Here is a 144,179-nt window from a genome sequence, read left to right on the forward strand (position 1 = left end):
TTAAAGGCATTACTAAAATCAAGCTAAGTAAGAATTGTGATGTTTTTTATTATCTATGCCACGCCTAATATCATCTGTAATCTTAGTGAGTGCAGTAGCCGTACTGTGCCGGAAATAATATGTCAACAATAGGAAGGATAATATCCCAACCAATCATAGCCAATGGCTTTGGACGAGACAGACATGATACTCCTCCCTACTTCGTCTTCTGCAATTGACTGGAACAAAAAAGAAGGAATATTCGTAGTAGGACGAAAGTTAATAGATCCAATGGTTTGAGATTTAATGCTTTGATCAATAGTGGAATGACAGGAATTTCCATACTTTGGAAGGGTCGCCACCTTCAACTATCTTATGAATATGACTCCGCTGAGTATCACGGCACAAAGTTTTACATCGATTCCGAACTTTTTTGTATTTCTCACGTGCCAAAAGAGAATCATTCAATCTCAGTTTAGCTTTAGCACGATTTTTAGAAGATTAAACTACTCAAAAATAATTAATGGCGAAATTCTTTTTCTTTTCAAATACCATGAGCAGGAAATAACTTCTGAGCAATAGAATCATTTAACAATTTCAATTAATCTGTAAGCACTCACCAAACATAGCTTTCGACTCAACCGGTCCTCTAATAAAAGATATATATAAAAAATATTATTTTAATATTTATGATAAACCATTAACATACATTAATTATAAATTTTCCCATGAAATAAAATTCCTAGGTCAAACGTCTACTAAAGACAGTCTAGGTGAAACTGTACAACTGTACTTACGACGTCGCACGACTCGTCGACACGGCTCTTTCTATTTTACAGGTTACATCTTCTAATTCAAGCTTATTCTAAGGAGTCAAGCGTGTGGCACGTCAAAAGCTTAGTGATGATAATTTAAACATTTAAATCCATAGCTAAATTTCTAATTTCTAATTCTAATGAAGAACTCTAAGCTTCATCATAAAACATCGCCCTAGCAGCGGTAAACTACACATTACTTTCTAAACATTTAAATTTATAATCAATTTAGAGATGGCGTCAAATACTATACTCTCTCTACTCTAGTATGATTATGACAAATACTCAATTTAAAGAAGAAACGTGTTAAGGGGGTTTAGTCGAGATGCCTCAACGTATGTAGGAAGTCGTAGACTAAATTTGTATGAAAATTACAGTTCGTGTCGCCCAATTTTCGTACAAATTTAGTCTTCGTCTCGACTCGACCCCTAGGTCTTTGATCTTCCCGTTCACGGGCCTCGAAGCTTAAAGTTATTCAAAATAATTACAAAGGAATACTTAATTGAGTATCGTAGACATCTCTAGCGCCGACGCATAACAAAATTCAACGATCAACAATTTCAAGCCGCGTGTCGCGCGAATTTTTGATGAGACGATTAATTTGACACGTCACGAGGCAAACGAGACTTTGCGGATCAGTTATTTAGAAGCCTCACTCACTGAACAATTTTCTTGGAATCTATCTGACAAGTCGTCAGATTCGATCGAGTCGCTTTTGGCGAGATCGTTTCTCACGCTTCCTCTTTGCGTTCTGGGACGCTCGTTCTCTGTAGCGGGCGGCAGAAAAGGTTTCACCAACTCGAAAAACCAACCCTTAATCATGAGCCGGAACATCTTGCCGAACTGTTGGAAGTCGGCCTTGTCGCCGTCGACGAACTCGATGTACACCGACGTGACTCGGGAACTCAGAGGGAAGCTGATGACCAGGCGCATCTTCAGGTGCGGCGTCTTCTCGCAGGTGTCTATTATCTCTTGGGAAATGTTTATCTGTTTCTCTAGGAAAGTGCCCTCCGCGTGTTTGTAAAGTTTCGTCAATCTCTTCCTGTTCCAGACGGCTTTCGTCAGAGTGACGGCGTAGCGCTCTGTCTGTCTCTTGGACCCGGGTCTCTCTTCGGTCTCCAGGACGGCGAGCGTCGAGCGGCAGATGTCTTCGAAGAGGATACGAATCACATTTTTGACTATGGCCTTCCATTCGTCGCCGACCACCCTGTCCAAGTCCCTGGAGTGCACGACGGCTCTGATCTTGTTCTTGTCGGTCACCGCGATCTCCGGTTTCTTCAAGAGAATCGTCTCGAGGAAGTCGGCCCTTGACGCCCGATACGCCGTCGCCGCGAACTTGATATACTGCGGCAGCTCGTCGAACAGTTTCCCGCCGATGGAACTGCCAACGTTGTGACACAGCTGGAAGGGGTCCTGTATGCAAACGGGGGTCGAAAACTTCATCGGGTGGGCCGCTCCGCTCTCGACGTTTCGCTTGTATCGCTCGAAGGCGTCAGGCAGGGAGGCGAGATTTGCGAAGGCGGACTTCTCGATCTCTCTGCCGAGGAACGGGCAGACGACGAACTTGTTGAAGTCGAAGATGGCGTAGAACTTGAAGAACCCTCCGAGGAGTTCCTCGACGGAGGCCGAGTCGGGCGAGGGCGTTGGCGGGTCGGTCGCGAAAGCCGTGTTCCAGCCGTCCACGAGGTCCTCGCGACCCCGCTGCAGGCTCTCGACGGAGGGCAGGATGCCCAGCCGCTGCAGGAAGAAGACGAGGAGCATCGTCAGCGCGTAATTGGTCAACTTGCCGGTGCCCGACAGCTCGTGCACCTTGGCCCAGTACTTGATGACGACGGCGAGCGCCAGCAGACGCGCGTCCGAATGCAGCAGGAAAGCCACCAGGCGGCTGTTCTGCGAGCCCAGTGGGGTCTTAAAGGACACGTCGCAGGTGGTCTCCGTGGGCACGTGGAAAAACTTCACGATGGGCGTGTGCGCGTTGGGGATGGCGAACACCTCGGTGAACACGTCGGGGTAGAGCTGGAGCAGTCGCTTGGTGCGCATGACGTGAGCGGCGTCGTTGCCTCGCAGCCGCGCCGGCAGCCGCACGAAGCAGTCCGCGTCGCTGCTCTTGATGCCCAGCCCCGTCGTGATGGACCCGAACGGGACGGCGCAGCAGTCTGCACGATAGGACGACTTCGTTACTTTCTACGCTTTGTGCTCATCGCGTAGTTTACGAACGAGAGAGATTTGTCTCACCTGGCCAAACGGTACGCAGGGCGTTCTCGAGGTCCACGTAGAGCGATGAGATGTTGATGACCTCGTCTCGCGTGAGTCTGACGGCGTCTAACACCTGTTCTAACTGATGATCGAAGTCACCCTTCAGCCCGATCTTCCCCGGCTCTATTATTACACCTGGAAAAGTACAACACGTTCGATATACTCTCCCATTTTATAACACCTAAGGATTTGTTTATTTGATGTTATCGAATGGTTCAGAATGTAGTGTCATAACTTTGATAGTTTTTTTTATCGTAAATTAATTAAAATCAACCTAATTATTGAAGTTTTTCAATAAGTAGTTATTACTAGTGGATTAAAATGCACAACAGCACAGGCCACAACACGTAAACCTATAATCAATAAGTTAGCGACAATTAATTACAACTGTTAAATAATAGAGGACCTTTAAACAATGCATACTCACTCTTTTTCTTACTTCGCACAAATCTGTCTAATTTTTTGGCTGGGGTGGGTTCCCCCTTGTCAAGCTTTATTGTCAGGAATGAGCCATACACGGAAATTTTCTTTGAGTGTGCAATCGCATCAAGAACACTATCTTCATCGGGCAATGTAACAATGGCATACTTCTTTAATAATTTAACCTTGACATGACCATATGGAGCAAATACATATTTTAAGTCTTCCACTCTTGTGTAAGGAGGAAACCCTGAAATTTAAAAAACTTGGAATGACCATAATACCCATTTACTCTTCATGTTCTGCAATGAACATCCAAATTACATAGTATTCATTTATAATACGGGCTCTGATTCGCTCAAGAATGTTATGTATTGAATATTTGTAGCTGAAAGCAAATACAATATGTCAAACTTAGTCTTAAATACATACCAGAAACGTGTATTTTTAGGTGACCTTTAGAATGTCTGCTCTCTGTTGGCTGTTCTGGTTTTTTAGGAGCATGACGTCTTGGTGAAGATCCTTGGGGCTGTTCCTCTGACATTTTTTATGGGAACACTTGAGCACCTGTTTAAACAGCAAATTAGTTTTTGAATATTGTTACAACATAACTGAAAAACGGGAAATTGACCAAATAATAGTTTTGACGCATTTTAAATAAGCTGAGCATAAATAGATATTTGGTGGCCACATCAGCACACTTCAAGAAGATACCTCTTCGTTATGTACCATGTACTTTAACGAGTCATAATTATCTATTTTTTGTGAAGAGCTTGATTGCTGTTAATGGTGAATCACAAACAAGAAGCATGTTCCAGTCAAGCAACACAGTGAGCTAAAACCTTTACTTCGCAATAAGGTAATGCTGTGTGTAGGATAAGTAAGGTATTCTTTATAAGCCCTTATAACCAGGCAGGACATATGCTAATTTAATAATTTGATACTAAATGATCTATAATTGAAGAAAAAAAAATGGGATGTTACAGCCATTAAGATTTGAGTGATATCTTTATTTCTATATCTACCACAAAAAAGATTATCTAATTCTCAATGTTTACCAATAATTAGATGAAAGTTTAATAAGTATCTGTTTTCATAATGACTTCATTAAAACACTAACAAAGAGTTTTTTTAATGGAGCTAAATCATATGAGTTTGGTTTGGGTTTTTTTTATTATATTTCGGATTAAGAAATCCTCGAACATCACCCTCTGTCAAAATGACACCACTCTCTACCTCATAAAACTTCAAACCTTTTAGTGTCTTTTTTAAATCAATGTAAATCAACACCTGAAAATCTTTTCGCATTCCACTCTTGACACTAGTATCTCCTAATGTACCCTTTGCAAAACGAATATGCTTTCTTTTCACACAGCTTAAGCCATGGGCTTTTATGGACTCTCAATTAAGTAAATATGCACCGTGAACTACTATTAAGTATTAAGACTGAAAATTATTTATCTTTAACAGGGCCCAAGAGGTTTAAGATTACTTTACATATATCAATTGCAACACATGTAAATTTAAGATATATGTCTACCACATTAATAATGGACCTATCCTACCTCTGATATTGGAGTCGAACCAGCATTAGAAACAAAAAATATCAATAGAATGGCCTTGATTAGCTTTTATCTCTACAAATTTAGAAGATGAATTCAGCTTTAGTTTAAACCTCTGTTTTTCGTTATTGTTTACAACTCTCTCTATATCAACCAATTTATATTTTACCAAGAAAAATTGATATTACTGATATAAAGCCTTCAGCACTATAAAATAATTACCACTATTTAAATATATTAACATTAATTTTAAAGTCAATAAATGTATTGCACATTGCGAACTTAAAACAACCATGCAAGAACAATAAAAATGTATTCCTTTGATCATATCAGTATTAGTAATAAATCCGTAAATGACCAGAAACTTAAATGTTATATATATCCTTCACAAAAGCAAAACATAATATCTAAGATTTAATATTTTATATAGAAACTACTCTCAAGCATTTTATTCTATTGTATCCAGTCTCGACTGAAGGTATTATCGATAAGTAAAAATGCCACATGCATAGTGGGTGCAGTTATCATTGTTTACCCACCTTATAACAAGCCCCTTTTTTGCGGCTCCGTGGCGAAGAACCCAGATAGCGACCTACTCAGGTGTCGGTCTGCGCCAAAGATATTCCTGCATTTTAATAATAATATTATTATGTTACGGTCATATTTTATAAGATACCTAACTATATAATTGGGTAATAATTATTGAAAACCTACATGAAATATATTTTATACCTATATAATTTGATAGTAATTTCATAGTAGAACTTTTAAGAAGACTAATTATATTTAAAAATCACTTTATTATGAATATAAACAGAAAAAAAACAAGATGCTTTACGATAATGATGGCAAGTAGATGGTAATAGAGCAATAATAATAAACTTACAGGACTAACAATAGAACTAATACCACAGATCACACCACAGTATACACTTTTAGACATAACAAACTCCAACTATAATCATTGTTAAGCGATAACTGCCGAATGGTTACTGAATGACTGTGGAATGGCGATTGATGGATTACTACTATGATCTTCAACTTTCTACATACTCTACTGTTAACGCATCTTGACTAAGCCCCCTGTAAAATATTATTATGGTACTTCGTAAATCACAGACTCAAAGAGCTTATGACTACACAGGGTAGGGGTAAACCCTGGCAATACGGATCTTGCAGTCGAAACCAAACAAACAATCGTATATTAAATGTTTACTTACAAGTTATAAAAATGTTTGTTAAAAATTATATCTCAATTTCAAATCACAGTTTTAATCCAATAGCGATAGAAACAATCGATGCACCCAACTACTCCAAAGGTATTACTTATTTCTACCAATTAAATCAATCTTAAATCTAGTTTCAAGAGCTGTCAAACCATTTTTTTCCTGTAGATTATTGACAGCGGCAGAAGTTAAACTTCTTTGGCGTAACATTTTTTTAAAAATTATCATTTGGCTTATTCTAAGTTTGTAAAAAAACCGACACTAACGATAGAAAAAGGTATTTAATACATTGAAAGTTTGATTATAACGCATTATCTACTTAAATAAAATTTATTCAAATATTACAGACAAAATATTCCTACATAATTAAAGTTTTTTTTTTATTTTCAAATGGTAATGGTGTGTGCCGGCACATGGTAAAAAATTACTCTCATCATTTTTCCGTAACGCGCCAAAAGAAGAATAACCTTAAAAAATTAAAAACTCTAAAAGTCGAAGTGGGCAGCTTATTCCATGGTGCGCAGCAAAAATTACCTTAAGAAACATTCAGTTGTGGAACAACACCGAGGCTATACGGATTGTATTTTGCCTTGACGTCCGATGATGAAACTTAGTTGCAGGTCCGAAGAAATCCTCTGAACACTCTCCATGGTTCAGGTAGAACGTAGAAACCCGACATCCCAATGTACTGCCAAGGGATCAATCAGCCCGTAGTGTTACTGGTCGTCGACGATTCAAATCACTCTTCATTGAATCTAGGCAAGCGGTAGAAGCTGAGCGACAGTACTCCATGTGGGATCGAATTTGCGATTTTAAGTAGGAGTAGTTTGCGCAAACGGATACTTTTAAACGGATTGCAGAAACTTCATAAACGATTTTTTTTTATAATTTTCCGCATTATTAAAGAAAATTACCATAACCATATCAATCAGCTAAGTCAACCAAATATTTAATATATTTTTAAAGCTGGTTTAACCTACGTTATAATATGATGGAGTATCTAAACAATAACTTAAAAATATCTATATAGATTATTGTCTTCTATCTTATCCTATTGTATACGACAAAATTGAATCTGTAATTGAAGAAATTGTTCTGAAAAGTGCGTTGCTAGTAAAAAAAACTGAAAATAAAACAATTTATTCGTTCAATTTAAGTTTGATTGTTATTTTTCTAATAATGATGTTCCATATCGAAATATTTTTTTTTCTTGGCCTTTAGTCGTATTAAAGGTAACATATAAAATGTAAAATCAATAAATTCCACTTCACCATAGCCAATGTGTCATAGACTCTGGGTCAGCTGACACAACTTTTATCATTGGTCTTGTGATAAGTTGTGATCCTCCGCCATTCTCGGGTCGTCTTTTCCATCTCTCTTGTCCTGTGAGTCGAATTTTATATTATTTCAATTTGTAATTGAATTTATTTCATTAATTTAATTGGGCTTGTATTAAAGGCTGTGATACTTTGGTTTAATTTGGTATTTGGTAAGCTTTAGCATAGTTTTTCTTCCATGAATTAGACAACACCTTATTGCCTACCTTGTTAATGTTTTAAAATTATTTCTAAATCTCTCATAAACCATGTATGGCTTAGCTACACCACACTTTATATTATTTTCAATTTCATGCCTAATACCATTGATTTCATCTTGGTAATTAATCATGTGATTTATCACATTAATCATTTTTCTTATAGTGTGTACCTATTTCTTATACTTTATTCTGATCTAGCAGTGTTATTTATTGAGATAAAGACTACTGTAAATTTTTTTTTTACTAATGTAGCATTCAAATAGAACATATTACTAATTCCACTAAGGACTTCTTAATAAAATGGTTTTTATGGAAGGAGCCAAAACTAGTATGTAATATATAAGAAAGTATACATCTGATTAAAATATAAACTTGTACCATGCTTGTAATAAAATTGTATAATTAAAATAGAAATAAAAACTAAATTTGGAAGATTTTTATATATATCATTGCACATTTGACATTGATGGATTGATTAGTATCCTCTGATAAAAATATGATCAGCTGATAGTCAGCCGTCTAAGTCCTAGATTTATACGGCATTGCCTAAGAAATTAGTTCATATTGTAATAAATTTGTATTTTACAAGATCAGTTAAACAGTGTCTTTGAATAAGAATATCATTTAATATTATCATGAAAATATGTCTCTGGTTTTGTTCTTATGGTAAACAGGAATCAAATTCATTAAATTACATTCAAAATACATTGAACCTTGTTTAAATTGATACTCTTTTTCTAGATTAATAAAGACTCAAATATCCAAAATGTCTAAGGACAATTTAAAGACAATTGCTGATGAAGAGAATGAAGAGAGGTTTGGATATGTGTTTGCTGTTTCTGGACCCGGTAAGTTATAATTCTTTGAACTTAATCAAAATATAAATGAAATACATCTCTGTAGCCTCAGTATTTCAGAACTATATATTATTACAGATATATTATTTTATTATAATGAGCAGTATATTCAATGGCCGCTAGGGATAGACTTGTAAATAAAATGCTGGTTTTTTATAGTCGTAACGGCGGAGAAAATGTCTGGATCAGCTATGTACGAGTTGGTGCGTGTGGGTTACAATGAACTGGTCGGTGAAATTATTAGGCTAGAGGGTGACATGGCTACCATTCAGGTATTATGTAGTTTCACACAGTTTTTCTTCTAGCCTTAAAAAAGTAAATCTTAATATATATAATAATGAAAACACTTATGTAACAAATTCCATTAACTCTTAATGGGACGTGGATATTTTGTATGGTAAAGCATCTGTTTGACTGCTTATTTTTATCAACAGGCAATTATTTTTGGCAAAATATAGTGAAGTGACTTGATGTGATAATTTTTCTCTTGCAGTTTCTCATGTATCTTGCTTGGTTATATGTGGCGAAAACATATTTTATTATCTTTTGAAAAGAATATCATTAATACGAAAGGAATTCTTGTAATCTTCATCGACCGAAATCTTGATTTCATTCAATAAATTCAAATGTATATTTATCGCATATTCACATCCATGTTTTTATCCAACGACATTTCTTTCTTCGATTTACTCACTTAATGCCAATATTGGCATGGCAATACAGACCTCACTTTATTGTCCATTACTAAGAAAGAATTCTATGGAAGAATTATCTTTTGACTACTACTATTGAAGTCAATATCTATTAAAAGTGTAGGACGACAAGTTGATTCAATATATATCGAGACAGGTATCTTGATATTGGATCGCGATATTTATACGGTTGACCCCTGCCATATGATAAACAAAATTTCCAAGATTGTTTTAGTGAGCTAATGAGAAATTTACACAGGTATACGAAGAGACATCGGGCGTGACCGTGGGTGATCCAGTACTCCGAACTGGCAAGCCTCTGTCTGTAGAGTTGGGTCCCGGTATCCTCGGTTCTATCTTTGATGGTATCCAGCGTCCGCTCAAAGAAATCAATGAGCTAACACAGTCCATCTACATCCCCAAAGGTGTCAACGTGCCGGCTCTGTCTCGTGTGGCAGATTGGGAATTCAACCCTCTCAACGTCAAGGTTAGAGCTGGAGCTTTTCGAGGGTATCGCCGGATACACTCGTATATAATTTATTTTTTAACTGCCATAAACAAAATAGAATCGGATTTGACAAATTTCAGTTAATTAATTTATAATTATAAATAAATATTTAACAATATGTGACAATAAGGGAGAGGGAGAGATAGAACAATGTGAAAATAGTATCGAACTCAACACGACGTTCACAGGCGGGATCTCACATCACCGGTGGAGACTTGTACGGTATCGTCCACGAGAACACGCTGGTGAAGCACAAGATGCTGGTGCCACCCCGTGCCAAGGGAACCGTCACTTACATCGCTCCCGCCGGGAACTACAAAGTCACCGTGAGTACATTCACTACGCGATCTCTTCTCTCGCAGTCAAGATAACAAAATAAATCACTAAAATCTTTCGATTTTTCGAACAGGACGTCGTGCTGGAGACGGAATTCGACGGTGAAAAGGCCCAATACACCATGCTGCAAGTGTGGCCCGTGCGTCAGCCGAGACCCGTGACGGAGAAGCTGCCGGCCAACCACCCCCTGCTCACCGGACAGAGAGTGCTCGACTCTCTCTTCCCGTGAGGCCGACGAATTGTTTTTTCTTTTCTTTCGAAGATCAAACGCGCGACGACTAGCTGAAAAATGAATAATTTTCAGGTGCGTGCAAGGAGGAACCACGGCCATCCCCGGAGCCTTCGGTTGCGGCAAAACCGTCATCTCTCAAGCTCTGTCCAAGTACTCCAACTCCGACGTCATCATCTACGTCGGGTGCGGTGAGCGAGGTGGGTGACGAGGCTCTACGGTCTCATGAGAAACTAGCCACGGTTCGATTCCCCCGCGATGATGGCGTCCGGCCGTTTCACCCACGTCCAATTGTGCAATTTCAGGTAACGAGATGTCGGAAGTGTTGCGGGACTTCCCCGAACTGACCGTGGAGATCGAAGGAGTGACGGAGTCCATCATGAAGAGAACGGCCCTCGTCGCCAACACCTCCAACATGCCCGTGGCCGCCCGCGAGGCCTCCATCTACACCGGTACGGTTTACGAACGATCGAGCTCGAACATTTGGCAAATTTATTCTTCCTCTTTTTGACATCGGTTAAAACGTTCAGGTATCACTCTGTCCGAGTACTTCCGCGACATGGGCTACAACGTCTCCATGATGGCGGACTCCACGTCCCGTTGGGCCGAAGCCCTCCGTGAGATCTCCGGGCGTCTGGCCGAGATGCCCGCTGACTCCGGGTACCCCGCGTACTTGGGGGCCCGACTGGCCTCCTTCTACGAGAGGGCCGGACGCGTCAAGTGCCTCGGAAACCCCGACAGGGAGGGTGAGTTCGACGGACCTCCGGGTGACTTTCGCGCCCGGGACCCTCTTTAATAAAGTCGACGATGACAGGTTCCGTGTCCATCGTGGGAGCCGTGTCACCCCCCGGAGGAGACTTCTCCGACCCCGTGACTGCCGCCACGCTCAGCATCGTGCAGGTCTTCTGGGGATTGGACAAGAAGTTGGCCCAGAGGAAGCACTTCCCCTCCATCAACTGGCTCATCTCATACAGGTCGGCCGATAAATAGTAGAGGCCGAGGTGGCCGTCCGAGTTTAGGAGGAGGAGCGAACTAATGATGACTAATAATGATTATGTGATTCCAGCAAGTACATGCGCGCTCTCGACGAGTTCTACGAAAAGAACTACCCCGAGTTCGTCCCCCTCAGGACTAAGGTGAGAGGAATGTGATGTATAGTTCTCGAAGGACCCTCTTCGACGAGATTGAAGGGCCCCATTAACTTTATAAACGACTGTCCAGGTGAAGGAGATCATGCAGGAAGAAGAAGACTTGTCCGAAATCGTCCAACTGGTAGGAAAGGCCTCGCTGGCCGAGACCGACAAGATCACTTTGGAAGTCGCCAAACTGCTGAAGGACGACTTCTTGCAACAGAACAGGTAAGAGGAGGCCGAGCCGCGAAGGCTTCGCGACCGACGAGTTCGTCTCTCACCTCTCCGAACCGTCTCTCCCGCAGCTACTCGGCCTACGACCGCTTCTGCCCCTTCTACAAGACCGTGGGCATGCTGAAGAACATCATCTCGTTTTACGACATGTCGCGCCACGCCGTCGAGTCCACCGCGCAGTCCGACAACAAGGTCACTTGGAACGTCATCAGGGACGCCATGGGCAACGTTCTCTACCAGCTGTCCTCCATGAAGTTCAAGGTATCTCTATCGCATCGCGAGCGGGATCTCCGCTGAAGTGCTGAATCCTTTTGATGACGCTTTTCGCGTTTCCAGGACCCCGTGAAAGATGGCGAGGCGAAGATCAAGGCCGACTTCGAGCAGCTGCTGGAGGACATGTCGGCCGCTTTCCGCAACCTGGAAGATTAGGATTAGGATTGATAGATCCCTAGCCGTAGACCCGATTCAACGTCCCGATTCCATAAATCGTTGAATTTTCAAATTCTAGAAATATCATGTTCTCTCGCGCTCTGTAAATATTTCCGAGTTCAACTCGCGCGTTAGTTGTTATTTACATTATATTATAATATATTATATTTATACGAAACAGATTTATTTAGCCCGATTTTTGTGTGATTTTATTATCCGTGCATTCCACGTTTTATCGCTTCGACCGCGTATTCAGTATTATCGAGCGGACATTACTGTATAAATTATTTTTCTTGCTGATTGATGTTACGTGTTGATAGGAGATGAGTTATTATAATAAAATATTAACTATTTACACTGATGTTTCGTCTTATCTCACGGTAGATAACCCCCCTGTTAGTTGCGCTAAATCGGTCAAAGAAGGATGATAATTGTCGGTTTGACTTGGACACACGAACCGGAGATTATAGGTGGTGTCCCGGCGTAATGGCGCAAGGCAGTTAAATTTTAACAGCTGTCGCGTTCGCACTAAATATGTACCGGATACCGTATAGCATTTACTTTTTTTGATTCATCATTGAAGGATCTAGTGTTTGGAGTGAGATACGCCACCGTTGATGGTAAGTGCTAGTTTTAGTCTTATCCATTATTGGATTCCTTTTTTTATTATACTGATGCGCGACAGCCGAACCAGCGCATATTATTTCCCCGAGAGAAGGGAGCATCCTGGATACCCAGGCCCACACAGCTTTTTTGGAGTAGCTTTCCCTCGAGCCGTATATGTATCATATCTCTTAGTTAGGCATATTTATTTTTCGTATCTTCTTTAACGTATTTTAGGTTCGTTAATTTAAATTGCCGGTGGGTATTTTCTTAGGTGTCGGGTATATCGACAAATATCAAGACATCCGGTCACTTGGCTTTTATTATTTGGATAGTATTTTAAAACACAACGTCGTCTACAGACGTTTAAATAGTTTTCTTGGTAATTTTGTTACATCAACCGCAGCTTTTGAAAAACTAGAAATACGTAATAAATTGAATTTTTTGTTTTTATTTTTGGCACTGAAAAAATTCGACAACGAAACAATTATTTCATTTGAGAATTCCTTCAGAAAAGAAAAAATACCCTGTTATACGCAATTAATTATTTTTTAAGGGAACAGTGTAAAGTTTTGGAACGAACAAATTCTACTATGATAAAACCGGCTAATAATAAATATTCCAAAAGCGCAAAATCTTTTGTAAATTCTTATTCTGTTCAAACTAATTCAAAATGTCCTAGAATAGTTAAACAGTTGTCCTGATTTTTAAAAATTAAATACAAAAGAACGATTTAATCTCCTTAAAAAACGGAATCATTGCGTAAAATATTTAAGCGTAAAACATAAAACCACAAATTGTAATCCTGTTAAAAGTTGTAAAACGTGCAATTCCAATACTGCATTTTTCGTCAAATCCCAGTTTATTTGAAAAACAGGCGAAACCGTACGAACCTGTTATCGATGGACTGCGATCAAACGCTCGAGCCATTGAGTCGCAGCGTGAGTCATTGCTAGTCGATAGTACTCCGCGTGTCGCATCTGGCTCCTTAGACGAATCTAATAACTTTCACGCGCCGATTTCTCTATGTTCAGTGCAGAATGAAGCGAATACTTTGATAACCGTCAACGGTTTTACTTGGTACTGCCCGCGTATATGTACTTTTGATACGCGTAGTAACCCGCATATTTTGCGTTGTCTTATAGACAACGGCTCTCAAAATCATTTTATAACAACTGAGTGTTGTACAAAGTTACTATTAAATTACAATACGTTTTCCGATCCTATGTATGTGAATGGGTTTGGTGGCTGTTCGAATGATATAATAGGGACGACTTATATAGTTATATCCTCTCGTTTTGAAAAAAATATTAAATATTCCATTAATTCTTTAATCGTGAAACGTATTACTGATTATTTACCCACTTCTAAGGTTTATAGATCGAAATTGGAATATTTGTTTAACGTACCGCTCACCGATGATATCTTTCATAAACCCGGTCAGGTTGATATTGTTACGAGCTAGGGGATCGTATAGAAAATGCCGTGGATTTATTTAAGGGTTTATTTCTTGGTAAATCATGGAATTTATGGGCACAAATTTATTGCAGAAATGCACTTATAGCACACAAAAACAATCACTTATTACTTTACTTATGCACACTTCACACAGTACTTTATCACTTGTATTCACTTTATTCGCACTTTATCGCTTCGGTGTTTCTCTCTTGTTATCGCATTCAAAACTAAAGTGACTAGTCGCGTTTCGGCTCGCTGATATATCCCTGGGAATAATTCTAAACAATATTCGAGAACTCTATAGGCGGGATAGCTACTGGGTAGCGATTGTACAATTCTAGAACGTCCGCACTCTTTGTCTCCTTCACACACTGCTCCGTCCTTGTCGTACGGCGTTCTAGAGTGCTGAGTCAAGTTTCGAGAAAGTTCTGATCTTCTCTCTCTCTCTCTCGTATCATTTCGTCCTTGTCTCACACCTAGAAAGTTTGGTCTAGAATATTCCTTCATCAAAGGGGTATAGTCTCCTGAAAACTGCACCACTCTACTACACATGTTCTGAAACCGACTGAAAAAAGGTTTCAGCTTCCTGAAAACTAGGGTAACATTATAGAAATTACAATTTTCTAATATGTGATTGACCCTCTCCTGAAACGGGGAGAAATCAAATTACAGCCTGCTGAAAAGTTTGCATAATTCTAATAATTTAAGAATTGACTGATTGATATGACTCATAATGTAAAATTCCCATTAAGTCAAATTTGCGAATGCGAACTTTCGACTGTACCACCATATTATTGTTGTACCATATTCTTGCAATAAATAAACAAACCACTTAAACATAAGTTGTTGTTAAACCTTCACACTGAAATTCTAAACTCTTTTTAATCGAATGACATTTGAAAAGCTGACAGAATTTGATTATAATATTTGTAGTTGTTTTACAAGGCACAGAAGCCATAATATATTGCTCTGAATAAATAAAAAAATGTCGAAAAGACGAGGTTTCGACGAGCCTAATATGAGCGACACCGGGTTGCTGGTGACGGTTGAAGATCTCATAAATCAGGCTATGGGGCCACCCAGTGTGAGCGATAGCTTCTTAATTCTTCTTCTTTGTAGGCATTAATTAATTTAATTTAATTAAAATACGTTTTAGGTGAATATGATAAATTTTAAAGTCATGCAAGCCGTATTACATATTTTGGCCCGCCAACAACGTTTATTAGAGCAAAGAGTAGAGATCAAAATAGAAGAAGTATCTCCACCACGACACAAACTGAAAAAACATAGTGAAGTTATTGAGGATTCTTCTGAAAGTTCATCATCCCCAAGTCCAAGAGGTCGTATGACTGGTATTAAAGAAGAACGTGAGCCTCGAAAGCGAGAACGTGGTCAAAGAGAAATGGAAAGGGCGGAAAAGTTGGCCCAAAGAGCGCGAGAAAAGGAAGAAAGAGCTGCATCTAGGGAAAAGGATAGGGCTGAAAGAGCCACTTCTAAAGAAAAAGAGAAGGCAGAAAAAGCTGCTTCGAAAGAAAGAGAGAGGGCGGAAAAGGCATCATCTAAAGAGAGAGAAAAAGCAGAAAAAACCGCGATCAAAGAAAAAGAAAGGGCAGAAAAGGTTTTATCAAAAGAAAGAGAGAGGGCAGAAAAGGCTTCATCGAAAGAAAGAGAGAAGACAGCAAAATCCCAGTTGAAGGCAGAAAAGGAGGCTTTTAAAGAAAAAGAGAAGGAAGAACGAGCCGCTTCAAAAGAGCGAGAAAAGGCAGAAAAAGCCATGTCAAAAGCAGAAAGAGCTGCCTCTAAAGAACGAGAAAAGGAAGAAAGAACTGCTTCAAAAGAAAGGGAAAAGGCAGAAAAGGAACAGTCAAAAGCCGAAAGAGCTGCCTCCAAAGAACGAGAAAAGGAAGAAAGAACCGCGTCTAAAGAAAGAGAAAAAGCTGAAAAAGAACAATCAAAGGCAGAGAGAGCCGCTTCTAAAGAAAGAGAAAAACAAGAAAGAGCAGCTTCGAAGGAGAGAGAAAAGGAAGAAAGAGCCACTTCGAAAGAGAGGGAAAAGGCAGTTAAAGAACAATCAAAGGCAGAAAGAGCTGCTTCTAAAGAAAGAGAGAAGGAAGAAAAAATAGCTTTAAAAGAAAAAGAAAAAGCTGATAAAGAACAGTCTAAATTAGAAAGACATGCGCAGAGAGATCTAGAAAAGAATGAGAAACAAGCTCAAAAAGAGCAAGATAAAGCAGAAAGGGAACAAAAAAAAGCTGAAAAGTTATCACACAAGGAACAAGAAAAGGCTGAAAGAGCAGCACAAAAAGAAAAAGAAAGAATGGAAAAAGAAAAAAATAAGTCTGCCAAAAAGGTATAATAACAAATGTTCAGTTTATTTACCTAATATTTGTATGTCACTAATTAATTCAATTCACAGGATAGAAAGCCTTCCGACTCTGGCATCTCTATTAAAGGTAGTTTTAAATTATTAATTTGTTTTTAAATGTGTCATATTGCATTTGAATTTATTTTATTGTGTTTTAGAAGTCAAACGCGGAAAGGACAGTGTTTTAGTCGGTAAGATTAAATATATAGATAATGGGTTTTTTAAGTTAAGGATTTTTATTGTAATAATTACATTTTATTACAGTTGAAAAAGGTCCAACAACTTGGTCTGGTGAGAGTTTTATTACTTTTTAAATTAGATATATTTTTCGTTTAGTGTTAAATATTGAGAACGAAGGATTTGGTTTTAACAATATTTATAAAGGTAGAAAAAATATGGGTGTATATGAGTGTACACTGTATGTAACGACACTATTTGTCGTTAATTCAATTTAATGTCAAATCGTGTCATCACATACAGAAGCAAAATCTGGTTTAAAAAAACAAAAAGTTTATTTCAGACTAGTATTACAATACAATTATTATTTGAATATTTCATTCATATCTAGCGATATTGAGGCATCTTCATGTATTATAGATTAAGCACGTGCAAGAAATCCCAATTTGTAAACAAAAACAAAATGATTTCTTAGAAAGTTTGGTACGTTTGATGTTGAAATTCGAGTTTATGAAGGGAGACGAAATAACGTACACAGTTCCGCAGCTTAAGTAATTTCGGTAACTTAAAAAATACTTTTTATTATTTAATTGTCGTTATTGAAGGTGGGTGTAATGATATGTAGAGTGTATCATTGTATGAAAGACAAACTAAATCAAGGGACGTTACTTGGAGTTTACACTGTATATGTAAACAATAATTATCCTCCAGATTAGCATAGATCACATATAGAAACAAATATCGTGTCGCCATTCCGCACTGTTTATTCATTCAATTTCGATCCTGTGGACAGTTTACTCAGATGTTGTGGCTATACTACTATTTACTAGATATTTCGACGAGTGTCCACCTGCTACAATTAATGTTTACAAAATATTCAGGATACGAGAACACTTCTTGAAACTTTAGGATTTATTGTGAATACTGAAAAGAGTAATCTTTTTCTATCAAATTCTTGTCATTTTTAGGGTTTATAATGAACTCTACATCTTTTAAAGTCGGTTAACCTCAAGAAAAAACTGAGAAACTTAAATCTGCATTAAACAAATTTTTCAAAATCTCAAGTTGTAAGATAAGACATTTCGCACGATTACGAACTAATATTACGTTGTTTTTATGACCGTGGGGAATTGTGCCCTGTGTGTACATTGCGTTTTTACATAGATATAATGTTTCCGTATCAAGGGGAAAAGGGTTAAGAAGACCACCTTGGATAGCTGTGGAATCAATATAAGCATTGTTATAGCCCACAGTACGCCCACAGGCACACTGCCACCTCTAAGGCATATAAATTAGGTGTTAATGTAGGTTTCATTTGGAAGACAGCTGGGTGGAGCGGAAGCTCAAATATGTTTGGTAAATTTTACAACAGAGTAATAAATCAGCGAAATAACTCTGATTTGTCATTTGCAACAAGTATGTGATGTGTTAGTGATTCGATTCAATAAATATGTAACTGGGTTTAGTTACCATCTCATAATTAATAACTGTTAAGATAGAAAACAAATCTGATAGCTGAAAGCATCTAGCTAATAATGTACTTATATTTAAGTTTATGTAAATTTTACCATTTCATTTTGTTGTAATCTTTACAAGAAGACCAAGACCAAGAATATATCGATATCCTTCTTTCAATCAAAGTGTATTTAATTTATCGTGTACTTATACATATAACCATTATGTAAGTTCATATTCCTGCGAAATAGATACCTACATACAACCTATGTAACTCTCAATATCTACATGTGATCTATGATAATTTTGAGGACAAAGCTCGGCAAAGATAATACAACTACACTCTGGTCTGACTATAAAGGCTAATCGGGGTATGTCAAGATTTATACATGACCTGTATGTATATAGATGCTCAGGGTCGTGGTAGTATTGAAGTGGTGACACAGTCACAATTTGCCTTACTGGAGGCCGCAGTGAAAGATTTGAGGGACATGGCAGTACCCCAGCCATTGGCCATGCCAGACAATGCGAAGCTAAGAAGTGATCTGGCGAAGGGACAGGCAACTTTACCAGATACTATGCAGGCGATGCAGGTTGGTCTCATTGACGTATACAAGTATTTTCTTCAACCACGAAAAAATATGTTGAAATGACTTTTAGTTTCTAAGTTTGTGGACAAACAAACATAATATACATGCGCTAACGAAATATAGTACAGGTACTTGGACCTGAAATCTCAATAGATTGTATACTATAATTCGATTACGACAACATCGCATACAGGATAAACTGATAACCTCCTTTTTCTTGAAAGTCGTGGTAAATATTAAAAGGTGATAAAGGTATGGTAAATGAGATAAATTTTACCAAAATTTTTATCTAAACTGTTTTAGATTGACGCCCGTGTCAAGGCAGCGGAGAGTGCTATTGCTCGTATGACCGGTCTCCTTACACAATTGGCTGCTGCCGGAGAACTGCCGGAAGACCTGGGGCAGCAAATGGAAGAGATACAGATGGAGCGAGCAGCTGCTGATATGAGAGCTGAGGTTTTATAAAATAATATATTATTAATATTTAGAGAATTATGACAATCGATAAACTTTATTACATTATAAAACAGATAATAAAAGCAGACAATATATGTTAACGCATGAGTTATGTATGTTGAAATAAATGAAAATCTTTCTTTGAAGCTGTGTGTAAACTGGCTTTAATCGTGTAATACATGAGCTTATGACTAATATAAAATTAGGGGTAGTGGGGTTGTGACGCTGTATTAACAACAAACTAACTTGGCTTATTTAGGGGCTCTTAACTCTATGTCAGACGTTAATATAAGTGTAGACGACCTATTGGACACTATCGGAAGCGAGAATGTTATATAACACTATGAGTAAACTGATGTATTACAATTTATTTGTTACAAGTGTAATTACATTGCTAACATTTGGTTTACGCATCTAATTATTAACTAAAATTAATTTTAGTTACATAATTTTCTGACAAACAATACATTAGCAGCAGAGATTGGTTAAAATACATTTTGTAAAGGCTTTATCAATATTTTTTAAGTCCTGAGTTCATACACATGACACAAAACGTATCATTAATGTTTTTTTTTATAAAATAGGGGGCAAACGGGCAGGAGGCTCACCTGATGTTAAGTGATACCGCCGCCCATGGACACTCTCAATGCCAGAGGGCTCGCGAGTGCGTTGCCGGCCTTTTAAGAATTTGTACGCTCTTTTCTTGAAGGACCCTAAGTCGAATTGGTTCGGAAATACTTCAGTGGGCAGCTGGTTCCACATAGCGGTGGTGCGCGGCAAAAATTGCCTTGAAAAACGCTCAAATGTTACACTATCTTTGCAATTATGAAATCAATTTCTGCCAGTCAGTCCAAACAAGCGAATAAGAAATTATACATATTATGAAATGTAGCGATCAATCTATGAAATTATTTCATAAAAGTACCTTTTTAGAAAACTGACACAAAGAATATTCTATTTTAGAAATACAAAAGTTGTATGTAATTGAAATCGTTAAACTTGCGTTTGTTGTGTACTTAAATGATTGCATTATTGACAGTTGGTTGTAATTGTGTAATGCAATAGCTAAATATAATGCTGGATTCATTTTAAGTAGGTCTTGTACACACGTATTAATTACAAAAAATATCACACATGACATAGGAAGAATTTTATTACAAACACAAGAACTAAATATCATAAAAAAATAATCAAAAAATAATATAAATTATTATATATATATATATATATATATATTATATATATAAATTATTCTATGTTATTTTTGGTCCTTTATATATTTCTTTCAGGATCTGAAAACACGTCCATCACTTTCTCGTAAGTCGGTCATAATAGCTCCCTCGGTGAAGATATCAGAGGGTGCCACGGTCCCCCGCCCCAGTACTGCCCCAGCGCCACGTCCTTCGGTTTCCATCATGAAGCAGCCCTCGTCAAGAGTATCCACTACCACTTTAGACCAAGGAGTAACTCGGGATGAAATGGAGTGAGTGTATAATTGTCATATTAAGAATTTTTCCCAGCATTAAAGAAATCACAGTTTGTAATCAACTTCTCAAGGGGATGGTGACTAGGACAACTTATTATTATGACATTATGATAATGTTCTTACTCTTTGAAATTTGCTTGCCTATTATATTTTATATGGCTGATTATGGTCTTTTTATAATGAGTCAATCTGAATGTACCACTTTCTTTGTAATTAAACGGTTTATTATTATTATTCTTTGAGGCACAGTTGGTGACTATTACAAAAATTGTATTTATAAAATTCAGGTTTGCTAAAATAGCTTTGTAATGTATTTAATTGGAAATTATTTTCAGTGACGCTGTGAATCGTTTGCGTGAAGAACTCATAAAATCAATGAACTTGATGACATCCCGCGCTGGTGCAACTGCTGACAACGCTTTACACACTGCTAAATCTGCTTGTAGGCTAATAGTATATATAGTATATCTTATTACAATCTGTAATTTATCAGGCGTCCAACACATTGAGAACTCTTTTAGGGGTAATATTAACTAATAATAGATTGTTATTTATATATATGTCGGAGAAATACCGTCACAAAAGACATGAATAATTTCATTATATAATTTAGATTGATTCGAGCAAATTATAATTTGACGTTATAACGAACAGCGGATTCAACGGTTAATTGAACCGATCAGAACAACTTCTGAAAATACGAGCATTTCCTGACATTATATTTATTTTTTTAAATATAGATTGTCTCTGCTTAAAGACACAATTTAATATTACGGATCTAGCATAAATGTATACTTATAAGTAATTTAAATCAAACCTTATTCTCTAAAAAGTATATTTAACATAATAAAGTATTATTAATAATAATTAGTATTTAGTTGATACTAAATACAGAATAAATGTTTTACAGCCGACAAGGTGGACGTGGCGACGACTCTGGACGTCCGTATATCGACTTTGCACTCGCTGGCCGTCGACTACGCAGACCAGCTACATGGCTTTGACGCAGGCCTCTCCACTCAGGTAAATGTGTATTTTATTGAATACTTTTGCAATGTACGTGATACCAACTGTATTTTTGTGAGATGTATTATTTAAACTTTTATATACAGATATTAGAAGATATAGTCTTATTCGAATTTACGCATTGTTATAACTATGTATTATAATGCTACTTAATTGAAACATTAGTGCTCCTGGCTAATTTGCTTTAAAGGTTTGATTAAGCGCAAATATTTTGCAGTACTCTTAGAAAGAAGAAATAGGAGTAAATATCATGTTCATGTTAAAACAATTCGGGCGGTCAGCGGTAGTCGTTTTTATGTCCGTTTTTCATATTTAGAAATAAAAATTTGAACTATTTTTTGTTTTAGATGCAAAGTTTCCGTGAGCAAATGGTACAGATGCGAGGCGACTTGCAAGGAGGACTGACACTGTTGGAGACTGTCAATAATAATGCAGAAACTGCAGGTTAATTTACTTCTTCAGTTTATTTGATGGTGTGTAAAAAGAAAAGAAAAAAAACATATTACTCGTCCGGACGTCTACCGTCGCTTTCTCACGTTGTTAGTATTCTTGTTTATTCTTCGTATATGTTTTCTCTATGAATGCCTGGCACATTCGATCTAGTATTAGTATTATATATTATAATAAATATGTATTATAATAGTATTATATTATGTTATCTAGACACTCGGTGCATTAGCCAGGCTTAACCACGTACATATTACAGCGCCCCGGTGGCAACACGTAAAACTAAATTTTTTACGCAATATTTTTATGTTACTTTAAGTGGCCGAATTTTCACGTGAAGGAAAAGTATGAAAGAGTCGTAAATGTACCGAGAGTGAAGAACGCTATACCATTAGATCGTATCTAATTTGTTTGTTTTGTAAAGCGGTCGTGGAGCTTACGAGCCGGTATCAAGAGCTGGTGACTGAGTTGGAGTCGACATTACACTCTCATCGCGCACTCACCAAGTTGCAGACGCAGCTGGCTGATGAACTTAGGGTTTGTGTCTTACCTAATTAAAGAAGCAATTACGTTGAGATTTAGTTCGTCAGTTGTCTTAATTTTTTTACACGCTGTTTTGTCATCGAGAAACAATCCGAAGACAACCGGCAACGCACCCACTAAAAATGGTTGTCTATGGGCTGCGATTATTGGGCGTGACGCAGGCTCATTATTATTTTTAAAAAATTGTATATATTTTGTTGTTTTGTAGTATCGATATAAAAATATACTTGTTCAGACTTAACGCCTGCGCAAATATTACGCCAAAACACCATCGCGGGAACATTGCCGTCACCCGCACCCGACAGGCGCTTGAAGATTCTTCTTACAAATCTGTCCTCTCATGTAACTTGACCATATAGAAATAATATATACTGGGAATAGAGAGCCATCTTACAGCTTTTTTGTTATATCTTAATCTATACGTCATTGTGAACATACAATGTCATCTCTTATCAATATCGAAAACTAACTAAATGTATGTGTGTGTGTACCAAAACATAGCTAGGCACTATAAAAGGTAGAGAATTAGATACAAGTACTACAATGGTATAGATTATATAGGAATATATTATATAATCTAGACCAAAGTAGTAGTTGTACCTAGTTCTTATTAGTTAAATCAATATTGAAGTTCGTGAGTAGAATAACTCATATTGGTTGTATTACAATATTTGTAACTGCTTTACTTTTCAATACCTATAAACTGACAAAAATATTTATTTACCTACATGATACAATTAATTAAATAAAAGACCATTAACAAAAACGAAATATTTATTTCTTAAAATGTTTGTTGAAATATTCTTGGGTGAAAGATTTCATTTCATCATCAACAGCGTATGTCAATTTCCCACATAATATTCAGTTGATTCCAACCTGCACCAACTGTATATTAAGATATTCAGTGTCATTTCTTCAAATTTTTTTTGAGAGCCTCTTTATTTGTTACACATTTGAAGGAAAATGACACAAATATGTCAGTGTACAGTGGAACATTTTTTTTAAATGTGTCACACATACACTTTGTATTTCCTTAAAACATTGGTCTAACTCAAGTGATGGATAATTTAACGACTTCATATTTTAAAAATATTTTTTTGATCATATGTAGCTTTTGTTAGTTTCATTTTGATGCCCTAACACATCTTTTTCGCATGTTTTGCAACTTTTAATGATACATTTCAAAGACTTTGGGAGGACCTAGCCGCAAACGTATGCGGGGTGTCCTAAATCACATTGACCTTCACTGGCGTTGTGTATAAATTCCTCCCTAAATGAAATTTTACTTTCTTCAGGAACGTAAGCTTCTATCAGTTGATTTTCCTTGAGAAAAAAGTCTAAGGTTTTATCTTTCTATCGTTTTTATCTTCTTCACTTGGACTTCATTCTTCTTCAATTAGATTGCACTGAATGGGCGTTTATAATTATTAAGCAACAAGGCTTTGAATGCTCCTTAAAAAATACTGAAAAATAAGATAAAATATGCATGTCAATATGTTGATAAAGTTTTAAGATTCAACATTAAATCATGAAATAATGTTTCATAGTTGCTTTGTGTACTGAAATAAATAAAATTAAAATTCTGCTGTTGCTGAGATGGATAAGACCACACAATTTCGTAATTTAAATAATCTGTTCTGTTAATATCTATTTAAACAATACATTCCCCTTTTATGCCTGTAATCCCTTACGGGATAGGCAGTGTAATTAATTAACTATAATAATCTGAATAGTAGACATGCCTTAAAGGCTGTCTTACCTAAGTCTGCATGCAATCATATTTCGTAAAGTATGCTAGTAAGACTGTCTCTTGCAAGCAGATTATATATGGATTTCCACTTTCCGTGATATTTCTATCGCTTAGTTTACACTTAGTACTAGTACTACTATACATTATATTATAGAAAATGCATCAATTACCACTAGGTGAACAACCAAACACACATCGTTTAGGCATTGTGACCGAAATCACAAAAACACCACGAAATAGCGTCCTTTCGAAAAGTCTTAAAACACCAATTTACACTGAACAATCGAGTGCAGAATCCCGACAGTATGCCAGAGAAACTAAAAGTTCGACTCGACGTGCTTACTAGAGTATCTCACAATACAGAAAACAGGATAAAATACAAAATGAACTACAGCAAAATGGAAACGCAACAAGCACGAGTCAGTTTGTAATTTAAAATTATTGTTTTGACGCTTTTGCCGTTGGGAGTTGGAATTCAAATACCTAATATAATATTAATTTTATGTGAAAATTTTAGAAAATATCTTTTAGATATTTTGATAAATTGCATAATTTAGTTAAATCAAATTATTTATTTAATTAATCTGCCTCTAAATATGCGTAAAAGTAAATTTCGCGTAAAAGCAAAGTAGTTTTTGAACGTTTGAAATGGTAATCACATTTTTTTATTAAAGCGGCATCTCTTGAGCACAGTAGAATCTAGGAGATCGTCTATAGAGAGCGCTACCATCGAAAGAAAAATCACGTTGTATGAGACTGTCCCCTCCCTGTACTTGACGTACGATCATTGTACAATTCACATACTTTTTTTGAATCATATTAATTTATTAAGTATCTGGGCATTTAATTTACACCATCTATCCGCTAAACATAGAACATGGTGGCCCATGAGGGGAACAAAGAAGAATCCGCGAAATAATAACAATTAATACGTAAATACGACGAAACACCGGTTAGCGCCGCGACCTAACGATCTTCAACATCACATCAAATCATTCCTGTGGATGGAGCCTTGCAGTGGATATTTCTAAATCACGGGCTGTATTGAATAGCAGAAAAACAAAGAAGATTCGAGCAGTGAATCAGAAGTTTCATATCGAGCAGTTAAGAGTTCGTCCGCTAAGATAAGTGGCCTTACTTAACTAATTCCTAAAAAAACTACTAACTAACAAAATAATATTCAAAATCGTTCGTCATTTGTGTAAATTAAGTGTTTTTAGACAAGTTTTACAGCGTTTTATACACGTAAATTTGTTATTTAATGCAAAATTGCATCATCTTTTTTTACCTACCCGTATGTATAAAAAAGTGAACAAAGGAATTAACTTTTAGCTATTTATTATAATTTATGTATTAATATTATCTAAATTAATACATTAATCATTCAATCCGTAAAATAGGTTAATGGAAGTATATTAAGCAATAAAAAAAGGTCACTCAATTGATATAAAGTCAAAATTATTTTACGAAGTAACGTTAGTTTCGTATTTTAGGTTTTCTCGGTTTTGTATTGTTTATAATACAATATTTAGCGTATTTGCCGAATATTTCAGGCTAATATTTATCATTGCCGTGCGCCGTTTGCATTTACATACTTATCCCGTTGGATTACATTGGCCGGTCGCGGCTCCTGCACCGGCTGGGAGTGAACTGATGAGCGTACGCAGCCGGGTTCCCTGAGCGGCAAGTACCACCAGAACCAGGAACGTGAGCCATTTCAATTGAATTACGTAGGAATTGCATTGCTATTTAAATAAAGAGAATCAATATTTAGTTAACTGACTACCAAAGAAGAAAAGTTTAAATTATATTTTTTTGTTGTTGTTTGTTCGTAAGTTTTATATTTAATGACAGAAGAAATGAATAAACAAAGTTTACATGATTTTATCACTAGAAGAACGTCCGCCAAGGGACAAGTTACAAAATTTAAAAATTATTTAAATAGCATTGCCTGTTTAATGGAACTAAACAATGTTCAATTAACGGAGTTAGATTTAAAACTCGCTAAATTTGAAGCGTTGTCAATGAAGGTTGATGATTTGCAGAGTGAAATAGAGGTTTTAGGATATGAAAATATTTCGGCTGAAATTGAGGAACGCGATAAAATTGAGCAAGATATAATTATGAATATAGCAAACGCCAAAACTTTAAGTCGAAAAATTCTCTAAAAATTAGAATGCGAAAAAGGCGCAATTCGGGTCACAACGCGTCATGTTGCATAGATTATCCTAATCACCCCCACGAGTTAGGGTTGAAATTCCCTCAAATTCAAATAGCCAAATTTGATGGCGCATATTTCCGTTGGTTGGAGTTTCGGGATACTTTTGAAAATCTGATACATAAGAATGATCACCTATTAGACATCCATAAATTCCATTACCTCGTATGTTATTTGCAAGGCGACGCGGCCAGGATTATTTTGAGGTGTCAACCAACAATTATGCTGAAGCGTAGAAGATGATTTGTAATAGATACGACTACAAAAGAATATTGATTAATCATCATTTAACATCATTATTTAATATTAAACAGCTTCTACGGGAATCAGAGCGATCTCTACGATTTTAGGTTGACCACGTGACCAAAATTTGCGCGCCTTAACAAGCCTTTTATTACGTTAGGAAATGCTTTTACGCATATCCCTACGGTATTTTACACCAGCAGGGATTATGTGGGACTCAGACTTAATAAACCCTACCCACTAAAACCTGACGGATGACTTCAGCTCGCCAAAGGGCGGAGGCAGGTAACAGCTGAGCCCTATCCTAACCCCGCCAAACGCGAATGCCACAATACAACCATGACCCCTCTCACGCACAAATCTTCAAAATCTTAACTTAGGGCAGTCGTGCGAAAACACGGCGTTGCTGCCCCGGTCGTCGTTTCGTTACTGGCGGAGCATATAAATCATTTTCCCGCTGACGGTCCGCATTCTCTTTCTGACTCACGACGGATTCACAAAAAGCCTTGAAGGCATTCCAAGGACCGTCATTGTCAGCTTCCACCATTCTTTGAATAATTAGTGGAAGCAACAGATTGCCATAAATGCTATCAGCAAGCACCGAGCGAAAGAAGTCCCAAGCCGGACACTCCTCAACTGTATGCCTCACCGTATCATCTATACAGTCACAATGATGACAAGCGGGTGTCGCTTCTCATCCAACGATTTGATGCAAGCCTTTTTTTTAAATACAACAAAAAAACCGCTCCTGGTCCTGATGGATTGCATGAAACGGTTTGGGCGCAATCTCTTAATAATGGTTTATTTAACAGATTTCGAGATCTCCTTTCTGATCTTTTGAGAAACGGCATATTCCCTATTAGCTTGTAAGTCGGTCAATTGCTTCTTCTTAGGAAGTTAGGGTAACCGAGCTATCGACCCTTTGTTTTACTTGCTGAGGTGGGCAAACTGTTTGAGCGAATAATTGTCTCGCGCCTCGAGAAGCATCTTTTAATCGTTGGTCCAAATCTGTCTGATACTCAATTCGGTTTTCGGTGTGCTTGCTCTACAATTGACGCGTTAGCTAAGTTAAGGGACTTGTGCGAAGAAACTGTCTCTGGTGGTGGGGTTGTGTTGGCGGTTTCGCTAGATATTGCGAATGCTTGAAATACTATACCCTGGACAGCGATTATGGATGGTCTCTTTTATCATGGTGTGCCTGTGTACTTAGGTCATGTAGTAGGAGCTTATCTCTCTGATCGATCGATCATTTATCCAAGTTGGGAAGGTTGGAGATGTTATCAGGGTCGATGTGGAGTTCCACAGGGGTCGGTTCTTGGGCCCCTTTTGTGGAACATTGGATTTGATGCAGTTCTTCGAGGTAGACTGATGCCAGGAGTAGGCTTAATATGTTATGCTGACGATACACTTGTGACGGCCAAGGGATGTAATTATCAAGAGGCGAGTTTGTTAGCTACTGCTGGAGTAGAACAAGTAGTGACTCGTATAAGACAACTTGGTCTTCGAGTGACTTTACAAAAATCTGAAGTCATTTGTTTTGCTAGGAGGCCTCCACCTAGAGGCGCTGAAATAATTGTGGATGGCGTTCATATGGCAGTAAAGTCGACTTTAAAATACCTCGGGTTGGTTCTTGATGCCCGTTGGAATTTCAAAGCTTATTTTGCAGCTCTGGCACCCAAGCTTGATTCAACTGCAACTGCGGCTTTGGGTCGTATAATGTCAATTATAGGTGGGCCAGGCGGGGGCTGTAGCCTTATGCTGGTGTAGTACGTGCGAAGGCTCTTTATGGGTGTCCGATATGGGCGGATTAGTTGACATTTTACAACAAACAGCGTTGCCATTAGAATTGCGAGGGCATACCGTACAGTATCCTGTGATGTATCATGTGTCATAGCCGCCACTCCACCTTGGCACTTGGAAGCTTTGGCTTTGGGAGACATTTTTTGGAGAAGAGCTGAAGCCAGGAGTGGTGTTTTTGACCCACCTCTGGAGATAGTCAAGGTCTGGAAGGAGGAGTATCGCCGCTTAATTTTGCAAGAATGGAGGGATGAGTTAAGTGAATGTCGGTTTGGTTTACAAACTGTTGATCTTATATTCGTCCCTTTTTGAAACACTAGGTGGACCGATGGTGGGGATCGGCTCATGCAGGTTCTCTCTGGACATGGATGCGCCTTAACAAGCCTACGACAACCCACTGACAAATGGGATGTACTAATAATATTTATGTTATAATCTAAGTTAGATAACAATACGTTGTTAAAATGGGAGGAATATCGCAACAATTTGGAAGGCGACGTTCCTACCCTCGAACAATTTTATAAATTTATGTTAGACCGTGCTGATGTGCTCGAGTCATTGAATCGTAATAATCGGTCTGACGTTACTAGCGTGTCAAAGGTGACCAGTGCTCCGGTGCATTCTTTAGCTAATAATAATTATATTCAAAGGCAAGGTCAAAATCAAATTAATGTCGCAAAATCGTTTGCGAGCACCAGCAATAATTATAGCAAGAAACCAAATACTACATTTATCTGTATTGTTTGCAATGAGCGTCATAGGATATATGATGGTCCAACGTTTAAAGCGAAGGGGGTTGACGAGCGAATGATTGAAGGGACGAAGTATAAATTGTGTTAATTTTTTGAGACAAGGTCACCCCGAAAGCGAATGTTGCATGGGTCCATGCCGTGAACGCGGCTGCACTGAGCGTCACAATAGTCTGCTCCATCGCCCATCATCCTCCTCAAGCCACCTCGCTCTCATTGATGAACAAGATGAAAATGAAATTATCCTTAACTATTCTAATCACAATACAAATCAGGTGCTATTATCTACTGCTATCATTGAAGTATCGAATCCAGTTGATCACCAAAAGGTCAAAGTTCGTGCTCTTTTAGATTGCGAAAGCCAATCGTCATTTATATAGTCCCTAAGGACCAGACTGTCATTAAAGTCTCGCCACATTGGCACAAGGTCATTGCTATAGGCAACACTTCTTCAATGAATGTAATTAAAAGCAACAAATAGTAATTTCGGTGTAATGTTATCGTGTTTTGTGGTAAATGAGCTCCGGTCGTTTGCCAAAGTTTAGTTACCAGATAATATTCAGTTGCCTGACCCCATGTTTTATCAGCCAGCTCCCATAGATGTACTAATAGGTGCTGATCTCTTCAGGGACATTCTAGGCAACGAACAACGTTCTCTAGGACCAAACAATCCTAAGTTAAGGAGTTCACAGTTAGGTTGGATAATCTCTGGTCCTATAAATTCAGCAGTATCTAGCAATAGGATACACTGTAATCACGCCATTGTCTCTTCATCGCAAAATGAAAATATAGAACAGTTAGTTTTTAAATTTTGGAGTTAGGATCATTTATCAAGCAAAACCAAAACCTTCTATTTGATTTTGCAAGTCAAAATTCTATCCAGTTTAAGTTTATTCCGGCTTACTCCCCTCATTTTGGTGGTATATGGGAAGCCGGCGTTAAATCGACAAAATTCCACTTAAAACGCGTTGTTGGCAATAGCCACCTCACTTTTGAGGAACTTAATACTTTCTTTACACAAGTGGAGGCGATTTTGAACAGCCGTCCCTTGCGCCCTCTATCATCTTTTCCTAAAGACCTCCTTTCCCTTTCCCCAGGACACTTCCTGATCGGGAGACCGTTAACTGCTCCACCGTCGCAACATCTGGGTGACTCAAAGGAAAGTAAACTTCAACGCTATGAACGCTTAGAAAAAATGCAGCAACACTTCTGGCAAAGGTGGCAGCAGAGAACAAATTTTGCTTCGATACATCCGATCCCTAAAAAAAGCGATCGCTTTGACCCGCCCAAGTATCGCCCAATACCTATAACCTCCTTGTTCTCCAAAATAATGGATAGATTCCATAATGGAATCTATTATTAATGGCCAGCTCTTGAGGTATCTAGATGGCCACTTGCTGATTAGTGATTATCAGTACGGCTTTCAACCCGACCTTGTTCGGCTGGTGACCTTCTAGTATACCTTACACATAGATGGGCAGATGCAATTGAGTCCAGGGCGGAGGCGCTAGAGGTTAGTTTGGATATAGCGATAGAGTTCGATCGGGTGTGGCACAAAGCACTGCTCTCGAAGCTTCTGGCCGATCGGAGCATCAAGGTCGTCATCAACGGAGCATGTTTGGACCATAAACCCGTTAATGCTGGGGTCCCACAAGGCTATGCGGATGATAGCACTGGGGATACTCTTTATACTGGCCGGGCAGGTATTTCTCGGGCGGTTGTCGATGAGTACCGGAACAAACTTGTGTCTGAAGTCGAAATCCCCCAGTCCAAGACTCCACGTAGTAGATACTACGTGGAGTCTTGGACTGGGGTAGACTAAACCTAGTCCAAGAAGACAGAAGTTTTCGCGAAAAAAACATCCTTTGTCGCTACTCCTCTTTTCGACTCCGGGCCACCGCTTGCAACTTTATAAAGCGCAAATACGGCCCCACATGGAATACTGTTCTCACCTCTGGGCGGGGGCTCCCCAGTACCAGCTCCTTCCACTTGACCGTATCCAACGAAGAGCGGTTCGAATCGTCGATGACCAATCCCTCTCAGAGCGGCTCGATCCTTTGGCGTTGCGTAGAGATGTGGGGTCACTCTGCATCTTCTACCGTATTTACCATGGCAGAGTGTTCAGAGGAGTTGTTCACATTAATACCTGCAGCTGAGTTTCATCATCGGACGTCGAGGCAGAATACAAAATTCCACCCGTATCACCTCGACGTCCGTCCTTCAATAACTGAGCGTTTCTAAAGGCAATTTTTGCCGCGCACCACCGCTATGTGGAACCAGCTGCCCACTGAAGTATTTCCAAACCAATTCGACTTAGGGTCGTTCAAGAAAAGAGCATACAGATTCTTAAAAGGCCGACAACACACTCGCGAGCCCTCTGGCATTGAGAGTGTCCATGGTCGGCGGTATCACTTAACATCAGGCGCGAGCCTCCTGCCCGTTTGCCCTCTCAATCATCATCAAAGCTGGACATAGGAGATATGGTACTACGCCTCATCCCGGGATCCTATGGAACAGCGAGAATGGCAGACATCACCACTAATAAAGGGCTGCCGACAGACTTCAAGGTTGAAAGTGATCTTTCAACGGCCAGGAGGATGTTCAGACTTAACGCCTGCACTAATATTACGCCAAAACACCATCGCGGGAACATTGCCGTCACCCGCACCCGTCAGGCGCTTGAAGATTCTTCATAGAAATCTATCTACTTCTGTCACTTGACCTACGATAATTGTACAGTTCACATCCTTTTTTGAATTACATAATTTTTTTAAGTATCTGGGCATTTAATTTACACCATCTATCCGCTAAAGATAGAACAAATAATTGTAGGCTCATAATAAATATTATTATTATAAAAATAATTACTACTACTATTCGTGACACAATATTTTAATTTGAAATACATTTGAAACTAAGTTTTAAAGTTTGCTACTCGTGGGAAAAAGAAATGGCGAAAAGTTCTTGCATGAATTTCTGGCGACGGAATTTGTACGACTATAGTGTTTTACGTTTTAGACAAACTGATATTCCCTCATTATTGCAGAGCCTAGTCGAGTGTGTGGAGTTACTTCGTGAGCAGAAAGCTGACAAAGATGAAGTTGCCGATGGTCTAAGAGATAAGGTGGGTCTATTTAGTTTAGTCCTTTTTGTTGTTCACATCGAAATAGGTACACAATTTTTTATTATTTTAGGCTGACACATCTCGTCTCGCCGGTCTTCTAACCGAGGCAGAATTCGCCTTGGCCCGCGCCGATTTAGAGCGACGGCTGGCCGTATGCCATGACAAATTCCAGAGGCAGGATAATGTCTGGATGGTGCGTTATTTTTATATTAAAATTAAGGGAACATTAAACAGAGGACGTTTCCTATGGTAAAAGTCTAATGTAGATCGACCGTCATTAGGTTCTATCTATACAATGTAAACGGTCGAGTTCTTCTAACGATCACTCTTAATCGTATCATTTCAGACGGCAGTGAAGGACTTGAATAAGATCTTAGATGGCAAATCAGAGATCCTGGACTTGCTGTCGTGTCGTGATGAAGTACAAAAGCAACTGCAGCTGCTGCATGACCGTCTGCAGGTTTTGGCCGCTGTACTCGGAGAACCAAAGGTATTTGTACTACTGACTAAACTCTTACTTAGATTTAAGGTAGAAAGATGTGATAGGATTATCTTTAAATAATAATAAATAATTGGTGATCGTTTACTTCCAGTTAGCTTAGGACGATAAAATCTGTATCATCCAGGAGTAATATAATTTGGAATAAATGTTCAGATTCTAATTCCAGGCGGCTGCAGTGAAGCGTCAGTTGGCAGCGGGGGCTTCCTGCGCGGCGTGCGGAACAGCGGCGCTCATGTCTCCTAGGGACGCCACCCGTGGTGCTCCGCCTCGATTGCCCGCTCTTCGCCCGCCGCCTGCCGGTGCTCCCTCTAAGGAGCCCTGCTTAAAGGACTGGATGCCCCCAGACCTGCCCGATGACAGGTGAGCGCCTTTGTAAAAAGAAGAGACTTATGAGGGAAGAATTTGATCACGACTCCGGTCACTAAAAATAAAACCTTCCTTGGAACAAACAAATGTTAATATATAACAAGAAGTTTCAAATCTTTGTTAAAAACAAATGAATGAAATAATAGGCATGTTTGTCGGCGATGGTGTGGTGGATCCCACACCTTGGTGACGGAGAGTACGCGCCGCGAACAAGCCACCGCCGTGGTGACAGAGGGCGCGCCTACTAAACGATACACTGGCTTTGGAGCCGACGGACGGGTCAGTCATTTTTGTATTACAAAAACAAGCAATACGCGCTATATGTAAACTAAAACCGTGCCTCGCTAAGAGAATTCTTTAAAGAAATCAGTATTTTAACAGTTGCCTCCCAATATGTGTATAAAAATATTATGTAGGTACGTTCATAAATACATTTCTAAAGCGCAAGACTGTCACAATTCAAACAAAAGAAGTAGGAATAGACTTGCTTTTCCAGGGTTTCAGACTTCATAAAACTGCTCACTTATCTATGGGGAAAGGTATAGAGATTTACGATGTATAACAAAATTCCTGATCGCGTAACCAAACTTCAAAATTAATAAATGACTTTTGAATTTGAATTAGATTTTGTGTAATTGTCTCATCCGACAAACCTGCTCTAATCTTGCTTGTTGAAATTGCGAATCTAAACCAGAAATTGTGAGTGTATCTCACAACTAAAAAAAAATGCAAAATTAGGGTTTTAATTAATTAACCTGACGTAGGAGTTTGTCTGTAAATAATAAATATTTTGTAATTATGTTTTCATTAACAGATTCCTTAAACCATTATCGAAAGTATGCGTGCTTGCTAATTTTATCTCTCGTTTTTATGTATAGCTTTATATGATGGAGGAAGAACTGCAGCCCTGTGTTGAGTGCAACCAGATAGCGCAAGAGAAATGCGAGGTCCCGCCGCTTGACATTGGCGCCGGGGATCAAAGTTCGTATTCCTTTCATAAGGATTTAGGTGATAAGAAATTATACTTTTCCCGCTAAAATATTTATTACTCTTAATTAAATTTATAGATCCCCAACGAGAAACGGTGGTAAATATTCATCTAACCGGATTAAATGAATGAAATATAATTTGTCGATTAATAATGACTAGTGGTTGTGAAATTAAACATTTTAAAGGATATTTTGTCTTTATTTAGGAAATAAATAGATAACTTACATTTGAAAGCGTATTTACATCTTAGTTGCGTCTAGAATAATTTAAATAAATATCTATGTTTTCTACATAAGATTACATAAAATTATAATTAAAATAAAGCATTTGTTATATTATACAACTTTGGATAAATAGTAGAAAATTGTCGATTTATTCGTAAAATAAACACATGAGTTGTTCTATATATTTTTCTTGAATTATTCCTCTATAGGAAAAGTTTTATGATTAGCGTAAAAATAATAGTCTATTTATATAAATAGATTTAGATTAGTCATTCTTTGTGCACTTTACTTGGTGCAGAGTTTTTTCTAGTAGAATATATCGCCTATAATGAATCGCTTTATATAAGATATTGATTGACTTTACCACAATTTTTATTTATTCCCTATAGAGGCATGGCAATACTGTTTTGTTTAATATTTTATGTCTAGCGCTTAATATTATTAAATAAATTAAAATCACTCACAAAAACTAACAATACAATCACATTACAATTAAATTACTAGTAATAAATAATTTACTAAATTAATTTATCAAATTTCACACCGTGATATTCTATATTACTATCTAGATATAAATCCATAATTTGGATGTCGTATCCAATTATATCGAAGAACGGAGTTTTGGTTCCAATGGACCAATTCTAACCACGTGTCAAACATGGTATTATCATCAGATATGGTATTAAATTGATAGTCAACTACTGGCCCTCGCACTGGAACCTTGAGCAATTGTGGTCTCTACTTGCTGCCATCACGTCTCCAAGCTGATGTGCGACCGCAGCTGCACTGGCACTGTTCCCCCTTGATATCCTGAAATTTATGTATTTACCATTTAATCAATCAATCAAATCTAAGCAAACATATTTTTATAATACACACACAAACACAGTAACAAGATCTTGATCTATAGAAACCACAACTTATTAGAAATTTTACTAAAATATTCTAAATTGATTTGTATTTATATTTGTGGGTTCATTTTTAACCAATAGGAGATCAAACTACATGCAACATAAACAAAAAAGCTTTAAATAGTTATGACTATTTCCATACGCAGTTAATCTTTTACTTTCCGGTAATCTTAAGTCGCGTAAGTTTTCCTCATACTTTTTCTTTACGTCAGCTGTCGGGTACTCGACCGAGTTTTTTTGCTGTTATTTCTCCGGACACCTAATACGGAGCCCAGATCATGCGGCAATAACTTTGAATGGGAAGGGCCCAACATCGTTCCGCTTTCACGAAAAACGAGTTTGTTATTCGGGAAATAAACATTATTTTTGCTACTATTCTGTTGATTGCCTACACTACACTGAAGCTGACGAGTTTGTTTGGTTGGTTTAACACGCTAATCTCTGCCTACCTAATTTATCGAGGCAAGCTTTAGGCGATATATACCTTATGACCGAATTTACGCGAGGCACAGCTATTAATTGATAACGTTTTAAATTAAATTACAGGGGTTTGTGGATAAAAAACATATAATTACATGACATTTAACAATTTAATTACACGCAAAAAATATACTAATAATAAAAAAGCAATTATTTCACTTGACGGTTAGTATATTATTATATTTACCATTACGTTCAATATTCAGCTATATAGTGGATTTGATTAGTAACCGGATTTTTGTAGTGAGTCATATTTCCGCAACAATTATTAAATTGAAAAATTCCTAGCAACTTGGAATGCCAAACACTTTCCCTTTCTGATTTTATGTAACCGAATACTGGGTGTTGGCGGCGTGCGGTCTGGTGCAGTCTTTTTAATTATGTAATACCAATTGACCTCTATATATAATAAATATAGTTGTTAAACTGTTTTCTATTGTCGTGTTTATATACGTAAAGTTTTATTTGAATTACTTTAAAACTTTTAAATCATACAATACGAGTAAAAAAATATGTTTAAACTACATTGTAAATCATTGATTCTATGCATCGCCTTTGCGTGGCGATTCGAATAATTCGTGAAGAAATTACAAATAAAGCATTTCACTTTTCTCCATATATTTTCTTCATTATGCTTTCGACAGTTTTATTGAATTCCAAGCAATTTTGCATATAATTTGACATACTTGTTCACTGAATTGTACTAGATATTGATTATCGTTATACGTCTATATATTGATATATTCAACAATGCAGAAACTCATTCATATTGTAAAGTAATTATGGCTTGATGATATTACGTACAAATAAAAAGTTCAACGCGCTCAATTCGTTTTATATCGATTGCCATGACGTTTCATAACTAGTATAAAATAATAATTAATTGATTTTAATAGTTTATGCTTTCCTTTTTCCCATTTTTGCTTTAGGTTTTATTTCCTATTATAACTTTTTGTTCTCTCAGCTGATGTTAAGTGATACCGCTGCCAATACTCACATTGCCAGAAAGCTCGCAATTGCGTTGCCGGCCTTTAAAGAGCTGGTACACTCTTTTTTTTAATGACCCTAAATCAATTTAGTTTGGAAATACTTCAGTGGGCAGCTGGTTACACATAGCGGTGGTACGCGCATAAACTGCCTTAGAAAACGCTTATGATAAAAGGAAAAAGTGTTATGATTTACGATTAATTGCAATGATTTTCTAAATTTAATGTTTCGGTTTAACAATTTGTTACTGGCGCGATTGAATTATGAGGATAACTTTAAAAGTAATAAAATCAAGTAATTTAATTAAGATGAAAGGTTAAACCCATCATCCTAAGTGTTTCGCTGTGTTGTACTCTTAGTTCATTTAAAATGTTTATTTAATAATAAAAATGTTTTCATTTCATTTTGCTATATTTTAGCAAAATTGAAGTTAAAAACTACGGTACGTTATTGAAGAAAGGTAGAATAAAATATAATATATAAGATAATATAAAGATCTCTGTTTGACATTACATAACGAAAATAGTAAACCAAATTGTATGTAATAAATTATTGTTTTTATGATCGCTCTCTGAATAAAAATATGTAGGTTAATTGAAAGCGCGATATGTTCTTATTAAAATTTAAATGATATAATGATTATTTTATTGAAATGGTTTGCGTTTGTTTTGTAAACACTTTCACAGAAATTGGGTTCGATTTTTATATTACAAAATATGTTTCTTTATTTCTCCAACAGTAAAGTCTCTCGTTTTTTCGTAGTTTAGTAATTTGTTACCACGCTGGACGTTGTGGTCTTTTACTTGTAAAAAATATACAACTAAGTGTAAATGAGCCGTACTTGTAGTGTTTATTGACCTTTAGAAAGTGTAAATTACGTCAGACATAATTTTACTTGTTTTAAACTTGTCTTTTATTTATCGCACGTCACTTAAGTACTCGTATGTGACAAGATTTCTCAAACATAAAGTTATGTGCTTTTGTGACCGTGATTTGAATATTAAATAATAAATGAATCAGTAGCGCTACAAACTTTTTAGGGCTGGGCCTCAGTTTCCGGATCTGTTTTATGATAATTTTGCAATCTAATCAGCCTCCTATGCCTGCCACACCTCGTCGACTATTTGGGTCTAAGGTCTCAGTCTAAGACATGCCGGTGTCCTCACGAGGTTTCCTTCACCGTTCGAGGGAATGTTGAAATGGGAATTAATGAGCACATAGAAAGAAAGTCCATTGGTTTACGACCTCGGGGAGGAGAGGTGCACGCTTAAGCCACATTGCTCTGCGACTTGATTGTAACTGGTAAAAAAATAAATGTACTTACATTTTTAACAGTGACTCCATTTTCTTTTCCATAGCGAACATGGAGTCTGAAGGCTGCGACGTGAGGACTTTACAGAATGTGAATTTAGCGCACTGTGAATCTCTCCAGTCTGTCTGTTTCACCAGCTCCATGGCTGCTGCCGTGAGAGAAGATTGTGAAGGCGTTATTTCTATGTGTTGTAGGTCGTCGGCCATGTCGTCTCCTAAAGCCCTCTTTACACTCCGCCTCTGCCTCACATTATTAACCACCTCAAAAGGTTCGTAGAAGCTAAGAGAGTTACGTTTTGTTCTATCAGTACCGTCAGGAGACATAACGACATATACATTTTCACTCGGCATCTTGTAGTTGTCGTCGTAAAACTTTTGCCTGCTGATAATTTTTCTGTCATAGTCATAGACGGCGTCTCCGAATGACCTTTTGTGTTCTTTATCTACTTCATCAGCACTGTTGTCGGCGCTGCGCATAAGGTTGACGTCGAGAAGTCTTCCCATGGCGACCGCTCCAAGCCCTAATGCAGCGCCACTCGCCATTAAACCGAGAGCTGGTAACATTCCCGGGGCTCCGGCGGCAGCTGCGACACCAATTTTATCTTGAGCATATCTTTGACTTTGAATGGAATTGTTAGGGTATAATCCTAGGTTGTGGGATATTTTTTGCGTGGCTTCCACTAGTGGATCAAATACAGGCTGTGTCACTTTGGCGATGGGATCTATCAAAGGTTTTGTAAATTGCTGAACGGTTTGACTTGCAGTGTTGATGGTGTCTTTCATGGAGTCGGTGAATCTTTTCCATAGTGATGGTTCTGGAATACGCTTAACATAGCCATATCCATATGGTTGTTTAGCTGGGCTGTGGTCATAGTAAGAAAATTTATTATATTCGTCTTCGTAGTACCGGTTGGCGGAGGGGACGTTTTGACTGCGCTGCTGATTGTATCCGTTTATCGGTTCCATTGGATACGGATGAGCGCTCTTTGGCACTACACTAGTGTAGTAGTTGATTTTTCGTTTGTTTTCGTAATGTTCCATATTATCCCGAGTGGCCTTTGCCGGTTGAACACCAAGGTCAGGGTGGGCATACTGAAGAACTGGGTTTCGTACACTTTCATCAAAACTGGGCTTAGCATTTTTGGGAGTGTACAGAATTGAATTAGGGAAGTTGGAATCTCCCGGATGCTGTAACATACGTCGTTGGATGTGGCTTTCAGCATAATCTAGATCTCCGGTGTGAGCTCTAGAGCTTCGTCCGCTGAAATAGTCGCGTTTAGATTCTTGTTCATTAATTTGCTTAATATATTCAATTAATTTTGAATTGGCAACTTTAGAATTATCTGCTTTCGTAAATGGGCCATATCCTGGTTTAATATATTGCGTTTCTTTCTTTGATTTGTATGGAAATGATGGGACAAACTCGTCAGTATCAAATTTGATATTGTCAAATTTAGTAAAAGGCCCATCTTTTGGTTCAAAGTTGTCCTCTTTAGTAAACGGTCCTAAGTTTTGAGCGGGATCGGCGGCTGCTAAATCGGGATAAACGTCAGCCTCCGGGATAGCCTTGGGTGGAGTGTAACCTTCAGGATAAGGAATAAGTTCTCCATTTACTACGCGAGCATTTCTCCATATTTTTTTATCTGATTCATCGTCTGGCATTCTAACCCCTTGTATTTCCGGTATACCATCATCACCTAGGGTTAGTATTGACCTTCCACGTTTGTTAAACTTCTCAATAGCCTTCTTAATGTACATAGGTTCTGAGCTAACCATAACTGGGTCGGGAACCTTATATGACTTGTTTTCACCGTCAGACACTTTAGTGCTAACGACTTCAATGTACACTGGATTCCTATCGTTTTTAATAACAGGATTGTGTGGGTCAAATCTGTAACTTTTGATGGGTCCACCGTAGTCCATAAAACTGGTTGATGTTATATAGACTTTTTTATTTTCCACTTTCTCGTGATTATCGTATGTGGGATAATAGCTTGAAGTTTCTGGGTCTGTATCAGGTTTGCCGCCATTTTCTTGGATATGTGACTCTGGGTAGACTGAAACCGGGGACCAGTTCCCATATTCCGCTTTAATATCACTCAGTTCCTCATGTTTATTACGGTTGATGTAATAGTCGAAACCGGCTAGATCACTACTTACAGCGCCGAAATTTATTTTTCTCTGGTCTCTTGCCTCAGTTTTGTTCTTTGTATCATCAGTTGCATTGAACTTGACATTTGGCAATGTAGTCTTAATGGGAAGCGTTGTTGGAGCGATAGTTGTGCTGCTGGCTTGTGTGGAAGATTTCCCATCCTTTTTCTTAACTATTAATTGCGTAAGATGTCCTTGTTTCGTTCTTACGTTGACGGTCTGTGTATCGTGTGGGTTTAAACTTCTGGATACTTTGAGCTCGGTTCGAGTGGTCCTTGATGGTAAAATAGTGGTTCTAATGGTTTTTGTTGTAGTTGTGTTATCGCTGACATCAGCGTTTACGGCGCAGAACAGCCAAAGTATGGCGCATATCCGTATTTTATTTACGGGAGCCATCTGTAATAAGAAAAAATGTTTAAAGACTATGCAATGAACTAATCGGCTTGTTTTTATTTACAACAAAAATTTGATTATTAATTCAAGAGGTTATGTATCAGGTATCATACCCTTTCATTGAGTTGTGTGATTGACAAACATTTTCCGTCAATAAAGTATTGATGATACTCTATAACTCTACGGATGATTGTGACAAATGTATTGAGGTGCGCGTGAGTGGACAGAAACATAAAGTTACACAACACATGGTAATAGAGTCGTTACTTTCAACTTTCGCATGTGTGCAGTTATTTGTTTGAATTTCGTGTGTTTCCGATGTTTGAACTATGGGTTAGTTTTTGTAATGATCTTAATTCCTATATCTGCTTACTTTTTTTGTATCTTTTCAAAACTTTGAACTCAAAGAAAAATACTCGACAAAACACGCCATCAATATGGAGCTAAGAGAAACGTAGAAGCTAGAATTTGTGAAAATTTATGTATATATTAACAAAACGTAGAAATGTATTATTGCGTCAGCACTTTAAATTTTTTATTTAAATAAATATTGCGAATGTCATTTAAAGCAAACTCTTTGGTATCAGGTAATTTACAAAATAAAGTTAAACAATTGAATATAAAATATATGAACAGTGAAGTGGAAACGAATCCATGCATTTCCACTTTCACTGTCGGTAGAAAAGTTGAGATGCGTTGACATTAAAATGTTGAGCTGGGACTCTACACATCGAGTAACTAATTAATATCAATATTTCGTTAAGTTTATATCGAAGTTAACAAATTCACCTTTGCATATACGTGTATTGTTTTAAAATACAAAGATTGATTAGTTTCTACAAATATTTATGCATATAAAAATCGAAGTGAGTAAACAAAATACGCCAAATAGATTATTTCATAGCTTATATCCTAGAATGAAAATCAAACTTATTTTAGTTTTAAAAGTTTGAAAATCATTGTTGCTTATTGAAGTTACATTTGACAATACTTAATACGAGATTGTGATATAATGAACTGGAATATGGCCTATATTTTATATTTATTCTACATAAATTATAATGTAAATAAAAAGATGAATTGAGTGTTACACAGTCCCCTATTGGGTTTTACCGCGACAGCGATAATTCGCGTGTGTCGATGACGTTTTACGATAAATAAAACCAGAACGTGCAATGCCACAAAGTGTAGTATACATATGGCCGGCATATATACTTGTTTTTTAAATAACAACGATATTTTGATATTTGAACAATTCAATGTAATCTAGTATGTATTTTTACATACATATACGAGTACATTCTCATACAACAATACTATTCGTTCACATGATAGTTATATCTTTTAGAAACGCGTATCACGTTACATAAGAGAAAAGCTTGGACACTTTTTAAATATATTAAAAAACATTTTATGGCGAAAGTTTTTTAATAATATTCATTTTCTACTTTTAAAACCCAAAAGCTTGACATTTCGACATATCTCTTTTTTGTCGGCATCTAAACGACATAGTAAATAAAGCGCACAACTTCTCAAACGCATGGTGTGTAATTTAAATTAAATTTAGTTTATTTCGCTTTTTATTAATTGATTCGATCAAAAATATTTTTATTGTAGAGTAATTTCGAGGCAAATATAAACAATACTATCCGAAGTTTTCTTTCCCTTTAAATGTCATCATCGATGTTTACTAAACAGCGATAATTGAACTATCCACAAACAAAACAAATGCACAACAACACATTATACATTTGAACACATTTATTACACTGTAGAAAAGATTAAAGCACAGTTGAATTTCATCATTTAGTAAAAGCCATGAATTAGTGCCGCTCTAGTAATTGCAGTTGGAAATGCTACACTTGGACATTTTAACCTCATTCCGATGTTTGTATTGTTAATTAGCGATAAGTTTCAATTTATTATGGAGGGCCACCGTGAAAAGTGAAAACATTGCTCTATTTATATTGTCATGCGATTTAGTATTAAATTAAACAAAACGCTAGACTTTTTAAATATAATCTAACTTTCCAACTTTAATTTGAATAATAAGATTTGCACGTTCAATCAAACAAACGCGCCTTTGTCTTTTTGAGTATTTTTACTAAAGTCAAATAAGTTTGGTTTGTATATTCGCTCGTAATAACCTTTTTCTTTGTAGTGAACTTTGAAAGTTCAATATCAAATACCACACATTCTAAAGTTGCAACTGTTTAATGAGTAAGCATTACCGGCAAGTGGTCTCGGATTACCGCCGAGATTTCACTCTCCATGCTACTCGGATATCGAGGCCATTCACCTAGCCAAGTGCCAGCTCGATCACACATAAACATGTCACCCAGCACAATAGTATTTCAACTCAAAAGGTATCTGAAGAAGAACTTAAGAAGTTACGTTTTATGTAATAAAAATATTATTCCTTTTAAATTTAATAAAGGTGTTTAATTTTTGAAACACGTAATTAGAAAACCCAATTTTTAAACTTATCAATACACTATAACTCTTACTCCATAATGATATGAATTGTGTTACAAAGACAAATTTCAATATGATAAAATAAGAATGTATTTATACCTGTACTTAATAATAAAATATTCGTAATAATCAAAATCGAAAGGAAGCGCATATTTTAGCGTAAGAAAATCAGGTACTGAACAAAAACCTTTACAAAAACCTTATTCAAGCAACACAAGTTACAGTAGAACACTTTGTTCGGCATTTAGTCGCTGTTTCAGCAGTTCGCAGGTCATTAGTGTCAGGTGGTTTTATTGTGTTCCAATCGCTGACGCAAAGCTTCCGTCTATACAGTATATGTAGCAATCGAGTTGCAACATTTGATTGTTTTAGGTCTATAACCCGTACACTGCATTGCTTTTTTTGTTTCATATTCTATTTTACACTACTAAAATCCATCCTCAATAAGGAAAGTTATAAATGTACTTTGCGCAAAGGTCCATTTTTTTATTTATTTTTTATTTTCTCCATCCGTCAATGTTACATCATACAGCCGTATTTGTAGGAAGCCAAGTGCTCAAATACGGCTGACGGCTCACCTTGACCTAATGTCATCACAAGGATTTACATGTTATTATTTTGCTTCTAACTTACTATTAACATTTTTTAAAGATATTTACTTATCAATTTTATACAGCACATGGTTGTATTAATGTTGCATTACATTTCCATATTATAAAGAGCTAGTCTCTAAGAACTAGGAAGCGTGTATTTCTATATAGACGTATTATTATAGAATCGGAATTGATCGCGTTCGTCGACGAGTGAAAGCGTTGCGTCACGTGCGTCCGTACGACGTACCCACACATTACATTGTTAGCTATATTGCAAAGCCAATAATTAAGAGAGGGTTTTTAATATATAATTTAATAAGTTTGTAGAAATGCTAAAATTTACGGTAGAAAAACTCAACTGTAGTACGAGAATTTTACTGTGGAAGTTGATGTGTTAAGTTGTACAAATTAGATTTGTGAAATAGATAAGAATTTTTAAAAAGACTATTATTAATGTGTATATTAAATGTGTGGTGTGATTTGTGGTTTGACATATTACAAAGATCTTGGGAGTCAAGTGCAATGCACTTCTTATCAATGACGATAACATGAGTTTTAGGAAAAGCTTTTCTCACAGTCTCTAATTTATAATTATGAGTGCTATGCATAATCTTCGTCTCATTAGCAGCTGGCTTATTAGCTATTAGATATTTTTATTGTGAGAAAAGTTTTAAACCTTTTCACTTATGCATAAAGATTTTAATTTCCTCCACGTAATATTTTTTTGATATTATATACTTCGTAAGTAAAGAGAGATATTGGATATCAATTAGAAGACTCTATAAAAAAACATTTAAAACACAAAGAATTTTACATTACTTTTAACTTTAAAAATTTAATCGTATATGTGTTATAAACCTGCGTATTGTATTTACATTTACAAACTGTATGTTTACGAAGACTCATGACCATATCAATCGAGCTTTATCTCCGTGACAATGCAGCTATGCTGTTTATCGTCGCAGATAAATGTCAAACCAATCATTATAAGAATTATTTTTAATCCAGGGGCAACCTTGAATTAAAAGCACCTGCAGATAAACTAGGCTCGCTTTTATATCTATAATCTGAATAAAATAGTGTCAGTTGAGATTAATTGTAATTATTTATTTTAAATTTTATATAATATCTTTAGGGACATCAATTTCAAACATAAAAAAACATAATCCGAAATTATTTTTACATTGTATTTATATGCTTTAATATATACAACAAAAGATTTATTTGAATTATTTGATTAAACCAATAGCATTAGCAAAGGTTTTTTTTCATAGATTGAAGAAGTATTTACACATTTTGTATCTAACTAAGATATTTTTGTTAATACATACAACGATTTTCTTTTGTATTAATAAAACTAGTGTTGCGTAAAATAAAAACCTGCAGTAAATTATACCGGCACTTGTAAAAATGTTGTTAAAATGTCAAAATGATTTATGTACTGATAAAAGTCAACAAGTAACGCGTGTTCCACATAACATTAACAATGTTGATAGGTAAGATAATATCATTAAAAGTGTGCAATTCCAAAAGATACGTTTATTTAAAATACAATAGGTTTTTGGTACAAAAAGAAAGAAAACACTTTATTATAGATAATAAAAAGGATATTTAATTCACAGGATTCCCTGTCTCGTGGTCAGGTCAGGAAGAGACTGTTCCTTTTGGTATGTTAACCGTACTTGACATAATAATTTCTTCATAACACTTAATTTTTTCATTAAACTATTATACTAGTCAAGTCCTATTTAATGCTAAGTCTCGACTCTGAGTCTTAGCAGTAAATAGGACATTTCACAGTTTAGTATTCTATCATAGCGGGCCTTGTAATATTATATAATATATACTTAAGCACAACTCATTTCTATAAGACACGACAGAACAAAAAGCATTGAATGGGAAAACGTTTGGTAATATTTGTTCCAGTTCGCACGAACACTTACTCGCGACTCTTGCACAATCGATGTAACAGAGATTTATAATATTTATTGAGTAGCTTATGAACAACTGTATGTTTACCTATCTTTATCAAAGTGGTTAAATATTGTGTGTTTTAGTTTTGTTTTGTGTTTTTAACTCATACGTATGTTTGTGATATTGTGTAATGCATTGATGCCCTTATTTATAAAAACTAAACTATCTAATTTAATTATTTAAGATACATAACGTGTTGCTAGGGAAAGTATAATTTTAAGTTTATATAGTCTGACAAAATTTATGAAAACGTACAAAGTTCAAAGATCGATTATCATTCAGAGGTATGGTTTAGTAGGTGAGCTTATGCCAAGGTAAAGCTTAATAATTTCAGTTAAATTTGTACTATGAAACTTTTTAAATAATATGTACGTTATAGTTTTCCATGTCTCTCATTCAATATTGAGGATATATGTTGTCGGCCTATTTGTGTTTTAACGGTCAGTAGAATGTTGAATATTTAAGAGAATTAGAATTGACAATATTTGTTAGGAAAAACTGTCCAAATGGCATCTACATTCATCTGAAAATAAATATATAGAGTGAAATGTGTTATCGCAACTTTAATTTATGTGGAATGCGACCCGCATGCGCAGTGCGTGAGATTTGTATTCAATAAGACTGCGCTTGCGACGTCCTTGCTCCTTCCTAAATATTAATGGCCATTGGGTAACACCACTCACTGGAATGTACTTATAAGGTTTCTCCTTCTTTCTTTTCAAAAAATGTTTTCGTTTTTTATAGATTTTTGTGAAGATAGAAATTATAACATGTTAGGCGTGTTAGGAATATTTTAAGAAAGATAATCAGAAATATGAATAATAAATTTCAATGTAACGACAAACATATAATAACACTTATTAAATTTCTCCTACAAGTAGAACGTTTCTTTCGGAAGTGTACGTAATTTACGAAAGAAATGTTTAATTATAAATACTGAGTCATCGGCTTTAATTCAATACATTTATATAATGTAAGCCAATTTCAACGTAATGTATGAAAATACTGAACTATAAAATACTATGTGTTCGTCGTAGAATTAGGATGGTGTTTGTTAGGATTTTGCTACATTTTATACTTGATACTAAAATTAGTTAAAATTGGAGCAAGCTAGTGCTCAAATCAAATCAAATCTTTTAACAATTCAAGTTTTAACATAAGTGATATTTTGAAATATGTTAATTATATATATAAAAATAAACATTAATAATAAACTACATGCACACATCCAAAGTCGGGACATGTCACTCATAATTATTATTGAAAAGTCCAGTCAGAAAGGAAGAAAGCGTGGACTGTCAGCTCAGTTACACAACCTTACCGCTTGCAGTGTCCCGTCGTAGAAAGTGAAACTATCAGCGCGAGCGCATGCTCCAACTATGAAACACTCACAATCCCGGAGCGAAATAGCACTTGGCAAAACTGGATTCAAACACGTTAACACTGTACAATAGTTAGTGCGGCGTTCTGCTTAACGCGTCAAGTGCGACTGTGGCGAGGAGAGAGCAGAGCGCGCCTCCACTGTTGTGTAAGCGATGGCGATCGCAAAGAAGGGAGCTGTTGCATAACGCGATAATTGAGCTTTAGAATTAACGAATTAATGAACGATGTAAAGATCTAAAATTTTGAGAAATTAAGAGAATGTGTTGATTATGAACGGATTCGGTCGGGTCATTTTTAGGAGAGCATTCGCGTTAGCCGACCTTTTACTTATTTAGAAAAACCTTACTGCAGACGAAATAAGTTTTTAATCGAAACGCCAAATAAAAAGGTGTGTGTTTGTGTGCTAAAATCGACTATTCGAATCGAAAATTGATTTAGTGACATCAAATGTCTGGTAGTGCTTTAACGATATCTTTTGTTGAAAAAAAGGCGTTGTATAGTGCAAGTAGCCGATTAAATAATGAATGTTGTGTAAAATTATGAAATGTAGGCATTTTTAGTCCTTGTCGGAGACGAATTAAATGTTATATATATATATACATAGCAATTAAGTACAATCTTATTAATTATTAAATATGTCATACACGAACATAATGTCGATAAGTTGACGCCTTTCACCTAACGAATATTGAAGAAGGAAGACGATTCCCAATAAAATAATGGAATATAGTTTTGCTCTGAAATGAATAAAGATTTCGAATTTTTCTATGGTCTTTATAGAAGGGCCACCATATGAAACTTGCATATTCAAGGATGCTCCTGACGTAACAGTATAGTACTCCTCGCCTTGTTCTATTAATTAGTTTAGTTCGCCATTTATATTAAAAATGAATATTATTTTTATTTCGTCAAAATCTTATTAATTCAGATTTTTTAAAATATTTATAAAAAAATTGTTGTGTAATATTGACCTAAACGATTGAGATCCAACTGTAGTAAATAACAGAATTGACTGTATATTATGGAATACTTTCTGGTGATGTGAAATCCTTGTGGGATATCGGAAGTCAGGTTAGCAAAGTTCGAACTAAAACTATCAAGGACTACAGTCTTTTTTTTATATAAGAATCCATCCACCTGAGCAGATTTTTTTTTAATTCTTACAGCTTTTAACTCTGCGGCAAGGATGGTATGGTCCACCCTGTCATATGCCTTTCCGAAATTAGTATATATGACGTCAATCTGTACATCATCACTTATAATAAACAATATGTAGTCAGTCAGTTCTGAAAGGTTAGTGATTAACCATGAGATAAGAAACCGTATTATGCATGAGTTATCCAAAATATTCCCAGAAATGATTCGATTGATATTTCTCTGTAGTTACGAATAAGTAATATGTGTTCAAACTCAAACTCAAAATATCTGTATTCATGTATGTAAACAAGTACACTTATGAACGCGAAGAAATCAGAACTAATGGAGTCTGTACTTACATACACTAGCTAAATAACCATTTTGAAAAGACGCAATTGACAGTTTATAAATTACTATCTGTGAATGTTTATTGATTTGGTGATACTTAAGTATTTCAATTACCTCAGTTCTAATAAGTTGAACTTTTTTTATCGCGCTCCTAAACAAAACTGCTATGGTTACAGATAACAGTAGTTTTCTAATGTAACAAAACTTAATTTAGATTACATTGTTGTGTTTAATAAATAAATAGAAAAACAGTATAGTTATACTATACTACACAAATAGCCGTTATTACTCGTACAATTCACTAAACTACTCTAAGTCCATGTCATTTACATTTTACACTAGTATTCGAAGTCGAAGAAGGAGTGAAGGGGACAATTTTCCAATTGCGCCCCGCTATCCCTTTTATTCCATCTTCCTAAGTTTCTGGCTCGTTCTTCTGGACCATTCCAAACAAGGGTCTTCTTGCCATCACAAATTCGGGCAATTCCACTTTAACTCTTTTGTATGTTTTACCACGTCTTTTATGTGTGTACGGCTTCGTATCACACCGTATTTAACTATGTCTTTAAGTTTCAATTGAACAATCGAACGCAAGTAGTTGGGATTCCCGGCGACTGCCTCACGTCAAAGTTCCCCAAAAACGTAAAAATCATGGTTGGCCAAACCAAAAAAAAAAAAAAGTTTGTGCTCTACCCCCACTAAACAGGCCGTGTGGAGTCGAATGCACTCACTCCACTCACTCCTGAAGTGATAGCTCTAACCGTTCCAGAGATAGCTTTCCCAAAACCCTTGCTAATTACTTACTAATCACCACCTTATCAGCTACGAATGCATCGTTATCTACTTTCCTACATTCACTAACCCGATCTATGGCTCTAAAAGAAAAATAGAATAAACTATGTCTAACCTAACCTAACCTACGGGTCTAAGCAAACAACAATAAATATACCTAACCTACATTAACACCATTATCTATAATAAAATTAGATGTAAGGGTTACATATTTAAATAAAACATTTTTATTCCAGGTATTATTCTTTTATTTATATGTCCATTATATTTCTATACAAATTTACTAGCACCGTATCATTGTTCTCTGAGTCACACGTAAAATTTCTAAGGAAGTCTTCTAATCTCATCCCCCTGAACTTGTAATATATGTATACCAAATAGTACTCTCCGCACACCGCCGATAGGTAATCCTGAACCGTAAGGCTATTGTATCTCCACATGCAACAATTCCTCCTTAAAAATCCTTCTATTGCTTCAATAGGTTTACGTCCAAACGAATCAAAGTATTCCCCAACTCTTTCAACGTTTATATGAATAGCCACCCAATGTGACCCCGGCTGTGAATCAGGGTCAAGATTGCATATAAGTGCTGGCACCTGAGCATACATCGGCAATCGATTTGAAGGATATACGTTGCTCTGGAGGCTGGGATGTATTCTACGAAGACTCATTTGCACTTCTAGTGTGTTCATACTTTAATACGCGTTTACTCCCCTACTCTTTCCCTCTTTTACTGACTACATTTATTACTATCAATTCATATTTGTACCAATGTATTTAAACACACATAATATGATCTCAACATAAGTAATGAGTCTCTTTGTAAAAAAGTAATGAAGGTAAATAAAAACCATGTCATATTCGATTACATTATATTTTATTATTCTTAATATTATAATAATTACATGCTTGACGTGATTGCTTAACTACTATAATCCACACATACATTTCTGTTCTTATCTATTTCTATAATATTTGAAAACTCTGCGTAAACTACACAGTTAATTGTTTCAGTCAATGCGCTCTCGAATCTTACTTCCATTCTTACACTACCATGGCGTACAAGATTCCAATGCACATTAGAGTTAGCCGACAAGTCAGGTGTTAAATCAAAAGCTAGTAAACAGTACCCATTTGAATATTGCTCCCTCGATATTCCATTACCTTCGTTAAGAAAATGTATACCGGTGCCTGAGTACAGGGTGTGGTATGCACTAGTAAATACATCGTTTGGAAATGATGGTTGTAACGCTTTTGAAGGTATCTGTTGACCATCTATATATAGGCTAAATGAGCAAATACCAAAATTTTCAAAGTTGAAAGGATTTTTACCATAACTACCGTTGAATGCTGTATTATTCACAAAACCTATAACACATCTCTTAGGAACCTGTCCTAAAAATATATTGTCCAGTGTTTTACCCTGCACACCAGATGGTATGGTCAGGACTTTCACTTCACCTCTTGTTATAGGATATTTAGCCGTAGTAGTGGCAAGAACCTTTTGATGAGCTATTAGTATTGATCTCTGCGTATTATTAAAGTTGCATCTGTTATACAGACTTTGTACTTATTATCTGCATTCTGTGACATGAGGTTAAATGTTTCTCTCGATCTAACTAATTTTATAGATAATTCGACCCCGTTAATGAGGAATTTATCTTGATTGAATATATCCCCATGTAAATGCCCAATCATTTCAACATCCTTACCATCCTTTGAAAGTTGTTGTCTTTTGTAAAAGCCCTTGTTTGCCTCATTAGTTTCATTCATTTTACCAGCTGTATCCTCGTACCACAAACCACATGTCAAATGTGATTGTTTGGCGGATGATGAATAATTTAATAGAGATTCTATGAAAGCACGATATGCATAAGTATTATTTGGGGGTGACACAAGTTTTTGGTTTAGGTAAACATCCAATTGGTTAAATAAAGAATGTAACCAATTATTGACTGGTGCCACTACATTAGCTACATTAACCGGCAGAACCGTCTTGATTTTTAATTTGATTTTGAATTTGTAGTGTATGCGAAAGGTCTATGTAATCATCTCCTGTACCAGGTACTTCGATGGGTCCATCATTTTCTGTATATTTCATATAAATAAATTGTTTTTAAAATATCAACTTAGTTTTATTCCTTTCCCTGAAGAAGACAGAAGTCAAAAAATAATGATTCATTTTATTCATCCCTTTGCTGCCATCGTAGCAGAACCTAGTGGGTGTGGAAAATCTAACTTTGTTGTAAATTTCATTAAGCATAAAAGTAGTATATGTAATGAGATTTTTTTAGAAATAACATGGTGTTATGATGAAATGCAGCCGCTATATAATATAACCGGAGTAAATTACCACCAAGGACTACCGGAATTGCATATGTTTGATGGTAAAAATCCACATTTGATTATAATAGATGACTTAATGAGGGAATCTGAGGGTCGAGTTGTTGATATATTTACAAAAGGTAGTCACCATAGAAATTTGAGTGTTTTTTACATAACCCAAAACTTATTTCATCAAGGAAGAGGACAGCGCGACATTTAACTTAATTCAAGTTATATTATTTATTTTAAAAATCCCCGTGTCAAAACACAAATACGATTTCTAGCTAGACAAGTTTCACCGGAAGATACCAAGTTTATTGAAGATTCATATACCGATGCTACTAAAGAATCTCATGGTTATTTAATGATTGATTTGAAACAAAACACTGATGATGCTCGCCGCATAAAATCTAAAATATTTGAATCTAGTAATTTTTGTACAATATATGTTCCTATGAAAAGGTATAAGTATCTTTGTAAACAGCCACTCTAAGTCAGTAATGAGCCATGTATCAACGAATAACAACGCATAAGGAATTGTTATCAGCTTTACATAAATTAAAACCCAAACATCGTAGGATATTATTGAAGTCTTGTAATAATCAAGAAATTAACTGTCTATGTGAATGTATTCACAATGTTTTACAAGGAAAAGTACCTTTAAAAGAGAATACAAAAACAAAATTAAAAAAAGTTAAAAATCTCTTACGTAAGGAAAAAGTTTTGAATACAGGAAAAATATATTAATACAAAAAGGAGGGTCCTTTCTTCCAATAATTTTGGGTACAATTCTAAGCACCCTTGTAAGTTGTTTTAATAAATCACAATGAACACAAAAAAAATGCTTCTTGTTGAGCAAGACTTTATTGATAAACTGAAACATCACAATGAAAATAAAGCAACACCGCAAAGTAGATTGGATTTAGAAATGGAAAAAATTATATCAAGTAAATTGGATGATCGCGAAAAATGGGCGCTTTATCTACAAATTTTACAAAGATACTTACATTACTCCATGGAAGAACGTCAACCTCAAGAAATAACAATAACTGAAAAGGTAATAAATGATAATACTAACGAAAACCGTAACATCAATAATATAACTACTAGTGAAAATGAAAAAATGTTAAATGTTAAACAACCCCCAACGGGTGAAGACATCGCATATGGGTTACAACCAAAAGAAATATTAAAATTAATTCCTAAAACTTATATGAGGAGGGGTGAATTATTGATGGATACAATAGTAAATAACAGATCGATTGCAATGGAATAAAATTGGAACAGTTTTCATAAGTGGACAAGAGATACCAGGGAGTAATATTATAGATTTAGTGAATGACATCTCACGACCCTCGAAGAGATCCGATCCAATCGGTTGGGAAATATTCGCCAAGTTTTTAAATAATATAAATACACCGCTAACATACATTGGTAATCTGAAAAGAATCAAATATATATCTGACCTTAATAGTAAAGATAAAACATTGATTCAAGAATCACCAACTGAGGTTTCTTCAACTCCAACACAATCTAAACACATCAACAAATTGAGAAACAAAAGTGATTGGGAGAAATGGACCCCGTATTAAAGTATCTATTATGATATATCACATCCAGCCGGTTACAGCAGTGTCAATAAGTTAACAAAGGCAATGAATGGAAAAATCTACGAAAGAACTTACATACAATATAATGATGGATATAAATATATTTTGTGTGTTATTGACGCCTTTAGTAAGTATGCTTATGTTAGAGCCATGAAAAAGAAGGATTCATGCACAATAATAACGTGTTTTACTAGCATCTTTGATGAGGCTAAAACTGTTCCTAGACATATTCAATCAGATAAGGGTACGGAATTTGTATCTTAGGATGTCCAAACTTATTTAAAACGTAAAAATATAAATTATTACACTACAAATAATCCAGATATAAAGGCAAGTATAGTAGAACGATTTCAGAGAACATTGAAAATGAAAATGTGGCGTTATTTTACACATAGGAATACTTATCGCTACACAGATATACAGATATTTTACAAGATTTGGTTAGTTCTTATAATCACAGTGTGCACTCTAGTAACAAGATGAGACCATGTGATGTTAAAATGTTTTTCAAAAAGGTTATGAAAGTAATTGGAGTAATGAAATTTTTATCATTACTTCGATTATAGATCGTTCCCCGTCGGTTGTATACACTTTAAACGATTTAGAAAATGAATCAATAACAGGAACTTTTTATGAGAAAGAACTACAAAAAATAACTTTTTCCCCCACTTCCGAATATAAAATTGATAAAATCATCAGATCACGTAAAAGCGGTATTAGAAAGGAAGTATTAGTTAAATGGAAAGGATATCCTAACAAATTTAATTCTTGGGTCTTACTGTCGAATATTAAAAATCTACAATGAAGGAAAGTTTCTATTTAACTTTACTCAGCAATAGTTCCACACAATATTTCCCGGGAAATTCAATTTTTTTTCAATTTTTTCTACAAAACTACCTAAAGCCATTACATTAGAAGGAGAATGGATGGTAGGTATAGTTGAGTTTCAATATCCCTCTACTATGTTCTCCGTGCAAGATCATGAAAATATCATATACATAAGTAAAAAAATTACCATCAATAACGAAGAGACCACAGTAATGTATAAGAACCATATACCAGCCACCAACTATGATAATATACAAAATAATCTTATTGCTTTAAATTCGAAAGAGAAAGTTAGTTTTCGCCAGGACACCGTGTCAAAGTTTGTCTCTGTTGCAGTAAAGGATCCATCTATAATTTCACTATCTCTATCACCTAATTTGAGCTTTCAACTTGGATTTGAGCCAGATACCAATTTAGTAAATCATAATATCGGTAAACGCCCTGCTAATCTACATTTTGGGTTACCATCACAATTATTTGTGTATTGCGATATTATAGAACCACAAATTGTTGGTGATGTCATGACACCCCTATTGAGAATTATAGCCTTAGATCCTGCTAAATACATATATGGTTCAAATAAAATGCATATATTTTCACCACCACATTATTTACCGGTAATGAGAAGAGAATTTGATGTTATTGAGATAGATATAAGAACAACCACGGGAAATGCGGTACCATTTCAATACGGTACATCGTGTGTGAAACTTCATTTTAAAAAAATATAATCTACATTTCCTTTTTAAAATGTGTACACCTCAAGAAACTTTTATATGTCCTTATGAACATTATTATTCGCAACAAGCTGGGTCTGGTATAAATGTAATCTACAAAGGAGCCTTACATCAACGTGGTCATGGTATCGGAAGTTTTCTTGGGGGGTTATTTCGAAGTGTGCTACCTTTACTCACTAGTGGTGCTAAGGTGATTGGAAAAGAAGCACTTAACAGCGGTATTGGGCTTTTGTCAGATGTTGTAGCTAGTCGTCCTATTAAAGAATCCATTAAAAATCGATTGAAAGAGGCTAGTTCTAACCTTAAACGCAAAGTTGATACCAAAATTGATAAACTTATGACTGGATCGGGTGTTAATAAGAGACGAAAATATTGTAATGAGCTCATTCGAGTTTCACCCCTCAAAGTGAAAGGCGCTTCAAAGAAAACAAGGAACAAAAATATTAATATTTCCAAGGATATATTTTCAAACTAATCATAATGTCATTTATTCATAATCATTCATGTGAGTGCGTTAAATCTGAATTGGATCTGTTTGCTCTTCCTTCCACACAAACAAGTATCGAATATGGACACTGGATACATTACAAACCAATTTCTTCATTAAGTGATGATGGACCCATCGAATTCCAAGTACCTGGTACAGGAGATGATTACATAGACCTTTCGCATACACTACTCCATCTCAAGGCTCAAATTAAAAATCAAAACGGTTCTGCAGTTAATGCAGCTAATTAAGTGGCACCAGTCAATAATTGGTTACATTCTTTATCTAACCAATTGGATGTTTACCTAAACCAAAAACTTGTGTCACCCCCAAATAATACTTATGCATATCGTGCTTTCATAGAAACTCTATTAAATTATTCATCATCCGCCAAACAATCACATTTGACATGTGGTTTGTGGTACGAGGATACAGCTGGTAAAATGAATGAAACTAATGAGGCAAACAAGGGCTTTTACAAAAGACAACAACTTTCAAAGGATGGTAAGGATGTTGAAATGATTGGGCATTTACATGGGGATATATTCAATCAAGATAAATTCCTCATTAACGGGGTCGAATTATCTATAAAATTAGTTAGATCGAGAGAAACATTTAACCTCATGTCACAGAATGCAGATAATAAGTACAAAGTCTGTATAACAGATGCAACTTTAATAATACGCAGAGATCAATACTAATAGCTCATCAAAAGGTTCTTGCCACTACTACGGCTAAATATCCTATAACAAGAGGTGAAGTGAAAGTCCTGACCATACCATCTGGTGTGCAGGGTAAAACACTGGACAATATATTTTTAGGACAGGTTCCTAAGAGATGTGTTATAGGTTTTGTGAATAATACAGCATTCAACGGTAGTTATGGTAAAAATCCTTTCAACTTTGAAAATTTTGGTATTTGCTCATTTAGCCTATATATAGATGGTCAACAGATACCTTCAAAAGCGTTACAACCATCATTTCCAAACGATGTATTTACTAGTGCATACCACACCCTGTACTCAGGCACCGGTATACATTTTCTTAACGAAGGTAATGGAATATCGAGGGAGCAATATTCAAATGGGTACTGTTTACTAGCTTTTGATTTAACACCTGACTTGTCGGCTAACTCTAATGTGCATTGGAATCTTGTACGCCATGGTAGTGTAAGAATGGAAGTAAGATTCGAGAGCGCATTGACTGAAACAATTAACTGTGTAGTTTACGCAGAGTTTTCAAATATTATAGAAATAGATAAGAACAGAAATGTATGTGTGGATTATAGTAGTTAAGCAATCACGTCAAGCATGTAATTATTATAATATTAAGAATAATAAAATATAATGTAATCGAATATGACATGGTTTTTATTTACCTTCATTACTTTTTTACAAAGAGACTCATTACTTATGTTGAGATCATATTATGTGTGTTTAAATACATTGGTACAAATATGAATTGATAGTAATAAATGTAGTCAGTAAAAGAGGGAAAGAGTAGGGGAGTAAACGCGTATTAAAGTATGAACACACTAGAAGTGCAAATGAGTCTTCGTAGAATACATCCCAGCCTCCAGAGCAACGTATATCCTTCAAATCGATTGCCGATGTATGCTCAGGTGCCAGCACTTATATGCAATCTTGACCCTGATTCACAGCCGGGGTCACATTGGGTGGCTATTCATATAAACGTTGAAAGAGTTGGGGAATACTTTGATTCGTTTGGACGTAAACCTATTGAAGCAATAGAAGGATTTTTAAGGAGGAATTGTTGCATGTGGAGATACAATAGCCTTACGGTTCAGGATTACCTATCGGCGGTGTGCGGAGAGTACTGTTTGGTATACATATATTACAAGTTCAGGGGGATGAGATTAGAAGACTTCCTTAGAAATTTTACGTGTGACTCAGAGAACAATGATACGGTGCTAGTAAATTTGTATAGAAATATAATGGACATATAAATAAAAGAATAATACCTGGAATAAAAATGTTTTATTTAAATATGTAACCCTTACATCTAATTTTATTATAGATAATGGTGTTAATGTAGGTTAGGTATATTTATTGTTGTTTGCTTAGACCCGTAGGTTAGGTTAGGTTAGACATAGTTTATTCTATTTTTCTTTTAGAGCCATAGATCGGGTTAGTGAATGTAGGAAAGTAGATAACGATGCATTCGTAGCTGATAAGGTGGTGATTAGTAAGTAATTAGCAAGGGTTTTGGGAAAGCTATCTCTGGAACGGTTAGAGCTATCACTTCAGGAGTGAGTGGAGTGAGTGCATTCGACTCCACACGGCCTGTTTAGTGGGGGTAGAGCACAAACTTTTTTTTTTTTTTTTTGGTTTGGCCAACCATGATTTTTACGTTTTTGGGGAACTTTGACGTGAGGCAGTCGCCGGGAATCCCAACTACTAACGCACCATAGCCCTTTGGCATACTCCAATCTTCTTCATTAGCGCCTTGTTGAAAATACACTTTGCATGTGCCACTTTGTATGCATGTGTCCATGAATGTTTTTTATACTTAAGTTTAATACGGATTTCAGAACTTCTTTTAATGCCCAAAATTGGTCCATGCTGCGTTTATTCGTCTGTTTGTTTCATCCACATGATGGTAATGACTAAACGATATTTGCTTCCCTGTGTATATGTGGTTCGGGGCAGAGACGTGGTATTGACAAAAACTAGTCGTACTTTGCTGTTAGTCATAATTTTAGTTTTGGAGGTGTTCATTTCTAGGGCAATACTTTAGCAGCATAAGTAAATGTGAGTGATACCGCGAGAAACATATTTGCAGTTTGCGCTCGTGTAAGCTTCGAAATTTAAAAAAAAAACTTAATATTTAGAAAAGGTATTAACTTAATATACTTAGTCTGGCCATAAATATTATTACAATTAAAAAATTAACAAAATATTCCATTTTAATTTAGTATCTGTCATTTTTATATCACTGATCAATGGGTTTTCTCATTTGGGCGTCAATACACTGTAAAATATTTTGCGATATTAAAATGGAGTGTGCTGATATAGAGAACTGAATCGCTGTGATTGCATTACACAAAGTAGGTATGGAGCCAATTGCCATTTTTAAAACTCCCCATAAACTTATATTAGTAAAATATTTGTGTACTATATATGTGTCTATTAATAGGTACAACGAGACCTCCTCTGTTTGTGACAGAAAAAGATCTGTCCGTCCACTTAGTGATCGTACGAAAAAGGTAGTCAAAGCGGTAAGGGAAAGAATTCGAAGTGCGCTAGGTAAAAAAGCTTGGTCTACCCGATCTTAATCCGCTGGATTATGATTTATGGTCAGTTTAAGAGAGTATGGCTTGCTCTAGAGAGTACTCAGTACGGCATGATAATTTTGAGTCCCTAATACAATCCGTACGATTGGCAGTGATAATAATTTTCAGGTAGCATTTTTTCAATGGAAAGAGTGCATGCTTCTATTGATATCTCATACGGCCTCAACGTTTAAATTACTTTATTGCAGCCAATGGAAACCACTTCGAATGAGCTTTTTATATTTAAATTGTTTTTTTTTATATTTATATATTAAACTAATACAAAGTAAAAGTAATAAATGTTATTTGCAATAATTTTTTTTTTACTATTTGTCAGTATTTATGGCTAGACTAGGTATATATATATAAAATCTTTATTTTTATTACCTTCCGAAACGATAATTAAAACATCAGCCTAATCACACTAAACAAAGAATAACTTTAAAACTCGAATTAAAATTGCTAATTGAATTTAACATTTTAATTGGTCAATTATCGCAGCCATTCACATTATTCTATTCTTGTTAGGTAATTGAAACTCATTTCAATTCATTTGACAAGTATTTAATATTGCAGCGTTATGTAAGTGTACTTTTTCAGGTCATTAAACACACCATAACTAACTGTTGAAGTGGTCAACCAGTAATAATATACGGATGTATCGTCACAAGGCCATGTACTTTCACCCAATGGCATGTTTGATGTATTACACAACTCATCGGCTTGCTGATAGCATTTATATAAGAGATGTCGTCAGTTTGTCTACTTACTGCTGATGTTTTGTGAATGGTAAACGATTCCCGATTTCCGCTTTTCCAATACTTAAATATCATAATTTATTTTGACATTGTCATGCCTAGTTTTATATGGCTGATTGGGCAGATTTTTATAATTGATCGATTTAAATGTAAATTTCAATTAAATGATTTATTTTATTTGATTGCAATGTGAGATATTTTTGTTTATATATTTCTTATTGTTGTGATATGAGTTGGTTTGAGAAACCAAAGTTATACTCATTCATATTTTTGCAATATATATGCGTGTCGGAATTGATTAAATATTACGCGAAAAGGGTTTTAAAATTACAAACAACTAAACCCACCCAAGTAAACAGTTATATAAAAATATTTGTTGTAGAATTGTAGTGGTGCGTGTGTTATTGTTGTATTTTTTCGATAACAACACCTAGTATGGTTACTAACCAATGTAACCATGTTGCATTTTGTAGTTCAGTAACGATTCTGCCTTATTTGAAATTTTCAATTCGTTGATTGCGTACAAAATGATAATTAAAAATGTATTTTTATAAATTTAATAGACTTTTTCAAAGTTTCATCTAAAAATTATTGCATTTTTAATATAAAAAGCTTTACCCACGCGGAGAGATGACAGATTTATTATACATATACATTTTCTACTGAAAGATCTACGCAAATATAATCATTTTGAGAGATATATAATACACTCACGAAAAATTAAAAAAACTGATATTACAACTGCTTAAACAATATTAAATTATTCCTTAAAACTTATCGAAACCAATAATTACAATCTTAACATATCTATATAAAACCACTTAGTAGACCTAGAATCATTATATTTAGTATAAGGCGTATAATTTATGTAATAATTAGCATTTGGTTAGAACAGAAGAATCCACTTCCGTGGACCTACCCAGATTTTTTGGCCTACGACTGTGCTTCCGTGCAAACTCGTTTAGATGTTGACCTGTTACATGAAAAGAGATATTGGTGTTTATGACTTATGATTCACGGAGCAGGTTTGATCCACGCGCCGACGTCAAGCGGCTTGTGCGCCGGATGCGCTTAACATCCGCCGCTGTCACTACAGGTTGCTATTGGCAAATATTACGACAAATATCTTAAATGTTCTCAACATAAAGTGTTCTGTTAAAACAAAAATAGGCCAGAATCAATTCAAATGTCCTCGCAATGGTTTTTCCTTTGGGATGACGAGGAGCTATTAGCGTGTTATTCTTTCGTTTATAACGTAACCTTTTACTTTAACCCTTTTTTTAACTAGGCAACCGGGCAGGAGGCACCAGGTCATTAACAATTATACAACCACAGATGTTGAATAACACGGGTGGAATCTGAATTCTTATTTATTTAAAAGGAATATTCATCCGTATAGTTTGAGAACAAGTTGATTTGATTAAATAAAAGACACTGCATTGAGGAAGTTAAATACATTAAATCATTAGTTCGTCTCTTTTATGTATAAGTAATTATTTCTAGAGAAGAATTATAGAGAAAACCAAAGCGAGATCTGTAAACACAGAAACCTTTCCGGTTGTTTCGAGGTCAAAGTATGAAAACCTCGTTTCTCATTATGTAAATTTTATTTGAAAATTTAAAGAAAATTTGTAGAAATGTTAGAAATAATTTTCCAATGGTAGTTATATGTTTATGAAAAATATTAGTTAATGTTAACAAAGACAATCGAGAAAACCAATACTTAACGTTTAAATTTAATAGTATCATCTGTTATATGCCATGTACAAAAAATTTAATCTGTTTTCTACCACCAGAGTGCGTTGATCTGTATTGTATACAAAACGATGCAACTCTTTAGATAACAGAGTAACAATATTTCATTTTTATTTGAAGAATATCTTCGAGCCTTCTTGCCTTCGCGGTACACTCACAAATACTAGAACGGAGCCTGTAGGTTCGACAAAACAGTTATTATTAATTAACAGAAGTCTAATAACATACTTTTCATTGAATAACGGGAACGTGGGGACGCATTTACATAGATTTACCTGACAGGGTTTTAAATAATCAAAAAGTACTAATCATTTAAACCTTGGATTTCAAACTATAATTAAGGCTGATTTTCATAACAATAAAACTGATATCGGTAGATAGGTAATCTCTGTCATGATATTCTTTAATAAGTTTTATGTGTTTTTGTATACGTAAATTAAAAAATATTTTATTTATAATCATTTATTACCGTTTATGGGATTGCGATTATAAGCTAGCAACCAAGCTAATAGCTTGTTCATGGCGTCTGGGTCCTCACACTGTACCTTATAGCACTGCTTTTGTTGCCCTCCGATTTGATTGCTGTTACCAAAAATTATACATCATAAAATATTATCGCAGTAATTTATAAACATTTGTTTGCGGTTCTCAATTACAAAACTTTACAAAACTTACGGTCAGTGAGGAACAGTATTTCGCTCATTAAAGTATGTACGCTCATATGTAGTGCACTCACCCAAGCATATTTATAGCATGCGGTTCAGGAACTGAGTTTGTTTTATTTTTTTATTGAGACCACGAATGTCTACTCGCTCCAATCCTAACCTCTCTCCCTTCATATTACCTGTACTAACCGATAATAGTTTTTTTCTGAATGAATTTCACAAAGCAACCGTCGTTTACATCGCTCACTTATGTCGGGCAGTCTTTTATCCGCACGTCGTGAAAAATGGTTTCCATAACTGAAACAGTTACAATTGAATATTTTTAAATGTCTCAAAAGTGTATTTAATTTCTGGCAAATTATAATGGAAGTCATAAGAATCAAGAAAACGGCGAGAAGAACACCACACCCAGGCGAGATTGATATATCATTACTTTAAAGTTGCCTTCCATAATTACAATCCATGAAAATTTAAAATTAGCAAGAAATAGTTATACTAAGAGAGTTGTAGTCGACGAACTCGTAGTCAAGTTATTTTTATACTACCCGTCAGAGAAAGATAAAGTTTTAGGTCGATTATGGTGTGGGCCCGTCAGCCTAACATATATCGAGATCGTTGCGTATTTTAAATAATTTTGCATGTTTGTCGTAATATTTTGAATATGTAGCATGTTACTCGGTGTTACGTTCGTAGCCAACGCTAGGTGAAAACGGTTTATGTAAGAAATTCTGCGTGTGCAGTTTGCGTGCGGATGCAAGCCACATCCGCGTAAGCTCGCTAGATCGTTAGGATTTCATGGATTTATATAATTCTCTTATTTTCCTTTTAGCTTTCCCTTCAGGAATGAATCATTAATATGAGACTCATTTACCTTTTACAAAAATATGGTCTACAACTCGTATTACAACTCGATTCAGAGCTTTCACTCATTGTATGTACCTAATTAAGAAATAACACATATACGTTTTATGTTTCAGGAACATACATTGTATCGGCCTTTTTTTCAATCTTTTCAATGGAATCTTTAAAACTTACTTATAATTATTATTATCAGTGGATTCTAACGTCACGATGCTTGGAGTAAGGGCTGACACGATTATGCCGATAGGCAACAATGCTGTTACTAAGTTGAGAAGCCCCTGCCACGGATTTTTCCTGAAATATATAGTTTTACAATAAATGTTAAACTCAAACTCATTTACATAACTCGACGAAAAATTATTAATCCGGGATTGGAACCTCTAAACGCTCTGATTTAACAGACAAATCGTTTTTCCATTCAATGCTTTTTGTTTTGTCGCGTCTTATAGAAATGAGTTGTGATTAAGTATGTTTTACAAGGCCCGCTCGATAGGATAAAATTAAGTGTTATGTAGAAATTATTATCGAGTAACATAGTCATAACATGTCAAAAAGAAAAGAAGCTGCCCACGACACAGGAGATCCTAGTGTTGGAGGGTGGTGGTGGTGGAGGGTGTTTGGGGCTAGTGCAGTTTCTTTTTAACTAAATATGTTTTTTTTTATGTTTATTAAAGTATTTTCTTTTTTTTCTTTCCACATACATAACAATTTTAAGTTAATTTTAGTTAATTTATGGATATTGCTATAAAGAGAAATAAAACATAGTCGAAATTGCTTAATCGCAATCGGATATTAAGTGAACAAGATAAAGTTATCAAAGATTTGGCGGAAGCTATAAAAGTAGTTTCTATCACTTTTAAAATGGCGTAGAAAATTTAATTTACAAGCAACCTTCCGCAGCTTTAATTACGTCAATATTACCATAAATCTATTTGCTCATACAAGCTGCTGATATTTTTAATTAAAATAAATATCTCCTACATTGGAGAAAAAGTACTTTGGACTACATTTTTAGGTCGTTCTTCATGGATAGGTCACAGATACATCTACACAATGGCTCAACCAGGAGGCAATAAAGCTAGATGCTACAAAAAATGAGTTTCATACGATAGTGTGGAGTCAATTTCCACCCTTAGACGCTCATTTGGTCCCTTGTGCGTCCTCCCAGTGGCGTTTCATATAGTACATATTTCACTTAGTCAAATTTGAATCACAACAAACAAACCTATAAAGCATTGCTTCAAATATATAAAGCCAATTACTGCGCAAGGGCACTTAGACTTTCATCACTTCGATAATTAAATCGTCGGATCAGTGAAAGGATACATTTGGTTAAAATCTGAGCTCTTTGAGGAATTGCCGTGTTTAGTGATGTTAAATTAATAAATATGTTTTATTGAAATATTACAACAAATAACAATTCGACTTAGGACATTAGGAAATAAGCGTACCAACTCTTAATAGGATGGTGACGCACTCGCGAGCCGTCTGGCAGTGGAAATGTGCATGGTGTCACTTAACCTAAGCTGCTTTTGGCTTGTTTGCCCCCTGTTCTATAAAAAAAACAGAATACACATGCGTAATGGTTTCGAGCCAACAAAACAGAGCTTAATCCTCGCGTAATGCAAGGTAATGCTCCAAAACAAATATTTATACTTATAATAAATCGCAATGGAAATATATTAAATACCTCATCTGAACTGATTATATTTCAAATAGAATAGAAAAGATACTAAAATTGTAGGATATTGTACAAAACTTTTCTATAAAGCAGTACTTTATTAATAACTTTGATATATGTAAATAAAATAACAGTTTTTTAACAACTAATTAATATTATACATATAATTAAATGTATCGATAATTTTGCACAACACCAGACCGATCTAGTGTAAAACTTGCTCATCAGTGAGCTTTCATTCACATCCGTAACTGATTTTTAACGCGTCATTACATTAAATAATTAATTATAACGGCTTCAATTACACATAGCAAATAAGTCTTTATATTTAGATTATAGGTTACGTTAAGATAATAAACAATGTTATGATATTTTGATTCAAGTAGCATAGTTCAGTTAATAATATGTAGAAAACGCATTTTTAAGGTAAAGGTAGTTTATTTATTCACACAATATACATATATATAATTGTATCAAGTATTTTTCGTATTCTTATTCGAACGATGCATGTGTGTCCGAGTGCCACCGAATTCCATACAAGTTTAATTACTAATCTATATTATTACATATTTTTGATAGCCAAGGTACAGCAATTGTTCGTCTTAAAAAATAGACATCTTGTCTGTTTGCTACTTAAAGAAAGATCATTATTTATTTGAAGGCTTGATTATTCTTTATATGTTTTTATTTTATTGGTAACATAAGCTATAAATATATTATATAGATTAATTTTTGTCCGTTTACTCAGCGGACAATTGAGGCGTAGGCACTGGAGCACTGCCGGATTGTTTTTCTTTCGTAACAAACAACAGTTCTTTATCAGGTGAACTCTAAGTGTGTTGTGAGTTGTAGTATGAATAACGTTGGATACCTAAGCATAAAACCGAGCGAAATGGTATAGCCATTTCATCCGGTCTGTTTTACAGTGTACATTCTACAATACAGTTGCCTGATGAATTTGTGTTAAACCCGCTCCAGCCTATATTTTCTTTCACGAGGAGCCCAGATTGCGCCATTATGCTTCAGATCACTTTTAATTAATGAATCATACAACACAATCATGTACTGTGTACGTAGCCGTAGTCTATTAGAAACTTAAATATTTTTTATCTATCACGATGTGGAATGTACAATTAATTTGTTACGTAGAAAGCTTTCAAGAAAAACGCCCTTAAAGTGGCACTGAGGGTACGGGAGTCTGAAACTCTAAATCGTTGACACTTAATCCACGGGAGATATAGTACATAAAGAAGCCTAAATCAGAAAGTAGAAGACCGCTTACGAAACTGTTTAAATTTCGCGTGGGTGATGTTCAACATTAATAAATACAGTTTTTACTTGGAGTAATTTATCTTCGTACATTGTATCGTTTCGTTATCGTAGGACATCGTAACTATAGAACGTTGTTTTTATTGATTTCAGTGGAATTATATTATTTGAAAATATTTTCAACTAACTAAGAAGGTAAAGACAGAAAGAATCTCTCTTTACCTTTAGTAAAGTATACTTACTTCATGTCATGATCCAATCGTAGGATTTATCATCTCCTGTTGTGTCGTTTAATTCAGTGGAAAACGAAATCTAGTCATCAGACCCATGTGATCACACGCCACGCTTAGTTGGTGGTGATCATTTACACGATTTGGCAACGACATATGTGTTTAGAAACATAATTTAAATACCTTTTCTTAACTTCCTTTTCTTTTCCATCGTTGAATTCTAAGCTAAAGTCGTCATGTCCATCAGATGCCGGTTTGTCTCTGAAAGGGTCTGGAGACTTGTATAGAGTTCCAGCTGGAATCTTAACAGGAACTTCTGCGGTTGGTTTCGAGTCATATTCGTATGCTTTAATTGGTTTAAAGTCGTTTTCGAATTTATATGGGCTGGCCTTTGGGTGATTGTAGTCTAACTTAAAAAAGTTGTTGGAACTGGAATAGTATTTTAAATTTTTAGTTTTTTTAATAGGAAATAGGACCGACGACTCTGCATGCCTCATCATATAAAATAGGAAATTTTAAAATATTTTTTAACGTTCATAACTGCGATTTCGTCATTTACACATAGTTTCGAGTACTTACAACTAGTCGTGGTCCGTTAGAACTCTGACTCGTATAATATATGTAAATCATTTAGTTTTATTTAAATATGTCGTATTTGCGTAAACTTATGACAATATTAACGTAATCATTCGGACACGATTTTTAGATCCAAGATATCGGTTCCCTTACGATGTTTTTCTTTACCAGGATCTCCGGAATATTTCATAATTGATAATCCATCCAGTGGTGCATTAACGTTGCTTATTTTAAAGGATTAGACGAGTACCTATAATTCTAACTCGATTTAAAAACTAAAAACTTGAATGCTATTATAAATTTTAAAATAATTTAAGAGTCTATACTGACCTTACAAAGGACGAGGAGCCTTTGTCTGGAGTAAAAGATCCTAGACTCTTCCCGGTAGGAACAACAAACGAGCTTTCAACATAAAAACTTTCCAATTGTTGACTTGGTTTAAATTCCTTATCTTTTCCCTTTGATTTTGAAACAATTTCCTTAACTTCCTCCTTTGGTAGCGTTAATACAGCGTCAACTTTCCAAGTTGTAGTTTCAGTTTTTGCGCTTTTTACATTGGTAGGTTTTTCTTTATTTTCTTGAGATTTTTCTATTTCATTAGAGTCATGTGCATATTTATCAGTGATATTTGATATTACTTCCGTACTTTCTTTAGGAATGTTTGTACTATTAACCGGATATAACGCAGTAATGTTTAAGTTCTCTTGGACGCTTTGAACTTTGTAGACGGCAATAAGGAGAAACACTGCCACAGATATCTGAAAATGGAATTATTATCTCTACATAAAGTTTAGGCTATATAAAATTCTATTGACTAGAGTCGTCTTGATTCGAAAACTGCTATGAAATGTAATTGTGATGTTAATTCATTCAAAAATTCAGAATTTTCAATAATGTATTTTGTTGTTTATATAATAATCGCAGCTCCCATTGACCCATAAAAGTTAGCAAAAAACGGAAAGACGTAATAAGTTGGTCGATCGGTTACATCACAACCACGCTTCACACTTTCACCGAAACCAAACAGTATGTCACTGACCGCTACCACGTCAGTAGGCACACGCTTGGCTTGCGGTTTTTTACTCTATAGTTGTTATTAAATTAGCTAAAATTGGGTCTGAATGCTTTATATGAATATGAATGAAAGGAATTGTGTGTTTTTGCGTGATACAAAGTAAGTACATTTTACATACCACTGCACACACGGGCAGACGTAATGTTCTTGGATTGATCAAAATACGATTTTATGAAAGTATTTTTTATTAATATTTAAACTAACCCAATGCCAAACCCACGATTATTACATTAATTAGATAAATAAAATTCAAAACCGTAAAAGAATTTTAGTTAGGTACATATAATTGTACATCAGCTTCCATTTATTTATTGTCTGTAATTAATTCCTTATATCGACTTTAAATAGTGATTAATAAAATAATGGCTTCAATCTAGTTAAGTCAATTTTAAAAACCTTGTAATTTATTTATTACGTTATAACTTCATTAATAATGATTTTTAAACGTATTATGTTCAAGATAAGTTTCCCTTCGGATCCGTAATTGTGGTTCGTTTACAAAGATAATCCAATAAAGGAGACTATATCACAGACGAGCTAAGGGTAACCTTTGACCCTTAACCATTTCTCCAACTTTCTCAACGACTCTCGATTCTATTCCCTGCTAAGATTACTGATGATTGCTGAATAAATTGCCGCAAAAACAATACAAATGTAATAGTAATGATTGCACACATCGAATATTGTAAGCGAGAATCAGGGAGGCAATTCATTGAATAAGCAGAAATGTAGATGAAAATTAAAACAAAGGTAAAATAATATGTATTTGCGTTTAAATATATCATAAACCTGATACAATGTTCAAATACCATTACCAAGACTAAAAAGTTATTTATTTTTTTACTTTACGATAATATCGTTATTATATCTTATTATCTGATGTCAATTTCGTCGCCAAACGTTTTGGAATCAGTACTCTCGATTGTTGAAGGACCCTTAATCGAATTCGTTTGGACTTCACTTCGCTGTCTCCACACAGTGGTGATGCGCAGCAGAAAGTGTCTAATGAAACGTTTAATAGCGTATGAGTAGTAAAGTTATAAGATCCAAAGGATATCAAGAAAATATAAATAGTAAATGATACGACCAAACTATTTAAAGAATATAAATACTTTTTCTCTACTGAAATATATCCCATGTTTTTTTTTAAAGAACGAGAGGTAAAACTGACTGTATATAATCGGAGAAGAAATTTGTCACCTTTTCAGCCATTAACATATCCCAAAAACGAAAGCGCCAAGTAGCACCTTCTAATGACAGTTTTTGCGGTTTGCAAACTGTAATTATTATACAACATCTGGTAATTTCAATCTCGCTTCGAAACAAAAAAGGAAAATGTAATCCGAATAAGTGAGTGAGTGATAATCATATGTTGCTATAATTTTTTCACTTTCACCGAGAGAATCAAATCATCTGTACTATTTACAAAATAAACCCACAACATTTTTTAATATAAGTATTTGTTTATATTTAATATATAACAATTATATACCACTAAGAAATATTTATAATCTATTTATCACAAACGTTTCTCCGTCTTTTTTATCACTTTATATGCCAATAAATAACTTTCTGTGCCAAGCCTAAACAAAATAATTTTTATATTTCGTAGATTTTTTTTCCATTAGAAACGGGAATTTGTCGTTCGTGTACTCATTTTCAATGGATTCGGTTCCGGGGAAAAAGGGTTTTTGTAATTAAGTCCTATAAGGCGTACTTCAAAGTCTGTCCTGTTTTACGTTTTGTGGGAATCCACAAATACTGCGTATATTACCGAAGAGGCCGCAGTTAAAGTACTTCATAGTTAATATACTTGCGCTAGTACAAAATACAATAGAATGGTGTAATTAGGCACAGATAAGGCAAGGAATTTGTCGGACAGGTGCAGTGAAAGCGAGCTGTGGGAACCGACTCGACCATTTGTCGCTGTCTCACTGCCTTATGTAACCGATGTTATTATTCAGTAATCCAAGCTATTGTATTTATAATAGACGTTTCGTTTACCACCTTCCGTTTATTAATATCGGATGTCCATAACTGCTGGTTAGATTTAATTTTACACATTTATTAAAACTTAGTTACATTACAAAACAAATAAAATGAATTATTATGGATGCAACGACCAGCCTTATAACTTAATCTACAAAGCGATCACGTCCAACCCTAGTAAGGAAAATAACTTAAAAAAGAAATACTAAGCGTATAGTGCAAGAAGTGCATAAACAAAACGCCAAAAATTAAATTACGAGTAACACTGAAAAGTATACAATTACCAAACTTTATCTCAAATAAAATAAAAAATAGACTAACAACTAAAAGCCTATCTTCCGGTTCATGAATTACAATGTACTTCTTTGACAAAAGTATATATAATTAACAAAAGTTACGATTGAGCAGGATAGCATATGGTTAAGAAGTGTTAATTTAGAAGACTTTTAAAAGACGTTAGACGGCCAACCGTATGGAGTCGGGGAGCGTATTCTATAACTTATTGGTGAAGATCCTAAACGAATTGCCTAAAAAATAAGCAGTGAGATGGAATTTCCATCTATTAGAGGATAATATCACATAGTTTGTTGTATTTCATGTAAGTGATGCAGCGGCATTTAATGTTTTCATATTAATGAATTTATGAACTAATAATCAGTTTAATTGGCATAACCTCTTTAAAATACTTTAAGTACATTTTAGAAAAATTGACGAAAAATATAATTTATATTCAGTTAGTTTTATTGCTATGTTTTAAACCAAGAGTCAAGCCGAGCCAAAAGAGTAATTCGAAGTCCGATGAAATGATAAATTAGAACAAAGATTTATCGATAAATATCGAAATAAAATCTTAGTTCAGTAAACAATGCCATCACGTTTTAGGTACTTAACTTTAGTAAGGTTGATAGTGATTAAGCTATTCTATGTTTTTATTTAAGTAATCGTATGTTTTAATAGTAATACTCACCATGATATCAGGCTGTTGTCACACAAACTAGGAAGCATATGGGCAAGGTTTCATATTTATAATATTTTATTCAACCGCTACCATTGTTTCGTGAAAATGTCTTGATAGAGATGTGTTTACTTTCATCGATACTTTGCACACAAAGCAAATCAAATTATGTAAATGTCTGATTACTTTATCGAACAGTAGCTATTTTGTTCTGTAAGTACTTCTGTTAGGCTGTTAGGTGTTTTGTTTTATAATTTTTAGGATGTTCAAAGTGAACAGATAAAAAGTAAAAAAAGGCTTGAAAAGTCAGCGTTTTTGAATAAGTGAGGTTAAAAAAACGTTTGTTGTACTCAATCTCAGTTTACCCGAAGTGACAAAATCCGACGAGGACATAAGTAAGCACAGGACTTGATATCTGAATCCATATGTCCTTGATTGACGATTGACACGCCCTGGAGTATACCTGCATCACCTTGTCTGTCGACAAAGCTAGCCCATCACCAATCGTGCTTAATTTTCCGCCACGTGAGCTTTGCATCGCATTGTTTCGCGGCACTAGTGTAATTATAATCACTGCCTTCATCGTAAGATAATCATTAAAACTTTCCTAAACACTGCACGAGGAAGTCTTTGACATAATTACACTTTATCTTATACTTAGCCGTTATTGTAATTTTCAAATACAAATATTGAGCCTCATTAATTTAAGGAAAGATAGAAGATTTAAGTTTATGCCATAATTAAGTATGCTTATTGGTGAAAATATATGTATTTGGTATAAACATTAAATCAATCCGACTACTGGTAATTTCGTTATAATATCCAAATCTATTACCATATCATTACTATTACATGAATTAGGGAACACTTTTAATGAATACAAAACAAAAATATTAATTTTCCATGTTTCAACTAAATTTTGAGATATATAGATTTACTTTCTATTATTAATTTCAACATAATTTCCCTTTTCGATAAAGATTCTTAAATTCTATGAAAAAATCTGTTAAATATTTGTTTTTGGTTTATCCAGATAATCAAAATGTCTATTAGGTAGAACTCGATTTATTTCCATGATTCAGTTCATAAACATTAGAATAAGCGCTGGTATCTCCTCTTCCATTAAGCCAAGTAGCGGGCATGCATTTTCACAAAGATGAATGGATATTATGGAGCCTGTGTTTCATTAGTATGAAGAGAAAAAAGTAAATGACAGTTACACATACGCCACGCGTCCATCCCGTATGATCCAGATAGAGCATAAATGAATTAGAAGTAGCGTTACGTAAAGTGCGTGCCTCGCATAAACTTTAGGACGTCACATATTTGAAGTTATACAAAAAATACTATCTAATATCTTTTTACTGCCTTGTGGGAAACTACAAAACTATTTGAAATTTTTAACGCCTTTTCGCAATAGAATAGCAATTACAGCTGCATACTTCAACAGGCGATATTATTAATAGATTTTAAAAACATCTATAGAGATTATCAACTCGGAAATCTTGTAACAAGGAAAATAAATAATTATGTAAGTCATGATAAACAAGGTGGAATTTTTTGCCACGAATACGTGAAACGAGCATGTTTTCAAAAATAATTGTTTCTGTTCAAAACAAGATATTCTTCATACGTAGATGTAGGTATAGGTATATAGTTAGATACAGTATTAAAATACTTCCTGTAGGCTGTACGGGTGGTAATACGAGTATTCATACATACTTTTGTCACTAACTCTTAAATGCGCATCTATGATCAAGTATAATCATGAGTTGAAACTCTACTTTGTTTCAATTTAGTTATTTTTGTAATGATCATAAACAAACCAATGTGCCTTTCTTCAAATACAGTTGACGGTTTATAAGCGTAAATTGTAGTTGACGGCGCCAACAAAATAAATAATTATTGACAAGAAATATTTATTTCATTACAAATAATTAGGTACTTAAAATATACAGGAAGCTTTACTTATGGAAAAATATCACTTAATAATAACTTATTTGTACTTGTGGTGACAACAAAAATTTAATTATGTATACATATTATAAAATGAGTTCACGATTTAAAACAAACAATTAAGGCACTAATGTTTTGTAAGCATACCGTTGATTACTTGATAAAAGAATGATGTAAAAATAGAAAAAGACTTTCCTCAAAGCTATCTATTGACCTTTGTCGAAAAACTTTCTTTTAAATTGGTCAGGTATTGGTCACCTCAACTGTCCTAGACTGATTTCTCCCTCACTTTTACTATATCTGTTGGATTTTGTCTGACAGACGCTAACTTCACCTTCACTTCGAATGGGAACAACAAAACTATGCTCTGAACATTTTGAAGATGAAGAACTAAATTCAGATATAGATGTAACTTTATGTCTCCTGGAACGCCTTTGTAACCTCCTCATCTCACCAACACTTATGTCAGATGATGTATAGTCTTCTACTGAGCTAGAGTTACTTGAAGCAAATTTAGATCCTAATTTTTGTATATCTTTATGGTTACTTTTAGCAAGAGAAGCCGATTTAGGCAACTGCAATTGAAACCTAGGTGATGATAAATTGATTGTTATATCAAACTCTTCTAAATGAACAGAGTTGTCCGACGCAACTGTTGCAGGTAAGTTTTTTTCGCTTGACAGTGCTATTAAGGGACTGGTTTGCTTATCTATAGTTACAGACAAAGCTAACGGCGACGTTGTTCTTGTTTTAGTTCTTGTAGGTGACGTCATGACGCTTTTCACACGCGCTGGCGAAGTTTGAGTGTTTTTTTGTACTAATGAAATATTTTTATGGTCGATATAAGCTTTGGAGTCATTTGAAGTAGACGGTTTATTTATATTAATTATTAAATCACTATATTCATCTACAATAAGTTTCTTCATAAACTCTTTTTCTAATTTAAACATGTTTTCGACTTCATGTTTAGGATCTATAGATTGATCGTTACGAATTGGAGTATCAATTCGAGGTGATGTTTGTGTCTCTTTCAGCGAAATTTTATTTAATGCGTTGCTTTGTGTTGCATTCTCCCGAGTATCAATACTATGGATAAATTCAAATGTCTCTATTTTATGTTTTAAGGATAAGTTTGATACCTTCACAGAAATTCTGTCATGAACGTGTTCTTTTTTACTAGGTATATCATGGTCAACGTCAATTCTTATGGAATCATTTAAATATGGCATTTTATTTGAAGATTCAGACTTCTCAAATATCCCATTTGAATTGTCAGCCTCAAAATCATCAGCATACGTATTATCTGGACTGTTAGTGGATTCTCTATTGTTACTTGAAGTTTGATTGCTATCAATGCATTTGTTTATGTTTTTGGATAAGGTGATGCTTACTTTTTCTTCAATATCTAAAACTTCCTGAAGTAAGTTTTCATCAGACGTAGTCAAAACCTTTAAATTACTTTTGTTTTCGTTCTTTTGAGAAATCTCATTACTAAATGAATTCTGACGACTTAGAATTTTGTGTAAGATTGGACTGAGCGGTAAATCATTTCTATTTGATACGTGCGCTATTTCTTTCTCGATGTCTTTTACATGAACACCGCCTAAAGTTAATTTTGCATAAGGAATGTATTCCGAGTGATTATTTAGCGTTGTTTTCGGTTCAGAAAGTTGTTTGTCTTCATTTTGGGTATTTGATATTTTTGTTGTTTTGTTCAATTTCAATTGAGGCTTACTCTCTTTCGAGGATTGACCGTACACTGCACTTAATTTTCTTTTCCAATCATTCAAATTCGTTTGAGCTTTCCTAGAATCCAATTTCAAATATTTAGTTCCGGGTCTCTGGGTATTTGGCTTTTTGGTGTCTTGTGGGAAAAGATTTTGTTTTATATTTTTTGTTTTACCTACAATATTTGGTGATGACTCGCTGCTTTCATAAGATACCATTTTAGATATTTTTCGTACAGGGGCAGTCTCGAAGTTTACCTCAATTCTTTGAAGCTCCTTACTGGAGGATACTGTAGGCAAATCGTGATTGACCGAAATTACGCAAATATTATTTTTGCCCGTTGAGATCTCTTTAACGGTATTGGAATCTGGTGTAATGTCTAATTGTGCTACTTGTTGTATTTTAAATTCACTTCTAATGTTTATGCTGGGCATTTCTTGAATTTGAAATTGTTTTTGACATCTATTTTCGTCATCTTTCTTAATTTCTTGATACACAATTTCATTATATTGGACGGCTCTTTCTTTACTGGGTATATTTTTACTTATCAAATCTAAAGGCTTATTATTTAACACATAATTGGCACTCTCAGGTATATGAACAAGCTTAGTTCGAGAAACTTCTAGGGTTTTGGTTTTTCTTATTTCTTTAAAAGAATCACAGCGAACTTGTTTTTTTCGTAATTCATTGGCAATCAAATCTTGGATTGGAGTAGGGCTCTTATGTGAAGTGGATTGCGAAGGAATAATAAATTTATTACCATGAAATTTTGCATCAACTACTTCTTCAACATGAACCTTTTCATTAAAATCTTCATCCAACGGTGTCGGCAACGTTTTAACTTGTACCCCGGTTTCGTGATATTTCGATAACTCTCCAGATATAACTTTCAGGTTATCTGCAGTCGATTGCAGCATGTCATGCAACTTTCTCAATAAATATTCATCTTCAGGCCTTAGTGCCGGTTCAGGCTTCCATAAATCATCATCCATTATTTCAATAATATCCATCCTTTTGCTGCTCTCAACCTGTAATATTGCATATGTGAAATTATCCATTTAAATTAAAAAATGAAATACATAATTCGATTGCTTAAAATAAAAGTAGATACAAATTATTTACCAAATATCGATCGACTGGGTAACAAGAGGCTGACCTCATCTGTTGGTCAAACAAAGGGGCTCCGGCATTCTCTCCTGCGGTCCTGGGTGCCGTTCTGGAAACAAAGACAAACTCACCATATTAGCAAAAACATGAAAAATAATTTTTAAAAGGTTTTTTGTTTTAATTTTATTCAATTGAAGTAAAGAAAGGGATGTTTAAATAAAAAGGCATTGTTACAAAATCACATCAATTGTATTTCACCAACATTTACATTAACGTCTTAATCGAAGCATTTCAGTTGCTTGCAGTAAGAAAGGTAAGTCTTGTGACTCCTTTACCAGTCTACCAGTTCAGGCGGACTAAAAATTTGTTTAAGAAAAACAAAGTTTGCTAGTACAAGAAACAAATAGAATTATAAGTAACGGCAATGAGATTAAAATAAATATACATACATAACATTTTTGTTAGTCGAAGTAAAGATTTGATACGTAAATCTATAAGACGCAGAGCGCAACGGATTTTAAATAAAATCCCACTAAGAGCAAATATATAAATTCGACACTTGTAATGTTTCTATAGTTCACACATTGCATTTTTATAGAACACTATTAAATGTATTATTTCTTTAAATAAAAAGTGAAATCATAGTATTAATACATCAATTTCGAATCCATCATAAAATTAAGTCACAAGTTAACAATGTTAAAAGACAGTGTTACAATAAGAAAATCCCACATTGGATATAAAATATAGACAGTTGGAATACCTAGAATAAAGAAAATCTTTCGCATATGTGATTTACATAAATAACTACTAAAAGACTCACAGTACTAAGTAATACTGACTGGATAGCCTTGAATAATCTAGCGGCTAGAACCCATTAAATCATTATTATGTACAAGTTAATAATATATACAAAGTAACCGTAGATATATGTACAAGAATATCTAAAATAAATAATGGACATGTCAATTTAATTGAACGCATCGAACAGTAAGAGATAAGGTCATGTCGCGTCTGACGGATATGACATTTGATAACCGCGGAGATTACAGACATTTGTAGTCGTACTTGCGTTCGCCCCACATTCCACTACCACGCCCCGATGTTCGACCGTCAAATATATCCGGCCAATTATAATAGTGGAAACGTGTCTATCTGTCAAACAGATAATAGAAGAGACTCTTTCGAGCCAAAGCGAAAACGAAAAACGGCCGCCATCTGATAGCCTTCGAAATTGACACACTAACTGTAATAACATTATGACATACAATGATAATTATATAATGATAATTACTTCACTTTATACAAATATAGCAGCGAGTTTTAAGAGTTCCTATAACGGCCGCGCAATCGCGGATCAGATTGACATTTCACAAAATGACTAGGTGCGCCCCGACGCGTGCGCAGGTCTCGATAATACTGCAGCCGAACCTCACTTAACCTTACAAAATAATCAACCAAACATTTAGTGCTCAACGGAGCGAAGAGTACTTTAATCCAATTCCGATTTACTTAAAAAGAAACAACGATACCTTCTACGTAAACGAACAAAACTTGAATCATGTCCGGGCCAAACATCGAAAAACGTAACGGAACTCGAGCCGCTCAAGAATAGCTTCAAGGAAATTAAATGTTAATTAAATATGCGCAGTAGGCAATAATATATTTGTATATTTTTAGTATATGTGCTATCTGTACATAGAGCGATACGCGTTAAATATTTCAAACTACATTTTACAGTCAGTAATGCACTACACAAAATGTCATGATCATTATTATATTTTATACATAGTAATTATGAAATACTTGTACAGTATATAAATAATCACATAAATAAATGCCAAGTTCACTATGGTTCAGGTCCTAAAGGTAACTAAGAAAATGGCATCTGAAAAGTTCTCGAACAAAAAATCGATTAAACCAATTCGTCGCACGAGAAACGCTTCAGATCAATAACTATTTTAACGACATAAAAATTTCTGCGACAATGATCATAAAATTATTCGAAATCGGATATGTACCATATTCAGAATATTGTATAGCTCAGATAAGAACTTAAAAAACATCCGAGATCTTAGTTTTATTCCTGCAACCTCATTACGCTGAATACAATCCATAAAACCTTCGGCCCCTCGGTAGGAGAAAGCCCGATCCGAATCACCGATCAGTATACTATTCATATAAGACTATTTACAATTGTATGTACAAGTGTTCCGATCGCGGTGGGCCCCGGGCCTCGAGCCGCTCCCGTGTGTGCGCAGAGCGCTTGTCGGCGGCGAGCTGCCGCACGACACTCCTCCCCTGGTCATTCACAGTGAGAGGGACAAGAGATAAAGTCTACGCGGCGGCACGTCGTCCTAGGTTTCCCTTTCTTTCTTAGGTTTGAATTCCTCTCCTAAGATTGTTGCGATCTCGCCCTGCATGAAAGCCCAGGGGACGGTTGAATTCGCCAACGGGCACTTTTCGCCACTTGGACAGTAAACCTGTAAATAGAAATTCGATTTTCAAACCAGATTCTATCTATCTATTCATATAGAACATATTGTAATTACGTTACGTTATTTGAAATAATAGGTATTTTAACTAACCTCGGATCCTTGCTGTCTCTTGATTGAATCCCGGGAGCAAGGGAAACAGAACTTGTGATGTTGTTGACTCGGACATTGAACAAAATGCGTATCCTCGAGGCGTTCTTGGCAGAGCGTACACTTTAGCAACGGGGCTGGAGCGGGAGCCGCCGCATCTGTTCCCTCACCGGCCTCCGTGGACGACACGGACGTCGTAGAAGACACGTGTCGCGAGCCCGACGACCGCCGCCCGCCGTTCGACCCTGTCGGACCGGATAAATCAGATTAGCTACTGTCTGCATAACACAAATACTATTTATAAAACCAACTACAAGCAATCAAGATGTGCAGACCGTAGCTGTTGAGTATGGGCAGAAGCGGTCGTCGGGCGCCGCGCCCGATTGCGGTAATCGCGGCGATCGGACGCCCGCCCGAGTCCGACCCACTATACGACTGCGAGAAACCGCGTAAAATTTAAAATTCCATCCACTGGGAAGCAACCGATCAATATAATTTATTTTCTAGTTTCAACCTTGGGTTTTAACATTGCTTACCTGATGAATTGGGCGAATGTTGACTTGAGCGGCTAGCGGATCTTTGGGGCGGTGGCTGTGGCGGTGATCCTCCAGTAGAACGAGGGGATCCAGGAGGTAAAGTATCCGTCACTGACATAAGTGCGGCCATCGGCGAAGGACCGGCTCCAGCACCAGTCACCGGAGGAGAACCAGCTGTTCGACCCAATGGTGATCCAGCTGAACCATTCGTTAGTGGAGCACTACCTCCATAACCTACAATACAAGAAATTAATATATAAATCCTTATTAATGAAACGTCATGATAGAATAAAGATATGGCACTAGAAATATTGTTATTTTCTATTAACAATTTCCCCTAAACATATGTTAACTGGTAATAAACGAAACATGTGTGTGACAAATAACAGTCAAACAATAAAAAGACATCGTTTTGAATCGTCCGAACAAGTACACGCTCAATATTGCATGACACATCGTTTGCGGTCGACCAGCAATAGTAAACATTCACACAAGCAAATAATATCACAATATGTATAAATAACATAGTGTATGTATACGCTTACGTAGCGTCTGTGTGTAGCGCATGTGTCACCGCCTCTATTTTAATAGTACGTTCCTTCCCGCCAAATGTCGATTTTTCATTATAATATGTAGTTGAAAATGTTTTAGGACGTACATTTCTTTTCACATTTGTCAAATATCAAAGTTTATACCCAAGCTTGTTCTTATTTTATGTAGTAGATTTCGCATGTCTATCTAGTTAATCTAATTGTTATTTGTAAGTATTTTTTTAAATATTTAATTAATTTGTTGCTAGTAGATACGCAGTTCATTTGGTGGTTAATTGTACGATATACTATTATTGTTTTTTAGAGGCTCAGACTATTGTAGGTAAACGCGAGTTGAGGCGCGGTCCATATGGCGTTCGTGACGTCACGCAGTGACCTTTTTAGCCGTCGGCTTGTGGCGCGCCGCGATCCCTACTCAGTACACACACGCCAACGGAATGTGGTCGAACAACTCTGCCAAGCGTAGGCAGGCGCTATATTTTTTCGCTGGCCTACCTACATACGTACGCGAGCGAAAATGTCGTCACGCGATGTTGCCGCACCGCACGGTCGCGCTTGCATTCACGGCGCGAGCGCGTTTACATTACGTGGGTGTTTGTACGTACACTCTTCGCTAGTGTGCAAGAGGCCACGACTGCTTGCTTTCGAGAACGCTCAACCAGCCGAACCAGTTTTGTATTTATGGAGTCAGTTAATGTTAATGCACCTACCTAGATAATATAAATCCCTGGTACCCGAGCTAACATTTGCGAGAGATATGTTTTTAAACATACGCTTAATTTTTGCTGCTATTTGTCTGGACTAATTACAGTATGTTATGTTTGGTAGTTTAATTCATGGTCTTTATCTTCAATAATCTAAAGAATTTAAGTAATGACGTAAGTAAGCGTCACTTATGTATTATGTATATGTAGTGACTGAGGTATGAAAATAAAATGTAAATTTCATTATGAAGGAAATATTTTATATGTATGCCAGATTTAGGATAATGATATATTTTATACTTTTAATTGGCAAAACTATAAAAAACCCACGAAATCTTTGTATTTTGGGAACAGTTTCTTTGTGAAATCTTAAAGTGGTAAATTATTTGTTAATGCAATGTTTAGGGTTGTAAAAAGGATGAATAAATAAATACGAAATAAAACGTTATAAACGATCACAAATATTAAGACAAATATATCTGATGCCATTTAAGAAGTTAAAAAGTCAGTGAATAACTTACCGTTACTTTTAAAAGCTGCGTCAAATGACGGAGTACGTAGTGGATGTTTTTCTTGTTTAAAAACACGGTCAGGTGCAAATGGAGCCGCCAGAGAAACTGCAGGCAGTGATTCCCCGCGAGTTAGAGGAGGGCGAGAGTGTTCCTCTAAAAGCCTTTTAGCTGGCTCGTGATGATTTTGATGATCATCATCATCTAACGGTCTCTTTAAGGTTAATCCAGGAGCAAGCCGAGCCCCACCGTGAGATGGTAAATGAGCTAGGGGTAGATGAGCTAGCCTTCTACCCTCATGTTCTTCTCTTCGACCGCCGTACTCTGCTAGTAAGCCAGCGTTGGTAGTTGGCCGCGAATGATGTAATGCAAATCCAGCAGTTGGTGCATGATGTGCAGGAGGAGCTGGTTGACCTCTTGTACCCGATTCTGCACCATTTTGATGAGCCTCTAATGGCGCACGGTGGCCACCTTTGGTATGTGAGGGCCCGCGGCCTTCTTGAAAACCATGTGCACGTTTGAGTTGTCGTGCTGTATCAAGCACTACTTCTATTCTATCAGCACCTTCGTAGTTAACACATCCACGACATACCGGTTCCGAAAACTCGTGCAGCATCGCCCAAGGCATGCGAGGTAAATCGCATAAATAGCAATGCTGCCGCTTTTGCATCACCGACATTTTGATGTCTGATGTTGAACGTGGTCGGCGATATTCGCTTTTTGAAAAAATTTTCACTTATTTATTTATTGAATTAAGACACACTGTCACCATGGTACACGGGAGCACTATTATCACATGTAACGCAGTTGCGAGGAAACGTTCAAAAGCACTCGCTTCGTTCGATGGCTGACGAGAGACTGAGCTGGGTCGGCCGCGAAGGTGTGCGGGGTCGGGGCGGTAGCGGCCATTATCGAGCGGTGACGTCAGCGCGCGCACCGCGACGCGCCGAGGACGAGCCGTTAGCCCGACGCGGATGCACCCCCCGCACCCCAACCCTCATATTGCCTTCAACGCTATCGCCCGATAATGAACACGGTACTTGCAGCGTACTCTGCTAACGAAACCCTATACATGGTGTATCAAATCAGAGTTTTTGCCGACAAATATATATACGATAAATAGTACATTATTGTAGGCAACAATTAGGCAAAGCCATTCATCAAAGCAGCATCCAACAGTAGGAATATATGAGCCAATCACAATTAATTTTAAAAAAACTACGTATGTTTAGCTAGCTAATACGACATAAACATATACATATATATTTCTGTATCTAAATATTAAGTAAATTTTCTAAAAACAAATATTTCATGGTAGTGTAGGTCAATCCGAAATCTAAAAAAATAATGTAGCACTAAAACCTCTTAGGTCTGGGCCTCAGATTTCTGCATTTGTTTTGTGATCATTTGTTTTTTGTAATTGATATGTAGCTCGCCGTTGACTTTTTTTGGCTTTCTAGGGTATGCAGGTTTCCTCATGATGTTTTCCTTCGCATCAACGCATGAGCTAGTGTTAAATGCCACCGTGGCTGGAACCTACGACCTCATGGATGAGAGTCGCACGCCGAAGGCACTAGCACAACATTCCTCTTACTACTAAGTAGTAGTAAGAGCATCTGAAATTTAGCGTATCTTTTCATCTATATATTCAGAAATAAAATATTAGGTTAGTACACAGCAGAACGCAACAAATCACGACTTTAAGCCCATTGCCGTCAACTCGTTGCAAATAGCTATAGATTCCTAACAGAACTCATATTATTCAACGAAAGTAAACAGCTGCCGCTCTAGAATAACAATTAACGCTAACACGTATAGCCGACGTGCTCGATGCATTAAATTTCAATCTATTCTCACTCGGTTTCCTTTCGGACGGCTGCATTCTAAATTATTATTATTATTATGGAGTAACGCGGTCGGATCCGGCTGGAGGACGGGAGTGGGGTAACACAACCGGTACAGCGGCCATCTTGAGACGTGACGTCACGTGACGAGTCAGCCAGCGCGGTGCGGCAACGTCTCTCGCGCCGCTTACCATGTTTCCTCTTTATTTTTGTTGTACTTTTAATAATAATTTGGTCTCTTTGTTTTTTTGCGTATTCTGGTCGTAGAACAGTTATGCGGGCAGGTAATGGGCGGATTATAGTCAGAAGTTATAGAGAATTCTTTATTAGATTTCTAGTAGGTATGATTTCGGAAATCAGTGTAAGTTGTTTACGATAAACTTATACTTTTGTAGATTATCGACAAATTTTATAAGCGTAATAAATAAAGGAATCAAATATACCTAAAGTATTTGTTACTTTTTAAATTTAAATACAGATGTATAAAACGGATTCAGTTTAACGAAAGATAGGCAGGTAAAAACACATCTGATAAAAGATTGCAGTATAACTGTTATTTTAGTATTGAAACGGTAAAAATAACGTTATCAGGTAGAATACAATCTCAACGGATTGGGAGTCCAGTCAAATCCGATTACACCTTTGTTCGTGATGAAGTAAAGGGAAGATTAAATTAACTGATTGCAATTTTACTGAAGGGATTTACACCGGATAGTTAATAGAAATTAACATTTAAATCCTTCACTCGATTAAAAAATAGCGTAGAACTTCGCATTTTAGCTGACAATCAAAATTTCTATAATAGATGCAGACATAGACCTGACATAAGGCAAAGTAGTTTAAAAACAACATGGCGAGCTAAAGTGTTCAAGATAACAAATAACAATACAACAAAAATATATTTTGTTACACAATGTGTGTAACAAAACGCCAGACTAACTGTCTTTGGGAACATATTTCGATGATAAAATTACATAGTATTGCATAGGTGTTAGTCGTGCTTAAGTCCACGGTATAAAATGGAAGCGGGGAAGTATTGGAAAATGATTACAAGGATGAAAGACTGATGGAAGAATTTTGATGAGACCTTCACTACTTCGCAGGTTTACTAATGCTTAACATGGACTTAAGAGCTGATTTACATGATCAGGATTTTTGTACTCGGATAAAGGCTATATTTTTATTTTTTATTGTTCGCACTTGTTAGCTTACAAATGTAAAAATAACTTAATTTCCATTGTGTAGAAATTAGACCAACCATCGGATTGAATTCGTCGTTTAGCCAAATTATAATCGTTCTAAAACAAAAGTGCAAATGGTTAATTAAAAAATCCATGTCTACTTGGTAATAGCGCATGCGTGTTGCTGTGCCGTTGTTCTAAAGTCCAGCACGTGTCTGATTTGTTTATTTACATCTTTGATGAGACGGAGAATTTTAAATCTGCCAATCTTTAAATTCGTTTATCTGTTATTACATTCCTGGCTATTAGATTAGACATTTAGACACAAAAATAAACATAATTTATGTTTTTAAAAACTTATATACCCATTACATAAGTCTCGAACTGATATTTCACACGTAAAATGGTAAATTCACACTTAATTTATAGTTAGTTAATGTAAAGTTCACCACATCATACATAAAGATAATCTACAGTAGATATATAAGGTAAATTTTGTATAATATATGATATTATGGTTGACATTAATGTTACAAAAATACAAATAAAATGAAAGCAAAACAGCGGATTAGGTATGAAATAGGCACTTAACAGTCCTTATTTTTGAAAATTGATCGATCATATCAGTTATTTAGTGGAATTTAAAAAAAATAACTTATGACCACCTGCCTTTAAAAGTTTGTTGGAGTTTCGATCAATATTATAATGATTGTGGATGGCATATCAGTGCGATAAAACGTGGCGCGGCTAAGTTCATGGCGCAGCAGACTTGTATTGATTTTCACGAACCGGACAGTTATTGAAATTTTAGCTGGACTGTATCGACCGTGAACTTATATTCAGGATAAAATTTAATCTCTTATAACACGACCTCTAAACATATTAAAACCATTATTTATCCCGCAATCTCCATGGTGTATTTCGACATAATTTCCAGGATACTTGATGATGTCATTATGTCACTAACGGAAGACGTATTGATGGAGGCAAAGCAACTATGAAATGATTACTTACTAGACTTACTTAACATCTGTCTATGAATACTCGACTTCTTTCAGGTAAACTGTAAGATTAATTTGGACATTTCGTAATTGATATTTCGGTTGTTTTGTCAAGATACCAAATTATATTCCATTTATAACCACAATAAACTATATACTACACATGATAAAATTAGAAGAATTCGTTCATATGTTCCATTATCAGACCCATCACGTATTATAATTCAAAGAATTGATACCTACATTTTGGTAGATCACCTTTTACAGATTATTACAGAAAGCTCACGTATACTGTGTCGGGAAATCGATAGTCGGCCGGTCAATGCGCATGCGCCCACTCCCACACCACGTGTCACTGTTTATTTACGTTCCCCACTCTGACAAGCTTTCAACAGTCAAAGTGCAGGATATTTTAGGAAAAAAATTGCAAAACCTTCTTGACGGCATTAATTAAATTGTGTTAAAATCATAGCTTTTGTATACAGACAACAGACTTAAAACAAGTGGGTAATGATGTGATTTGGCAACTTTTTAAAATAAATATTTTGGCCTTTGACCAACCAGCACACCATTTTAGACAAAATAAATTAAGATAAACGAATTCTTGTCAGATAGGTACACATAAAATTACATAGAAGATATATGGATAAAGATAAGTCGCAATTATTACGTACCCTATATTTTTAAATCAAACTGCTAGATTCCAATTATCAGCGAGGCCTGTAAGCCCTTGAAATGGAGTATAAAAGTGGATTAAATCGCCAAAACATGTTGAATCACAGGCGCGGGCCTGTATTGATCGCTGACGTCACACCCAGCCATTAGAGGTGGCTTCTTAACATCTATTTTGTATACATTTATCGTTTTTTGACCTATTTGAATTACATAAGCGTCTGTGTGGGTGGAGCGCTCAGACAAAGAACTCATTTCTATGTTTTTAGGACGAATCGGTCTTTGCGAAATTGAGAGTTTTAAACTAGCGAACTTAACTCAGAATAAGGTGATATTATTTCTTATCTATGAAATTTACTTGATAACTTTAAGCATGATCGTCGTTTTCTATGATAGAAAAATGGGCTAGTTGCGTCCTCCGTTAAGAGAAGAGTCAGATAAACTGCGCAGCTTATAATATTCAAGACGTCTGTAACATATATATTAAATAAATTAAAAGTCGTATTTTTTATTTAACGGGGGGCAAACGAGCAGAAGACTCATCTAATGTTAAGTGATACAGCCTCCTATAGACACTTATTTGCCAGCCTTTATCTGCATCTGGTTGTATGGACACAGAAGTTTTTCTTACCTGAATCAAGATACTAAATCGTTACCCTGAGCGACATATTTAGTAATGAATGATAATACTCTCTATTAAATCAATACCCTGAACTGTGAAGAGCAAGCCTTGACAAAGCACCTATCATTTTATAATAAATTTAAATTCCGCAAGCCAACAAGAAAACCCTGTTTCAAAATTCATGTCCTACAGCCAAACAGCCCGAGAAACTACGCAGTGGGGAATGTAAATTACAGCAGCCTAACACGTACATGTAAGCAATTTGGCAGTCAAAAGCCAGTCTGCGCAACCCAATCGATATCGCGCATGCGCAATGGCACCAGCCCCGAATCAATAGTTGGGTTGGTCCACGTCACCCCCTATTGCATCTTTTGGTACGTTTCACCGTAACGTTACGATAGGTCGTTGCTTTTCTGACATTCTTAATAGAGTTAATAGCCATTTCTTGGTCAAACAAATGCCACGCACTAAAGTGAATCTGGGTTAGAAAAATAATGAAGGGTTTGGTAACCAAACACATGACTTATAGCTAATATGACATAGTCTGAGCGGTAAGCCCTTCGTGGGATTTCAGGTCGCAGTCCTAAATTCTTTGTTATATTGACAGCACTGTTACGCCAATATAAATAATAAGAAATAAACAATTTTTTTGAAAATAAATAAAATGACACGAGAATAACGATTATAATTAGCTTTTCGCATAGACTCTGGAAAAATATCACTAGAAAGAGATGTTTTTAATATTTGATTAAACAAGCGACGAGGTAAGCTCAATTGCCAATGATCCACTCTGCTGCTACCTCCTAGGGCGTAATGAGAACTTTCATTGGAGTTAGGATCAGATTTGAATGACGTTGTAGCGATACGATTTAGATTTAAATGAATATTTTTTAGTATCAGAATATCAATATAGATTATCATATCATGTTATCACATATTTTTGAAAAGTGGTACGATCGGTTGAACGAACTGATAAAACAATTTTATCAAACAAAAGAAATTATATCAACAGGTTTTGAAATCAAATGGACAATATGTCAATAAATTAATTGATTAATCATTAAAAAAACCACTTTAATTTGAAATTAAAGGGTTGCTCATGAAGTGAAGTATGCCCAACGACATTGAACATTACGTAAGCTGTACCCAAAGAGAATTATTACAATTTGAAAGCTTATCGAGCTACGAACACCAGGTCACGAATATATAAACATTGAATGAAACGTTCTTATGTTGGATTTCGAGCAGCTGCCAATAAATAAAGGGTTATTATTTGATTATATGCTACTTCGTTTTGATTCTTGCCCTAAAATTTAAAACACCTGTTCGACATGTGCTAAAGGGATACTTTTCTCACGGTAACTTCGGCATAACCGTCTTTTAAATTTATCTTATAAATAGTCCAATTAACAAATTAGCCGAATAGTCATTGTGAGGCAATCGTGGCGTCTGCTATTAAAAAATCGATGGCACCTACAGATCATTTATTACCTGTTTTCCTATGAACTATAAGTGAAACTATTATAATATTAAACAAATGAAGATCTGAGGTGTATGCAGGATTGTATAGTGAAATGGAATCCAAAATATGAATTTTTTTATTAAAATAATTTTCAGTAATTAAAAAATTCCACACCGGCTTTATAAGCTCACTCAACGAATATTGATGAGGAATATATGAACAACATAACTTCAAATATTTGTCTTGTAATTTTAATGCCATCTTAAAAAAGGAATGTTTCTTTGTCGACAAGGAGTATATCAGATCAATATCAGCTGCAGAATCCTTGGCCCGAATCCCGACGTGACCTGGTCTATACTTACAGTCACGATATCTTTTATCATACAAAGATGTGATTTCAATACAATATTTAAAGTAATATTCAATTTGGACCTATCTAAAGATTTCAAAGCCTGCAAATAAGTTAGTAAAAAGCCTCAGATTTCTGTATTCGTTTCCATACTCGTTATTCTTGTTTAGGCTTCTAATCAGTCTAAAGAACACTTAATAAGAGGTGAGAAAGGTCAACAACTGTAAGGAAATTCTTAAACAGCATCACCTCATTCGGTAGCTAACATTCGTTGAAAATGTTTTTATGAAAAACATTAAAATTATTTTGCAATCATGTTTGCAGAGCCAGAATCCAAGATGTTATAATTAAAAGGATTTTTTTTTCACCGGCAAAGAACATTGAGAGATTGAAAAATGCATCTATAGGCAATAGCAAGCATAATTTGCTCTAAACATTAAAAAAAAAAGTTTTGAGTTGTTTTTTAGAAAACTCGGAAATAGGTACTTAAAATGAGATGCATGAGCTCAAGAATTTGTTCGCATACAATTAATCAATCAAGAGAAAATAATCATTAATTCACATTTTATAAGTACAATAATTTGATTTTTAACACGTACCTATTGAAGTACGAAACAGTAGAATAGTCCTATCAACCAACACATAACATTTGAAAATGTTCATTCCTCAACGTAAGCAGAGCAATTATGTATTCTGTGGCAGAAGGTTTATTAGATACGAGGCGAGCATCACCAGAGAGATCGATACCCTGGCGTAACCCGGGCACATCCTTGGCCCGGTTAACTTGCCCGGGTGAGGCTGAGGAAACATCGTGCCAATACTGTAGCCTTGTAAAGTATTAGGGTGCTTAATGCTTCAACGCGAATTCCATTTTATATCATTTATACGTTTCGGGAAATTACTATGTACAGACTTCAAAAATATTTTTGCATATCAAGCTCATGTAACAGCATCTATGGACAACTGCATCAAAATGGTATTGACTTAAACCGCTCTCGTGGCCTACTGGATAACGCACATAACGTCACAATTATTAATACAAATGCCGACTAATGGTTAAATATAATGGTGAATCCACAGATCTCTTCTTCTTAAGTCAACTTAAAATGAAATACAAAAATTAAGACTATCAATAATTATTAACGTTTCAATCGAATTAGAAAATATGATAAAGAGAGTATACGCAGAGAAAGTTTGACCTATCATGTATATCTTAAATTTTTGACCTCGAGATTTTAACTGGGTTACGGGAGTGTTTACCTGGAGTGACCCAGGAAAATCCTTGGCCTGATTTGCGAACGCTACAAGAATGCTATATTATATATTATTAATTATTGCTTCTCATTAAAAATGACAATATGAACCGAGCATAAAAGGGTTCATCTTGTTAGGTCTGGGCATCAGATTTCTATATCGGTTTCATGATCATTTGTCAGTCTAATAGGCAAGTATGTGATCAGCCTCCTGTCACACACTATCGACTTTTAAGGTCTAAGGCAAGTAAGTTTCCTCGCGATGTTCTCCTTCACCGTTCGTGCATAGCCGGGGATCGAACCTACAACCTCAGGGATTGAAAGGTAAGGGGTGTAGGGTATTTATTATATAGGCCTGTAGTCGTCACGGATGAGTAATTGTTAAAGATTTATGGAATTAAAAATGTCCAGTTCCATCAAACTATTATTGTGGGTCTGTAACTATTCAATTGATAATATTTCTTTATAAGTGGGTGATCAGTCAGGTGATCGCCTCTTTACCTTTACCGATCGAGGCTTTACCTGGAGGTTGTACATTACCGCTGTATGTCAAAATTATTGATGTAGCGGCAGTCACAAAACATTGTAAGCATATATTTTGGTTTGGAAAATATATATATATTTTAATGATATCATTACAATAAATTAAAAACCTCAATTATACTATTCTGCAATTGCAAATATTTTTAATTACAACACATGCTTTGATTATACGCCGCGGTTGAGGAAAAACTAATATAGGCAACGTTTTCCTCACTTATCTACGCAGCATTTAATTCAAATACAATCGACCCGCCCAGGCTTTCCACAAGTGCTTCTACATATGCAGTCGTTTATATAAGCATCGTTACATAGGTTACAAAAGCCATTAGGTAAAGATGTAAAAACGTAAGAGACGCGAATAACGCGACGACTTGCAATGACGTAGGTTTCCTTAAACCAGGTAAATATAGTCCGTTGAGTGAACTTACAAAAGGGTTTTCTTTTAGTGTCTCCCTTACCGGAGGTGAGCCTGTCGGTTTTGTCTCGTGCGAGAAGCAAGTCTTCCGCAATACACCAAAGCGAGATACCGGCAAACTTCTTGAGCGTTAAACAAGGGAGTGGGGGAAAGTTTGCGCATCGTACACAGCGCGGGACACAAACGTCAACTGATCGTGTGATTTTACCAATCACACGATCGACACGTCATTCTCCCGACGTCGCGCACCACCAAAACTTACCACCTACGTACTATCTGTTGTTGTTTTTTCTATGTGTAGGAAGGAGTTGCCGCATTAAATAAATAAAAATCCAAATTTCATCGCGTATTAATTATAGCCTAGTTTAGATACCTACTTTGTAGTGTTGTGTTACTGTGAGTTTTATTTAGTCAGTTTTTATAGGTAATATTAACTTATTTATATTTATTAATTTATATATTAACATTACATTTTAAATAATATATTGAATTGTATTTTTCCTGTGTTACCTAAACATTTGTGGTTTACCTGTTTTTCATTTATTATATTCGGTTGTTTTTCAACAAGTTTTAATTTGAAATAAAACAAGGAATATGACCATTAAATTTAATATCCATAAATACTGATAAGGGACATTGTCATCCTCACATTAAGAGATCAGAATGCCACATGGCATTGGAAATCTTTAATTCTTAAGATTTTTTATAAATTGTACCTTTTAAATGTGACGTGTTTAAGAAAAAAATGGCAATATTCGCATGATAATCGAAAAACTAGTTTCGTAAGACTCATACCGACCGTATTATTTACCGACAGATAAGACGTAAAAACATTCCGACATGGCGTTACTCGAAGGTCAGTCAAATACAGGCCCCTTTATTCTACAGACAGCAGGGCTTTGTGTATTACTTACGTACATATGTTGATATAACTATAAAAAGCGTTTAGTGGATCACATTCAAACAAATTCGAAATAACAGAATTTATTTTTTAATATTCTACTATATTGTGAAAAATAGCTGCCATCAAAAGGCCGCTAAGTATTTGACAGGCTCCTACAAAAACTTCCTCAGATCGAAATAGCTATGCAATACTTAATTGGCATGCGTTGCACCTTGCCAAGGAAAAGCGTGATAACCTCAGGGAAATAGTACAGATTGGCTCATGAATTATTGAAGAGCCACCGTAACGTTCAGTAATTTCAATTTAAAGCCCCGAAGCTCCCAGAGGTGGCTTTGGCTTTGGGCTAGGCATACTAAGCGTTCAAGCCTATATGGTCTATATTGTATAAGTAAGTGTTCGATTATCTGAATTTTCTTAAACATATTAACGTTTGAGACATATCAATGTGATTGATCCGTCGTGGTTCCATTGACCCAATTTCCGATATCTCCAAAGCCTCACCAAACAATCAAACATTTATACACAAAATACACGTGCAAAGTGCCCTTGGAACATCAAATATAGAAACATGAGAATTAGATAACGAGTGATGTAATGTCAGACATGTTGAATATTAACTTATGGTAATGTCTGTAATGAGGAGGAAACTGCTATCGTTGCATACATTTGCGGCGATTAGAGGGTTTTTTCAAGACTCACGTGGTCGTAGGGCAACGCTACGTTCGAATTAGCAATATGGTCCATATTGCTATTTACCGACCTTTACGCAAATTAAGTTCAAAGTCATTGTTCTCTATAAAGTTTTGACAGTTTGCTAGAAAATAATCATTCATTTTCGTTAATACGAGTATGTTGTTGCAATCTGTTGAAGCTTGTGAATAAAATTAAAATAAATCAGTGGTGCTACAATCTATTTAGGTCTGGGCCTCAAATTTCAGTATGTGGTTAATGATCATTTGTCAATCTAATACGCAAATATGTCAGCACAGGCCGTCGACTTTTTGAGTCTAGGCTTGCCGGTTTCCTCGCGATGTTTACCTTTACCGTTTGAGGGAAAGCGAAATGTGCACATAGACAGAAAGTCCATAGATGCGATCGCACCTACGACTTTAAAGCTTGTGATGAGTGACATTTATTCTAACATTACAAGATCCCAAAAAATAATGGCACTAACGGAATCCTACTCTAGACTTACTTCTAGTTCCTTGCTAACTCTTATATTCCGTTGTTATTAGTTTTATTGAGTACATCACGGTACCCCCTTCTAATAAGATTGATTACAACCTGTACAAAAATAATTCCTAAAAGGAGCCCAAAATAATCGATCAATCAAATCTTCTAGTTTTGACATTCTGATTTGGATAACAGTGTCGTCACTATCAATTCCATATCATGACCGTTGCATATTTGCGTGATTTATCAGTGCAATGCAAACATCCTGCTGAGACTTGGGGCAATAAACAGCCGGGTTCGGCTGATACGCGAATGGAAAGTTTCTTGGGCGATAGCTTATCAAGCACGCAGGTCGACCGTGGTGACGCGACGCAACTGTCGCTATATGACTTGACAGACGTAATAAAATACATATTATTTACCTACATGCTACAAAGCAACGGTGTCAATCAAGATTTAATAAATGTATTAGGTAGAGGTCGATGGCTCGTAATATAACATAAATTATATATAAGAAAAAGCAATTTTACTAAAGATATAGCCAAAGATATATAATATATATCCAAAAATGAACCATAGATTTACGAAAGGAAAACATCAATAAAAAATATTGAATACATTTAACTAAGCAATACCTAATTCGGTGTGTGTATGTGGCGTGCGCTCATGATGCAGGTGATTTAGCGCTATGGATAATCATAAAAGGTATTTTAAGCATATTTCGCGATAGCTCAACCCAAGACTTACACTACCTTAAGGTTATCCTGACAAACTATAAGGAAGATCGGCTACCAAGAGAAAAAGAATTGCCATTCATACAAGTATAATTAATATATTAAAGATCAAACTAAGGGATATAAAATAATCTAGTAATATCCAGCACAAATAGCAAACCATTGTCACCAGTCAATATGCCACATCTGCTTGGTAAATCAATTGATAAGCGATAACAGAAGATAACAATTATCACATGAGGACTATGACGGCTTTACATAAATTTAAGCGCATTACGCAATCGCATAGTAAAATACCAAGTAGTCTTCTTGAAGCTCCGTCTGGCTATCGCGTGTCAAAAGGTTAAGTCAAATATCATCATCTTACGTGGCAACTACATTAATGATATAAAACAAAACGCTGCAACAGAATTACAATCAACACATGATACACTAATTGGATCATTCAAAACGAATATATATTGAATTGTAAATACAAGAACTTTAAGCGCATAATCGCCGGGCTACTAGTAAAATGATAACAGTTTTATTATTAGTAGGTAATCACGTTTATTTACAGTTTGTAGTACGCAATAGTACTTATCGTTTTATGTATTACGTCTTAAATTAATTCTTTCAAAATTATGATCGTAATAAATGGACGAAGGAAAACATGGAATAATGGTCTTGTTGAAGATCTTTATTTATTTTATTATTCAATGCGGGAACTATTTATATTGAGTATCGACATCACATAAAAAACAAAAACAACAACACATTAAACAGTAATAGATGCAAATATTTATAGACTATTTCTTACAGTAAAGGAACTGATATAAAGCAGTTGACGGTTCACTCAACGGACAATAAACAACATCTATCTATGCAGTTAATGCCCTTTTCGAAAGGTATATCAAGGCATTGATAAATAGTGCTTTAAAACGATTCACAATTAGATTCTAGCATCTAGATAACATGTGTATCAACTAAAAATATCTATCGCGATTAGATAATCCCTAAATGCGTCAATCGTCGAGTTATCTGATTGTCTTGACGGCACAAAGTTAATTTAGAACGTTTGTTATCATTATCATGACTCCGTACAATCGATGAGTGATTTTATTATTATTTTTGATAATGCATTTAAATATAGTTTCTAATGTGATTGAGAGACTTGAAAATTGCTTCATTGATTCGATGCCGAGTTGCATCCATTGCGTAGAGATTTGGGTGATTCTTCATTTTCTTCCTCATTTTCCATAGAGGTATTCATACCTCTATCTGAATCCATATCTTGTATGCAGCATTTGGATACTTCTGCTCTACATTTATCTCTTGTTACGTTACCTATCACTGCCGTATTGCCTTGTGCACTATAACGTTATCAGCATTTTAATTTTCAAGGCTATTTTTCTATTTGTGCCACGCTATAACTACCCTACCCTACTATAAGGAACAAATTTTATCATTTAAATATACAGATTATATTTTAATTTGCTGTCGTATTTGAAACTTCACATATTTATTTTGTTAAAGAATATTAATTGGTCTTAGTTTAAGAAAACAACTATCTGCCGGAAACACAATGAATATCACAAATTAGCCGTTGAGTGTAAATGTAACAAAATACAAAATAATTTCAGAAAAGAAAAAATAATTGAATCTTTTTGACAATAGCAGTTTTAGAATTCATACAATAACACTTGCACTTCTTGCGCTCTTATCTAACTTGTTTTTTTCTCAGAGTGGTTGCCTGGAAGAGATCGTTCGAAAGCAATAACGCCGTTGCCCTCCTTTTTATTTAATTATTTTATCAGTACCGCAACGAATTGCAAATAAGAATATAATAAATAAATAACAGTGTCTAAGTTCCATTTCGTCGTTAATTACGTCAAGCGACGGCGGTTATATTTAGCGCGCTGTTGAATGAAGAGAGGAGATTCGCATTGATTGTAGCGTCCCAAATAAAACTCGAGTTACACACGGCATGCATCAGATCAAGATGGCGGCCGTGACGTCACCGTGCGTTTCCTTTCGCCGCCTTCACCTTGACATTTAGATTTGATTGTACGTGTCGCGGCTTCATCAACAAAGCGCGATTCAAGATTACAACTCGACTGGCGAAAAGCCTTAGGATTGGTACACCACAAAATACTCTCTGTAAACATGGCTAGCTATACTAAATATTGAGAAATTTCGAAATAAAACTGTAAAAAGAAATACTAAGTGTAAATTGCAAGAAGTGCATACACATCGACAAAAAAGCAATACAAGTAACACTGAAAATTATAGAATTCCCAAACTTAATCTAAAATAAAATTATTAATAAAATAAAAAAAATGACTAAAAGCTAATTTCTAACGATTCATGAACTACAATGCAATACAAAATACTAAGAAATACATGAATTGTATATAAGATTTTATTTCTTGGCACCACTGGTGATAATATTGAAAAGGACAAAACCAGTTGAATTACGTGAGTCTTAAGTGCTTAACAGTGGTAAGTAAAAAAGATAGAACACACGAACATAGTGTCATCCGCTTAAAAAAGACCAAGTAGCTTTATAAGACACTTTCTTTTTATAAATATCCTTATCAATCAATTAGGTTAGTTTCACATTACTAATTAGGCTTAAGGTAGGCTAGATCGTAATGTTAAATTGTGTGGTCAGAGAGCATTTATATTAAAAATCTGATACAGAAGCAGTCTCATTGAATTACTTTTGAGGTTTTTTTTGTCTATTTTACAAGAATACTAAAAACTAAATCACTAAACATGCTATTCTTGATACAGTTTCTCACGTATTGCGTGAGGTGATTGTTTCAAATGTTCCCGGGGCCATTGTGCGCAGCCGCCGAACCGGAAAACGTTGCCAATTAACGACCGAAACGAAACTAATGATTTTCTTAGACAAAAGAATTACATGCTATCAGAGAAGTAAGTCAAGCTCACCTTAAATATCAAAATATTCTCCATTAAAATTACTTAATTAGTTTGTAATAATCATTATGCGTTCGTAGGGTCGACTTTCGGCGAATAATTGATTGTTTTTGGATGATGGCCGTTGATTGATACACAGTAGATATGCCACATACTTTTGTAAATATTATTACGAAAATAATAAATAAATTTGAATCTTTTAGTATATTTTAATCGCATAAATGCTTTAACGTTTTATCACTTACTAGATTGGCTAACATCTGCCCCGTAAGCCCAATAATGGCACTTACGATATTTTGCCACGATGTCTGCAAAAAGCGGTATTGTTTCTGTCCGTGTGAACGTTCTCACACACTTTACACATCACTTTCTCAACGTTTTTGCGAAGCAAGCGGCCGAGAAGCTTGACTTAATTCAATTTTATGATACATTATCATAATACCTACGAATGTATTGCGATGTTTTCTGCGCGAAATGTACTCCGTTCAACAACACAAACTAAATTGGTAACGGTTTGTCAAATTACAAAATTCCAGTAGTTTTTTTAAGGAGCATAAATAAGAGGTATTTATTAAAAAAGGAAGAACTCATTTTTTGAAAGGAAACCACATATCGCTATCGCTATCCGTAGTTTGACGAAAAACTGATACACGCCCTAGATTCTATCACGCTGCCCACTTCCCTGTTTACTTCTGTCCGTCAGAGCTAAGGTATAATGAACATTCGGTCATTTGGATATTAGATTATATATACTACTAGGGAAATTTTAATAATGAAGCACATAATTAATTTTTGGCGTTACTATATTTCTTCTAAAATTAAGAGATGAGCTAAGCATTTTATTATACACACTAAGGCATTCACAATGGCAAAATATAGTAAAAATATTCTAAAAGGTGTTGCAAAAGCACAAAACCTGATGTTAAGAGTAGATTCACTATTTGAGTCGACAGAAACAGGCAGCAAGAAATTAAATTTAACATTATTGGATGCCTAATTCGTAATTGGTTTCAAAAACTCGACTATTGACGAGGCGAATAAATAAAAGGTTATTCGAATGTAAAATTTGCAACTACGGAAGTAGTGCCTAGGGTAGTTTGTTCAGAAACCTTATTCGAATGAACGAAGTGTTAGAACATCACAAAATCGCCTCCCATTGTTTTGCTATACATAATATGTTGTTCAGCGAATAGTTCAATGAATAGACTATCATTTCGCATCAGGTTTCGGTTTGATAAACTAATCATAGGAAAAATGTTAAAGTAGGTATATTTTTTTATATATGGTCTCAAACCTTTTTTTATGAGGTGAAAATGCGCTTGCGCAGGCTCAAATCCCTCTGCTTTTCTGAGGTGTAGCGAGACCCCACCCACTAAAAACACCTCAGCCCTTCACACGCCCTTAATGGGTGGATGGGCCCTCGGGGTTCGCCAGGCATTCTACCCAAGGATGCTCTCTAAATATATCGAAAAAAAAGTAGTATTTCCAATTACCAGTAATAATTCATATACATATATTTTAAATTAGTTTAATAAAGCTAGCTATATTACATGCAATATTTCAGATTTCAGGCGATTTTGTCTATATAGACATATAAGATTACAAAAAATTCAAATTTATTGAGTAAAAATAGTTGTTAGGATATTTGTGACCTTTTCAAGCTGAGCTAATTAAGAGAGAATTGGTGTAAACTTACTTAAGGCAACAGTGCGATAAGCCTATCATTTAATCATTAACTTGTACAAATCTACAAGATATAAAAATCATTTACGAAAGACTGAAGCCTCGTCTTATTGCGACTTTAAAACTCCGAAAATAATCACCACGTGACCGCGACTAAGCCATACAAAAACAACAATACAAAACAAGACGACCTTCAAGCTACCAGATACGGGCAGTCGTTTGGCAACGCGAAATTTCAACCTGACGTCACAAGCCAACATTGAAATGCGCTTAATTAACCATTGTTTGACTCAAATTAGATTTCTACCCTTTCAAAATACCCGTCATAATTGCGACGAGACGTAGGTGTATGGGTTGTTAAAGGGTTCAAGTTTATTTTGGAAATTAAGGTTTATTCGAAAAATTGTTTTAAATTGCTGTTTTTCATAATGACAATTAGTTAGAAAAACCTGTTTAATTATTAATTACAAAAATACGTGTTATAATAAAACAAGAAACGTAACCCGCTAAACATGGGTCAAAGTCTTATCTTTATCGAATAATTGATATTCATGTAGAAAAAATGTAGGTATATCTTCTATGTAAACTAATCACAATAAATAGTAGTCGCGCTTATAATATCTACCACGGTTTTTAAATATATAAACACAATGAGGATTTTGGAAAACCCAACATGTGTTAAATTACATGTTTTTATCCTTAAAGGATTTCCTGTGCATATATTACTATAATATACAAACACCAATGTATAATATAGTATTAGTTACTATATATAAAATACCTGTTAAATAGACCAAATCAGTCTGATACCACTGCTATCTATATCCAGCAGAGCCCAATCACAATTACAGACAGAGGCAAATCAAAAACTTACAAAGTGATCTTAACAATTCGATGTCATTTGGGTTAATAACGAAATATTTTTTGTCAAAAATGTATTTAAAAACTTATATACGTTACGGTAGAATACCAATTAAAAGAAGCAATATAAAATCTACAAGAAGTTCATGAGAATGCTACCGTTGAAGTGTATTCTAAATGTGTTACCGTCAGGATAGTCAGAGTTGGTGGAGGGTGAGGCTGTTTTACAGCTCGCCAGCCAGTGGACTGTAGAATTTGTATTTAGATGTAAATGTAATAAATGTCAGGAGTATCTGTATATTATATGTAGTGTTTGTATAGAAAGCTGTACAAGATCACTACATATGAGAGGGTGAGACCTAAGAACGTAACTTAAGGATGTAAACATACTTGCATAAAAAAAAAGTGTAATTCTGAGCGACAATCCTATTAGTCTGGCTAATAGTTACAAAATCAACACGAACAGCGAAGTAGATCGCGTGTAGAGTGAAGTAGCGTGCGACACGGTACACGATTATTAGCATCTGAGAATTACCATCACAAAGAAATGCTAACATTGCACGCTGGGCGATGCGTCATGCGATGATGAAAATGGTTCAACTATTAGATATTAAAATTATTGCTCTATAGAAATACAGCTGTTGCCAAGTTTAACTCACAATGAGACCTGTTTATAATGGCTTCTGAAGCCTTCGGTTGTGCAAAAAAATTGGACCAAAAGATACCCCATGCCATGATTTCGTATCGTAACTAATATAATATTTATAAATGAAATGTTCATACATTGCCCCAGCCAAAATAGTATTTGTATTCTTCTCAAGAGTCAGATATTTTATCAAGGGTCACTGGCGTTACGAGAACCGGAATTGTAGGAAACCGATACAGATTAACCGGTCGCAACAGGATGGCAACACTGTAGCAGGTAATGACAGAGCAACTGGTAGCACTTGTAGTGAATTACATGTGACGGGTGTCGTGCGCATGCGATGAATTGGGAGAAGTCAGGCGATCAACTCACGCGACTCTTAGAAAGCGTAGACAAATCTGCCGAGACTAATCCATGTTTTATCACGGAAAGAGTGAGATACATATTACGGAGACTGTGAACAAATGTTTAAATTGTATCTTTCTTTACCCGAGACAACCGCGGCAGTGAATATAAATAGCACAAACTGGAGTAACCTAATTTTTAGCCGTCTCGGCGGGTCACTGTCTCTTTGGCATATTCACATGTGTTTACGATAAAAGCTAGATTAAACTTCGTGCTCCAGGTTTTTTTTTGATATATACTAAAAGCTTATTTTATCATAAACTTCATCCATTCCCATTTAGCATTCGAAATAACGTTATAATTTCAAGTATCCAAAGTAACTTTGTGTTTAAACAAATCACGGACAAAACAATGAAACAGAAATGGGGCGTTGCAAGACTACACGTCTTTTTCTTGAAGAAGTACAGTATAAAATATATTTAAAGAAGTTTTTTGTAAGTGTGTATGTAAGGGACTTGAGAGAAACTAATATTAAACACATAAAAAGTAAAATATATCACGCCACGTACACTGTTATTGCATTAGAAACCATCTTCCAAAACACTTCGCAGGCGTATTTGAAACCGGTCCACTGTTACCATGTCCCGTAGCTCAGGAGGCAAGCTGTTGTATATTTTTGCGACCGTATTTGTATATAATATACCTACAGCGATACTTAATTAAAAATAACCGTTGATCGCATGTAAAACTGACATCAACCATGACATTTCGTGTTCATTGTTGTTCCGTGACAAGGAGTTCTTAAGCGTCACGAATTGCCCTTTGTTGAACTTAGGCCTTTCACGTACCTTAAGATAATACAGGCTTATCTAGGATTAATATTACACCGAGTATGGTATATGAGGCTTTGTATACGGTTTAGATAAGTCGTTTATTGGTTTTAAACAATGGTGTATTAGAGCCAATTACATAAAGAATTTTCGCTGTTACATTGTAAATGGTCCGTTTTATTATCTCTTACATTTCTGGAATCGCTATGTAGTAGTACAAAGAATTTATTTATAAGGGATACAATTATTACTGTCTTCGAAATGACGTTATATATGCCTAAGTAAAAAAATTATATATGTATGTATTTATTTAAAAGTAATCACCTACAGCAGTAAACAGCTACACATATACATACAAATTAAAACATTAATATTTTAAAGAAAATGTAAAAATGACAACATCTACATTAACTGTATTGTTGTTGGCTAAAACGCATATAATATATATATTGTAGTATAGATATAGTCAGAAGAAACCCAACAGTGTACAGAGTATGTACGTCCGTTTTAAATTATAAAAAAATGTTGAAACAATATATTTTTAATTAAATTTTCATACTCCGATAAGAAATAACTTTAAAATCATGTCATGATTACTGCAATGATGACCAGTGGTAGTGACATAAATTGTATTGTAAATGTCAAGTGAATCGAGTTATGTCAAGTGTCTAAATGAGCCTTGACATAAGATTGCAACTTAGTTATTCAAGACGGGTTATTTTTTTGAATAAATAAATATTATATGAATTATATTTCCTATTATCAGTATATTTATTAAAAAACCTTAAAGAGGAACCGAGAGACGGGAAACTAGTACAATCTTAAATGATATTACAGGCTACTGGGAGCTTATTTACATTCCTAATTGGCATAAGCCTTCTTTAAATAAGTAAAAGACCGGCTTACAACATTTCAATAATTAGGCAAATTACTCTAATTAACCCCATCTGTAATCTGTGGTCAAGGATTAGCCTGATTCATTCACTAATCAGCTTTATTGATGCTAACAACGAATGAGGCAACCCTATAATGAAATTAACTGTATTCCGTAAACTCAATCTGCTATTAACAAATTCTGCAATAAATTGCAGTTTACCTACTACATATACATTCATATGTATTAAATTCTTTACATAACTCGACGTGCGATCGGTTGGGCAAAGTGGCTTTCGCTGGCCATCATTTCTGGAAGGCACTTGAAATGCCGGATTAAATATTGTGAGAAAATGTTTTCGTATCAGCTAAAAGGTTTTTTATTCTATACTATTTAATGATATATAAACCTTTTGTCTTCAGTCACCGTGACCACGCATGCTGAAAAGCACGCGAAACGTCGAAAAAAAAAATTTTGAATTATGTAAATAATTATAAGTTTTTAATAATAATACATAACTTTAACCCGTTCAAAAAGTGTTTTTCTTGATATATAAATATTTAAAGAAATAAAATAATACAACTTATTTAAAACTTTTAAATGGTTCAACCATCTCGATAATTTTTATGTCTTGACAAACTCCAGCAGAGCAAAAACCACTGACTCCAGTTGAGAATATGTTATCGTCTCATAATAAAAATAACCCTTTTTTATTTCTAATCTTTATTTCTTCTTTAATGCCAATAATATTTGACGTGTTAATGTTTGATATTTGGCCTTATCATAACATTAGACATCATATTATCACGTCATAGCTTGCCACAATGAGTATATTATCTATCAAGTGAAGTGCATGACACATGACCTCAGAGCTAATCGTGTTACCGCATACAACGTCACGTGACCACAGAGCTGTCATACTCTGCCCACTCAGCGATAAGGGCTTAGGAACTCGAGAATTTTCCAATACTTCTATGTAAACGAATAACTGACTAAGGGCAGCGATATTTACCATACGGTGTTATTATTAGTTATTAAAACGCCAATTCGGCTCCACATGGAATACTGTTCTCACCTCTGGCCGGGAGCTTCCCAGTACCAGCTCCTTCAACTTGAACGTATTCAGCGAAGAGCGAATTCGAATCGTCGACGACCAGTCACTTTCCGTGCGGCTTGATCCCTTGGCGAAGCATAGAGATGTGGGGTCTCTCTGCATCTTCTCGCGCATAAATGAATATTAAAACGATCCTAGTGCTTGGATATAAATTGCTCGAGTATATAAAGAGGTAACGCGATTAAATCTCTCGGCTGCATTTCCAGACTCTTGGGCGTTCGTCAACATCCACGACTGTTTTAATGTAAAGTGGGAACAAACCGTGATCCATGTGGTATCAAATTATTTCAGTATAATTATTATTTTCTTATGTAGGGCAAGCTCGGGCAAGAAGCATAGTGCGGGACGAAGAAAGACTTGTTTTTTCTATAAATCTATAATAGATAGCGCTTTGGCAATTTTTTAAATTCGTTTTATGTGTGACCGGCGATGCCAAGACAGTTTAACCAAACCAATACGCGAGTGCATTTGTCGTAAAAATAAAAAATAAATATCGTTGTTTTGTTACGTGTTTAGTCCAGGTTTGTTTATTACAATTTTTATATTAGTCATTAGTTATCTACGAAATGTTTTATTTAGCCAATTGCACGTTTATTTAAGTATTAGTTGTGATGGTTACCTTTTTTTACCTATTATAATTATTTTAAGTCTTGACTTCTTTTTAATATGAGCGTGTTGGGAAAACGGATAGGTATCCGTTTAGTTTTTTCTATTATGACCTTCCTAAGTAAGAAATATTATAACAGTATTTTGACAACTTTCATTATAGATATGGTATTTTAAATTCTATTCAATTCGGTCCAGAATACATTAACAGTAATTGTCACCGTCCAGCCCATGTATTTAGCCAGAAACATAAGCTACTGGCAAATGCACTTGCAGCATTAATGTAATATCAAAGTTGATCTCAGATCGCGCAAGTTTACAGGTCATTCTATATTTGAAATAATCTTTTACAAATGTGTTTTTTTGTCATCTCACTATGTAGTTAGCGATTTGAAATATCAAATAAGATATGTATTAAAATATTAATTAATTTGACTTCTTTGCAAAAATCTGTACATATAACATGTTTTTGTATAATTTTTTTATTATTAAATAAAACACTAGATTTATACAAAATATGCGCGCGCGATGACGTTCCATTATGAAATTAGATTTGCCAATTAGATAAGTATGTATAATGTGTAACTCCTAAAATAATAAAATATTAATTGCATAAATACTCTTTGTTTTCACAATCTGCGTCAATTAACGGTATTTTAACCGGTTCCTTAATTTCATTAGTTAAAGAGATTACAATAGCTGTAGTTTTATATTAAATTGTACATTACAAACAGGAAACCGTTATTATTATTATTTTTAATATGGACCAGGGACTATATTAAATTCGAAATGTTCCACATTACATGTAATTTGATAATAAAGTCAATTTCTTTATATTTAATAAGGGGTAAAAGGGATCACCTCATGGTAAGTGATACCGCCGCCCATAGACACTCTCAATGCCAGACGGCTCGCGAGTGCGTTGCCGGTCTTTTAAGAATTGGTACGCTCTTTTCTTCAAGGATCAGTGGGAAGCCAGTTCCACATAGTGGTAATGCGCAGAAGTGAAGTACAGTTGTGAAACGACTTACGAGATAATACGGGTGGAATTTCGAATTCTGAATCTCACCTCCAGGTGAACCTACACCCGAACGGCTTCTGACCACTCTCCATGCGCTAGTAGATGCAGAGAAACTCCGCAACTCCAAGGAATTTAGTCGCTCGGAAAGTAAATGTGCGTCCACGATTTGAATTCGAAAATTTAATTATTTAAAATTATCTAATTACGTCAATGGCTAAGAAATGAAGAAATTATTGTAAAATTTATCATTTGTTAACTTTAAATCAGATATGCAACGAACAAGGACAGTTGTCGAATTGTCAGGTGGAGTGACGGGGCACATCCACACACACATCTACTACCTACAGGCCCCGTGCGCATCGCATGTGTGAGTGTGTGGCGCCACCCTTGCGGCTCAATCGGAAAGTTAGTAGATGCCCGTGTGGCCATGTGTTGACAACAGTCGTTCGGAGTGAGCTCGTGCATACGGATTGAACTTGTGGAAATATCGGAAAATAATGCCTGCCAAAAGATATTGTTGTGTTATTGGGTGCAACAACTCCGAACAAAATAGTCGGCAATTGAAATTTTACTCGTTTCCGAGAAAAAGCTATGAAATTGACCGAAGGAAAAAGTGGATGAAAGCTGTGAGACGTGTGTGAGTAAATTTTACTCAATATTACATTTATTTATTTATTTCTCAAAATTATCGTTGTATATGCCTATGTAAGACAGTGAGGATGAAATATGCATAAGGGAATAGGATTTTTTTCATTATGCGTTATTTCATATTTATCTTTCAGTGGTGCAGACAACAAACCATGGGAGCCGAACGTAAACAGTCGTATCTGCAGTGCTCATTTTATTGGCGGTGCGAAATCAACGATTGAAAATAGCCCATCGTATATACCAACGATTTTTCCACCAATCTATAAGAAAAGGGCTTTATCACAAGGAGCCGCTGCTCGACATGATCGACTCCAGAAACGTAAGATTTCAAATCCATCGCAGGTACATCCTTACATCATCATACATACATACATCCTTATACAAGTAACTGTAAAAATTCATGATTTTGTGTCGTTTGCATTAGATCTCAATAATACAATTTACAATAAAAAAAATCATATACCTTCAACGTAACATCGTACGGAGGGTTTGTTACCCTAGTTTGTGGTAAAACTTTTCCCTCGATGATACGTTTACCATCTACATCGACAATTTCTCTCACGTTGGAGACATGCCTGCTTTAAAATAGTTTTTTTACCTAAAATTCAATTCAATAGTAAGCGGTAACACATTCACTCAGAAGGGTTGGATTCCTATTTTTTTTTGGTACATTACTTACCTTCTGATATCGATTTTGCACAAAAAAAATGTAAATAGATTGATTGAAAACCACATTGGATTATCGTCGAGGTCATAACGTTAATTATTGTTAATAATTTTCGATTAATAATGACCTCGAAGTGCGTATGAATCGTATACTACTTGGGAAGGCTGGTCAGCTGGGCATCTACGAATTGTTAGCACTGTTCCGCGAGATGGCGCAACAGTAGGCGCATCGCGATACGCACGGGGCCTATTGCAGGCGTTCAAACCTAGATGACAGTTGCGTGTTAAGTTTCCAGAGCTAGTGGCGCGAGTTTTATCCATTCCTACATACGCAACACCGTAGTTTTACTACTGTAAATGTTAAAGGCGATAATAACATTAATTATCCACTTATGTAACGCTTAAGATAAACACAGTCACGTTTTCTCAAAGTGCATACGTGATTTATATCCGACAATAGTTTATCGCTCGACCTCAGTTGGAAAGAGAGCGAACGCAAAGCTATATTTAATAATGTTACGTGACGCTGATCTATAACTACGTGTTACGGCGATATAACTACGTTTAGTTGTCGACAAGCATGTCGGTCAGAGAAGCACAACAGTCGTTATTGAGACTTTTTCAAACTAATTATAAAATAAAAACAGCCTATATTCAAGGTTTAAATTAAGGTATTCTTATATTTAATGTTACACGACCTACGACGGAGTGAAAGCCTTCTTCAAATTCTCATTATTTCATTTACCCAAATCCCTTTCTCTTTTTTCAAACTCTTACATATTTTTTCAGTTGAAATAGCTGAATCCGCGACTGTCTACTGTAAAATACTGATTCAGGACCTATTCTTCTAACTGTTAGCAAATTTATTTATCAAGTCTGGGGCTCATATTCCTGTATCAGTTTCGTGAATGTTTTTGTAACATTCAAGTAGATAATCAGCATCCTGTACCTAACACACGCCGTTTAGACCGACTAGACATGAATTACCGTACGAGCGATTGATAATTGATCGATGCGTAGATAGTGAGTGAGTCCATTGGTGAATAGCCTGGGAGCGAACATCAGGAATAAGAGTCGCATGCTGAGACCACTAGGCCAACACTGCTTGACATACCACAAAATTTACAAAAAACTGTTGCAAGAGTTAAGTTCCTCTAATGCTCGTAGGATAGTAGGCAACATGCGTAAAAAATACATATTTTTAAAGTATAGCGCGAAGTCGCAAAGTCTCTGCTGCAGGCATAATACCTATTGCTAGTGCATTTACTTCGCTGTTTATTGGTATAGGTTTTAACGACCAAGACGAGTCAGCCAATTGCGCAGCATTTTTATTGCGTCAAACTTTATTTTAGTAAATTTATTTAAGAGCACGTCGGCAAGGGAACTAGTTCTCTGGATTTTAATTTATGATAGAATTTTGCTATTCAACTGTATCGTACTGTACTAAGAAAATATTGTATCGTGGTTGAGATGAAACTTGGAGAAACTGTTCGTGGCTGGTAACACAAAAGTGAAACACTTATCGTTCTCAAAACTGTACACCATAAAAAGAGAGGCACAAGTCAGAAACCGGTGGAGACAGATTGTTCGCTCAAGATTGATTGTTTGCTTGCTGACGACAAGGCTCAGACATTAGCTACCGACTAAAGAGAGAGAGAGATTTTTTTTTAAAATTCATCAATAGTTTATCCTTATTTATATATTTTATATAACTTATAAATTTTCGATTTTCGAAGTTCTTTAAATAAAAAGCATAAGGCGCTTACATCATTTTTGTTCCGCGAAACACTGTATCTTCGCGAACTTAGGCATGCGTTTGTTTCACCAGTCTGTCGCTAAATTGAGACGGGAACACTACGCTTCTTTGTGCAGCGCTCATAATATTGTTATTACCACGAATAAATAGTTCATAAATATTGGTTTTACTGTCATGCGGGGATGGCAAATAAAAAAACTTACTTAATAAATATACAAAGCGACAGCTGAGGAAATTAAAAATTTAAATGATGGCGAATTGTCGAAGGTACCTTCGTATTTATTTATAACTAGCTTTTGCCCGTCGTTAATATTTAGTTTTATCGCTTTCGGGAACTCTTTGAAATTCCGAGATAAAATTGACCTAAGTTTTCACTCTGGAGGCCCACAAGCTATTGATATGCAACAAATCACGCCGATCCGTTGCTGTGTAAAAATAGATAAAACAACAAATATATTTAATAGATAAATTAAGTTGAAAAGAAAGAATATGTTTACCAAATGTCAGTTGTTACTGTATCAAACCGCGGAGTATTAATATTTTTTTGCATTATACCTATAACATTTTATTTAACGCTATTGTGTGTTAATAAATAGATGTAGGTAGGTCTTCTTTTAGCTTTTTAAATTCGCCGTAAACCAATAATGGCATCAGTCTAACTTTAATATCAAATATGATCTGCATTGGGTCTTAAGAATAAAGTTGTATAAAATACGTTTATTTATATAATGCTGTTGCAGACTAAAGGCCCTGATGAAAAAATATAAAAAGTAGTAGGCAGGCAAGCAGGTTTGGATACGCAAGGCTCCATTTTGCGTGGGGCCAGTAGAAATGGCAAGAGCCACGTCGTTAAGCCGGCTCTTGTTTGTAACTATTTTATCAAACTGAATTGCATCTGTGCACTATAAATGCGGGCGACTATCGCACTTCGGTCATTGGATTGGTCAATAAAGCCGATTCAGATACTGGTCCCTAGGAACACCGCCGTTACGCAGTTTCCAAATGAAATTTTGCCACTGCTTGCTCCAAATATTTTTTAAGAGACACAATGTCGCCGTGTTCTTTAGAGCAGGCACGTCCTCTGAAACTGACCATGATTTTAAGTCTAAAGGGTTAAGGTCTGGGCTAGATGAGGGCCAGGTGTTGGCCAGGCTTGTGACCAGGTGCGGAAACCTACTGGAAAGTCCACGGACTATTTTTTAAAAGTGTATTCCTGAGATGTTTCAAAAAATGATCTAAGACTGTATCTTGATACACTTTTGCTTAAGTTTTAAAAAATTAGTTTTTTTAACTCTTTTTGTTACACAATAGAAATATTAAGGACCGATCTGGTCGCCAAACTCCAAAAAAGTACATAATTTCTTTCCATTTTTCGTCATCATTTCTGGAAGTAGGGTCAATGGAGTATATGGAGAAATATATGGTGCAGTTGAGTATTTCATATATCCGTTTTGAAAGATTGATACACAATTTAAAATACTTTAAATTCATTTTATGACGAAAATTTATATAGAATATGATTTTTAAACTTACACGATATATTTTATCGCAAGCCAAGTAATCCATTTCAGAAAAAAAAATGATAAAATTACATTAACTGAATGTTTTACATACTTATTGTTATAACGGACCGGCGCGCCTCAGTGCTCAGGCTCCCTGATGCGCCCCACAGTCCACCCCGAGACACTGTCGAGGAAGGACGCTTGCCGAATTTTGCGCGAGTGCTGCGGTACCGTTTACATAGGTATTGAGTCAAACCGGAAAAATGGGCAACAAAGATAATAAAAAACGGAAGTTGTCATCATTGGCTCGTAAGAAACATTATGAGAACTTATCTGCAAATAGAAAAAGGTAGGTAAATGCTAAGTAGATGACTTCGCCCGTATGTATATTTTTATGTTTGTTTTCGAGCGAAATTTTGGTACAGTGGTTAAGTCTTCCTCAGGTTTAAAAATATTCCGAAACATTGAGGTACCTAATCGATAACGTAAAAGGTCACAGAAAATAAGATGCAGAAGTACCTAGAATCTTGGTTGAAAGTAAAGTACAACAATAAAACATCCGGTGTCCTTGTACAGATTTAGAAACAGTAACGCGTCGGCAGCAACGGGTCCGGGCACACAGGTAGTGGGTGGTTCTACCCGTCCACCACCTCCTCTGCTTCACCCCCTCAAATACTTACAATTCGTGCAGCGACAGGTGCTTAAATAATTATGTATCGTAATTGAGTAATTGATAAACCTTTTATGAACACCGTTTATTTAAAATCAAATGATATTATACTTTTCAATTTGAGAAAAAAGGTTTTTATAATTAAATGTGCAGATAAAATTTAAAAATTTGTATTAAAAACGTAAGCACTGCTCGGGAGCTCTCAGAAGTTGGACGTTTATTTATTCCCGCAAAGTAAATATTGCGTTTGAGTACAGCGAGTTAATATTTAGTCATCTTCATACTTCGCTTTTTTATTTTTATGATCTATAATCAATTTTATTTTATGTATATATCCCTATAAAATGTAGGAGCAGCATTAGTTGATAGAACAAGGAGAGTTATGTGAGAGTTATATTATCAATCAAAAAAGAGTTTGATATTAAAACATAATTGTTATATAGACACACATACATCGTTAGTTGTTCGCTTTTCCAACGCGTTCTGTATGAGAAGTGGGAAGGAACTTTGTGTGAGGCGAAAACCTTATAACACAACACCTTTTAAAGGAAGATTCACTGATGAATGAACTAAAGAAACTGAAGTGCCAGAGAAGGAACTCATTGATCGTAATCCATATACGTACCCCCAAATTACAATGCTTTGTCGTATTGTTGGGCTTTAAATGTTTATTGTTAGTGTTTATTAAAATTGATTAGTTCTATTATAAAATAACAGATTTGATAAAAGATTGAATAACTGTTCTTTTATATATTCATTGAGTTTATTCTACGCATTCTATGAATGCGAGCACCCCGAATCCATTTCGGTTGTTTACATAATGATACACAAATTGTCAAAAGTAATTTCTTTAAGTAATCGTGTAGGAACCTCTTTAAAGCTGTTATAATGGCATTTTCTACAATTTGTATTCACCCACGCATGGCTTAGCGCCAAACAAAAAAGTTTTCACGTGTAAACATTTGCTGATTGATTGATCTATCTCGTGACGTCACTTGGCAATCGCTCTTCCCATGCACTAGCGAAATTAGCGGGGAACGCTTTTGAATGTACTTTTTCACGTTCGCAAAAACAAAACGTTTTGTGTGAGTTTGATGTTTATATTTAAGCAGACAAACAATATACCGTTACTATGAAATACTATTTGACATTAGTCAAATACGACCAAACAATTCATGTACTTTTTAACAATCAAAGAATTTTGATCACAAACAAAATTTTAGAGTGAAACGTGAAGTAATATCCATACAAGACCAGGTAACAGCTTTAGAATCCAATGAGCCGAGTGAGATGGATTGCCAACCAACAGCATTGCTTGAGGTAGGTTCAAACCATTTTTGATTCGACAAGTATTAAAATTAAAATAAATTTCGAGTGAAGAAATTGGATCAATGTATTAGCAATTCATTAAAACAAAATCGAAATGAAAATCTTCATTTGGTGTCTCTCCATTATTGGAGGTTAACCGTGTCTCGTGACATGTGTCTGGTCCTTAAAAATTAATTAAATTTACTTAATAACTACTTTTTAAAAGTTTGTCCTGCGTAATATGTGAATCTATGTTGCTGAGTAATTCGCAACTTCTAAGAGAGATCTTTGTTTAAACTTTGTACTAGTTGGGCGGGATGTCTGTATTAATACGTGTTGACCGGTAGAGCGGGGGGAGAGGTACAGGAGGTGACAGTCAGCCGCGAGGCGTTCAACCTGCTGCATATTTTTATTGTGCGTCTACTTTGTTACCTACCTAATTACTTAAGTACACAACGATCTTTAACTTTGATCTTTTTTTAATCTGTTTTTCTAGTGCTCTATAAGCATAGTAAGTATAAATAAATTCTGTAAAAAGAACTTTAAAACCTTGTTACTGTTTACTGTAAGAAACTCTTTGTGATATTGAGATGCCTCTCACGCCTGCTGAGAAGCAGCGACGATACCGAGAACGGCGTAAAAATATACGGCGATACAGAATCTAAAAGAAAAGATAGAGAGAGATACCATGCAAACAAACGCTTAGTACGAGATTTGACAAATCATGAACATCGGGCAATAAAAAGAAATGGCGCTCTGCAAATGTTAGGCGGAAAGATAATGTAAGAGCGCTCCGTGTTGTTACGTACACCCCAGAGCCATCACCTCCTCGTTTAAATAGTCTAGCCTTCAAAGCTAGATCGGCTCTATAGCCGATATTTTTCAGTTATTCCAAATGCTGTCGTTTATTTACACCCAAGTTGTCTACGTCCTGTGAAAATACTCATAGCTCCATGACATCAGCAGCTTCTCGCGGCAGAAAGCAAGTAAATTATTTAGAGATAATATAATGGAACAATTAGAAACAATAAACAAGAGTTAGCAAAAGTACAAAAAAAGATACAATCGAGAAAAACTATAGAAATCTAAAACTGTTAGTTTAGCAAATCTACAGGAATTTGAGATGCTTTTATAATACGGTACGAAAATGTCAACTATTGGTGAGAGAAATGTGCGATTCAGAAGGTATTTCAAGAAAAGGGTATTAAAAGATCTAGACAAAAAAATCAAGAATGGCTTGCTGCGAACCAAGGCTACAAGCGGAAAAAAAACAACCTCTGCTTAAGAAAAAGGTTTTGAGTATCAGAATGAAGGATTTTTTTGAACCTAATGATATATTAAGAGCGACTGCTAGAAAAAAGAAAACCGTTTCTCTAAAGGGAAATGAAATGCAGAAGCGCTACTACTACTTGATATTATGAAGAATCTTTATTAATTTTTTAAACGTGAAAATCCTACTTTGAGGTGTAGTTACAAAACTTTGACACACTTTTACACGATATAGGCCATTTTATGTTTTGCCTCCCAACTGTTGCTGTCAGTGAAACATGTTTTTTGTCGAATTCATATTAATATCCAATTAGCAATTGCTTTGTGTAAAAACAAGGTTATACCAACCTCAGATTTCAACAAGGCTATTATATGCCATCCTGATTCTCCAGGAATCTGTTCTGTATGTTTATTAAAAACAACTATTTATGATACATCCAAAGCAAAAATTATAGTAAAATATCCACAATGGTCAACTAAGATTGAATAAATAGAGAAGTCGGGCAAGAAAATGAAAATTACAAAAAGCATAAAAGATAGATAATACAAGAAAGGCTTTTCTAGATCAGTTTGAAATTACACTTTGGCATTAAGACACAGTACAGAAACTATAGAAAATGCAAAGGTGGGTTGGCCATAAATGAAATTGCGGTGCACATTCGCTTTAGCGAAAGTTATGGTTGTAAATATTTTGAAGAGGTACAATCTCATCATTTTGGAGGGTCCTGAAATCAAGTATTCTTGCATACTGAAGTAATCTATAGCCGCGGTGCAGATAATAAGAGATATCTTCGTCATGTACAGTATCTGCAAACCTTTCACATAACCCAGATGCAATCTGGGCTCGCCTCCATCCCATCTTTGTTTCAGTTCATGACGAATTTCCGGAACTTAAAATCCTGCATGTATTTTCAGCCACTTAATACCGCCAAAAACAGAACTTTCGTCTGATATGCACCAAATTGTTCTCGGATTAAAAGTTACATGGATTTTTTTTTGAAGCGGGACATGGCAAGACTGGAGCCGGTATTTTAAAACGCACTGCTAACAAACTTGCTGCAAGTGGAAGGGATATATCTGATGCTACTAATATCCTTTTTTGCTTTGAATAATGTTAGTACAGTGAGACTACATCTGATAGTCAATGAGAATATTGAGCAGAGTTTGAATCTTTTTGTGCCATGAAAGTCCATCAAGTTTTCACTGAAGAGGCTGGAGTTAAGAAAATATATAAATTTAAGTTGTTTTCTCAGAGCGGCTCCTTACTCTTGCATGAATCCTATGCACTACGTTCCATAAAAAACTGCAATTCTCTGTCTGATATTAGAATTTTTTCAAAACCGACTAAAAGGTTTTTGGTCAACATTGCTCCAATAGCTCAGATTCCGATGATGATGGTCCTCTAAAATAAATAAAAGAAAAACCCAGTACCTATTTGTCAGAACAACCCCAAAACAAAATGACGATGCTTTGATCGAGTTGGAATAAAGGACATTCATCCGATTTTTATGAAAAGCTAATTAATATAATAAGATAATTTAACAAAATGTTTGTTTGTTACCTATTTATACAGTCATATTTACTTGATTAGAACTTAATATATAGATAAATATTTAGAGTGATTAGATAGAATTTAATATTTAATAGAGTAACAAACAAACTTGTGATTGTAATTGTGATTATAAGATAATAAACTGTAATTAACATTAGTGCCAAAATATTTGGAACTGATTTGTTTCATTTCATAATAAAAACTAAAACGTTATGATAACAAAGTTGTATTTTTTTCATCCTAACTCACAAATTCCGGAATAAATTACAAATCATAATAGCGAACTGTAACAGCAAGAAGAACAATTGTGTTAACAGACATCTATGTAACTAAAAGTCATGTTTAAATAATTTATTATTTTACTAGCTGACCCGGCAAACGTCGTCTTGCCGTGTATATAATTTATATAGGAAACATTTTTATAGTTCAATAAAAATAACCTATCTACTATAATTAAAAATAGGAGTTGATCGTAGAGGGGTTATATGTATTTTTGTATGTTGTATCATAAAAAAGTAAAAACAAAATGTTTTGTCTGAAAAATAAAAAAAAGGTCTCAGACTTACTGTATATGCATAAAAAAAATCATAACAATCCGTCGAGCCGATTCGGAGGAGTATGGGAACGAACATTGTGACACGAGAATTATATATATAGATTTATATAGGTATAAGTTTATTATTTTTAGTCACGCTTACCTGCGTAAAATCTAACAATGACCCATATTTGCATTTATAATATTTAATTAGGTTATATTGACTTGACGTTTTAAAAATAACTCCGCAAAATCTTTATGCCCCTCGTGTAAATAAAAATCAACACTTGATACATTTGTCTTATGAAAGTAAAGCCAAGACTTCAAGAAACATGCTTAGCGGAACTTTTGTTAAGAACAAGCTCATTGTATTACACCTATATGCACATTTATAATAAGAATTAAACATTTACTAATATTTCAGGATTCTTCAAAAAACAATGAGAATAGCGTTAACAATCGAGGAAGTTTACAAAGTCAAGCTGATGAAAAGTGTAATATTGAAGAAATAAAATATGTAATTGTCAGTACAACTATTGTTAATAAAAAACTTAGTGTCAAAGCCATATGAACATTTATAATACGTATTAAAATACGTTAATATTTTAGGAGATAACAAAAAACAACGAGAATAACGTTGACAATGAAGGTAGTTTACGAAGCCCATCTGGTGAAAAATTAAATAATGAAGAATTAGAATGCGTAATGGTTAGGTTAGGTCCGAATAAGTCCGAAACAAAAATTGAATATTTTACTCATCATATATATGCATTTTCTTTTTGAGAACTAATTAGATTTTTTTTTAATTTCCTCCAGGTGCCGCAGCACGAGGAAACTACAAAAGACTTTGTATTTGACGAGACGACTTTAGCCATACCTGAGACACAAAAAAATGAAGAAAGACTGCGAGTGAAAAATAAAGTAATAGTAAGTCAACAAAAAAAACTAGTGGTTCAAGATAAAACAATAGCAACCCAAGAAAGATTAATAGCAAAACAAGTAAAGGTAATAAACAGTCTAAAGGCCACTATAGAGAATTTAGAATTAAAAAATGATAAACTGACAAAGCGGAATGAGTTTTTAAGAGGATCGTTACAAAGACTAAGAGAAAAAATACTTAATGACAACAAATAATTTTTCTATGACAACGTGCGTATGGAACAAAAGAAGAGCTCTATCCAAGAAGACAACCATACCTACATTAAAGAATGCCATAACTTCATATTCCACATTTTGATTTTAACAACTATTAATTTCAGATGTAAAATTAGGTAAATAAATATATGATAATTGTTCCACAACCATCCCCATGTTTTGTTAGTTACTCCAGAATATCACTATAGTCCACAATATACAACATTAACGCTTCCAAAATCACTTCACTTAGAAACGAATATAAAAACCTAAGTGGAGTGAGGCGTCATGTGCCTATACATATTTCGCTCAGTGCCAAGGTTACATCGATTCCATTTGCCTCGATAACAATTAATACTTACAACAATAACACGATTGTGTACGCTCCATGGACATTTCTTTGCAGCCGACCAGTCATGTACTAATGTCACTGCACTGCTATTATTTTGGCCAAAGCCATTCTCATTATACTATTTATATAGTGATCTTTGTCCGCCTCCAGGTTCTGAATCTAACAATAATGTGTTATTACTACTACTGCTTATTTCGGTTTGAAAGACACAGCCACACGCTATCCGTTTGTTATTTTTTACTTAAATCTTAAGTAGAGACTAAATTGCGTTTAACTCAAGGAGATTTTTAGTTTAGCTCAACTAACTGTGACAATAATATTACTATAAATACCACTGATTCCCAAAAGATTTCCCGTTCCGTAGTAGCTTGGACTAGTCCTAAAGACTATGTGTGAAGTTAAGATCCATTGTTCCCAAGTAGTCGTTACCTTGCTATAGTTAAATAGTACTAAATGTACACATGTTAAAATGACTGAACTGGCGAAGTTGCGTTATTATGCCAATATTTCGTTATATACCTGTATTAGTGTTTAATCTGACATAATAATAATAACGTGAACGGACTAGACGTTACTTTAATAGTATCGAACTAAATGTAGACCTAGTTCTATACTGCTGATGTATTTATGTCTAAATTATTGAGGAGGAATCTCAACATTGGAACTCCACACATTGTGAGTAGTTTTATTGTATTTTCTAAACAAGATTTCCAAGAAACCGACAAGAATACGTAGGGCTAGGCTTGTGTTATACTTAAAAAGTGCCGTATAGCAGGACAAAGCATTTATTGTCCTCACAGAAAATGCTAGCAATTCCAAAACGGTTCTTCCTAGAAACTTTCGCTTAATGAAAGTACACAAAATATCCGTTATTCTGGGATGTAAGGAAGAATGTTTATTGCGTGTTGTAAAGACCGTTGTTCAAGTGTAAGTGAAATTAGATGAAAAAATTAAGTATTTATGGCATCTAATAAAGATGTGTATGGCGCCGGTCATGTAAATTGCCCTTTCTTATAAATATTATAAGTAATATTTCGCAATTAGTACACAGCCGTATAAGTGTATGAAGTTCCGTAACCTATTGTGTGCGACAAATTGTTATATCCTTTTCAGGTATCATTTTTCATAAAAGTTTTTGTATTAAAGCGGAGTTGTTAAAAAAATAGAAAAATATCTTTACAGACAGCTTCTTTGAAAATTAAATAATAAAAGTGAGTTTGTTAAGTTTATATGAGGTCAGTATAGAGGTACGTAAAAATACCATACCACATTTTTATAGGCTCCAGCTAGGTACATCATAAATCTTCTTGACAGGCTAGACTATTACAAACATTGAACAAAGGCGGTGGTTTCTAAAATACTACAAGAAAGGAACTTCATTCAGAAAATTTGAATGCATTGAACAAAAGACTATACAAAACAAATGCAAAGAAAGCGAAGTTTAAACGAAATCATCTTCTTTATTGTGAGACAATTCAATTTATGTGCGTATATCAAAACAGAAATGCATTTATTAAGTCGACAACTCGACCCCTGTTACACTAGCACAAGTCGACGGTTCTCGTAGTATTTTTTCATTAAGTATTCTGTGCACAAGTAAAACGGACTGAAAGGCATCGCTTTTATCATACAGGTATTATTTCATAGCTCATCACAACAAATTGGAAACAAGTAGAACCTAATGTTACCCATACTATACAGTTTAATGAAGATGAGATTTTATAAGAGGATCTGGACCAACACAAATAAGGTAGATAATAGTACTATTGAATTGAGGAAGTCAAGAGAACAGTTACTATACAATTATATTGGTACGAATGAATCACCAAGAACAATAACATACCTTATACAGGCATTCACCAACATCTTGCATACATTACACCTGAAATAACACATTATATAAGCAAATTTCGCTTGTGTAAGTGTACTGCTGAATGTAGCCATTGAGTTGATAAATATATACAGCCCATGTTATAACTGATATCATGGATGGGAAGATAACGTTATACTAACACGTTTATTTGTAAAATATGTTTTTTTTTCATTTTAAATTTTAATAATGATTTAGGGATACACGTAGAAAAAACATATCGGCTAAAAAGTCTTGATCAAACTGTCACCGTAAACATTCGCTAAAAATCACATTAATAAGAAACCCCAAGACCTTAACCTGTAATTGGGCATGGGGCAGACACATTCCTGTGTCTATGTCAGTGTTTCCTGACCTTTAACGAAACACAGTAAATATTGAAAATATGTAGTGAAAAGCTGAAATTTATTTTAAAATTTTTCATTTTTTAACAATTAAATTGTCGTCGTTAAAAATTACGTTTTCGTTTATTATGTAAGTATATTAATAACGAATTGTAAAATGTATATAATAAAACATAATTACTGTTCTGTGTTATTTGACACATATTGCGTCATTGACAGATATTTTTAAATGTCCTTTTTGTGTTTATTAAAATTTAAGAATCGCCATATCAGTAAATTTAGACCCAAAGATAATAATAGATAATACCTAAAGATTTTATCTTATATTGAAATGAGTCCGATCCATATTTAACTATTTCGTATAGAATCCTTATAGGCAAGACCATTTCATTATAAATACCTATTATTGTATATAATAAAATTACTGCAATAAAACATGTGTCAATATAATAAAAGTCACCTCACAGTTTTGTATCGAAACGAACAACCGAACTGAAAATTAAAGATTATTTAACACTAGTGTACGAGTACTAGAAAATTCCGCCATTTATTCATTAATCTATAATATATAACTTTTGACCAAAATATACGCACAAAAAAGCTCTTTACGAATTGTCTCTCGACGAAAAAGCTCTTTACGTCTCTATACAACTTGCACAGGTAAATCATGTTTTCCGAAATGATTCTAAACAACTAAAGAAGATAACGTATTCGTAATCATTGCATAACGATGACCACGTTTCCTGATCGTACTGACTCATGTGTTATGACATAAGAGACTAGTTATCTATTACATCCGCTACTTTGTTTACTGACTAAAATGAGTTTCATCTTAGTAAAGGGCAAATCCAACATTAAAGCCTTTTTGTTCTATAAAAACAGCGCCATACGAATTACGAAGTAACGTGAACTACGTAATCGATTGCCCTCAAACAATTCCATAAAAAAATATCAAAACACATTACAACACTTAGCAAGCAACGTTATTTATCAGTCTTACGTAAGCTCAGCGTATATCGTTACTAAAATAAAGCTTTTGAAGCGTTAAATATTGGAAACAAAATCTAAATATTTATACTATGTATAATATTGACGTTGGTGTGACGTCCGTTGCGCACATCTGCCGAGGCAGCTGCTTTCAAGGTCATGTGGTCAGCCCTCGACCAATTTGGAATTGTACTGATAACAACGTCTTCCTGGAAGCTAAACAAAGAACACGTTAACGAACGCATTTAATTGTCTTGATTACTTTCAAGATATATTTTAAGTGAGTGAAGGGTCTGTAGCCGTACGACGTATGTAAACTTATATATTGTATTAGCAATATTAGCAAAGACAAGGAGAATGCATACCATGGATAGAATATTCTATGAAATGACTTATGCCCTTAGAAATATATAAAACGAGATGACATGATACGAAAAATCAGTTATTGTTTTAGCATTTTTATTAATTTATTAATTATTATGTGTCCCGCCACTAAAACGTTGCCTGAACTTCCACAAATATGTCAAGATTATAATTAGCCAAATCGGTCCAGCCATTCTTAGTTTTAGTGATACAAACGAACAGCAATTATTTTAAATTGTGTAATATAAACAAAAACGTAATTTGTTTTTCCATCAATATTTTTCCATACATAAAACATCTGAAACGTGGGTGTAGCCATAGGAATTACTATATATTTCAATGGTATTTCAGATTAGTACCTTGATAACGAGTTGACATATTTGTTTACTTGTTTCGCTATAGCTGGAACCAAATAACCTTCTCCCTTCATAAACCAAATCATATTACATAGTTTTACCTCAAAAGAGTGATCTATTACAATACGTCGTACTATGAAACGTCGACCTTAAGACCGTTATCGTTTTTACTACGTTTTTTTTAATATATAACAGGCCACATGGACAATAACTTTAAAATAGGCAAAGAGAAATGAATGATTCGTTAAATTCCCATATGTACAAGTACACACGTTACTTGCGAAACCGTACAATCTCGCTAAATATAAACAATTGTACAGTAAACAGATAGCCGATATCAGCCAAGTGTAAACATCACTGACGCCACGATCACGTAGCTGCGGCGTGGTACCGCGCTGTCTCAAACTGTTATCAATACGTCTTTATTGATAAGCGTCCACACCGATGTCAACAGGATCTTAAAATTTCAACAACGTTTTAACAGTACGACCTACGAAGCTATAATGAAATATAATTTGTGTTTTATTATCTTAAACGTATGTTAGAGTTCTTCTTCCAGTTACTATGTTATACGAACTGTGGTAATGTGCTTAGTAATACTTGTCATATGAGAATAATTTCTTACAATTTATGTCGAATATAAACTTTATTGGATAGGAGCAAATAGTTTGCTTATGTCCAGCTTTCTGTATCTTATGTACATTATGTAATCCAAGCTCAAACTAAAAGGATTTTCCGTTTGGAATGGTAATTGGTAAACAAATTCTTTAGTTTGATTAAGATATACAGATCTTTTATCTGTGATGAGCTTAATCCTTGATAGCTTGTTTTTTATCTTCAACCATGACTACATCCAAGCTCTGAGTGTTAGTAACAGTTATGACAGCCTACACGTTATCACATTATAACAATCTTACAAATGACTAGCGTAATGCCATATCACATGATATATTTTTATCTATACTTTATTTATAGCCAAATTGTTGAAATTTGGTGAGCTACCTGTTCAAGGGCTGTTTAAATAGGTTATTATAAATTTATTTTCGCCTTCACCTATCTGTAATCAGCCTCTTGGCTTTTGCCTGATTTGATTTCATTAGATGATTTTGAGGCAATTAAGGGTTGCAAATTCAATGATTTTTTTCTCTCCGTTTCCAACAGGCTAAGAACCTAGGGGGTTGACGTGTTGCTGAAGTCTCCTTTTGTATTGTTCGTTGTTCTTTAATGTTTTCTCGACAATGATAATTACCAAATATGATGCATGAATATCATAAAGCTTATTTCTAAGCTGAAAAAAGAAAAAATATTCTGACATCATAATGACCCACTCGTGCGTAAACGTGCGATCACTTGCGAACAATAACAGAGCTCCATAAATAGCTTTAGCTATACTATATACGTTCAAATATGCCCAAAGCGACAATTGAGGCCTCAATTGGTTCAATTCGCAGCGTAAAATGCCTACGAGACACTCGTGACTCCACAAATAGTGTATATAGTACTATTCGTAAATATTAACTAGCAAACACAAGTACAGGTACAGGTACATCGATACTGACCCAACTCCGAATATAGAATCTCCCGTCTACCACCCTACTCCCGTCTACTACAGCGAATTGTGCCTTATATCGGCCATACGACGCGCAGAGGCGATGAGAACTTGGAGAATCTGATCGCGGGTGGTAACACAGAAGGCAAAAAATCACGTGGCCGTTTACCAGATGGATCGATCAAGTGAAATACTCATCGACCTCAAAACTAAACACTGTCATATGAGTGATGCTGAACAGAAACCGGTGGAAACAAATAGTCCGCTCCAGGTGCTTCCTTGCTGACCACGACGCTCAGACATGAGCTGTTTCATGATCATTTGTCAATCAAATAAACAAGTTGGTGATCAGTCTCCTGTGCCTGACACACACCATCGATATAAAATCTCCATCTACCAGAGTATGTAGGTATGGTTAGGTGTTTAACCTAGATTAACTCCGGACAGACGATTGAAAACAAGCAAATATTGTCCTTCCTGCCATTTTAATTGCAATCATAATATACATTAATTAGTTTTCCTTAAGTTGCAACATAGTTACCTTTGCACACTGCCATTCGTGCCGATAATGTGAAGGAAACGTTCGCGTGAGAACCATGAGAAAACCTGTGTAAAATAGAGCAAGAGTAAATCGCACTTTGTTTCAACAAACGCTGATGTTTTGCCATTGATTTAATCAGTTTAGGCTATCTATTATTCATAAGGCGTATAATAATAACAAAGTTTACTTGCCTTTTCACCATATTGTGTTTTAAAGGTTTAATTGCAGCAGGTGAGAGGCTGGAGCCTATAATTGGACTACAGAAGTCCTGTGGTTACAGGTCATCAGCCTTTAATAACTGCATATATCTGTGTTTTAATTGTAGAATTATCTATTGGTACTCGTACTTTTGTAATACTCGATCTTTAGCCATAGATTACATTAGAATTTCATCTTTAACTAGACAAATAAATTCATAAAAATAAAGATAGAAAAGAGTGACAAAGCAAAATCGGTCGATTCACGGCCCTGCACCAAGTGAAAGATTTATCACGCTACTGAAGAAAATCACAGACATTTGTCGACGACATTGAGATATTTATCGACCTAAAAGGGAGAAATTTGATCTAAATTTCATAAACATGCGATCATAATTATCTTTAACCGCGACGCAAAAAGGCGCCATAAATACGATTTGTATTTGTCTGCGGCATCGTAGATCCAAAACGAAAGCTTTGTTAGATAGCTGACGTGATCAAGACGGGTCTTAGCTACAATTTACAAAGATTTATTCACTTAGTTTTACGCCCCGAGAGTATAACCAGAGTAGGCACTCTCTTCAGCATTATAAGCGCTGAATAGCATTTACTTCACAGCAATTACTGTTAAATTATTTTCCATTTATCCTATCAGTGAGTGGTTAATACATAGATAGTAAAAATAATATCCTCTGTTGTTTTAAGCACCCCAATGACCCAGGAAGCGTACAAAGCTCATAAAGTAACTTTACTTTCATTTTTTATGCTTACAATCCGACTCATTTATTATGGTACAACATCGAAAAGCCTAAAAAACCCACTGAATAGAAAGTAAAGCTATATATTCAAATGGTTTGTAAAAAGCGCATTGTTATAAATCCTGGCGCATTAGACGGTCGTTGTGTACGCGGGGCACGTCCCTCCAAGGCCCACAGACTTTGGTATTCCATGCTCGTCGCGTACACGCTTTACGTCATGATTGTACCAAGGTGTAGGCGGACAGGGATGTATTGATTAGACAGGACGAAATTATTTATACAACTTTGATATTACTTTTTTTTAGCAATAAGCGATTTTGAAAACCATTTCATACTTTTAATTATTTTTATTAGCGGAATGGTACACACGAAGTGGGAAAAGAAAGAGAAGCAGACATATAAGATGGGAGGACGATATAAAAAAGGTATCGGATCCAATGTAGACTAGAACTGGTAGAGAACGCCGCGATTGGAAAAATTTAGAGAAGGCCTATGTCACATAACAAGTTGGAAATAAATAAAAAACGTCTGCCTATAGTTACTAGTATTACTTCATATTATATTACTTAAAGCACGTTTACTTTATAGATATCATTATATTCATTTTATAATAAATAGGCTTTTTATTTATTTATAGGACAGATAGTTATTTTCAATGATGTAAAATTGATAATTTCAAGAACCGGCCATAATGCATCTCATTGCAAGATGGCGTCGCTTAGAAAGTTATTTGAACAGAGTAATTCTCAAGCACTGCCTTAGGGCCAAGAATCAAAGAATACAATGTTGACATTTAAAAAAAAATCGGAGTACCTTGTATTCGGATAAAAGTCGTGATAACGCAATACACGTGGCTATCGCAAATGTAAAGCAAATATCGTGAGAAGTTAGGCCGTTTGGCGTAATGCCGCTAACCATTGTACACACACACATTGACGCAACTTCGCATTTCGCAAATCAATATCGGTTCGTTTGTTTACTATATATACAATGTTACTCAATCATAATCCTATCTTTATTAGCCGTCGACAACAACATCGACAGCAAGGCTATTCTATAGCAGCGACCACCTCTGAACATTCACTGGCATTGACACATGAAACATTCACAAAAAAGAATCATAATAGAGAGATAACATTTTTTTTTTAAAGAAAAGGGTTTAATTGTGTAATGCGTGTGTGCTGTGGTTGTAATTGGCCCTGGCTCAGCATAATGCTGAGGAGCAGAGTTGTTCCACAGCGTTGGTAATTCTGCCAGAGACCACAGCAGCTAGTTTGCGCCTCAGTCGCAAAAAACAAATAAAAATCTAATATTCAGTAGAAACTAATCATAATAATAGTAAAAGCTAGCAGTGTAAGCAATTAAAGTCGTGGTGCGCGGCAAAAACTGCCCCAAAAAGCGCTCAGTTGTGGAACGACGGACGTCAAAGTGAAACAAGAAAATATTATAGTACTCGAATAGTTATATGCTATTTTTATTTATTTATTTTTCTATCGTACATAGCGTTGTGTGATTTCCTACTATACTTAAACGTAAGCCGTACAAAAAAATATATTAACGCCATCTAGTTACCACGTCATACTTGAACTCTTACAGGCAATTAAATTATAAAATATCCTCAAGCTCAAGGTGACACAAAAATAGATGTTATTAACAGTACAACAACGGCTTAATCTGCGTCAATTTTATTTTTGCGAGAATTTGCTTATAAATTCACGAGTGAATTGTGGCGTTGTAAGCTTTTTATGTTACATAAGTCGATTAATAAAATATTTTCGCGTTGGATGAAGTCCAAAATCACCTGCGAATTATACCATCAACTCAAAAATTCAATTCATTTTCAAACAATTTGCGCTTTACGATTTTTTTTTATCTATTCGTTCTGTTTTCTTGCTTTCATTATGTCATTTATACTATGGCCCAATGAGTCACTGCACACACTTTTATTGAATTTTTAGTGCTTTAATAGTTCTTTGAAAAATAAACATTTTAGTTTAATTTGTTTTTAGTTTAACTTTAAACCGAACTTACTAATATAATATTTAGGACAAAATGTAACTAACACAAGCTACAGTCTGTTTGTATAAATAAATAATAATAATAATAATTATTATAAAATATAAATACTCCAATTTTTTTTATAATAAATATGAATGAATGTAATTTACACGCAATTAATGAATAATTTTGCCCAAAATAAAGCTGAGTTTGGCTATTACGACCGCTGGAGTAAGGAGACTTTATATAAATAGTAATTGACATCGATATCAACCTACTTAGATCCGTCCCTGGGACATTCGCGTCGCGTACGAAGGCCAGAGCCCAGAGGCAGATGGAAGCGAACTGTGCTCTGCCGTTTTCCCTCCTCCACGCCACGTGACTGTACTCACAAGCTGTACAAACGGTGCTCTGCATCGTAAGTTCATTTGTGACCAATGATATCGAAGGACCTGATTCCTATAAACGCCATAAGTACGATTGGCTACTTTTGCGCATAAGAAATGATATATTAAACTGAGCCATAGATATCTTAGCGACCTCTAATGTTATCAAGGTGACCCGGAACTTTTGTTTCAGTCTCTTTTAAATCTACGTAAAATGATCCAATGCAATCCATAGGTCGACTGGTTTTATTGCATTTCATCTTGCTAATAACTTTATAAAGATTCTCGTCGAAGACAATAAATATATCGAAGTTTTTGCCATGTGCAAACACGATAATGATATTAAATGTACTGCGATGATCTCATTGTTAGACACTTTATTTAGCAACAGAGTCATATGAAACATTGATCATATATACTATGTACTTAAGCATTGAAATTCTTGAATACAAGTCCAGAAATTATAACACAATTGTTAAGGGGCGGTCGCTACAATTAGAGAACAATAAAATTGCAAATGATTATAAAGGCAGCATCACACCGGCAGAGCGGTCACGCCCAGGCGACTGTCGGTCAGTGGCGTGGCGTCGCTACGCTCGGCGAGTCAAGCGGGAACGATGCGCTTTCTAGCGTTGCCTGGTCGCACCGGTCTGCTAGATGTCCTTCATTAATTACTAGGTAATTACAACTGAACACGTACATCTCTTTGCACATAAAACCATTTTCCGTTCGCTGCTTCACATATTTATTACAAATAATATACTCTTGCAATTTGTCTACCCGCAAATAAGTGAATGAAAAAAAAAACTTGAAAACTACTTATGCTAAAGAGCTTTCATGTCTTGAAATTGTACTTAGGCGTTAAACATATTAATGTAATTAAAAGGTATTAATTTAATGGTTGTATAATAAGTAATAACGTTGTTTTTCTCATCGAATTTAATCCGAGCACCAGTTCAAAGGCTAGTTAAATAAAATCAAAATGTAATAAATATTAACGTTTCGAATGCGAGTCACGGTGAACGGAACGGTCACGCGTTGTCGGAGCGGCGCGCCGGCGTCACGGGATGTGACGCTCGTCACGCGCCGCCGCCGCACTACGGTGTGAATGCGCCTTTCAATTTGCATTTCTGCTCCTAGCACTTACTTTGCTTACAGAGCAATAAATTTGTCGTTAATAAATATAGAAGGAGAAGTTTCTCATTCAAATCAAGGTGCAGAAAAAGAACGAATTTTTGACCAAGTGGCTCGTGCGTACGATCCTCATCCTTGAGGTTCGAACCCAGTCTGTGCACAACTTGCTTGTCCTATAAAGAAAAACATCACAACGAAACCGGCATGTTTTAAACCCAAAAAAATCGATGTGTGTGGCATTGCACAGATGTCAAATTCGATACAGATATCCTTTAAACCATGTTCATCAGATTTCTGAATACTAGGATTTTTCGTGTATCATTCAAGATGAATTTCCTAAAACATTATATTATTTGTGTATTAATTATAATTCAATCATGTCATGTATTAACAATATAATATTAGCCAATTACGTAAACACTGGCTCGTGATATTCCGTACTATAAGTACATTCCCAACGTTTACCGCATATATCACTATGTTATAAATAACATCTGGCAAAGTGTATAAGGAGATATAAAAACATATGACATTCCAAACGAGACCAGTTTTAGTCCTTGTAACATATTAGAGGCGCAGAATTACTGTGGAATGGATTTAGCGAACTAGTTTCTGAACCAAACATATAAATTCGTAAGTTGTGTTCATTTCATTTAAAGTTTTGAAATACCATCTATACAAATTTTGTTGTGGTCCTCAGAAACTGCTTCATGAATTTTTGAAGTACACATTATATTTAAGTATTAGCTGTAGATCTGGCTTTCCGTTTTTGACATAGGAGAGCCAGCGCCGAGTGGCGCTATGTCTGGACTCTGGAAAGGAATGTGAAGGTTGGTGATATTCTTAGGAAAGCGTTACGTTTGTCTCTCTTGGTGTTGATCTCAGACTTCTGTAACTGTGATATTTTTTATGCCGATAAGGAAGTGATTTATCTTCTATGCCTGACAGATGATGTCGATTTTTTAGGCATACCGTTTTCCTCACGATTTGTTGGAGCGAGTTTTATAGAAAATAAAAGGTGGCTAGTGCAGAGCCGAAGTTCGAACCTGCAACCTCAGGGCTGTTTCACAGGTTAAAGTCAATACAGCTTTATATGCTTAAAATATGTACCTATATGTTACGATAAAAATGTATGTAACAGAACCCCCCCCCCCCATGCTTAAACATTATATTCTTCTAACATCCCATACCTTCAGCTTTATATAGTAAATCTTAAAATAACATTATCAGTCTTATCATGTCACGCATAGAATGTATATAATCACGTCATCGTGCAGTAATTTGAGGAGCGATGCGCAGGAATGCTCTACTCAAATATTACATGCCGGCCGATAAGATAGGCAGATACCATGCAATAACAACTTGTATTACGTAACGCCCTCGATGATTATTTTATTTTAGGTATATTCAGGTACTAGCTTAAAAAAAAGATTCTCAAAATACGAAATCAGGGCGAAAACTAGGATCACACACGCGCTAACCCATGCCTTACAGCTGAAATGGAAATGGGCAGGCCATATTGCAAGATGTACAGAAAAAAGATGGACCGCTGGAGAGAATCTACAGGAAAAAGAAAAGTGACGTGAGTGACTGACGACATCATAAAGGCTTCTGGAGAGAAATGGATAATGGAAGCAAAGGACAGATCCAAATGGAAAGTTTAGAAGGAGGCCTTTGTCCCAAAAAGGAGTCCAAAACGAAGTATTAGAAATTATTTGTAATTTTTATAGTTTGGAATTAAAGTGGCTTTATTATTATTACCTTGACATTTACTTTTTAAAATATCTTGTAAATAAAGACTATCTTGCTCATAATGTAGTGTCGAAAGAATTTTAGAAATCGGTTCTTTATTTTATGAGTTTTTCCAAACATATAAAATGTTAAAGATCCTTCACACAATTATTCCTCTTTATATTATTACAACGGTATCTTAGTATTAATAACTTTCTTGTTTTTTTTTTAAGTTTTTGCAATTAAACATCTTTATAGATCATATTACGACGCATATAGGATACGTTAAAATTATAAAAATATACATTTCAATCTTGGAACAATATTTTTAATCTCAAATATTTAAAAAAAACCTTTTAATTTATTAGAAATAATATCTAGAATATACTGCAAACAGATTTCATAACAAATCACAGACAATTATGTTAGAATGCAACAACCTCGCAAAGTCATAGACGGGAACGAGTGCCTTAATACCGTTATCATCACGCGACACAATATTGCCTCTTCCATTATTAAAATAGACCCATTTATCACATTTGTAATTAACGTACATCACTTAGTACAATGCACTCGAGTTTTACCGAAATGGGAGCGGTTAATGGCTATTTTCAGTAATAGTCGGTCAATAAAGATAAAGTTCACGGCATGCGCTCCTTACAAGTGGCATTTAATTTATTTAGATTGCAAGCATTAATATATTAATAGAGAATATGAGTTCATCAGGGCCAGTGTAGATTGGATACATTATTTTATAATTACTTCCTTCTTTGGCGTTGCTGTTCATGCTTTAATTGGTTTATTTTAAAAAGTTTTATAATAGTCGTGTACGTTTTTTTATATAGAACAGGGGCCAAACGGGTAGGAGATTCACCTGATGTTAAGTGATACCGCCGCCCATGGACACTCTTAATTCCAGAGGGCTTGCGAGTGCGTTGCCTCAAGAATTAGTACGCTCTTTTCTTGAAGGACCCTAAGTGGAATTGGTTCGGAAATACTTAATTGGGCAGCTTGCAGTAGGTTGCGCATAGCGGGTTGCGGTTGTGCGCGGCAAAAACTGCGTTAAAAAACACTCAGTTGCTGGACGACGGACATCGCGTTGTTACGGGTGGAATGTCGTATTCTGCCTCGATTCTCTGCCGATGAAGCTCAGCTGCAGGTATAAATCCGAAGAATTCCACTGAACACTCACCATGGCAAATGCGTGTATTATAAAGACAACTTTAATTAATATAAGTAGCAGTTTAAATTGAAGGCTTGCCGTGTTATTGCAATGATTTATCTTTGGCTGCAAACATTTCTTCACCGCTAAAATATAAAGCAACTTGTTAATTAGCATTACTATCAGGTGTATGAAGTATGACATCATTGTTGCGAATACAAATGTTGGATTCGCCGAGTCACTAATTTTTAAAGTAAACGAACGATCGCGTAAATATTGATTCAAACACTTCACAATCGGGAAATAGTTAAAACTTAAGAGTAAGCAAGAGTAAACATGAAAATTATGACTAAGCAATTTTTAGTTTTATATAAATAATTAGTTTGTTTGCAAAAAAGTGTTACATTACAGCCATATGCCTATGCCTATTTTTGCATGCAAATGTCATATTGTCATAACAATAACAACAAGTATACTGGTAATTGTCAAAACTTAAGATCTAGACAGAGTCACTTAGGAAAAGCTGGAGGAAACGGAGGAGGCCTTTACCCTTGAAGGGGTTCAGCTCGACGGTACTGAAGGTAGCTATATAGGATAGCAAGATAAAAATAATGTAATAAAATCTAATCAATTATTTTTGTTATAATTGGAAATTAAACGAGCTTTATATTTTTATTAATTATTGTCTATCACCCTATTATGAACATTATAGACCATGTTTGAATATACAATGAATTTCTAACTAAATGTATAATAAAAACCATTTAAAACAAAATATAGTTGTATAATTTCAACAAGTTCCTTATACTATATAGTATATTTATACTATACGTAATATAGTAACGTTGTTGAGTAGAGTTTTTGTAGCGGGATCCAAATACGTTATGAACATTAATCAGTTGCATAGTGCGCTTTCAATCTCGTAGAATTCGCAATTAAAACTTGCTACGTGCATCCACGTATAGCAGTGTTATAACATTTTTCAATTTCGTTTTTATCCCGAGTCACGTCTGAGTCGTTCGGTCTCTGAGCGGTCGTGCATGTGGGTCGATGAACGGTACACGGACTTTCTTTTTTATTTCAACCGCCTCTCGTATACCAGCCATGCCTGCTCGTGACGGGTGACGTGACCGCACGCTTTATTCGGCGTTGCGCCGAAGAGATTCGAAGTCACGCCAACGTAAACACGCATTCCATGCTTTTCCTTATTTAAACTGCTCTCATACGTGGGAAATATTATATTATTTAAACTGACTTCCTTGTTAAAATATTTATCGATCCATCATCGGCTTGCGAGGATCGCAGGTTGCCGACACGCCTGGCTGTTTGCCAACAACGATTTACGAGTGTGAGGCATTCTCCCAGGGACTACATATGCGGCGAATCGAGTCGGTTCCTCACCTGAATATCAAGATGTTGCGATGGCATCATTTATATTGTTTATATGTATATAGAGGCGATTGCACAGATAGGTATATAGATAGCGATAGTCGTACCGGTATGTGATTGACTTATTAGTCTTCTCTATTATTATTAGCAACGCTGTCAATTTTTTTAATAGCAAAAATTCTCATATAATAAAGCTAGAACCGGTTAAGTTTTTGATTGATATATAAATAACAAATAAAATACTAAATTCCTATAAGATTTTTAATCTACGATAGACTGAAGTTTTATGCGACAATCGCTCCATCGTGAAGGCGGCACAAACGGCCTCCGCCAGAATGCTGACGTCGCGTTTTAGAAAGTTGCCCACACCACGTCACGACCGGTTCAACGAACCTCGTGTACTCGTTGGACAAACCTACGTCAAGTGTTATATAAAAATGTTACTTATGTAAGACTGGAAAATTACCCAATTCCGAAATCCAAACTATTTTAAGTGTAAGTTGTTTGCTTTTCGAAATTGCATTATATCATACGCAACTTTGGCAATCATAAATAAATAATGTTTGACAATGACAGTTTACAACTTAGAAACAGGCAAAGTGAATGTTTATAGTATATTAATATAGAACTAACTAACGGGATGGTCCGTTAGTTAGTTCTATATTAGTTTAATCTAACACCCGCTGCTTATTCACATGCATGCTTTATATTCTCACCAGCTAAGCAAATACCTAAGTATCTCAGTGCTATGTCCAACAGCTTCCTTGCTATAGTTCGAAATAGCTCAACCAGTTTAAATCGAGCTACGTCACGCCCCCAACGTTGAACTCGTAAGAGGTTTATAGTGGAATGGTAGGATTTCCATATATATATATACATATATATGTCAATTGTATATTTCCTCTATGGAAAATATGCTTAAATTTGCTGTGAAGATTAAAATGATACCGACGCAATGAGAGGCCATTGAAGTATGTCTAATGCAGCATAGGCTGTTTCAGCGAAGAGGAATCAGTCACCCACGTAGTCTTGGAATGCGTGGCTTCCCAACGAACACAAATCCTCGGAACAGTGCGCTCGCTACAGGTAGCTAGCGAAGTGCATGAAACATGTACATGAAACTTTTGAGCTTCTTGAAGGGCGTCCTCCGAACAAATGAGCGTCTAAGTGCGGAAACTGAAACTGAAAAATTTCATTGCTTAAAACATTCTCGTAGACTGCTACTGTAAATTTCAGCCGAATCGGACGCGTAGTTTTATTTTGACCAAGTGTGGAAGCGAGCGAGGATTTCAGAAAAAAGGAAAAAGAGCAATAGCACGGTCGGTGATTTGATTCTTGTTTTTGGAAGGGAAATCTCGCAGTGAATTCAGAGAATGCTTGGATGCAGTGTATGGTGACTCTTCTTCTTCGATGGCAACCGTCAAAAATTAGTTTAACGAGTTTCAATGTGGTCGCACTTCGGTTTCTGATGAGCCACGCCCCCAAAAACGGCTACCATGGAGGATAACGTGACAAAAATCCACGATCTCGTATTGGCAGACCGTCGATTGAAGGTGCGCGAGATAGCCGAGACAGTAGGCCTCTCAAAAGTCCCGTGATCATATCCTGCACGAGTATTGAGCATTAGAAAGCTGTCGGCGCAATGGGTGCCGCGTTTGTTCACTCCGGACAACAAGTGAGACCACTTCAGACCAGTGTTTGACGTCCTTTGGTGACATTGGACGAAAAGTTAATACATTGGTACACATCAGAGACCAAGGAACTGAAGACCGAACGGCCGGAAAGGTGATGGCCATCGTTTTTTATAATTCAAAAGGTTTAATCTACATCAACTACCTGCAGAAGAGCGAACGCTCGGGCTCACACCTCTGCGGTCGCCACGGTTCAATTGGTAAAATTAGGCTACGAACTGCTGCCCCATACGTGGGATCCATGCGACTTCTTTTTGTTTCCAAACATTTCAAGTATAATATTTAAAGAGCTCCATTATGCTACGAAATTAAGTTATCGAAAGAATACAATAAGACAGACATGCCTTTCGTTTTCTTTAAGAACCTATGCTTAACTATTTTATTATTTCTACCTTAAGAAACCATTTACTCGGGACGGCTTTGAGTAAAACCATTAGACACGTAATAACTGGTGTTTGAAATATAGAATTCCAAAGAACAAGTCAAAACACACGAGCATTGTTTCATTTCTGACGGTCACGTTACGGCTATTATAATCGATTACTTCGATTAAGCGTTGACGACTAAATTATAAACGTTTTTGGAAAGTCCACAGCGCACAAATTGGACAGTCACCGCAACAGTGGGACAGGTCTGGGTTGAATGGCCGGCCTTAGCCTAGATGAGTGACGGGACCGCGCACACGTTCCCCTCCGAATGCTCGACCGATCACTTGCTTCAATAAGGTCGTCAGCGTTTTATGCATGCCTGCTAATACTAAATCTAATAATACTATGAAGTGAAGTGATTGCATGTCTATTACGTCGCAACATACAATAAACGGATGTGTCGCAATAAGTTCTGTTGCGTTTTACAGATCGCAACAAAACTTATAGATTCTTTCCTAACGAGGTGTAAGGAAAGGAAAGGTTCGAAACTGACTGGCTTTTTGTTTTCACCAAAGCGTAAATATGTGGCATCCAAAGTGCCTTATCATCAATAAATATTTTACGGAATCAATAAACACAATTCTGTTCTGTCTGAATACATGATTCACATTTTGTATTATCAAAAGTATTTATATTATTATATATTGAAATAATTTGACAGCTGCACGGAAACATACTTTATAACACATCTTACAGAAATAAAAACAAATTACAACGTAAATATTTTAGAAGTAAATAGAAAGAAAGCACGAGTGCACAGCTATAAAGAAGCTATTAACGAAAGGTATCGAATTATAATATTAATGGTATATAAGGAATATTGCACGTTAATTATATATATAAAAACTCAGTAACATAGTTTAAGTTAAATAATATATTTATTTGTATAAAAAACTTACGCTAAGCGTTCTTAGTACAATAAATCAATCTAACCTAACCTAACGGAAATTTCCAACTGAACGCTTATCTATTTAAATGATATGTTGTGTTTGTAATATTGATATATATAAATGTTCCCGCAGTTATACGTGGATACCAATAACCAAAATACTACAAAACCGATAACCCGTTGGAATATACCTCGAATAAAGATCATTTCGATAGACTTTTAGTTTTCAAGATATTTGTTGATCATCATACTAAAATATGAAAATTCCAACTACATCACAACAACAGGTCAAACTGGTCCTTTTTGGAAGTCATCCAACATTATTGATATAACTAATGATTTGAAATTAAGATTAATTGTTTCTTTAGTACAATATAACAAATTCACTCCGACCGAAACAGTCTGGTTTTATAAACATAAGGCAGATTCTCGAACATGAAAAATCTGTCTGGGAGCGTTGCGATTTTAGGTTTTCACAATTTTTTTTTATAGATTCTTATAATATAGTTCTGGAAGGTACAGTTGAACCCAGTTCAGTATTACTTTAATAGTAATACTAAAAAAGAAGACTTACTTTAAGATAAGAATGACAACTCTAATTACTACGGTTTTGATTTACGAAGTTATACCTAATACTGAGGTCTGTAACTACTTGTCTGTTCAAAAGATCATGCTGCTCGGTAGTCTCAAGCATGGATGATGAAGTCACCTCTGCCTTACTGCACGTGCAATACCACGTTTAACCTTGACTAGAAAACTTTCCATTTAATTATATAATAGGTGTTGCATCTGTAGTTGTGCAAGTCAATCGCGTTATGTACTATGAGCTCATTCGGATGTGCCATTAAAATTTATGTTGCTTTTACGACCGTCTCGAAATATCTGAAGAAATTATCATTTTGTTACATATTACCTTCATATGTGTTTCATATATCTCCTTCTCTATTTAAGAACGCGAGGCAATTAGAATCTCTTGTCATGGAAAGGAAAATAATTTCACTTTTAAACAAACTTCAATAGAACATAAATAAATATACTAAACTAACTTGTAACAAAGCTGACTCACCCGACCTTGGCAAAGACAAAGAACGCACTATTGCAATGGCGATAAAAGTGTACCTAAATAAGGAACCGGTTACGTATCGTGAATGCGAATTAGTTAAGACAATGAAAACGCTTACGAATTAATAAAGGAACTCGTTATTCATAGTGACGATGAAACTGAATATTTATGATGCTTTAATGAAGGTGAAGCGATAGCTTAAGGGACATCAGATAAGAAAATACATCAGGGATAAATAGAAACTATTTATAAGGATTTTTTTTAAAATATAATATTCTTGAAATTGTGTTTTAACCGCAATGGCATTATTATTAATTATCGCTGGAACGTTGACAAGTTCGACTAATGAATCACTAGGATTTAACAAACATATATGTAAACGTACGATTGTATCATTAACTTCACTCGTGTGACTAAGTAATTTTGTATAATTAAAATTCTTTAGATTACTGTTTATTTACTGGATTCGCCTGTCTACCATATGCCGACATCGAACTATATAAATTATGAAACATATTAGTGGACCCAACAGACGTTGTCCTGTACACATCTTAAATACAAAATTTCAAACTTAAAGAGCAAACAAAAAAAGATGTTTTTTGTTTGCAATTGTAAATAATCTGAACTATTCTAGAATCCACTTAAACACTCATCAAAATCGGTCCACCCATTTATTGCATTACGGCTTTGTCGGGAAATATTCGATCGTCTTGGTGGTAATTGTTAATGATATCGGCACGATAAGCTAATATAGATATTTGAAACATCAACTGATCAACTTCAAACCTCTAATTGTAAAATTTTCAATCATACTTAACATTAGCTGTCAGTTGCGTTTTGTTACACAATTTATAACAAATGAACGGCTAGACTGATGTTTTGACTGATAAATTTTAAGTTTTTTTGTTTGTTACGTTTTGTTATACAACGTTTGATGTCACGTCCCACGGAAACAGTATAAAAAGTTACCTGCCCACCAATTTTCAGCCAAATCAGTCCAGTCGTTCTTGAGGAATAAATAGTGTAACTAACACGACTTTATTTTATATGTTATACAGATTTCTGCCATACAATGCACAGAGACGATGAATGGATGGAGAAACTGATCGTGTCTGATAGGACAGAAGACAAAAGATCACGTAGCCGGTCACCAACGAGATAAACTTATCAAGTGAAAGACCCATCGTCCTTAAAACTGTACACTGTAATAAGAGAGGCGCAAGAAGAAACCGATGAGACTGTTTAGAAGCTGAAGAGTGAGACTGTTTATGGAATAATACTATTGGTAAAGTTATGTCTATCACTTTGCGAACATTACTAATTATATTCATTTTATTTTTAACAAAATAAGGTATCATTACAGATTACTCCAATCACATGCGGCAACTGTTTATATTCAACATACAAAGCAATAACAACACAATATTAAACAGTTATTGATTAAAATATAACAAAAAAGACAAACTATTTCTTCGAGTATAGGAACTGACATGAAGGAGACATTTTGTCAGTTCATTTAACGGACCATTAAAAACGCAGTTCATTAATCATTTCCATACATTGTGTTATGTGTGCCCTTTTCGAGAGTTTAGTTTCATATCTATGCACATAGTGTAACTATTCTAGGATACACAATTCTTTGTTTCTATTAAAGTGATATATTTGATTCTCTCTTCTATCTCATAAATCAATTACATTATAATATATAGTATGTATTTATATGAATAGCAAAGAATTACAAGTAAATAAGATTATAATATACAGAAATCTCGGAATCCTCTATTCAGACACAAAATTGTTTCAGTTATGATGGTTGATTTCCATTAGCAAACAGTCTTTCGTATTATTAAAATCCTAAACTATTTTTTTATAACGAGAGTAGCACTACCAACTTGGAGGAACTCTACAGAGACGATCAAGGCCCACCAAATTCTACATTCAACGTTTGATTGGAGGTTATCTTTAGACAGTAATTGGAATACATGCATCTAAATGTTTAGATGATGTTGCCAACTCTTCACTCGAATCTATACGACACAATCTTTGTTCATCACAGTATGGAAGTATGTCCTTTAAAACACGATCGTTTTAAAATAAGTGAGACGAGAGAAGGAAAGAGGCTTCCGATACACAACATATAACATATGTTCTTGCATATTCGCGTAATACAGCAAATTATAATTTCCAAATACACGTAAGAAAAGCAAAATCACGAGGCGATGAATGAAATTTACCACAGAGTATCTAAGTGTTTACATACGAAAGCCAAATACATCGTGACACCCGTACCTAAATAATTATTCGTGTGTGCAGTAGGAAAATCACGCGGTCAATATTTACTTAGCTAACGTAATCGAAAATTACAATTGGTTGCAATAGTTCCTGTACAAGGGACACAATAATAAGTTAGTAAGTAAGGCCAATAAACCTTTTGAATTTGAGGTGGAAATGCCTGGCCCTGCCGTAGGTATGAGGGACTTCATCAACAGAATCTCTGCTTTTGTGAAACTGGGTGGTGAAACAACACCTACTAAAACACCACCCATCGTAAGGCTGCGTTAGAAGATGTGAGATCGCTTTCGCATTCTACCGGGGCCTCAGCAGTTAATTATCACAAGGTCCAATACACCTGGACGGGCACTGCAAATATAAATATGTAGTACAAGGTACAATATATGGTATTGTGTCGTAGGTTTTGTTTCTTTGCGGACGGAGTCTGTAATTACACAACTAGATATTAGTATATAATTCATTCAGCAGATATATGTAGATATGAATAAAAAATACATATCACGTCTGGCAACAATACTAAACATATTGTCAAACTATAAACAAAGAACCAGTCGGTTGAGCAATAAATGCATACAACCTGAAGGTCTACCGACTACAATGAAAAAGCACGTTTTCAACGTGTTCGCGTCATATCGTTTCTCAAGTTATCAGAAACAAAGGCACGGTCACGCTCGATAGGAACGTAGCACACCTTTCGCAATGTCATTGCCAAGGCCGCGATAAGCAGTTCGTCACGGCGGCACATTTAATTGCATTCCATCACTATCGGCGCAGCCAGTTGCATCACCGCAACGTGATCATTGATTTGAATGGCGCAATTTATTTCAATTCACGTTTTTCCTTAAAAACCCTTGAAGAATTTCACCATATGGCCCGAATAATGCCCATGCCTCTTTATTTAGGTTTCAAGAAGATTATTCTCACTAAAAAGTAATATTATTAAAGAAAAAACCATCTACGAAAAAAAATTGGCGTATTCGAAACGGGTCCACGGCTACTATTTTCTGTATGTTGTAAAGACTTCTATGTCGTGTATTTATAGAGTTGTTTAATGCTCATTTATATCAGTGTGTCAATGTATAGTTTATTAGTGGAAGTAAGAGTAGCAGTAGGAGATTTTAAGTAATTTATTTTGTGAAACCTCAAGTTGGACTTGTCGATTTTGTGTCGAATCAAAGCAATCAATGATCGATATATCTATACAGTTTTGGCAAAATCTTTGTTGTTCGGTACCAATTTAATTTATTAATAGGTTCCCATAAGCAAATTGTCACAATTGATTAAGAACTTCATCATTGTAAATCAATCACATACGTTTTACTACAAACTATAATTTTGCTAATACATTGCAGTTTGTAAGGTACGAAAATTATACGGTTATAAATAAATTCAAGTACAATTTTGTGAAAATCTCCGAAGCTCAATATTCGCAAATCATGAGATGCGTTAATTCTTACACTCAATACGTAACGTACTGATCATAACGTTTTATAAATATCGGAATTTATTTAGTATTAAAACTAAATAATTTCTTGCATATGCAACACAGAAATTAATCATTTAGTCATAAAAAAAAAAAACGATATAAATAAAATGTAGGTACATAAACATGTTAGGTGGGTATATCTAAAATTTCAAAAAACCATTCTAATAAGTGTAAACATTAAATTTAACCGCTATGCTTTAAGAATAAAGGATATAACAATATTCGGTAATATGCAGTTCATTGCACAGGCAAAATAAAGTAACATTTATAAAATAATTGCGACAGGGAAACTATGTGGAACCTGCTACCCACCCGCTGAATCATTTCCGAAGCATTTTGATTTAGGATCCTTTAAGAAAAGACTAATTCATAATAGGAGGGCAACCCACTCGCAAGCCTTCTGGAATTGAAAGTGTCCATGGGCGGCGGTATCACTTAACAGCAGGTGTAACGCTTGTTCTATAAACTAAATATTACTCTTAAGCTAGCCTAGCTTATATATATATTCACATTTTATACACACCTTTTAGATATTGAAAATCGATAGGCAATATAGAGTTTGGGCGTGATGTGCTTAGAGACAACTTCATTACCCGCAGGAAGTGGATTGAAGTGATCGGAAGTCGTCCTTACGCAACTATGAATTTCAACATGTTTATTTACATATTGTCTACAATTGTAGCTGTAGCTATGGTTAAGTGACATTAGCTGGTGAATATGAGAAAATCTATTGTTTTATGGGGTAACGGTACTTCTACTTAACTTTCAATAACCTGCAAATCCGCTGCAATTTAATTAAGTACTGGACAGACGTTACGTCATAATCACACCTGATGTTAAGTGAGAAGTGGCCTGGAAAGCAGCCTGTCCAGTAGATGTCTATGTCACCGCCGCTTAAATGAACCCAACTGTCTAGGGAACGGGCAGGAATATTCCATTATTATATTCCATAGTTGAATATGGAACACATTTTTAGGTATGGAAAGGGGCAAGGAGTTCCACTCCTTTGCTGATTTACAAGAAGCGGCGGTAAATAGGCTTCACTATAAAAATCGACAAAGACCTTCAAGCTTTGAAAGTTTTTAAAGGGAAGGAAATATTATTTAATGTTGCAAATTATTTAGTAAATAATACCCTATTTAAGGTAAAACAAGGCCAAAGACCGACGAATGATTAAAGGAAAATTGTATTTTATGAAAACATTATCCAGACAATAGCTTTCCTTCCCTCACGAGTTTTCCTTTCGTGAAGTATGTAATTATGGGTTCATTACACCAACTAAACCAACTTTTTTACTTAAGTTTATAAGTAAACCCCTTCGCCTATATCTCATATATAAATGACGTAAAAAGTAATTTATGTACAAACCTAAGTGCAATACTTTTTGTCTCGATACACGCCAGCATTGCTCACTATATGGGGATTGGCGAACTGAGGTGAGTGTTTAAAACCTAGGGTATTGAATTATACTGAGACAAAATTAAAGATTGTATGCTAACATTGGACAATGTTCACACAACTACTGCATAATATAGAATCATAGTGTTTTATTTTATAGAAAATGTATTTAATAAAAAACGTTAAAGCTAAACACTAATATACATACAGCATAAGGAAGTTTACAGGAAATCCCTAGGGTTTACCAGCACCAACTATCAGACAGTCCTTGTTCGGCTGAGATCTATTTTCCTGCCCAAAAAGTAATTGCAAATGTATGGTTTACATGAATAATACTTTTAGTGGATACAGTTTGATATTTAATTTCAGGTCTATTGCCTTTATTATGAAAAATTTGAATATAGATAAAACAGAAAATTAATGATTTTACACCTCATCCGAGTTCTACATCAAAAATAATTAAAATGAAAATGTTCAATAGAAAATATACGACTCGTAGTAATGTCAAGCCATTTTATGCAGTAATTGAACAATAACTATGCACCTAACAGCTACTCCTACCGCCTCTCGTAACATCATGCCGTCAGCGAACGTCAGCGCATTAACACAATGATTGGTATTCATCGCCTTAATACCCACCGATTACACCCTAACTTAGTATTTTAGTTCCAAACATAGGATTGCTTTGTGTGCCATTATTGATTCACTATTAGGGAGCACAAAAATGTGGAGCCTGACAATGTGTTTGACGTTTCTCCTGACTGAAACTGTTTATACTAAGAATTTGTATAAACAGTTTCATTATTATTTATTCATTTAGTAAACAAAACAGATACATTTCTAAAAGTGTAAAACAAAAAAATAAATAAACATAAAATTAACACATTGGATCCACAAAAAGTTTCACAGATAAAAAAAATTATTAAGGTATGTAAGCGAAATATAGTAGTACCTCCCTTAGAAATAAAGTCAACTATGACTACAATGAATCATGGAACAGATTTGCCTGCTTAATTCATCATACCATTATGCGCTTTTCACGCGATGTTTTTTAATGTGTTGCAGAAGAAACTGTTAGTTCGCATAGGTTCAACCATAACAGTGCTCTTAGTTGCTAATTAATTTTCATATATTTTATTTTTACTCTCAAACATCAGACATGTTAAAATGAGGACAATTCAAATCTAAAAGTATGTAGTTGCTAAAAATGTTAATCGAGTTATTTTTCATCACATTTTTATTGTAAATTTAGTCTCTTACGCCGCTCAAACAATCTACAGGAATACACTATACATAATCCTTATCCACATACATAATTATATGACACTGTATGATGCCATTACACATAAGATAACATTATGTTAGAACATCAACGTACAAGAAGGAGATATAATCATGAAGTTTCTGCAAGTCACGCTTAACCTGAAATATAACAGATCCCTAAAATACTTTATAACAGGAAAACCTGATTAGCTTGCATGGATCGTGACATGGACGATCACGTACTCCCCCTAGGAACATTTACGTGATCGCGGTCGGCTAAACTCCGAAGGATAACCGCAAGGGAAGTTTACTGTTGAGTGGGTTCTTGACTATATAAATAAAATTAGTGTTAATCAAAAACAGAAAGGGCCAAAGGAAAGAAGGAGAAGAAATCGCCCCAAAAAGGTAGATTGAAGAAATAGTAGCGAATGGATAAAGAAAGCAGACAGAGATATTTGGAAAAAGTTAGAGGAAGTTATACCCGTGAAGTGATTCTGATCAATCGGTACTGAAGAAAGCTGGGTTATTAGGAAGACAAAAACAAATAGCATAAAATGTATATAAAAAAACCTCTGTTACCGGCCATCGCTAGAACGTCCCATACAAACGAACCCTAAAACGTACAAGCTCTCGACATTCAAGTGCTGAAGTACGTGACCACGCAATCGTAAATACTATTGGGATTCTGCATTCAATCTGAACACTGAACGTTCTGGAAAATTGAGAAACCATTACAAAACCAAGTCACTTCAATGGATATTAAAAAAGTCTAAAACATTGTTTCGTTTCATCCCAGAATGTATTTTAATTTATTTTTGCTCTCAACCATCACAGAACTTAAAATGAAGACAATGAGATATTTATGAAAATATGTTATAGAGAGGATATACACGTGTGAAAATGACGTGACAACTTAAGAAGGCGTGCCGCTAACGCATGCATCGTCCTCACAACCGAGTAGCCCGCAATATCGCAGCACAACTCACGACTCTTTGTAGAAGAAGTCACATGGGTCCGCCAAACATCCGCGAATTCACAATGTAAATACATAATCATTCCTAATGAAGAAAGTAATAATTAACACACAAGGTTTGTAAAACGACTCGGCGAAAGGTGTACAAAAAGGAGTTGCTAAAAATCTCCACCGAGTAATTTTTCATCACAGTTCTATTGTTAATCTTATGTAACAAATATATACAGCGATATCAGGTATTGGTGTGAGTTAACAATGCTTTATAAAACTCAAACTCAGTCACATAATTGTGTTATCACCAAGATATAGTCTGTTATACCTAAAATGCTTAATATCCCTACAATTTAATACAAAATGATGCTGCGTCTGCGCATGTACTCGGGTCAATAACCGCACGACCTCATCTGCCGTCTATTGTTGTGCTCTTGACCTATTAGAGTCTCACGTGAAAGCTTGAAGCTCGAATGATTCTTTGAAAGCGGTTTAAGTATTTTAAGACGCAAGTTGGAATTTTAGTTTTGAATTACAGGAAAACATCGAAATGTTTATGTTAAGAATTCAGAGAACCGACAAATATAAAATTATACAGAATTGCTATGAATAACTGTGGTTTTGATTTTAGTACGTTTTAAAATATACATAAGTCAACACATACATGCTTTGTGTCGTATGGTGTACCATTTTTAAATTGTTGGAGGTTTTTAGGATGAGGTTAAATAACTTACGACAAATTGTTGTTTAACTTTTCTAGCGGCATTATCGCATATATACATTTAAATAACACTAAAAGTTCACTTCAGCTCCCACAGTTTACAATATTAAAGGTACTAAACCTGTTTCAGGCTAGAGTACAACCAGCCCCTGAGATAAATGTCATGGCTTGCACGCAGACCAGTCACGTACGTACCAAGTAAATCACGTTGTAGATGCCATGTAGCAATTTACTTAGGGCTTATCCGTTTTCTCTTGCATCCATATTCACAGAGAGTCTAGTGACTATAGTTTGTTTCTGCCAAAGGACGGCTACATTTTGTGCATTGTAACACAAACTTATAATGACACTACAATTCATGAAGGTTTAGTCTTATTTGACTATTAAATTAACATTGAAAAGAAGTACAAAATTGAATACCTGATTAGTTAACAGTGGTTTATAGTGCGAGTTGACGTTTGAGGTGTTTGACCTGATTTTTAACATGTGGAACTGTATAAACAACCCGATCCGTGTACCGATGATAATTAAACATACATGTAAACTAGCAGAGCGAATGGAGAAAGAAAGCCATATTTGGAAAAAATCTGGAGAAGGCCTTTAGCCGTAAAGGGGTACCTATGAGGTACTGAAGGAAGTTAGACTATCAGGATACATTTGTAATGATTGTAAATAAATACGCTTTGTTATTATTATATTATTGTAGGTAATGTAGTCAAAATAAAAGTTCTTACGTTTTTTATTAAACATGAATCAATTTAATTAATTTTCGTTGTGCAAAAGTTATATTATTAAATATAATAATATATTTTATAAAGTTAAGATTAATCGAGTCTAAAAACGTTTAAAATAAAAACGTACAATGTTTTCTGTTCATTAATCGTCTTTATAAGAAATCAGGATACCTCTTTTTATGTACACAAAGATCATTCAAATCTCAGTAGACCAATACGTAACTTCACGTCGGATTTGGAATGTGTCACTTTTTGTGAGAAAACCCTAAAATGGACTTGACTTCTGTGCACTTAATGACACTGACAATTATATTATGGACTACTACGGTACGGACGTATTTAATTTTTTTAAATGAATACGTCATCAGATATTTAGTCAGCAGCAAGTCTCAGATTACCGCTCTAAACAGTACAGGACAGTCTGGATAAAGTTTTTTGTATTATGTAACTCCAAACGTTTAAGTATAACGCAATGAGATGCAATCCTTACATGAATCATGACATGCGCACTACCCAAAAATCCCTTGTTTACAAGCAGTAAGAGCAGCCGATAACAATTTACGTCAAAACACTTTTGGCTTCGTATCAAATGCATCATTGATTCACTATGCTAAATATAATAAACACCCATCTCGTTTCAATGCAAGGGGAACAATAAGGACGCAATATAATTTCGTTAAATGGTTTGATGACGTCTGTTCATTCAATTTTAGGCAGTGCGTTCCCCTTATAAGGGCCGTGGTTGCTATTTTAAGAAAACGCAATACCGAATAAAAAGATTATTTATATAACAAAAAAGACTGTTTAGACTTCACTTATTACTTGTTTGTTAGAAAGGAAAACTAAAGTAAATAACTGTGTATAGAGAAGTATCTAATTGTAACAAAGCAGCCAGTCAAATATCAGTTTAACAAAATTGTGGGTAAGACAGATAGTCATAATCATAATAATCATTATTTTCTAAGTTACACGTCCGAGGAAGAGTAGAGTTAGGACTAAGGACGGAATGTTTAATTAATTTAGTTTAATTTTTAAGAACTTTTTTAAGTGGCTGGCAAATGCCAGCAGCCAAAGTACTAATGTAATTAATTTTAAAAGCAATGCGTTTTACTTATATAATAGTATGTTATTATATATATAATGACGTACTTATATAATGACAATTATAACATTAAATTCAAAATTAATATTTGCGAGTAAATGTATAAATGTATGAGTATACAATACGAGCCCCGGTGCAAAAAAACTTCATTATTTTTGTATATCTATATAAAATATTAAACTGTTCTATTATCACATGTCGCGTTACTTATGCGATTTTTTAATTATGAATTGTTTTAAATTCGAAGAAGTTAAGCAAAATAGTTCGTCTAAGATTATTCCTTCTTTGTACAATTAGGTTGCATAATTTAAAGTTGTAATAGTAATTCTGGGTTATTCTGAAAAAAAATTTTTTTCTAATAACAATGGGTCGTGGCAAACCCATGTGTGAAGAGCTTCTAATGCGAATAGTTTGTGGAGTCGATGCTGGCAAATCAAGTTATCAAATATCTAAA

The 144,179-nt window shown here is 35.2% G+C and overlaps 7 protein-coding genes across 13 annotated transcripts; 2 read left to right on the top strand and 5 right to left on the bottom strand.

The window, feature by feature from the left end:
• Positions 1 to 645: 645 nt before the first annotated feature.
• On the bottom strand, positions 646 to 6,039 carry LOC123714231 (speckle targeted PIP5K1A-regulated poly(A) polymerase-like). Of its 3 annotated transcripts, none has more exons than XM_045668427.1 (6): positions 5,919 to 6,039; positions 5,572 to 5,657; positions 3,903 to 4,037; positions 3,478 to 3,720; positions 3,030 to 3,185; positions 646 to 2,950 (listed from the first exon to the last, which is right to left on the bottom strand). In XM_045668427.1, the coding sequence occupies exons 3-6, from the start codon at positions 4,012 to 4,014 to the stop codon at positions 1,434 to 1,436; spliced, it is 2,028 nt and encodes a 675-aa protein (XP_045524383.1). In that variant the 5' UTR covers positions 4,015 to 4,037; positions 5,572 to 5,657; positions 5,919 to 6,039; the 3' UTR covers positions 646 to 1,433. The 3 variants fall into 3 exon arrangements, with proteins under 3 accessions (XP_045524383.1, XP_045524384.1, XP_045524382.1); XM_045668428.1 differs by lacking the exon at positions 5,919 to 6,039 and adding an exon at positions 5,765 to 5,885; XM_045668426.1 differs by lacking the exon at positions 5,919 to 6,039 and adding an exon at positions 5,747 to 5,885.
• Positions 4,611 to 5,204, bottom strand: LOC123714416 (tRNA 2'-phosphotransferase 1-like; the record flags this gene model as incomplete). Its single annotated transcript, XM_045668656.1, has 2 exons — positions 4,611 to 4,798; positions 5,069 to 5,204. Coding segments are annotated over 2 exons (324 nt in total), but the record flags the coding sequence as incomplete, so codon positions are not given.
• A 1,488-nt stretch (positions 6,040 to 7,527) lies between the features above and the next one.
• On the top strand, positions 7,528 to 12,565 carry LOC123714390 (V-type proton ATPase catalytic subunit A). Of its 2 annotated transcripts, none has more exons than XM_045668629.1 (14): positions 7,528 to 7,643; positions 8,537 to 8,643; positions 8,812 to 8,924; positions 9,604 to 9,831; positions 10,041 to 10,178; positions 10,262 to 10,413; positions 10,493 to 10,617; positions 10,723 to 10,869; positions 10,948 to 11,163; positions 11,232 to 11,391; positions 11,484 to 11,553; positions 11,639 to 11,775; positions 11,853 to 12,042; positions 12,118 to 12,565. In XM_045668629.1, exons 2-14 carry the CDS (start codon positions 8,562 to 8,564, stop codon positions 12,208 to 12,210), a joined length of 1,851 nt encoding a protein of 616 aa, XP_045524585.1. In that variant the 5' UTR covers positions 7,528 to 7,643; positions 8,537 to 8,561; the 3' UTR covers positions 12,211 to 12,565. The 2 variants fall into 2 exon arrangements, with proteins under 2 accessions (XP_045524585.1, XP_045524586.1); XM_045668630.1 differs by having other exon boundaries at positions 7,602 to 7,747.
• A 2,396-nt stretch (positions 12,566 to 14,961) lies between these two features.
• LOC123714388 (caldesmon-like) lies at positions 14,962 to 47,435 on the top strand. 3 transcript variants are annotated; one of them, XM_045668625.1, is made up of 20 exons: positions 14,962 to 15,355; positions 15,428 to 16,621; positions 16,688 to 16,724; positions 16,795 to 16,827; positions 16,901 to 16,927; positions 18,677 to 18,861; positions 19,162 to 19,314; positions 20,604 to 20,797; positions 21,136 to 21,242; positions 21,711 to 21,823; positions 22,174 to 22,270; positions 22,698 to 22,810; positions 32,620 to 32,697; positions 32,768 to 32,890; positions 33,044 to 33,187; positions 33,366 to 33,559; positions 33,712 to 33,844; positions 34,444 to 34,546; positions 45,703 to 45,747; positions 47,385 to 47,435. In XM_045668625.1, the coding sequence occupies exons 1-20, from the start codon at positions 15,257 to 15,259 to the stop codon at positions 47,402 to 47,404; spliced, it is 3,192 nt and encodes a 1,063-aa protein (XP_045524581.1). In that variant the 5' UTR covers positions 14,962 to 15,256; the 3' UTR covers positions 47,405 to 47,435. The 3 variants fall into 3 exon arrangements, with proteins under 3 accessions (XP_045524581.1, XP_045524580.1, XP_045524582.1); XM_045668624.1 differs by lacking the exon at positions 47,385 to 47,435 and having other exon boundaries at positions 45,703 to 46,119; XM_045668626.1 differs by lacking the exons at positions 45,703 to 45,747; positions 47,385 to 47,435 and adding an exon at positions 34,633 to 34,804.
• Positions 35,314 to 47,430, bottom strand: LOC123714389. The gene is made up of 3 exons (XM_045668627.1): positions 47,376 to 47,430; positions 38,482 to 41,015; positions 35,314 to 35,589 (listed from the first exon to the last, which is right to left on the bottom strand). Exons 2-3 carry the CDS (start codon positions 41,013 to 41,015, stop codon positions 35,478 to 35,480), a joined length of 2,646 nt encoding a protein of 881 aa, XP_045524583.1. The 5' UTR covers positions 47,376 to 47,430; the 3' UTR covers positions 35,314 to 35,477.
• Positions 47,436 to 60,571: 13,136 nt separating the features above from the next.
• On the bottom strand, positions 60,572 to 69,080 carry LOC123714417. Its single transcript, XM_045668658.1, has 7 exons — positions 69,063 to 69,080; positions 67,118 to 67,545; positions 66,395 to 66,640; positions 63,206 to 63,325; positions 62,360 to 62,467; positions 62,051 to 62,087; positions 60,572 to 60,580 (listed from the first exon to the last, which is right to left on the bottom strand). Exons 1-7 carry the CDS (start codon positions 69,078 to 69,080, stop codon positions 60,572 to 60,574), a joined length of 966 nt encoding a protein of 321 aa, XP_045524614.1.
• A 3,647-nt stretch (positions 69,081 to 72,727) lies between these two features.
• LOC123713965 (interferon regulatory factor 2-binding protein 1) lies at positions 72,728 to 81,360 on the bottom strand. Of its 2 annotated transcripts, XM_045667885.1 has the most exons (4): positions 80,495 to 81,360; positions 78,719 to 78,952; positions 78,186 to 78,427; positions 75,817 to 78,080 (listed from the first exon to the last, which is right to left on the bottom strand). In XM_045667885.1, exons 1-4 carry the CDS (start codon positions 81,159 to 81,161, stop codon positions 77,955 to 77,957), a joined length of 1,269 nt encoding a protein of 422 aa, XP_045523841.1. In that variant the 5' UTR covers positions 81,162 to 81,360; the 3' UTR covers positions 75,817 to 77,954. The 2 variants fall into 2 exon arrangements, with proteins under 2 accessions (XP_045523840.1, XP_045523841.1); XM_045667884.1 differs by lacking the exons at positions 75,817 to 78,080; positions 78,186 to 78,427; positions 80,495 to 81,360 and adding exons at positions 72,728 to 75,518; positions 75,613 to 75,706 and having other exon boundaries at positions 78,719 to 78,856.
• Between the last annotated feature and the right edge of the window lie 62,819 nt (positions 81,361 to 144,179).

Source organism: Pieris brassicae, chromosome 9 (assembly GCF_905147105.1).
Source record: "Pieris brassicae chromosome 9, ilPieBrab1.1, whole genome shotgun sequence".
Classification (NCBI taxonomy): domain Eukaryota; kingdom Metazoa; phylum Arthropoda; class Insecta; order Lepidoptera; family Pieridae; genus Pieris; species Pieris brassicae.

Bases quoted from the DNA above. Each gene is read 5' to 3' on its own strand.
- LOC123713965 (XM_045667884.1), bottom strand. From the start codon at position 75,651: ATGAGGTCAGCCTCTTGTTACCCAGTCGATCGATATTTG. The intron at 75,519-75,612 runs GTAAATAATTTG...GCAATATTACAG, and splicing joins ACCCAGTCGATCGATATTTG to GTTGAGAGCAGCAAAAGGAT.
- LOC123714231 (XM_045668427.1), bottom strand. From the start codon at position 4,014: ATGTCAGAGGAACAGCCCCAAGGATCTTCACCAAGACGTCATGCTCCT. The intron at 3,186-3,477 runs GTGAGTATGCAT...GTACTTTTCCAG, and splicing joins TGTGCGAAGTAAGAAAAAGA to GTGTAATAATAGAGCCGGGG. The intron at 2,951-3,029 runs GTGAGACAAATC...CCTATCGTGCAG, and splicing joins CCTGCGTACCGTTTGGCCAG to ACTGCTGCGCCGTCCCGTTC.
- LOC123714389 (XM_045668627.1), bottom strand. From the start codon at position 41,015: ATGGCTCCCGTAAATAAAATACGGATATGCGCCATACTTTGGCTGTTC. The intron at 35,590-38,481 runs GTAAGTACATTT...CATAAATTTCAG, and splicing joins ATGGAGTCACTGTTAAAAAT to GATATCAAGGGGGAACAGTG.
- LOC123714388 (XM_045668624.1), top strand. From the start codon at position 15,257: ATGTCGAAAAGACGAGGTTTCGACGAGCCTAATATGAGCGACACCGGG. The intron at 16,928-18,676 runs GTGAGAGTTTTA...GTATGTATATAG, and splicing joins AGGTCCAACAACTTGGTCTG to ATGCTCAGGGTCGTGGTAGT. The intron at 33,845-34,443 runs GTCAGTCATTTT...TTTTATGTATAG, and splicing joins GCTTTGGAGCCGACGGACGG to CTTTATATGATGGAGGAAGA.
- LOC123714417 (XM_045668658.1), bottom strand. The intron at 63,326-66,394 runs GTATTTAAATTA...TATATATTTCAG, and splicing joins GAAAAGGAAGTTAAGAAAAG to GAAAAATCCGTGGCAGGGGC. The intron at 62,468-63,205 runs GTAAGTTTTAAA...TAACTGTTTCAG, and splicing joins ACTGATAATAATAATTATAA to TTATGGAAACCATTTTTCAC.
- LOC123714390 (XM_045668629.1), top strand. From the start codon at position 8,562: ATGTCTAAGGACAATTTAAAGACAATTGCTGATGAAGAGAATGAAGAG. The intron at 11,554-11,638 runs GTGAGAGGAATG...ACGACTGTCCAG, and splicing joins TCGTCCCCCTCAGGACTAAG to GTGAAGGAGATCATGCAGGA. The intron at 12,043-12,117 runs GTATCTCTATCG...TCGCGTTTCCAG, and splicing joins TGTCCTCCATGAAGTTCAAG to GACCCCGTGAAAGATGGCGA.